We start from the raw sequence: 138,712 nt of genomic DNA, 5'->3' as shown, positions 1-138,712 counted from the left end.
AAATTGAAAACTGAAATTTAAAAGTACGATTTACAATAGCCCCATAAAGGTGAAATAAGTATGACTCTAACAACATATGTTCAGGACCTGTATCCTGAAAACTGCAAAACTAGAATTCTCATCCATTGCTAGTGGGAATAAAAAAATGATACAAGCACTCTGGAAAACAGTTTCTCAGTTTCTTGTAAAGTTAAACACACTCTTGCCATATGACCCAGCAATCCTACTCCTAAGTATTTACCCTAGAGAAATACAATTTTATGTTTACATAAAAAATTGTACCCAAATGTTTACAGCAAACACTTGTACGCAAATGTTTACTTTATAACTGTCCCAAACTAGAAACAACCCAGACGTCTTCAATGAGTTAATGGATAAACAAACAGTGGTATGTCCATACAATGTAATAATATTTCTCAATTAAAAGGAACAAGCTGTTGATATACACAACATGGATGAATCTCAGAGCCATCATGCTGAGTGAAAGTAGTTGGTTTCAAAAAGTTCCATTCTGTATGATTCCATTTCTATGACTTTTTTGAAAAGACAAATCTATAGTGATCAGAGAACAGATCAGTGGTTGTTAAGGACTTGGATGAGGGAGGATGTGATTACAAAGGAGTAGAACAAGAGGGATTTTGAGATGAAGAAACTGTTCTGTATTCTGACTGTAGCGTTGTTCAGTTAATTAATTAATTAATTAATTTTTTTGGCCATGCCAAAATTGTTTTTGGCCACACGTGGCTTGCAGGATCTCAGTTCCTCGACCAGGGATTGAACCCGGGCCACGGCAGTGAAGGCCCTGAATCCTAACCACTAGGCCACCAGGGAACTCCGTGCCTTGTTTAATTTATACAAGTGATATTTCGCTGCAAAGGAAATTTCTTACTTTTTAAAAAAACATAATGCAGGGCCTCCCTGATGGCGCAGTGGTTAAGAATCTGCCTGCCAATGCAGGGGACACGGGCTCAAGCCCTGGTCCTGGAAGATCCCACAAGCCGCGGAGCAACTAAGCCTGTGTGCCACAACTACTGAGCCCATGTGCCACAACTACTGAAGCCCACGCGCCTAGAGCCCGTGCTCCACAACAAGAGAAGCCACTGCAGTGAGAAGCCCACGTACCACAATGAAGAATAGCCCCTGCTGGCCGCAACTAGAGAAAGCCCGCGTGCAGCAATGGAGACCCAACGCAGCCAAAATAAATAAATAAACAAAAAAAAACCCAAAAAAACTCATCTCCCACTCTGACATCGCTGCCCCAAACGAGGATGTGCCCACCTGGCCACTATAACATCATTGACAAAAGAGAGGAGTTTTCAAATTCTTACTTTCTGCAGTGCCCATCCTTCTTAGACTTCTACCTCTTTTCTTGTCTACTCTCTAGAACTTACTGTCTTTTTTTTTTCACATCAGCATCAAGTTTCAGGTAATTGGCTGCAGTTGATGGTGGTTAGTTTTGTTGTTGGAGAGGGGTGTGTGTGCATGTGTAGTGGAGTTTGGTTCACTTCAATAAGCAGAAGACCCATAGCCTCAAGTTGCCAGTCACATCTTACGCATGCTGTTAAGTTGTAAAGCTGTTGGAAATAATGCCTGTCCCTGAAGTGCTGCTACCTTGACAGGGGAGATTATACGTTGTGTAGGAAACTGTAAAATATTGAAGGAAGGCTGGCAGATGTGCTGGGGCTATGCTGAGGGAGATCAGTGGGTGCCAGAGAAGTCAGAAAAGGTCTGCTGGGGTTGGCAGTGAGATGTCTAGTGGGGCCCTCTGGGGTGGGTAGGTGGGGAGAGGAAATGGAATTTCAGGGAGGAAAGGACGTGAACACAGCCCTGGAGGGAGCAGTGAATATCGCGTGTGATGATGGAGGCTAAATCCGGGTGGGTGAAGCACATGTACGGCAGGGTGATATCATGCTATTACTGTTATCTCCCCACGCCCCCATTCCTTGTACTGATTCTCTTGCCCCTTCTCCTCCAGTCGGTCAGTAGGCCTATTACCCTAGAAATGCAAAGAGCCAGAAATACCTCCATGTTCAGCCCTGAAATTTCAGAGTAGGCTATGTAAATTGAAGTTGATATAATTCCAAAGGCCCAACTTTTGACTTGTTAGACTTGGAATTTTTAAGTTTCACTCTAAGAATGAAGGCTTTATGGCATGATTGTTTTGTTTGTTGTGGAATCTCAGTTCCCCGACCAGGGGTCGAACCCCAGCCCTGGGCCCTTGGCATTGAGAGCGCAGAGTTCCAATCACTGGACCGCCAGGGAATTCCTGTGGCATGACTGTTGGAAAAAGAAAACGTAGGTTTGAGAAGAATGTGTGATAGTGGTCTGTGTACGGTGGGTGATAAATTGCAGGGTCTAGGCCGCATCTCGTTCTCAAGTACCTTGGGAGAAAGCAAGTCTCTATGAAATTATCTTTTCTCCAGATCTTCCGGAATTTCATCACCTATATGGGATTCCTAGGCTGCTTTAGATTCCTGAAGGACCTCGGGGGGGATCTGAGAGCAGTTGGAAGAGGCCCCGAAGTCGCTAAGAGGGATGGCAGAGCTTACAGGGCCTGCGTGGAGCCCATGAATCCCCAGACAGGGTTGAAGATTTCCCAGTGGAAGCCAGCAGGAATGGAAGCTGAGAACCCAGGCATCAGTAAGAACCTGGACATGAGCAGCATGAGAGGTGAAATCTAGACAGTCACCTCCTGCCCACCAGCACTATAGCAAAGCCCTGGGTGAGGAGAGTGGAAAGGAAAACAAGCCTTGAATTGACTGAACTTAGATCTGAAATGACTGAGAAAACCCTGGCATGACCGAGTTTACTCAGACTGGTTACTCCACTAGGTAGAATGGGGGATTGTTATAAACAAAATAATTATCATAAAAATAATATATTTAAATAGTTTATATTATATATTTAAAAATTAAGAAAGTTGGCACACTTGAGTTTGTGGACTGAGAAATTTGTACATGCTGCATAAAGCTCTTTGGCATATGATAGATATAATTTTAAAAATACCAAAACAATTCACAGGCCAAATTTTTGAAAATTGTGGCTCTCCTCCATTTACTCAGGAATGTCTTCTGCAACTGTCTTCAGTGCCATTAAGAAGCCAGTGTCCTATGGGAAACAGCTACTTGGCTTTTTCGGTTCGTTTTTTGTTTTTGATTTTGTGTTTTACCCCAAATAGTATTTACCAGTCAAGGCTCTGAATGCTTGTAATTTCCCAAATTTCTATGTCCCCTCATTAAGTTAAAGTTTTATTTATTGGTGTTTCCGCTCCCTCTTTAGAGAGATTCACCAAACTGACACGATGGGGAACTGGATGCCTGGGAACAAAGGTAACGTAGTAGCCGGAGTGGGCCTTTAACTCAAAGAGTTAGTAAGAACTAGAGAACTTTCTAGAAAGAACTTGGCTATACTTTGATCAGACTCCCCTGTCCTTTGTGGGAGGGGTCAACAGTTTGTATTAAAAGTCTCTCCTCCCACTCCCAGTGCAGTTTATTGTATGTCAATTAAGCCTCAATAAGGCTGTTTTTTTAAAAAATGAAAAAAAGTCTGTTCCCCTTTACTCTACCTTTTACTTTGCTCTATAGCTCCTATATCACTGGAGTCTTCTACAATAACATAGACTTTATGTATTCTTGAGTAATAAGTTAAATAAATAAGCATAAGAATGTGAAAAAAGAATCTCCCCACCCAATAGTTTTTCACCAACATTCATCAGACCCTACTGAGCCCCAGGTCCCTCCTAAGTTCCTTCTGTCCACTGAGGAGGCATCAAGTAGTCAGCAGAGATGGGAAGCAATGATGTAAAGTGGGCAAGGGACAAATAGGATAGAGGGAGACGGGACCACTGTAACTGAAGAATTTAGAGTCTGATTTTTCTCATTCTGCCACACCTCCCAGGGAAATATTAGAACCCCAAAGCAGGTGACGTTGGCCTTACAGTTGGGTTGGGGGCGTTCTGGAGGAGGACAACATTAGCCTCTTGTCCAGCTAGCAAGACAAGGAAACCTATGAGAGTGAAAGGAAAACCAGACTTTAGGTCAAAACATCAGAGTGCTGGTCCTGGCTCTGCCCATAGCTATGTAAGTGTGAGAAATTCATTAAAGTTTTCGAGATCTTTGATTCCCTTTCTGCAAAATGTGTAGGTTGGAGAAGATGAATTTTAAGGGCCCTTTTAGCTCAATAATGCCACTTCCGGTTTTGAGGCATACACACATCATGGCAGAAACTTTATTAGAAATGTCAGAGGCATCCACTGGGACTCTTCCTCAAATTTCCACCTGCTCCTCAGCAGAGATGTCCCGTGACCCGGGACCCGAAGCACCTACTCAACGGACAAGCGCTTGCAGCAACGGCGGCAGCAGCAGCTCTAACCTCCAGACTGAAGCGTGAAGCCATGTGGCCCCACTTTCAACCCTTCGGGGAGAGACAGCGCTGAGTGGACACGCCTCCTTCACCCACAGGGGCCCTATTGTAAAGATCCCAGACATCAGCCTGCAACCATCTGCGGATGCACAGCCTTTGATCTCCAGAGGTGCGCTGAGGTCTCCTATGGAACAAGGAAGGATGGGGAGACACGCAGATGTTTTAGGAAATCAGAGAGGAGTCCAGGCCTCCCTCATTCCTGGAACCCTGAGTGTCAGAACCTCTTGGGCTACACTCAGATGTCTGGTTTTCCAGCCTCTGAAACCACCAGATGTTCAGTTTACCTCCAGTGACCTGAAGTTTTCCTTGATAGCATTGATTTGTATCGTTGGGGCAGGCAAGAGAAGGAGCATTCAGACAGGACCCCAGAGCCAGACAGGTTGGGCAGCGGAGGGCTGTTGACCCTCTGGGAGCTGAAGCGGGAGAGAGAGGGACAATTAAGGGCGGGTCCCGCCTCTCGCGTTGCCTCCCCTTGCTGCCTTCTCCTCCTCAAGTCTTTCCTGCTGACGCCTCTCTACTTGAGGACTGTTAACTACCACCCCCCCACCCCCTCCAGCTGACTTCTGTGCTGTCAGGACCCCATCCAACATGACTTCCAAACTCTGTGCTTAGATGTGGAGATACAGATATGAAAAGGACATAGTTCCTGCCAGCTAGGATCACTGCCTTGAAGGAGACAGACATGTAAGTAATTAACTACCATACAGTTCAGTAGGCATTGTGTCCAAGGTCTAGTGGCAAAGAAATGGAGGACCACCTAAGTACCTAAAGTAATTTGGTTAGGTATTTTCCCAGAGCCGAGGCCTGAGTCGAGATGGAGGAAGAACAGAGGTTAGCTTTGTGAAAATGGGGGAGGGGGACTGGGGGAGGGGAGCAAGGGAAACAGCGAGGACCAAGGGCCGGAGGTGTGAGCCGGCTTGGTGGATTGGAGCATTGTGAGAAACTGTGGTGGTGATACTCAGCTGGTAGGGACAGGTGGGACTGGACTGTTTTTTTATAGCCAGCGTCCATTCTGGTTGGTCAGTACCATCTCCACTGTTAAATATTTTGAATCCTAGCCCCAACTAGAATACAATAAATGAGAGAAGGAAGAGAAGGAAATGAGCTGAAAAGATAGGCGGGGCCAGATTTCTATAGGCCTTGAGGACCAATGGGGGAACTGGGCTGTGGCCATGCGGCAAGGGGGAAGCAATGCTTGTTAGATGGATGATCACACCACCCTGCTCAGAAACCTCCACTGACATTGTATTGCTTATAAACCCCAAACCCCATTTACACTCCAGCCTTCACTGATGTCCCTCTGCTCGGAGCAGTGTTTCCAGACCTCAAGGTAACAATTTAGAAAAAGAAAGACAAGCCAAAGGTCTGAGGTCCTTTTGTGTATGGCCCACTTGGACCTAAGCTGAGTAAGAACACAAACAAGGAGGACCTCCCGTTTCTTCAGGGGTGTATAGAGTTTCTCTCGGCACCCATCTCTCCCCCCCAGGGTACCGTCAATCTCTTCCGTCCTCCATAACTCATGTAAGTCCTCTTTGTTGTTGCAAAAGGAGTCCTCACAGTAGTTACTGTAGGAGATTGCGACTAGGCCAGGGGCCGGCGTGTGCTGGATAAACGTTAGTGCCGGTGCCACGTCTGAGCTGCAGCCCTTAGTGGCCAAAATTGCCGTCTTGGTCCCTGCTGTGAGACAAGAGGGAAGGAACGTGGATGGGGGGCGGGGCCTAATGTTTGGCCTGGGGACGGGGAACCGCAGTAACATGGGCATCATCGCCTCCCTCCCTGCCCCTGCCCCTGCCCTACCACCCAGCTGCCTCCTCCTCATTTTACCAGCTTTAATCATCAGCACGGTTTCCTGGCACAAGGCCCCGTTGTCACAAGTCTCAACTTTGTCTGTGGTCCAGTTAAATGTCTCTGCTGGATCCGCTTCTAAACCCACGAATGTACTCTTTTGACAACGCAATTTTTGTGCCACTGGCGAGAAAATGAGATAAAGATAAGCACTTGCCCTTCTCTGTGGGGCCCCAAACCACTCCTTTTTCACCAGAAATCCATCCTCCGTGACCCAGCCGCTCTCCCCCCACATCCCCAATACGTACAGATCAAGGTCGGGGCTCCTAGGAGAAAGAGGAACAGTAAAACCTGGAAATGACAGGCTCCCATGGCTTCTTTTAGAGACGTTTGGAAGAACTGATCAGGATCTGGGATTTGAGGAAGAAGCAGCTTTTCAGCCACATGGAACGAGATTAAATCTAAGTTCTGGCAACAAGTACTGACTTCAGGGCAGAGTGTACGGCTGTATAAAACGATGGTCTCTGCAGTCAGTCTGTCCCGATCTAGCTTGTGAGTTTGGGCAAGTTAACTAGTTAACAAGCCTCAGTTTCCCTAGCTGTACTTCTCAGACTCAGCCGCCTATACCAAGGAGCTCAACAGCCCCATACCCTCCGATCTCTGGATCCGTAACCTGGCCCAAAGGCCCCTTCTCCCTCAGACTCCGGAGTCCAGGTTCAAACCTACGCTCTTTCGAGGCCCAAGAACCTCAGTCCCCAGCTCCCAACTTCATCAGAACTCAGGATTCTGAGATCTAAGCCCTGTCCTACCTAGGGATCCGGGAGTTTGGGTTCAGTCACCTTTTCTGTCAGGACACATGATTCTGGGCACCCAGCTTCTCCCCCTCTCCGACCCAAGAGCGCAGGGCCCCGGCCCTCACCCCCCTCAGCTCCAGGAGTCCCGCACGCCCCACCCCCCCGCCTCTCTTTCCTCAGGACCCAGGAATCTGGGCCCCCAGACACCCTTTTACTCTTTAAGGGACCAGAATTCCTCCTGGCTTATATATGATCTCACAAGAATCTCCTTGTGCCGAAGGAACGCCCTGGAATGCTCCACTCGCCCCAGCCGGGCCTTCTCCTGGTGTCTCCGAGGCACGGAAGGCGGGGCCTGCTTCACCGGACAGATCACTCGAAGCCCCACTCGTCGATACGAAAGCATCTGATGAGCTCATTGGATGAGCCCGGAGGAACGCCACACCCCATTGGCCTATCCCAGGCTGCCTTGCCAGGTACGCATGCGCAGGACGCTGAGTGGCCGGCAAGCCGGAGGACTTAGAACTCGCTGGTGTTTGCCGCTCTAGGCCTGCAGCATGGGGCGGGCGGTGCATCCCCAAATGGCCTTGCTTACACTTTTCTCTCTTTGGGTTATAGAGTCCCTACTTCTCCAGCCACACTAGGAAGTCAAACCCTTGGCTTTCACCCACTGAACTTTTCTCCCTGTCCAAAATGCCTCGCATGTTTCCAGCCCGGTCCCTGCCCCAGCACCCATCCAGTGGCCATAGCCGCTGGAAGTCAACTTGGCCTCCTCACCTGTCACTTGCAGTGGTTCCTGCTCAGCCCAGGCCTCATCCTCTGAACACGTCATGGCACCAGCCTCCTCCGTGACCTTCTGGAAGGCTGAATAGGGTAATGCGGGCTTCAGCATTACTTCCGGCACCCCTGAATGACAGATTGCCATCGTATCTAACCCACATGTCGGTGTCAGTACCATGAACACTTTGTGTCATTCAGGTATCTTGTTCATGGCTGGAAAATGCTATTTCATACACACACACACACACATATATGTATATATATGTGTGTGTGTGTGTATATATATATATATATATATATATATATATATATATATATATATAAGCTTTCCGATGTAACATGAAGTAGAGATGTCCTTTGTGTTCTTTCAGACTTGGTACTGTTTCTGTGAGTTTTATGGTATAAATGAATTTTTTTTTTTTGGGGGGTGGGTACGCGGGCCTCTCACTGCTGTGGCCTCTCCCGTTACGGAGCACAGGCTCTGGACGCGCAGGCTCAGCGGCCATGGCTCACGGGCCCAGCCGCTCCACGGCATGTGGGATCTTCCTGGACCAGGTCACGAACCCGTGTCCCCTGCATCAGCAGGCGGACTGTCAACCACTGCGCCACCAGGGAAGCCCAATATTTATTTTTAAAGAGAAAAATGCCGCAATAAGAATGGTGTTGGTAAAACTCTAAATTTTATGTAAACATATATTAAGAGTTTTCAATTGGGGACTGTTAATATTAAGAATATTATTATTAATATGGTTATTAACATAAATATTAGGAACAGTTCATATATACAGTAAGAGAGAGTTCTGGTCCCAAAGACCCTGTCTCTCAGGACCCAGGACTCTGAGCCACCCTCCCTTCTTCTTGGGACTCAGGCCTCCAGCACTCACCTCCTTTGAGCTGTAACAGTATGTGGCTTTCCCGAGTCATTGTGTACCTATAGGTGTGGTGCAAGGTCTCAGATCTTGACCACAATTGCCAATGCAGGACCAATGGGTTAGGCGAAACTGGAGGGCAGAGAGGGTGGTTGGGAGCTGCACAGACACCTGCTTCAAGCTCCAGAGTCTTGTCTCAGGGCCCTCATCCCTTCCCATGCCTCTGACTGGCACTCACCCTTCCTCTTCTGTCCTAACCCCAGAGCTGGCTTCTAGCACCTGTATTGAAGGTCACCTTAAATAATCGCTTGGCCTGTTAATTAGTTTGCTGAGGCTGCCGTAACTAAGTACCACAGATTGAGAGGCTGAAAGTCCAAAATAAAGGGATCAGCAGGGTTGGTTCCTCCTGAGGGCTGTGAGGGAAAGATCTCTTCCAGACCTTTCTCCTTGGCTTGTAGATGGCTGTCTTCCTCTTGTGTGTTCACATCATCTTCCCTCTATGCATGTCTTTTAAAAAAATATTTATTTATTTACTTATTTTATTTTTGGCTGCGTCAGGTCTTAGTTGTGGCGCCCGGGCTCTTCGTTGCAGCCTGTGGGCTTCTCTTCTAGTTGTGGTGCATGGGCTTAGTAGTTGCAGCTCTCTAGTTGTGGCATGTGGGCTCCAGAGCACGTGGGCTCTGTAGTTGTGGCACACAGGCCCTCTAGTTGTGGCTCACATGCTCAGTAGTTGCGGCACATGGGCTTAGTTGCCCCGCAGCACGTGGAATCTTAGTTCCCCTACCAGAGATGGAACCCACGTCCCCTGCATTGGAAGGTGGATTCTTAACCACTGGACCCCCAGGGAAGTCCCCTTCTATGCACGTCTGTGTCCAGATTTTCCCTTAGTATGAGGATACCAGTTGGATTAGGTCCCACCCTAATGTCCTTGTTTTAACTTTGTTACGCCTGTGAGGATCCTATTTCTAAATAAGGTCACTTTCTGAGGTAATGGAGGTTAGGACTTCAACATGTGAATTTGGGGGCAATACCACCCATAACAGCCTGGTAGAGAGACTTGTGTTACAGATGAAGCAGTGAGTGCTGAATAGTGCTCCAGGGGCATCCTGCTACCATTTTGTAATTTCTTCTGTGTTAACATCATTCCTGATGCAGCCTTTGCTTCCCACAGAGGCTACCTTGATGGCTGGTGAGGGAGGGTGTGAAGATGCAAGACCGAGGGGGTATCCCCGGAGTGAGTCAGGGGCTCAGAGGCTCACTCAGGGATTCCAAATAGGCCAGAACAGTGAGCTGAATTCTGGGTTCCCTGTTAACACAAGGTATATAGAGTGCATCCCAGTGGGTGAGTTTGTAGGGGAAACACCCCTTTCTACCCAAGCCTGCCCATCTGATTCTATTATGAGGAGAGTAAGGATCAGATATAGGTTCAGTTCTTAGGGGGGCTGTAGGATTTCTCCTGCCTTCAGGCTTGCCCTGTCTTTGACATCTTTGAGTGATTCCACATCAAAGGATCTGGGAAGAAAGTGCCCCCTCTCTCAGCCTGTGTCTGTCCCTCCAAGTCACAGGCTTGGGAAGACGATCACATGCTAAGTCACACTCCAGGTGACCTGGCCATAGAGTCCCTCCATCTCAGGTTTAGAAGGAACCTTGGAAGTGTAAGACCCCTTCCTCTATTCTTCACCCCATTTCTGTTTACATACCTGTAGGGACCTTTCACCACCACCCCTGTGGGAGAAGTGGCTCTGCCGTTTTGGTGTGAGAGAAATCCCTGGATCTTTCTTAGCCTGAGCTGATCTCTTTTCCTTCCTGAGCCTCAGTTTCCTCATCTGGAAAATGAGAAGGTTAGTCTAGAGTAATGGTTGGCAAATTATTTGTGACATTATATGGAAAATAAAATGAAAACAAAATGGATCGAATGGCTCCCATATAGTGAGGACATCTTTTTTAAACACTAACGGGACCATCATTGATCACCTGGATTATTGCAGTACGTGCTGCCCTTGCCCCACTTCAGTCTCTTCCCCTCTTGGTATCAGAGTGATCTGTCAAATATAAGTCCAATTGTGTCATATCTGTGTAAAGCCTTCCAGTGCATTCCCGTTTTACCCCAAGAGAGTCTACGTCCTTAAGATGGTCTCTAGTGCCCTACTCTGTCCCCATGTCCTGTTCTGCCCTCCCTCGTTCGTTCTGCTCCACCCACACTGGCCTCCAGGCCGTTCCAGGAACACATGGTGGGCACACGCTGACCTCAAGGGCCTTTGCATGTGCTCCTCCAGCTCTCTGAAACCACCCTCCTTACTCCCACTTCCTCCATTCATGTCTCTGTTATAACAGCACTCTTTGCTGACTCTTGTTTACAAGAACAGCAGCCATGTCAATCCCTGACCCCTTGCTCTGCTTGAATTTCTTCTGAGCACTTATCATTGCCTGACATATTATTTGTCTATATTTATTTCTATGTTCATTGACTACTTTCCTCAACAAGAAGGTAAGCTCCACAAAGGCAGGGGGTTTGGTTTTTGTTTGTTTGTTTGTTTTTTGCAGTACGCGGGCCTCTCACCATTGTGGCCTCTCCCGTTGTGGAGCACAGCCTCCGGACGTGCAGGCCCAGCGGTCCCGTTCTCACTGGGACCACCACCCCTTATGGGGACAGTCAAGGCCACTCATGTTTCAGCCCTTCAGTTCTACTTCAATATGGGCTCTTGCTGTGGCCTATTTTGAGCAATCTATATGTGCTTGTACCCAGCTCTCTCTGACCCCCAGGCCTTCCCAGCAGCTGTTCTGTCACCCTGGGAGGCCCTTCTGTCCTCTACTTATTCCCTGGCATCGTGCGCACCTCCCCCTCTGTCGCCTGGTCTTCCTGATGCTCAGTAAATATTTGCTAAACTGTTGATGTCCAAAGTCTTTTGTCTATGCCTTTGTATTAGGAATTTTTGCTTTATGGTACAATGACTGTGTGTGTGCGTGTGTGTCTGTGTGTTCATGTGAGTTTGTGTGTGCACTTCTGTACATGTACATGTCCGTGTCTCTGTGTGCATGTGTGTGTGTGTGTGTGCATGTCTCTCTGTGTGTACATGCCTGTGTCTATGTGTATGTTATGTGTACATGTATGGCTGTATGTGTAGACCATGTCTGGGTGTATTTATATGTGTGTCTGGTTCCTTCCAACTGTGTCTGATCCATCCCTATGTACCCAGCACATGATTACAGTGTAGGCATCCAGTAAATGCTTGCTACTATTTAAAGCTCCTATAAACATTCATATAAAAAGACCTTGTTTGGACATATATTCTCATTTTCTAGGGTAAATATGGAACTGCTGGGGCATAGGGTAGGTGCATAGTAGGTTTTATAAGGCATACCCAGGCCTTCTTCCAGAGTGGTCCCACAGTTTTACATTCTCACCAACAATGTAGGAGAATTCCGCTTGCTCCACATTCCTGCTAACCCATGGTTTTGTCAGACTTTTAAATTTAACCATTCTAGAGGGTGTGTAGTAGTATCTCATTATGCTTTTAATTGGCATTTCTCTGATAATGAAAAATGTTGAGTAACTTTTCATGTGCTAATTAACTATTTGTATACCTTTATTAGCAAAGTGTCAGTTCAAATCACTGGCCCATTTAAAACTGGGTTATTTGACATGAAAGGATGCTCAACATCACTAATCATTAGAGAAATGCAAATCAAAACTACAATGAGGTATCACCTCACACCGGTCAGAATGGCCATCATCAAAAAATCTACAAACTATAAATGCTGGAGAGGGTGTGGAGAAAAGGGAACCCTCCTGCACTGTTGGTGGGAATGTAAATTGATACAGCCACTATGGAGAACAGTATGGAGGTTCCTTAAAAAACTAAAAATAGAACTACCATATGACCCAGCATTCCCACTACTGGCATATACCCTGAGAAAACCATAATTCGAAAAGAGTCATGTACCAAAATGTTCATTGCGGCTCTATTCACAATAGCCAGGACATGGAAGCAACCTAAGTGTCCATCGACAGATGAATGGATAAAGAAGATGTGGCACATTTATACAATGGAATATTACTCAGCCATAAAAAGAAACGAAATTGAGTTATTTGTAGTGAGGTGGATGGGCCTAGAGTCTGTCATACAGAATGAAGTAAGTCAGAAAGAGAAAAACAAATACCGTATGCTGACACATATATATGGAATCTAAAAAAAAAAAAAAAAGGTTCTGATGAACCTAGGGGCAGGACAGGAATAAAGGTACAGACATAGAGAATGGACTTGAGGACATGGGGAGGAGGAAGGGGAAGCTGGGACAAAGTGAGAGGGCAGCACTGACATACATACACGACCAAATGTAAGATAGAGAGCTAGTGGGAAGCAACTGCATAGCACAGGGAGATCAGCCCAGTGCTTTGTGACCACCTACAGGGGTGGGATAGGGAGAGTGGGAGGGAGATGCAAGAGGGAGGGGATAGGGGGATATACATAGGCATATAGCTGATTTATTTTGTTTACAGCAGAAACTAACACAACATTTTAAAGCAATTATATTCCAATAAAGGTGTTAAAAAAAACTGGGTTATTTGCCATATTATTATTGCATTATAAGAGTGCTTCATGTTTTCAATATATGTGTTGCAAGTATTTTCTTTCAGTCTGGGACTTGTCTTTTTACTGTTAAGAAAATGGAATCTTTTGAAGAGAAGAAGTTTTTCATTTTGAGAAAGCCCAATTTATCAGTTTTTTTCATGATTCATGTTTTTTGGTGTTCAATATAAAAATTTCCTTTACCCTAAGGTCACAAAAAATTTTTTTGCTATGTTTTTTTCTAGAAGATTTATTATTTTGCCTTTGCATTTAGGTTTATGATCCATTTTGAGTTCATTTTTGTGAATGGTGTGAGGTAAGGATTGAGGTCCATTTTCTCCCTAAATCCACCAGTTCTAGAATCATTTGTAGAAAAGATCGTCCTTTCTCATTAAATTACTTTCATATCCTTAGTTGAAAATCAGTTGATCATATGCATATACATTTCATGACTCTACTCTGTTCTATTTAACATATACATCAGATAATACCACACTCTGTTGATCACTGTATTTTTTTAAAAATTAATTAATTAATTTGTTTATTTATTTATTTTTGGCTGTGTTCGGTCTTCATTGCTGCGCCCGGGCTTTCTCCAGTTGCAGTGAGCAGGGGCTACACTTTGTTGCAGTGTGCATGCTTCTCATTGTGGTGGCTTCTCTTGTTGCGGAGCATGGGCTCTAGGTGCACGGGCTTCAGTAGTTGTGGCACGTGGGCTCAGTAGTTGTGGCACATGGGTTTAGTTGCTCCGCAGCATGTGGGATCTTCCCAGACCAGGGCTCGAACCCGGGTCCCCTGCACTGGCAGGCAGATTCTTAACCACTGTGCCACCAGGGAAGTCCCAGATCACTGTGTTTTTGTAGTAGTCTTAAAATCAGATAGTGTAAATCCTCCAACTTTCTTCTACTTTTGTAAAACTGTCTTAGCTATTATAAAGCCTTTCCACTTCATCATAAATTTTAGAATCAGCTTCTCAGCCACTACAAAAGGCTTGCTAAACTTTTGATTGGAGTTGGAATTTTATTTTAATTGATTTGAATTGCATTGAATATGTACGTCAATGTGGCAGAATTGACATCTTCACAATATTGAGTCCTCCAATCCATGAACATGATATCTCTCTCCACTTATCTAAGACTTCTTTCACTTCTGTTAGCTATACTCACTAGATTTTAGTGTATAAGTCTTCCACATATTTTGTTAAATTTATTATTTGATATTTTATGTGTGTAGATGCCTTTGCAAGTGGTATTTTTAAATACTTCACTTTCCAGTTGTTCATTGCTAATATATAGGAATATTTAGGAGTATAGAATAGAGAATAATATAGAATAGTTAAGCTTTGTTAACATGGGTATAGAATAGACTTTACTCCAGGTCTGGTTTAGCTCTACTCATAAATTATAACTTTTCTGGGGTCTCCACTGAATGTCCTATGTGTTCAACAAGGTCTCTCTGCCTGGCTTATTGAAATTGGAATGTTTTCTCTTTCTGTGTGAGCTTTGGACATTGTTCAATATATAGCCCCCTGGAAGGTTATTTTAAGTTTGTTTGCACGCAAACTCACAAGCTTAAATAAAGGGCTTTCTTCTCTATTCTAAATTGCCTGTATCTGCTCACTTAGCCCTGGTCAGGGAGACATGGCATTTTTATTTGTGTGTTTTAAATTAATTTTTGGCATTGTGAAGATGGCCCTAACCCACCTCTAAATAAAGTAACCCTAAGCAGGCATTTTAACGAGAGTTAGTGTGGGTTTAAAATGTTAATTATTGATGTAAATAAAGTAAATCTTTCTTTGGGTTCAGTTTTTGAAGCCATCAGTAACTCAGTAAAGATTCTTAATAGTGACAGTGACAAAGAGGTGAAAGGGGAGTCAATGAATTCATTCACCTTTGCCCCAAGTAATTAAGATCCCAAAGTGGTCAGAGGTTCTTTGACTGAATGAAGTGTTCTCAGGTCCCTGAAACTCAGGGAGCCGAAGAGAATTCTACAAAATGCCAGGCCTCTGTGTCAAGAGACAGCTACAGAAAACAGAACCACCTCTTCATCTGAAAATCTGTTATAGTTAGTGTATGGGGTAGGTTGTGTAATGGCTACAAATTCCTCCCATCCCTTTGTAATGTGTCTTTGCTGCTCTTCCCATCCAAAGGCAGAGTCTTGTTTCTCCATCCCTTAAAGCTAGGTGTGGCTATGTGACTTGTTTTGGCCAATGGGACATTAGAAAATACGAAGCACTTGCACATTGGGGTTTCCCCTATTTTGCTGCCTGGAGACCATCACTTAAAGAAACATGGATTAACACTGAGCATGAGAAACCACATAGAGAGGCCCAGCTCACAACCAGCACCAACTGTCAGACGTGTGAGTGATGCCATCGTAGACCCACCAGCCTCAATCAAATTGTCAGACAAATGCAGACACATGAGCATCTCCAAGTGACACCAGCAGAAGAACCACAAGCTGAGCCCAGTTCTAGTTGATGACCCATAGAATTGTGAACAGATCAAACGGCTGTTGTTTTAAGTGACTATTTGTGATGGTTCGGAAGGTATCAGTAGATAACTAACATAATATGTTGTCGCAAACCCAAGTATCCATCTGTGGCTAGACCTGCGGAAAATAGTGTTAAAGAAAAATCTCAGGCGTGAGATGTGGCCGCTGAATGTTATTCTTGCTGGCGAGGCCGAGCTATTGGACAGGTTGAGTAGAAGTCAAATAGAATGGTTTAAAAGGAAGTAAAAATAGCAGCTTCTATTCAATTTAAGCCTAAATGTGGCATTAAAAATTAGCAATTGGTTCTTGGCTGGGGTCATAACGTAAATTTGAGTTTCCTAATTAATCTTTCTCATTGGAAAGTTTTTAAGAGGTACAGGGGATTCCCTAGTGGTCCAGTGGTTAGGACTAGGTGCTTTCACTGCTGAGGACCTGGGTTTGATCCCTGGAGGGGGAACTAAGATCCCGCAAGCCTCACCCGTTTGGCCAAAAAAAAAAAAAAAAAGCTACAAAAGTCAGACCAAATATATGCCTCTGGTCACCTGAGTTTTACAGTTGTCTCATCTGATTGGTCACTGGCTGGTGCACATCATAGGAAAATTTTGTCTTTTGTATACCTGGCTCCAGTTTCTTATTTTGTATTAGCTTTCAGTGGCCTGCACCCATTGCTTTTTCTTTTACCACTGTTCTTCCACCAGGAGAATCCAGCCTTCTTGTATCTTGGGAATTGTAAGTGTTGGTCATCTTGGGTGACTTCTCAAGCCATAATAGGGAGACCCACAGTGCCAACGGCGTCGATGCTCACACACCACACACCTTGGATACTGAGGTGCACATGCTTTTGGCAGTGACCAAACTTGGTCCCCTACCCACACACCCAGAGGTGAGGGCACCCTGACAGGTTCAGAGCTGGAAGGGAGGATAAGAATCTATTCTTTAAAAATCAAGAGCTCAGGGGATCCTTGAGGCCTCTCAGGGCAGGGTATGGCCAAGCCCATGTGTGCATACTCCCCGGCTCTCTCTGGGGTGTGCGCAGTGCTGTGCTAGGACTAACTCCACCCAGTTCGTGAGAGCCAATGTTGACATTTTCAGGAATTTTGCAAGCCAGTTGCTAAACACAGCCACTATTAAAAATTAAATTATGTCAACTTACAACTAAATTATATTAAAAGAAAGGTAACAAATACTCAAAAATCGTCACTTCCTAAATTATCTTTCTACATTTCACTATTATCTATGTTCTTGAGGCTATTTATAGATATTGTATTTGTATAGTAGAAATAATGGTTGTGCATGGGCATTTCTTCCCAACTCCCTGGGCAGGGACATCGTGGTAGCTTGAAATCAGCCACAGTGGGAGTATTTATACTATGGGCATTGGCAAATGCTACAGATCAGAGCTTTTATTTCTCCCTTCAGGGAAGCAGTTGTTCAACATTTACCAGCACACCACGAGTGTGCATGGCCTTGTGTTCAAGTGTAGATTTATGTAGAAGTGTAGATATTATGTAGATTTATGTAGAAGACCCCTAGATATAGGGCATTTGTGCAATGGTCACGGTGGTCCTGACTCTTTGTTATATATTGTCACAGTGATATGTTTAAAGTACATGAGGGAGTTCCCTGGTGGCCTAGTGGTTAGGATTCTGGGCTTTCACTGCTGGACCCAGATTCAATATCTGGTCAGGGAACTGAGATCCTGCAAGCCATGCAGCACAGCCCCCCCAAAAAAGGTTTAAAAAAATAAAATGAAATACATGATTACTCCCAACTCCTGCACAATCCTTTGTGGTTTCCCTGGATCCAACCTTAACAGTTGTAAGCAGCACTCACTTTAACAAATTCTACTCAAGTTGCCCAACTTGGGTATACCATTCATTTCCTGCTGGGACCCTGACCAATTCAATAATTAGAATGAGCAGTGTCACCCAGAAAGAGACCAACAAAATTGTATTCTGGGATTAGATTTCCACCACATGGAAACCCACACAGAGTTAACCACCTTGATGGGGCACAGGTGAGACAAGGCCTATGGAAATTTCACAGTTGCTCAAATTGTTACCGAGTCCAAGCTCGCTCTGCTTTGCCACACAACAGGCCAATAAACCAGAGACGAGGTATTGAGGCAAGGAATACAACTTTATTTGGAAAGCCAGGGGACTGAGAAGATGGTGGACTAGGGTCCCCCCAAAACCATCTTATCAGGGTCTGGATGAGGCAGGTGATAGATGGGCTCCAAGCTAGACATTTACAACTGCCCTCCTGTTCACACTTCCTGGGGTGAGAAGAAGATGGGCTCCAGGCTGGACATGCATTCCCAGCCCCCTGTTTACATTTCCTGAAGCAAGAGACAAACGGGCTCCAGGACTACATATTGATGACTGGACTCCTGTCTATATTTCGAGATCTGCACCTCAATATAAAAACCAGCAACAGAAATAGGGTAAATAACTAGTCATTGGACATTTTTATGGCAGGGACAGAGTGGGACTAAACCCTGTTAAAAGATCAAGAGAGGCTTCCCTGGTGGTGCGGTGGTTGAGAGTCCGCCTGCCAATGCAGGGGACACGGGTTCGTGCCCCGGTCCGGGAAGATCCCACATGCCGCGGAGCACCTAGGCCCGTGAGCCACAACTACTGAGCCTGCGCGTCTGGAGCCTGTGCTCCGCAACAAGAGAGGCCGCGACAGTGAGAGGCCCGCGCACCGCGATGGAGAGTGTCCCCCGCTCACCACAACTAGAGAAAGCCCTCGCACAGAAACGAAGACCCAACACAGCCAAAAATAAATAAATAATAAATTAATTTTAAAAAACCCCAAAAAACAAAAAAAAACACTTGGGTTTCCCTGGTGGCGCAGTGGTTGAGAGTCCGCCTGCCGATGCAAGGGACACAGGTTCGTGTCCCGGTCCGGGAGGATCCCACATGCCGCGGAGCGGCTGGGCCCGTGACCCATGGCCGCTGAGCCTGCGCGTCCGGAGCCTGTGCTCCGCAACGGGAGAGGCCACAACAGTGAGAGGCCCGCGTACCGCAAAAAAAAAAAAAAAAAAAAAAAAAAAAAAAAAAAAACTAATTTGACTTATTAAAAAAAATGATCAAGAGGTCATACATTTCCCATCCTTGGGGCAAGGGAAACATTGCACATGCGCAGAAAGGCTCCTTGGGGGTCAAAAAGGAGGGGGCACCACCCCATAATATGTGATGCTAAGGCTGTCCACCGGCCTCTGGGCTGTAATCCATCTGGGAAAAAAGTTGTGCACACGTGTTGGGGAGGGTCCTAGGGCAGGTCACGTGTGGAAAAAGAAACCAGATAACTGGCCAGAGGTAAACAGAGACCCGGAAGAACTGCCCTATATAAGTGACTTAACCGCGTCTTTACTGCGCTCCTCCTCATTGGGGGGATGCCCACACCCTTGCTCTCAGGGTGTGCCTCTCTGCCTTGCTTCTGTCTTAACTAAACAGTTTCTCTGTGTGCTCTCCCACCTGTTGTTATGCTATGTCTCTAATAATAAACTTTGTACCTGTTTTTACAGTTTTTGCCTCCGTGAGATATGCATTTTTCACTGGGGGCAAGAGCCAGGGGGTGTGTGGTGGCTAGGATTCCTGGTTTCATCCAGGCAACCCGGGTTCAATTCCTGGGCGGGGGATTAAGATCTCGCTTCACACCACCACTCACTGCTGCCTCTCCGAGATCATGGATGCCAGTTTCTTTTATGGAATCAGAGAGGGAAGTAAAGTAAAAAGGCAGAATAGAGGAGGGAGGAAGTCAAGTAAAAAGGGTCATCAGTCTTGCAAAACATCTCCTGGAATGGCCATCCTTGGGGAGGGGATGTGTTAATGTCTTCTTTCTTGCAGCCATTTACAGGTGGGTAGGGTTCCCTGAGGCAGGCCATTATGTATGATTATAATAACAAAGGCAAGGAAAAGCAAAGGCTGAAGTCAAAGAAACAGATCTAACTTGGAGTCAAAATTGGCTCTTCCCTGTTACAAGATTATCACTGGTGGTAACAGTGAAAGAAGTGCAGGTGGAAAGCAAGGTATTGGGAGTCGATGTGGGTGTGGCACTTTGTTACTATGGCAGCAATGGTGCCTAGGTTGATCGCGGAGTCAAACCCTAGAGAGGAAACGTGGGGAAAAGGAGCAACTGAAAGATGAGACTGTCCAAGTGGAAATGTGATGGACAATCAGAAAGCTCCCTTAGCAGAGCGTCCCTTGTTTCCTGTAGTCACAGGGGACGTATGGCTGAGGACGAAGCCCAAAGTCTGAGTGAAAGTGTTACAGAGTTGCACTGCCAGGTAAATGTTCAACCCTGCCACTTTGTGCTAAGGAAAAGGCGCTGGGGGAGAAGAGAGTGTGACCCTCATACATGGGACAGAGTCCCCTTATAGGGGACTGCTTCTCCTCCAGACCCACAAGAGTGAATTTCCAACGTAGTCCAGAGAAGCACGGGGCGCGGGCCGGCATGGGCATGCCACACACTGAGAGCGTTACAGGACCTCACCAGTCTGTACTGGCAGGAGTCCTGGAGCATGTGTATGAACAGACTCGGTGCCAATTATCCATTTATTGCCTCTCAGCTCCAGATCCACTCTTCATTGCCCTGTTGGATCTTCCAAGCATTTTTCATCGTCTGCCTGGCACAATGTTAGGCTTTGCCAGTAGAGGGTGCTAAACGGACACTGCAGGAGGGAGAGCTTGTCTTCCAGCCCCAGGTATAGAGGTTGCTCCCTAGATCTGCTTGCTATTCTCTTATCTTTTAAAGTTCTCTTTACCCTTCTTTACCCCTTAGTAACCCATCCCCTCTTAATCCTCATCCCTTGTTACTAGTTAATGATTTTCTTTCTTTTTTTTTTTTTTTTGGTCACGCCGAGGGATCTTAGTTCCCCGACTGGGGACTGAACCCAGTGCCCCCTGCAGTGGAAGCACGGAGTCCTGACCCCCTGACCACTGGGCCGCCAGGGAATTCATTAATGATTCTTTATATTAACTGGGTTCGATCCCTGGTCGGGGAACTAAGATCCCACATGCCACGTGGCCAAAACACCCAAAAACCAAAAACCAAAACCAAAATACTTTCCCCTGGGCTTCCCTGGTGGCGCAGTGGTTGAGAGTCCGCCTGCCGATGCAGGGGACGCGGGTTCGTGCCCTGGTCCAGTAGGATCCCACATGCCTCGGAGCGGCTGGGCCCGTGAGCCATGGCCGCTGAGCCTGCGCATCCGGAGCCTGTGCTCCGCAACGGGAGAGGCCACAACAGTGAGAGGCCCGCGTACCGCACAAAAAAAAAAAAAAAAAAAAAGGTCTGTGGTTCCTGATGCCTGCCTGGACCCTGGCTGATACAGATTCTAAGGGTATGAGACCAGATAGGACCAGGAGAAAGGCTTCATGGGGCCAAATTCTTTCACATGGGATATAGGATTGAAGGTGTGGGTTCAAGCATCTGGGAATATCATTATGAGCCTGCTAGGTTAGTGAGTTCCTGTCTGGACTCAGTGCTAGAACTTCTCCAGTTCACTGTGGGCTGGACGGCTTTTCAGCCTGGGATCAGAGATCCTGTCAGGCAGCGTTCTCTAAACACCACCCCCTCCAGATTCTAGTAATGGTAATGACTTCTCCTCAGTGTTTCAGGCCTAGGATGATAACAGCCCCAATGATATCAGCCTCAGGAAACTGTGCAAAGCCTCTTGTTTCTCTGCTTCACACAAACCCTTAAGTTATTCAAGTGGGGTGAGCCCGCTGTTGGTGCTGAGGCCCTGGCTACTGGGATAGAAGCCTCATTGGTCCCGGTGCACCTTCACCTCCCAAGTCATGGCGATGCCCAAATACTTCTGCTCACAGCAACCTGAAGACCCTGCTCCCACCCAGTGGGGTCCAATGGGGATGTGGACCAGATCAGTAAAGGACAGCCTGAGGTGGTGAATCTGTCACCGGATTCCTCTCCTCCCTCATGCCAGATCTCTGGGAGTCCTACCCTCCCCTCACATAGGGAAACCCCAGCATTTGGGGGAAAGGACTGTGTCTTTATTATCACACACACGGGGCCACTGCTTGAATGTCCCCCCTCCCGCAGGGCAAGTTCAGCCGCTCCGAGGCCCTTTCATCAGGTCATACAGTATGTGGGGTGGGTGTGGATGATAACTCGTGTAGAGGACTGGGAAATAATTGTGTCCAAGGCTGTTTAGTTATGAGGTCAGAGGGAGGGTTTGGGCCAGGGGGTCAGCAAGGGCTAAGAATCATGGGGAAATGGGGTCAGCAGGGAGGGCGCCCCACACCAAAGGGCTAGGGATAGTCCCAGCCCTCCCACCCAAGCCAGGTAGGGGGCAGGGGCAGCTCCATCTGTCACTATATCCTCATCATCGTCCTCATGGCCCTCAAACACGGAAAGGCCCCCAATATTCTGGGTACCGTTCAACAAGGAGCTGGAAGTTTGGGCCATGCAGCCCTGGATGTTCACTGGGGCGCTCAGCCCACCTGGAGAGTGAAGATCGAGTCAGAGGGGGCTCGGATTTCCTCAGCTTAAATTTCTAAACCCCAGGAGTCCTAGACCCTCCCCTCCATCCTCAGACCAAGAGACCAGGCTCTTAGGCCCCTCCTCCCTCCGACCTAGAAAATCTGGGTCCCCAGCCCCCTCCACCCTCAAACGCATAAGCCAGGGTCTCAAGCACCCTCCCACCTCAGGACCAGTGAATTCAGTCCCCCAGGCCCTTCATCCTTGGAACCTGACCTTCAGCACTCACCTCCCCTGAGAGCAATGAGACCCTTGTAACAATGACTGGTGCCCTTAGGACACCTCACAATATCAAGTGTGCAGGATCCAAAGATGGACAGACAGGTGGGACATTGCAGGTCTCCCGGGGCAGGGGCAGCTGGGGAGCAGAGAGAAAGTTGGGGGCGCACAGCTCTGCTCTTAGCTGTAGCCACCCTCCTTGAGCCCCAGAGTGTATCCCTGGGGCCCCATCTCTCCCCACCCCTGGTCCCACCCAGCCCGCTGGGGTCCCACACCTGGATGAGGGAGGGAGTCCAGCAGGACACTGCTGCTGTCAGCGGAGTTGCAATTGTCGGAAGTGCAGAACCGGGCAAAGGAGGCGACGAACACTCCGGGGGGCCCCGAGTGTATGGAGATAGCCTGGGAATCCTGTGTCCTGGCCTTGCTGCAGCCTTTGCTCCCCACCAGAAGGGACCTGAGTCCTGAGGGGTGACAGAGTGAAAGCTGGGGGCGGGGGAAGGGGAGACTCCGAGGGCGGCAGAGCCAGGGGCTCCTCAGAGCACAGCAGGCAGAGCGGGGGATGCGGGTCCTCGGAGGACAGAAGCACAGGTCCTGGTGAGTGCACGGGGAAGACTGCGGCCGGAGCCTGGGTCCTCCTCCAGCTCCGCCACCTCTCAGTTCTTGCTCAAATGTCACCTTCTCACTAGAGCATCCTCAGAGAGCAAATGACAGTTACATCACCCTCCCGATCTCCTTTCCCTGCTGGATTTCTTTCCATAGCTCTTATCTTCATATGTATATCTTACTCTTTTTTTTTTTTTTTTCTGCTTCCCTACTGGCTGGTAAAGTTGCAAGAAGGCAGATGCGATGGGACCTACAGCACCTAAGATAGTGGCTGGCACCCAACGGGCAGCTCATTAGACCTTGAATGAAGTCACTGAGGTTACTCTGTGCCAGCTCTCTCAGCCCTTTGCCTGGACGACCGGATACAGCCTAGCGACTACCCAGCAGGGTAGGTACTCTTATTGCCATCACTTCGCCCCCAGGTTTCAGAAGGGGAAACCAAGGCGCAGAAAGAGGGAGAATTGGGCTTAGAACTGCAAGCATGAGGGGAACCTGGCAGGAAATTCAGGGCACAGAATCCAGGGCAGGGAGACGCAGGACCCCGTGCGGGGGTGTCTTGCCCTCTTGCGCAGCCCACACACCTACATCTATGAGCAGAAGCGTCTCCTGACACACCTCCCCAGGATTACACAGCTGCTCGCTATTCGCGGACCACGGGACAGGTTTCTGAGTCAGGTCTTGAGAAGTCCGAATCATGCTCCCCCGATGACAGGTCAGAATAGCTGCGGAGAAAGAATGACCAGGGTCTGTGTGATTCAGGGACCTGCCTGGTCCTGTGCTTGGGAAGGGATCACATTCTTGACTCGCCCTCTAAGCCATCTAGCCGCTGGGTCCCTCAACCTCAGATTAGAAGGGACACAGGAAGTCCGAGCCCCACCCCCACTTTTTACCCTGTTCTTGCTTGAACATGGCAGGGGCTTTTCCCAACCCCCCCTTGGGGACGGCTACTCCTCCCTTTGGGTGTGAGAGAGATGGATGGCTCTTCCTTAGCATGCCCCTCTCTGGGCCTCAGGGTCCTTATCTGGAAAATGAGGAGGGCAGCCTGACACCGCATATTTCTTTTAACTGAGAAACCCTATGTTCCAAACAAAAACACTCAAACGCTTCGTCCGCACTGAACACTTAACTGAGGTGCCCGGCTGCCATGACTACTTTCCAGGGATTAACCCGTTTAAGCCTCCCAAGGAGCTTGCCTCACCTGCATTGTCTCATCTCCTCCTGGCACCCTGGCCCCCGCCCCGCACCAAGCAGGTGGTGTTATCCTCATCATCCCCATTTTCTTTTCTTCTCTTTTTAAAAATATCTTTATGGGAGTATCATTGCTTTACAATGGTGTGTTAGTTTCTGCTGTACAACAAAGTGAATCAGCTATAAGGATACACATGTCCCCATATCCCCTCCCTCTTGAGCCTCCCTCCCAGCCTCCCTATCCCACCCCATCCCCATTTTCAAGGTGGGATACAGAGGAGTTTTTAAGTCACTTGCCCAACGTCCCACTGCGAGTGGTTGGTTGGCAGAGTTGGGCTGGGAACTCAGGCATTCTGGCTCCTTACGGGGAATGATGGGGAAGAGGGGCATCGATGACCATTCTAAGCTACCTCGGCCCCTGCAGCCCTCGGGAGTCTAGTTTGAAAACCATGAGACCTTCTCTTAAGGCCGTCCCACGGTCGGCCGTGATGTGTCTTGTGATGCGGAAACCCCTGGGCTGACCATGCAGTGCCCACAAACGTGTACCCTTCACAACGTAGCCCACAAAGGAGGGCCGCCCGTTTCCCCACTTCACAGAGGACACGCTCGTGGCTCCCGCGCCCTCCTCCCAGCCTGGCCCCCACTCTGCCCGCCACCATCTCCCCTGTCTTGGTCAACGGCACCTCCTTTCTTGCAGCCGCTCGAGTTGAGCCCACTGCTGTCATTCTCAACAATTCCCTTTCTCTTACACGCCATGTTGCACCCACCAGGAAATCCTGTCGGCCGAAGCTGCAGAATACCTCCAGAACCTGACCACTTCTCACCACCTCCACTGCTTCCGCCAGGGTCCAAGACCCCTTGGCTCTCACCCGCTTCCTCCTGAGTCTCCCTGGGGGGTCCCCTCCCCCTTGCCCACCTCCCCTTTACTCTAGTCTCCACCCAGCAGCCAGAAGGATTCCCATAAAAGGTAGGTTGATTCATGTCACTCCTCTGCTCAGAAGACACCAATAGTTCCTCATCCCGTTCAGAATAAAATTCTAAGTCCTTAAAACGGCCCCAAAGGCTCTAGGTGACCTACCCCGCCACCCTCCACCCAAGGATCCTGCTCCGCTCCCCCTTGGTCACTCTGCTGGAGCCACACTGGCCTCTGGATTCTTCCTTGAACACACGGCAGGCACACACCACCCCAGGGCCTTTGTATACTCTACGACCCCTGACTGTCTGGGGTTATCTCCTCCTCCCTGAGCTGGGTGAAAGAGGCTCAAAGAGGTGGTAATCCTCAAAAGCTGGCTCAGCGGCAGAGCCCAGACAGAAACCCACGTCTTTCTGATTCACACACGAAGCTCTTAAAGGCTGTGCTCTCCCTGACTGTGCGACCCACTGCTCTCACCGGGACCACCATCCTCTTCCTTAGGGGGAGAGTCAAAGCTGTTAAAATCCCAGCCCTTTGGTTCTTCTTTCGTATGGGCTCCTGCGGTGGTCCGTTTGGCACCCAGTCCTCTCCTGCCCCCATGCCTTCCAGGAGCTGTTCTGTCTCCTCTCCTGCCCCCATGCCTTCCAGGAGCTGTTCTGTCTCCTCTCCTGCCCCCATGCCTTCCAGGAGCTGTTCTGTCTCCTCTCCTGCCCCCATGCCTTCCAGGAGCTGTTCTGTCTCCCTGAGATGCCCTCCTGTCCTCCACTTACCCCCTGACATCTCGCTGTACCCCATCTTCTCACGCCTGGCCTTGCCGATGCTCAGTAGATATTTGCTCAACTACCGAACTGAACTTAACCAGGGAAGACAAATGCACCATCCAAGATCTGGCTCTGCTGCTGAAAGCCAACACAATATGGACATATATTAGGGATATCCATGTGTGGCCTAATGGCTGTGTTTTATGTGACGTGTGTGGCTTGGGAGCGTACATATATGGGATGAGTGTGGATGTGTGGTGGGTATGTGGGGTGTGTGGGGTAGTATGGGAATGTGTGAACTGTGTATGGTGTGTGTATGGTATGTGATGTGGGGTGTGTGTACAGTGACACGGTGTGTGGTGCATGTTTGTCCATGGGTGTGGCGTGGTGTGTGTCCTGTGTACCTGTGTTGTGTGTGTGTGCTGTCTGCGGCGTGTGATGTGTGGTCTGTGTGCCGGGTGTGGCCTGTGCTATATGTAGCGTGTGAAGTCCGTGGTGTGTGCGGGACGTGTGAGCTTTAAGGAGGCCCGTGTGCGGTATGTGACGTGTGGTGTGTACTTGGCACAGTGTGTGTTTGTGTCTCCTGCGTGTATTGTGTGTTGTGTGCGTTATGGTGTGGTGTGTGTGGCATGCATCTGATCTGTTTCGGAAACGCCTTCTGGATCATGAAGGTTATCTAGCCCCAGAGATGAAGGCCAGATAAGTAAACCAGCATTAATGAAAAGGAAACATTCAGACTGTCCTTCTCTGCTCAACATCCTTCCACAGCTCCACTGCCCTCAGCAGAAAGGCCGGCCCCTCAGTCTGTCTGGGCAGACACCTGACCCACCACCAGGACCCCCCGCCTACCTCTCGGCTCCCCCAACAATATCCGTTCCCAAGACACAGCAGGGCGTTTCCTGCCTCCTTGGCCTGGCACCCGCTGTTCCTTCTGCTTGGAAGGGCTCTCCCTTCATGGCCCACACTCACCTTGTCCACCTGAAAAACTTGTGATCACCCACCACCCCCAGCTGCACCCCATCCTCTCGATGAGCCCCTCCTCAGGCAGAGCTGAGGGACCCCTCTTGAAACCAGGGGGCTGCCCCCACCTCCAAGCCTTTGTCCATGCCATTTCCTCTGCCTGTTCGTGTCCTTTTCCTCTTCTGTGAATAAACTGCAGCTCATCTTTCAGACACGGCTCATAGGTCACTTCCTCTGTGAAGCCCTCCCTGATTCGCCCCTCCCAGGACATCAGTATCATCCTTCTCTGAGGCCCCCCAGACCCACTTCCATGACAGCCCCGTGACCATCTGTGTCTGCCATGTCTCCCTTCTCGGTCCTGGCAGCACTTTAGGGCAGGGCCGGGGTCTGAGTCCTGTGGGGTCTCCACAGGAGACCTTGGAATCCTGTACAAACTCATGTCAGCAAACGCATCCTGGGTGCCCATCCTCAGCCAGTCCTTGTGCTGCCGGAGGCTGGAAGCCTGGTGTCAGTGACATCTAGGCTCTGTCCTCAAGGCTCCCAGTCCAGCCAGAGAGATCCAAAACAAGAGGAACGTCTGCTGAACTCACTCAACTCTCTCCCTGAAGCTCGGACAGGGAAGACCCTTCTCCCACTTTCCGAAGACCCCACTCCCCACCTCGCCAGGGCAGGTGCTTCACATCAAGACACTCTAGGCCACTCTCATCCACCGGTGTTCGGTTTGGCTGGGTTTCCATGGGGACGTGGGCACCCTCCCTGTGTCCCTATTTGCCTCTCACTTTTCCTGTCACACCTGAAGCACCCTTGATATCCTCTCTGATCTTTTTTCTCTGCAGCATGGCTGCTGGGGTGCTCCAGTACCATGGGTGGGGCTGGGTGGGTGAGGGTGGTCAAGGGGAAGTGGAAGACCCAGGGTTACCCAAGGTCAGGGGTGTGGAGAAGTAGAACTGGAAGCAGCAAGTCACTCCCAGCAAGGAAACAAGCAGGCACACCTGCACTCACTTCTGCAGCCAATGGACAGAGTGGCACGCAAGGCAGCCCACCCTCTCTGCCCCTCTGGCCTTCCTCCCTGCTCCCCTGCCCCTCTCCCACCTGGACAGGCCCAGCATCATTTAAAACACCCACCAGTGGATTCCTGTCCTATAGATATGTCCCCTGGACCATGCACCCTCTGTCTCCCCTTAAGCTGGACACCTCTTACTGGCACCCTCACCTGAAGCGCCTACTGGGAGAACCCCTTACATCCCATCTGCCTGAGTGAGTAATAAATATCTGAATAACGTGATGCTGGCTTTGGTGGGATGTGTGTGGATGTCCGCCTTTCACAGGGTCATCAGGGCCCGAGGCCGCGGCCCAGGGTATTTGGTCTTGTGGGTATGACACTCACGTTCAGAACCACAGGTCTCCTGCAGACTGATGGGCCCGATTTCCTGAGTCCCGTTAAGCAGGTTGCAGCCTGCTTGGGACATGCACCCCTGGACTCTCAGTGGGGTGGAGAGGTCCCCTGTGGAAAGTGAGAGGAGGGGAGAGAGGGAGACACTGCTGCTGGGACCATCCAACCCCCATGGGGGAGGCGCAGCTCTGGGAAGCCAGGCCCACCCTCCTCCGGGTCCCAGACCTCCGCTCCCTTTCCTCCCCAGAGACTCAGATCTTGGTCCGGCTCACCAACACTGAGCAGGAGGACCCCACTGTAGCAGTGTGTGCTCTTGGCGGGGCAGGTCATCTCTGCTGCAGACCAACAGCTTTTGGCAGACAAGCAGACTGGACACCGCACAGACCCCAGGGCTGGGGAGGTGACAGAGAAAGGGAGGGAAGAGGGCTCTGAATTCAGACCTTGTGCCTTCCCTCCACCCCTCCCCCATTTTGCTGGTCCCCAAGAATCAATTCTCTAGTCTCCCCCAAATGTGCCCTCCTCGAGCTCTTCTCATGAAGGCCTGGGGTGCAGGGCATTTGGAGCATGAGCTAGAGAGAGAGCGAGGTGAGGAGGGAACCTGAGACCTGGGAAGGGGCGCCCGGGACTGAGCACAGGAAGTGGTACGAGTCGGGGAGGGGTGCCCGGGGAGGACCCAGTGGCTTCACCCACAATTTCCACTAAACAGTCCGAGAAGACAAGACGCCCGTGTCCACAAAAGATGCCAAAGAGTAGAGAAACGCAGAACACAGCCCCAAACCCGATTTACGGTCTCAGACAGAAAAAGACAGTGGGAAGTCACAGGCCCGTTTTCACTTAGGAGGAGGAAATGCCAGAACCCTGACTAGAACACGCGTGAACCTAATCCACTGGGATGGAAAGAAGGAGCTGGCACCAGGTCAGGGCCGGAGCCAGAGTCGGAGGTGGGTGGTTGCACATGGGAAAAGCGGTCCAGTTTTCTGCTCCGGGACTGTTAGAAGAAGCTGTGCTGGGGAAGGTGGGCAGGGAGGGATTCTAAAGGAGCATCCCCTGCGTGCTCACCCAACGCCTCAGCCCCGTGGCTTCCCTCCTCCCAAACACCCTCCTCCTCTCCCTCCGGCACCTGTGGGTGGGGGCGGGGCCCAGAGAGGGAGGCTGGTGGACAGATGGTTGCACAAGTCCTCCCGGCACACCCGGGTGTAGGAGGCGATGGACAGGCCGGGGCCTGCCCTGTGCTGGGTAATGAGGTCCTTGTGATCGGCTTCCTGGGTGCAGCCCTTGATGATCACCACGTACACGTGGGGTCCTGGACCGAGAGAGAGAGACGGGCCGGGGTGAGGTCAAGACGAGAGGGCGGATGTGCCTCGTGCTCTGGGGTGAGAGGCTGCAGAGGAGGCCGCTGGGCAGCCGAGGAGGGGACAGCTCCTGGTACTGGGGGGTGCAGGCTTTCGCGTCTGTACACAGAATATGCCGGTAGGAGCGGGGTCGATAGGGGCGTCTCTGCACAGGGGAGGGTGGGAGTCAGGCGGGGGCCCACGGGCCCTCCTTACCGTTCTCCATCAGCATCAGAACGTCCTGGCAGCTCCAGCCATCCTCACAGTTCCTCTGGCTACTCGTCCACTGGAGGGGCAGTTCCGATGCATTCCTCACGGACACCAGTGTCCCCGTGTAGCAGGTCAGGGCCTGCACGCCTGAGATGGGAAGAGCCAAATCAGTCTTAGCTCCTCCTCCAGGGCACTCCCCTCCCGTCTGGGGTCCTCACTCACGGGGCACGGTGATGCCCAGGAGGGCCAGCAGCAGGGCAGGGATCATGATCAGGGCAGCTGGAACCCTCGCTCCTGCTCTCTCCTCCTTTTTATATCTCGCCTCACTCAAAGAAGTCCAGGAAAGGGGTGGAGAGGGCAGGGACTTGCTAAATGGGGCCCGGGCCTCCCTCTGAGGCTCAACACCTTAAAGGCAGCAGGGGTGGGGGAGGGTGGGGGCTGGAGGGCTGGTTGGGGAGGTCGAGGGGGAGTCTGGGTTCTCCCTCCTTCCCCAGACCCAGGAGTCTGGGCCCCCAGCCCCTCCACAGGTAGAGATTGAGGCATCCTGCCTCCTAGACCTCACCGGTCCAGATCCCCAGCCCTCTTTCCTCCAGAGCCCAGCTGTGTGGCTCCCCACCCACATCCTGTTTCACGGCAGTTTGTGAAGGCGGTTTCCTCATCTCATAGCAACTTGGCCACCTTTTGGCCCCAAGTGAGGAAATGGCCCAAGTGCCTGTGAAGACACTGTGAGGTGAGTCTTGGCTGGTCCTTACGCTCTCCCCATCCTAACCTCTGCCCTCCTCCTACTTCCCTTTTCTTTCTCTTTCCTTTCTATACTGCTGTCCTTTTTATTCTCTTTTTCACTTACTTCTCTCATGCTTTCTCTTCTTCTACTGTTCTCTCCCCTCCCAGCACAGCACAGGCCCTAGAATCTCCATCTCCCCGCTACCCAGGAGGGAGCTGAGGAATGGTGGGGTGGGGGGAGGGGGAGAGACTGAATCTCTATCAAAGAATTAGGCTATTCCTCAGCAAAGCAAAGTGTCTTTGCCAGAAACAGATGGACCAGTGGTGTGCTAGAAGACCAGCTTTTCAGAAAAACAGCATCAACAAACCCTGCCTCGGAACGCCTATTTCTATGGTGTAAATACTCCTACCATGTCTGATTTTAAGCTATCAATCATTGAACAACCAGCTCGCAAAATTCCTAAATATTTAACAATGGGTTTTGCAAGCCTGCACAAACTAGCTCTAGCATGCTGGGTAGGAGGGAGACGGGGAAGAATCAGGGGTGTCTGTCGGTGGCTGCAGAGGCCAGATGTGGGTGTGTGAGAAAGAGAGGGGAAAGGGAGAAAAGAGTGAGAATAATAGTAGAGAGCAAAGAGAAATGAACATGAAACTTGCAATTATATGTTTATGTCAACATCTTTATACATTGTATTTTTCTCTGTGTTTGCAAGTTTAAAATTTGCTCCATGGACAGAGGCATGTTCCTCTCATCTCCCACTGTGTCTCCACTATTAATATGGAATAGCATAGGTGCTCAATAAATATTTATTGAAGGATGGAAGGAGAGGAGGGAGAGGAGGGAGGGAGGGAGGGGGGAAGGAAGGAACAGTGATCCACATTGTTGCTGTGTGAATGGCACCCTCTGGAGTTGTGTGTGGCCTGAAGCAATGTCCCTGGAAGAAGAGAAGGAAGGGTGGGCAAAGAGGCACATAAGGTCATAGGCTGTCAATTAAGTGTCTGATTTTAGTCAACAAATATTTACCAGGCTGGAGTCTGTGTCTGGTGCTGTCCTAATTTCTGGGGAATCAGGAAGACCGATAAGAATGAAGCCACTGTTTTTGTTGAACTCACAGTCTAGTGAGAGAGACAGACACTAAACAAATACATGAGCACAAAAAAAAAAAAAAAAATGGTGCTGGGTGCTGGGCAGAGAGTGAAAACCAGGTGATGTGAAAGTGAGTGACTGAGCTGGGATCAGGGAGGGCCTCCCTGAGGAGGTGACATTTGAGCTGAAAGCAGAATGAAAAGAAAAATCTTGCTGTGGAAAGACAGGCAGGAAGAGCATTCCAGGCAGAGGTAAAAGCAGGTACAAAGGCCCTGAGGTGGGATCTAGCTTGGCTTATGTGAAGGTTAGAAAGAAAGCAAATGGCTAGTCTATGGTGGGTAAGAGGGAGAGTGACAGAAGATGAGGGAGGAAAGGCTGGCAGGGGCCCAGCAACTTACGGCTAAGTCGGGGTATTAAGGCAACCTTTCTGGCAGTCGGCATATTTCCAGTGACTTATGCAAAGTCTGGATGTGGGGCTGTTTAGCAAAAGGTCTGACAGTCCTTGGTGTGTAAAACTGTTTGCTACTAGACCGGATTCTGTTGCTCCCTGATTGTGTAGCCTTGGGTCACTTACTTCCCCTCTCTGAACTTCATCCTCCTCTTCTGTAAAGCAGTTGTAATGATTACCTGCACCTCATGGGTTGTGGTGAGGATTAATACCTGTATATAACCCAAAGTAGGTTCTCAACAAACGATAAAAATAGTTAATATTATGAGGCTTTACTCTGTTCCAACCCTAGTCCAAGCACTTTTTTTTTTTTTTTTTTTTTGCGGTACGCGGGCCTCTCACTGTTGTGGCCTTTCCCGTTGCGGAGCACAGGCTCCGGACGCGCAGGCTCAGCGGCCATGGCTCACAGGTCCAGCCGCTCCGCGGCACGTGGGATCCTCCCGGACCAGGGCACGAACCCGTGTCCCCTGCATTGGCAGGCGGACTCGCAACCACTGCGCCACCAGGGAAACCCTTAAATCATATTTTAACAATCTGAACAACCCATGTTAAGCAGCACCCAAATCGATGAATAAAACATGTCATTCCCCCCCCTAAAAAAAGACCTCCAGTTTCTTCCCTTCAAAAAGTAACCACTATCCTCACTTCCAATGCACTGGATTAGTTTGCCTGATTATGCTCTTACATAACGGAAAAACACAGTATGTCCTTACATGTATCTGGCCTCTTTCATTCAAAATTGTTTTGTAAGATTCATCCATGTCATTGTATGCCCTTGTGCTTAAGTTATTCTCATTGCTGTACCATCCTATTTCATTGTAGCATTCCATAATCTATCTCTCCTAATGATCATTCAATAGGATGTTAGTAAGCAGAGAAAATGGGTAATAAAAGCCCTTCTCTGAAGCTAAAAGTTTCAAAGTGGTGAAAGCATGTGGTGCTGAATCACACTGGACAAGGTGAGGGCCTGGAGTATGACACTGATTTAATTGACTGCTGTTCATTCCTTTCAGATTGACGAAGGTGCCTATTCTGCCCTGAACTTCAATGCCCAGGAATCAAAGAAACCAACTTCAGCCTCCCATCCCCAACAGCCACAGAAGTGGTTTATTGAGAAGTTGAAAAAGAAGTAGTAATGCAAAAAAAGAAGAAGTACTGTTCCCTGCATTACTGACTTATTCCAAGTTTCTCTTCCCCATCTCTAGGAGATTCTTTCACCGTTAGGGAATATGGGAAGTGTGTCTTCCCCCCGCAACTCCCTAATGAGGCACATCCTGGCTGCCGGGTCACAGCCCCTTCCTTCAGTGTCAGTAGATGAAAAGGTACATCCAGGAGGAGGTCTGGAGGAAACCCAACCTTCCTTGTCATTGAACTTTGGTAAAGCAGACCTTGGGAGAGAGTTGCCAGAACGTCCACCCCTCCCATTTGCTGAGCTAGACCAGTTTTATTTATTTATTACAAAATTATTTATTTATTTGTTTTTTATTTTTGGCTGCATTGGGTCTCGTTGCTGCGCGCGGGCTTTCTCTAATTGCAGCAAGCGGGGGCTACTCTTCTCGTTGTGGTGCGCGGGCTTCTCATTGCGGTGGCTTCTCTTGTGGAGCGCAGGCTCCAGGCTCACAGGCTTCAGTAGCTGTGGCTCACGGGCTCTGGAGCACAGGCTCAGTAGTTGTGGCGCACGGGCTTAGTTGCTCCACGTCATGTGGGATCTTCCCAGACCAGAGCTCGAACCCGTGTCCCCTGCATTGGCAGGTGGATTCTTAACCACTACACCACCAGGGAAGCCCTAGACCAGTTTTAAACTTGCGTATTCAGAGCACACTCATTCCTTCCCACCTCAGTCCTGTCCTATTGGAGTCTAACTTGAATTTGCCATAACCTTGAGAGTTATGTCCTTATGCACTGAAATGCATGTGCCAGAAAAGAAGAGAGAGAAACAGGAAAAGGAAAAGCTTCTCCTAGCTCTTCCAAGTCCAGTATAAATCCACAGGAAAATACATATATAACCAATTTAGGACTGCAAATTCTACAACTTTGTCTACTGTCAGAATTGTCTACCTGCAGGATCAGGGCCTAAACACCTTGCTGCTTACCTAGACTACCACCTAGGCCCTTTGGAAAACTTCTTCAGAGAACCTACTAGAAGAAACTTAAAAACTACTTGTCTAGGTCCATAAGTAATTCCTAATAAAAAATGCAAAAAATGCAGGTACGTTTAAATAACTTTATGGGCTTTACTCCAGGAAATGCCCACAGAGGAAGGGGTTATTGCTTTAGGGGGCAGTTGGCTCTTAACACATACAATCTGCTGGGACTTGGGAAAGGAATCAGAAAGCTACCCTTCAGAGATGCTCTAAATAATTGCTAAATAATGCACAGTTTGTGGTACTGAGTTTTTCCCCTTCCTTCTGAGACATTCTGCAATTTTAATTGTTGTAACTCCTTTCTATGTGAAAGGGGTTATGTTTACTTAATTTGCTCTGTAAGCCAATCTGACCGCCTTAGGTGAAAGAAGCCACCGAAACCCCTCAAGTCCCTCTGGCCAGAAGCTCCTCAAGCCTTTTATGTCAGGGGCTCCAAAAAGAAGATAAGAAGAAGCAGTTTTCTACATTCATGGCCAGAAATGGATCTCGCTCAGTTTCTAGGCATCTCAGACCAACCATCAGCACCATTCTATTCCGCGTTGCTGCCTGTGCACGTTCCATCTGCCTCACTCACCTTCTCAGGAAGCCTTGGCCTCTGCTAAGGTGCGTTTGGTTCTTGAGAAGCAGGAGCACCTGAAGGGGACACGACCACCCACGCGGTCGGCATCGTTTACAACCTAGAAAGCTGCGGTGGTGCCGATGCTCCTTAGGACACAAGGGGAGGATTATAACTCAGCGCTTGGCTTCGTGAAAGCCTCTGAAATTTGTTTTCTCCCATGGGGTCTATGAGACCCAATGTGTCAGCATAAAAACGAGGGGCAGGAGAAGGAGAGGCACGTCTACTTCCCACCCAGCCTCCTTCTGCACGGATGGAACCTCCTTGAGGCTGTTGAGAGAAAGGTTTTATTCCATATTCATTACTTGATCTAATGCTGTGTGGAACTGGGCCCCTCAGAGAGGGTTGGTTGGGAGTTCTCTGTACTCAGGTACCTCTTTCAGGGTTTTTTAACCCTGACACAGACTGTATATGCCTCCCCTCATCCACGCTATTCTGTGTAATTGAATTTTGCCTGGCTAAGGCCGCTTCTGAATTATTTGTAAAATTTGTTCTCTATTTATAGTAAAAATTATATATCAGGCATCAACATGCTGCCTCACAGTTGGTACTATTTTCTACAATGTTTTCTTTACAGGCAGAAGAAACAGAAATTGCTTAATAGGGAGTCAGCGTGAGCCTATTTCTAAGTCCACATGGTATCTGATCTAGTGATCAGAGAATTCGCTAAATTCATTTGCACACCTGCTAACAAAGTGAGTCTATCTAGAGCAACAAGCCACAGCTCCAACCTGCCTGGAAGAAACTGCCTGTCTTCCTCTGGGACAGAAGATGATTTCATGAGTAGAAGCTCTCCTGGCCTCTTTACTAGGGACGAATCACACTTCCCACGCAGATGGCTCCAGTGAATCAGATGCAGCGATACAGCTTTCACGCCAACAGTCTCCACGGCTTCAGGGGTATAGAAATCTCTCTAGCACCCTCCCTCTTCCTTGTACCCTGTTCCTTTCTTTCGGCCCCTCAGAGGGTCAGAGCTCTTCTAACCTGGATAACCTTCATTCCTTCATTAGCCTGTTATCTCACTTCCTTCACTTCCAAGCAATTGAAACGTGTGCTGTCTTTCTCCTTCCTCGTGCCCTGGTTTCTCCTGGCCCTCTGCAGTGCTGGCTCCCTTCCCAAGACCACTGGAAGCAGCAGAAAATCAGCACCCATCTCTTGGCCAATTCAAAGGTACTTTCACTGTCCTCACATTGTTCACTTTTACAACATCTGAGACCACACACAACCTTTTCCTTCTGGACACTCGCCTCCTACCAGCCCCACCTGTGCATTGCACCCCGACGTCAGATTTCCTACTCAGACCTGCTTGTCTCGCTCCACACCACCCTCTTTCCACAGCTTCCATGACCTCTCTGCAGGTGACTCCTTCATCTGTATCTCTAGCCCGTTCTACTTCCCAGAACTCGTGACACTCACATCCAAATACCTTCTGAAATTGCTCCCCATCTGAACTGGCTTTCCCCCACAGGTCACTCATTCCTCTCAGTGACGCCACTGCTTCCTCAGCCCTTGCTCTTCCGTTTTCTAGATTCAATACATCGTCGAAGCCTGTTGAGTCCTTGTTTAACATCTCTCAGTTATGTCATTCTCTCCATTCCCATACACCTAAATAACCCAGGCCCTCAACACCTCTGCTGGAAGTACCGCTTCCAGTACTTTTACAATTCTCATCTTTGGTCTCTCCTGAAATCTCCCTTGCACAGTACTGCCTCATTGCCTTCCTAAAAACTGGCTCACTCTCCTACGCAAGAACCGACAGTGACCTCCCCTGGCCTAGCAGATAAGTTCAAATTTCTTCCTCTTTACTAATATTTCTTACTTCCTTTCCCACTACTCTCTAGTATTACTTCTCCATTCTAATTAGATCTGCCTCCTTATCCATACCTGCGCCTCTTCCCCAAACACACATAGAATTCTTAGTCCCAATAAAAAGCCTGAAATCAACTACCAAACAGGGCCATGTCCTTTCTCTTATCTCATGGAGCAGTTACCCACACCAGTCATCACCAGCAAACACGCCAACCATGGGGAAGATGAGGACCCTGTAGCAGTAACGTGTAAACCTCAGCTTCAGGACATGACCAGCCTGTGACTGAGAAGCTTTTCCTGATGACCAACTTATGTGTTCATGACATCCTTATGGAGCGCCTCCTGTGCTACAGGTCTCAGTGTTAGACCCCATGAAAGATACAGAAATGAGAAAGACAGGGTCCCTACCCCAGGGAATATAAAGCAGAAGACAAGAGATAAGACATAAAAAATTATAATACAGAAGTAGAAATGGAAAATGCCACAAGAGAAGAGAGGGAGAAATCCAATGGGAAATGGGACTACACATTAAATGACTGGGAAAATTTTAAAAACAACTGGTATTCGGACCACACCCACAGATTCCATTTAATTGGTGTGGGGTGGAACCCAGGCACTGGTAATCTTTAAAGTTTCCAAGATACCTTTAATGTGTAGCCAGGATGGAGAACCTCTGCTATAAGAAGTAAGACTTAAGTCTAAAAGCAGTGGGTTTTAGTTAGGAGTATAAATCAGAATTACCTAGGGAACACTTTCAACATTCATAATAAGCCTATAAACCATCACTAAAGAAGCTGATACAGTATGTCTGGAGTGAGACTTGGGCTTTATATTTTGAAAAGCTCCCAGGTGATTCTCACATGTATTTTATGTTAACAAACACCTAAAACATAGCTATGATTGATATACAAAAATAAACTCAAAATGGATTAAAGACCTAAATGTAAGACTGGATACTATAAAACTCCTAGAGGAAAACACAGGCAGAACACTCTTTGACATAAATCGCAGCAATGTTTTTTTGGATCTGTCTCCTAAAGCAAAGGAAACAAAAGCACAAATAAACAAATGGGAGCTAATTAAACTTAAAAGCTTTTGCATAGCAAAGGAAACCATCGTCAGAACAAAAAGACATCCTACTGAATGGAAGAAAATATTTGCAAATGATATGACTGATAAAGTGTTAACATCCAACACATATAAACGGCTTATACAACTCAACATCAAAAAAGCAAACAACGCAATTAAAAAACGGGCAGAAGAACTGAATGAATACACATTTTTCCAAAGAGGAAACGCAGATGGCCAAAAGGCACATGAAAAGATGCTCAACATGGCTAATCATCAGAGAAATGTAAATCAAAACCACAATGAGGTATCACCTCACGCTTGTCAGAATGCTTATCATCAAATAGAACATAGGGACTTCCCTGGTGGTCCAATGGCTAAGACTCCACGCTCCTAATGCAGGGTGCCTTGGTTCGATCCCTGGTCAGGGAACCAGATCCCACTTGCCGCAACTAAGAGTTCACATGCCACAACTAAAGATCCCTCGTGCCTCAACTAAGACCCAGCACAGCCAAATAAATAAATAAATAAATATTAAAGGAAAAAAAAGAACACAAAAAACAAACGTTGGAGAAGATGTGGAGAAAATGGAACCCTCCTACACTGTTGGTGGGAATGTGAATTGGTGTAGCCACTGTGGAAAACAGTATGGAGGTTCCTCAAAAAATTAAAAATAGAATTACCATATGAGCCAACAACTTCACTGCTGGGTATATATCCAAAAAACCCACAAAAGCATTAATTCGAAAAGATACATGCACCCCAATGTTCATAGCAGCATTATTTACAATTCCCAAGGTATGGAAGTAACCTAAGTGCCCATCAACAGATGAATGGATAAAGAAGAAGTGATATTTATATATGTACACACACACACACACACACACACACACTGGAATATTATTCAACCATAAAAAAGAATGAAATTTTGCCATTTGCAGCAACATGGACGGACTTGGAAGGCTTTATGCTAAGTGAAATAAATCAGAAAGAGAAAGACAAATACAGCCTCTCTTCATCCATAAATCGGGGGAAGGAAGAATTAATCTAAATGACCTCTAAGGCTTTGCTATTCAAAGTGGGGACCAATAACCAGCAGGAACGGCATCATCCAAAAGCTTATTAGAAATGCAGAATCTCAGGCTCCACCAGAAAACTCAGATTTGTATTGAACAAGATACTCAGGTGATCTGTAAGCACATTAAAGTTTGGGTCACTTCTCTAAAGTGTCTGCCACTTCTACAATGCAATGGTTTCAGACTCACCTCAACTCCGTCACTTAGCAGGGGAAAAAAAAAATTTACCTAGTCACTTCACTTGCCCCCTTTTCCTGATCCTAACCAGACCTCTCAGACTTGCCCGTATCCCAGTAGCGTTTTCAGAAACACGGATGGGACAGCGCTGCCACCTTGTGGTCATGATCAGTAAATGCACTTGATCTTACCGTTCTCACCTGGAAAGGAGGCGGGAGGGTTGGCAGAGGGGGGTGACGTCTAAGTCACAGATTATATAAGAGAATCACAACCACCCACAATGACTGGAAGTAACTGCCAGACAGACCTGGGCCTACATCATAGAGTAATGTCACATTTCAAAGGGCAGATTTTATAATACCTAATAAAATGTGGTATTAGTGGGAATCCTGGGTTCCAGGCCAAGCTCTACCCTTGGAAACTTCAAGAACAAAAAATCACTGTGACAGTTATTTTCAGACGTCCAGCCCCAACCTGAACTCCATCAGTAAACTTGTAATTTTCCAAGGAAACTTACTCTGCTCTGACAGTTGTCTCTCATCCTGAGCCAAAGTGTGTCTGATGCAGACTCACCAAGCCTGCGGCTACTCTGTGTAGGCACAGAAATAAGCCTCATACCTTTTCACACAGCAGACCTTCACATTCTTGTGAACAACCACCATACGCCCTTCCATCTTCCCTCAGCCATTTCCAAAAGGACATATTCGGAAGTTCCCTGTACTCTCCTGTCACCTTCTGAAGGGCAAGTGAAGTGTGTCAACCAGAGCAGAAACTCCGAATCCTGGGAGTGTCCCAAGCACAGCAGCAGAGCCACAGGACGACCCACATCCCCATTCTGAGCACTTCACCTGTATTTAGAGAGCCAAACTCCACATCAGCTCATGTGAGGAGATGGGTTCTCGACCTGTGTTGCTACCCAGGCATCCCATAGCTGTGTAGGTTACACTTTTTGTTGTTTTATTATTTATTTATTTATTTATTTATTTTAATCTTTTTTTTTTTTTTTTTGCGGTATGTGGGCCTCTCACTGGTGTGGCCTCTCCCGTTGCGGAGCACAGGCTCCGGACGCGCAGGCTCAGCGGCCATGGCTCACGGGCCCAACCGCTCCGCGGCATGTGGGATCTTCCCGGACCGGGGAACGAACCCGTGTCCTCTGCATCGGCAGGCAGACTCTCAACCACTGCGCCACCAGGGAAGCCCCTGTTGTTTTATTCTTAAGAAATATCTATTAGAGCCTGCGGTGCACTATGCGCTGGAGATGGAAGGATGAATCAGACTTGGTCCCAGCCCTCACTGAGGGCCAGGTACGGAGGGAACCCAGTCCAAAGCCAGAGCATTGCTGTTACGTGAGAAACACTCTGATAGAGGTGACCGCAGACGTGGGGGCCCATCTCGTCAACCCCCTGTGAAGATTGTCCACTCTGGGTTTTCTGGGCTCCCGTTTTCCCCATTTCAAGCTCAAAGTGAAAAAGAAAGAGAACGCAAGTGTCCCCGAGTTTTGCAGTCAAGGTTCAACCAGACATCTCCCTCTGGATAATCCAAGATGTTGGTGGGCTCCCACTTCATTCTTTTTTTTTTTTTATCTTTATTTTTTTCTAATTTTTTTTACAACTTTATTGGAGTATAATTGCGTCACAATGGTGTATTAGTTTCTGCTTTATAACAAAGTGAATCAGTTATACATATACATCTGTTCCCATATCCCTTCCCTCTTGCGTCTCCCTCCCTCCCACCCTCCCTATCCCACCCCTCTAGGTGGTCACAAAGCACTTAGCTGATCTCCCTGTGCTCTGCGGCTGCTTCCCACTAGCTATCTACCTTACGTTTGGTAGTGTATATATGTCCATGCCTCTCTCTCGCTTTGTCACAGCTTACCCTTCCCCCTCCCCATATCCTCAAGTCCATTCTCAAGTAGGTCTGTGTCTTTATTCCTGTTTTACCCCTAGGTTCTTCATGACATTTTTTTTTAATTCCATATATATGTGTTAGCATACGGTATTTGTCTTTCTCTTTCTGACTTACTTCACTCTGTATGACAGACTCTAGGTCTATCCACCCCATTACAAATAGCTCAATTTCGTTTCTTTTTCCCACTTCATTCTGATGTCCTCTCTCTCTTATTAGAGCTCACCACGCTGGCACATGCAGCAGCCAGGCAGCTGCGTACTAACAGACATTCCAGCAAGTCAGGAAAATTGAGTTTTTCTTCCCTGGCTTTGAGGCTAACTGACTGTGATCTTGAACAAGTCAAGTAACTTCCCTGAGCTTTCATTCCCTCTTCCATAAAATGGAGCAGCTGGACTAACTCTCCACGGGTCTATGTGTGTAGTGGGAGCTCCTTAGAGATGGCGTCACACCTTCTTCTTCTCGGGAGCCACCACCTGCAAATACTGGGCATACATTACGGACTCAGATGCTCACTGAATGTGTGTATGAATAAATGACTCTTCTTAGAGCAACAGGAAGCATGGAATCAATCAACAAGCATTTGTGAATGTCTACTACGTATACTGTAGAGTGGGGAAACCAAATAACAGCGGGAAAATGGTTATTTCTCCCACTTTCCCCTTACCTCCTTCCTGGAGAGGGAACTTTGTAAGTCACAAAGACTGTGCTTACACAACTAAAATTCTCAAGATGAGCTCTAATTAGTTGTCAATATTAACAAGAGAAGAGTCTGACTTTTTTCCAGGGAGAAGCCACATCAGTGGTTTACATCAGACCAAGCGCAGACCGAGCCTCCAACTCGAGGACAATCTCCACTGCTGAGCACAGTGCCTGCCGCCTGCAGACGCTTTATAAACTCTGTAGTAGCAAAGTCTACAATCAACTCTCCAACATGTCCACAGGCAGAAATAATCTGAAATTGAGAGGGTAAGAATGAACAAACAAAAACCACGGCTGGCCTCTTCCCTCCTCTTGGCTGGAACAAAAGTCACACCACCTTTACTCACTCCTGCCTGGAGGAGCCAGGGAGGACTTCCCGTTAACCTTCCTCTCAGTCCCATAAATATCACCCAGCACTTAAGCCCAGCCTCCCCCCAATCTTTGAACCCATTTCCTGAAGCCTCTGGAATGAGTCACACTCGGTAAGCGCTGATGGTGTGTACCCTCAATGTTTGCTCCAAGTAGTATCACTTCCTCTCGCTTTGGGCTGTTTCCAGACAAGGTCTGAAACAAGAGCCCCAGCAGCCTGGGCAAACACCTTCCCCGCTGTGGCTCCTGTTTCTCAAACCCTCTTGGACATGAAACCTTGAGGGTCTTCCACCAACCCAGTTCCCTCTCCTTTAAGCGGGAGCCACGAGGCCACAGCCACCTGCCTGACCACCAACAAGGAGGCCTGCTTTGACCCAGTGCTCCAGGCCAGGGTTCGGGGCAAGAAAGAAGAGCCTCTCCTCCTTGATCCTCTCGGCTTCCCTCCTGATGTGGCCACAGAATTGGAGGAAATTGTGAACAGTGGGGACACGGCAACTTCCCAGACAACAACTCTGCTATTGCTGATCCAAGGACGGGAGTGGGGAGGACAGAGGGGAAACACGCCGTGTGACTCTCTCTTTGCTCTTAGCACTCTCCTTCCCGCCAGATACTCAGCTAGAAAATGTCACTCACATGTATAAGGAAACTCAAACAAGGAAAAAGACTTGGGGAAGAAATCTTAGCACATTGCGGGGGTAGGGAGGTGGGAGGGAGGAGGGGAGGGGCTGAGAACTGCTGCCAAGTTATCGGTCACCCTCTCATGTTCCTAAGAATAGGCTTCACTCCTTCTCATTGGCCAGTTTTACCTTCCAGATTCCCATAAATCACACGGTCCAGTTACCTGATGAGACCAGCATCACTTGGCCAGAATCTCGCCCGCTAATGGCCTGGGAGTAAAGCGCAGACCCCCAGGCCACGTACCACGCACGGCCTGAGCCACTCCGACAGCTCGGGACCCTCTCGCTGGGAACCGTCCACACACTCTTCAAGCAACGCGCGGCAGCACCAGCGGTTGAGATGACGGTTCTGATCTCTTCCCTCCTTCTGTTGCTGCCACTAATGCTGGTGTCCACGGTCCACAGCACCTCAAATCCAGGTAAAAAAGTTTGTTTTCTAAGAAAGATAAAGAGGGGGGAGACACATGGCAAAACAGAAAAGAACACGACCACACATGCAGTAAAATGTAGCCCCTTTAGGTTTCAGGGATTAGGGGCAAGTTAGCCTGTCTCAGTGCCCGTTCCCTCACTTACAAAAGGAAAGAACTGTACATAAATCCAAAGAGTGTTGTGAGAGTTAAAGAAGCCCGTGTGTATGGAAGTGTCTGCAACTGTAGCTGGTGGGGGAGAAAACAAGAATGGCCCGACAAAGATTAGCTGCCTCACCTGCCCCCCAGTCCCTGTTCTAGAGAGTAATGAATGTCCCCAGGGCCAGGCTCGGAGGCAGTGGTGGGAGGGTGTTGCAGGCAACTGTACAACCACAGACAATAAGTCATCCCCGACCGTATTCTTTACAGTGCACCAGATGTGCCCCAACAATTTTTAATGCTATTTCATGGGACGGTGATAAACTAGAAAAATCACACCACCAGGTCGTACCCATGTTTGAAACTGTAGCCACGCCAAGCCCTGTTTGAACAGCTCACCTTTGGGAAGCAGACCCTGGGTTAGGGGTTCCGAATCGGCTCCACTTTTCACTACAGCTGAAGTGGTCTAGCCCTTAGCAGAACAGCTGTGCGGAAGAGGCCTCATCCCGACCTATGTCTGCACTCGAGGGGAACATCTCCCCAAGGGCTACTTTGAGGTGAAATAGCTTTGTTATATACTGAGCATCAACTCTGTCCCAAAATCAGGAGTTCTCCCTACTCCACCCCCATTTCCAACGTTCCCTCCCTTATAGAGAGAGCTCTCTGGAAGCTGCTGGGCCCCCCGGCCCTGGGGCCTAGACCACCATTCTGGAAGGGAAGGCTTTTCCACCACTAGGACAGACACCAAGGCCAGAGTCCTCGGCCTGGATTCCAAGCTGCAGCCACAGCTGCCTTTCCAGTCCACCCCTCCGCGCACTAAGTGCTCTGTGCTCCACTCAGCGAGGCCTCGGGCTGCTCCCGAGCTGCTCTTGTGCTTGTGCTTTCCCACCAGCTCAGCTTCGCTCACAAAACCCACCCCACGGCCCCTCCTCCCACAGCCTCCCTTGATTCGTCCCAGGACCACATGGGAGCCCTCCTGCCTGTGAACAAGCTCAACCCTAACTCGACTCTCTGCGCTTTTCATGTTCTCCCTTAAGCTGAGGTGTTGGTGTGCCTCTCCCACCTCCACCCCTGCCCTTCTACACTGTAGCCTCCCCTCGGCACAATCTGCTGTATTGTTTCCACATCCCTCACACTATCCCGCACGGTGCTCAGTAAATATTTGCAAAGTGAAAGAATAAATCCTCAGGTTTCTGAGCTCAAAATGTTGCCCTTAGGAGACTCGACACCCGCGTTTCATAGCAGGCCCACTGACATTAGGGCTGGATAATTCCTTGTTGTGAGGACGGTGGGCTGTTCTGTGCTTTGTAACCTGTTTAACAACATCCGCGTGGCCTCCACCTGCTAGAAGCCAAGAGCAGCCTCTCCCCTACCACCCTGCCCCGCCCAGTTAGTACAGCCAAAAATATCTGCAGACATTGCCAAATGTCCCCTGGAGGGGGAACCACTGCCCAGTGGGGCCACTGCTCTCTACCAATAATTCTCAAACATGGCGACACGTTTAGACTCACCTGGACCTTGAGACTCAGACTTGAATTGAGGGGAACCGCGATCCAAATCCTGGCTCCATCACTTACTTTGAAATCCTGGACAAGATGCTTAACATTTTTCAGCCTCAGTTTTATCTTCTTAAAATGAATAAAATACCACTTAGCGTGTGCAACTGTTCTAACGAGTCAACGACTGATAATGTGAACTTAGTAAGGGTTCAGTCAATCAGGTGAGTAAAGTAGCTACTAAGGCAAAAAGGCAATGAGTTGGGGAAAGCTCACTGAGCTGCCAGGTGGCACAATTACAAACCAGAGGGGACCGGTGGTGGCCGGGCTCAATTCTTGTTTCCCAGGCAAAGGGAGTTTGCAATGCTGGACCAAGTCTGGCGAGAAGAAATAAAACACTACACGGTCCTCCCACCCCAAAATTCTCCAAATAAAATCTGAGCTTGCTTTATCTCTTCAAATAACCACATACATGTTTAATATGCTTTTCACAGGGAAGAGGGAAAAAAAAAGAGAACCCATGACAATGTTAAGAAATAAATTACTTACAATAATAGAATACTCATTCCTTGTAAGATTACTTATTAATTATACAATTATTTATAATAAATAGCTCCCATGTGTTAAACAATCCCATGTGGCTGGCTTCTCCTAAGCACTTATACATACTACTTCATTGTGTCCTCACAGAAATGTAGTGTACTTTTTTATTTTTAACTTTTCATTTTTCAGACTTAAAAATGTTGTGAAAAGAATCAGAGTTCCAATAGATCCAAAAACCCCACCCAGTTTTTTTCAAATAACACCGTATATAACCATAATATGATTATCAAAACCAGAAAATTAGCAATGATACAATCTATTAACTAATGTACAAATTTTCAGAATTTGCTAATCATCCATTGACGTCCTTTTCCTGGTCAGAATCCAATCCAGGATCCTACACTGAAGAAAGGCATCATCACTCCTGGTCTCCTCCAATCTAGGCACTTTCTCAGCTTTCCTTGTCTTTCAGGACCGTGACATTTTTAAGAATACTGTCAGTTATTTTGTAGAATGTGCCTCAATTTGGGCTTATTGGATGTTTCCTCATGACTAAATTCAGATTATGCATTTCTGGCACTGATACCACAGAAGCGATACTTGCCCTCTCAGCGCAGCGCATCAGAAGGCCCACGATAACAAGATGTCTCATGATGGGTGATGTTGAGTTTGAACACTGGGTAAGATGGTGTCCATAAAGGTACTATTTTCTCATTGTAGTTAATAAGTATCCTGTGGAGAGATACTTTGCGACTATGCAAATAGCCTGTTTCTTCTCATCATATTTTTGCCCGTTAATTTTTAAAATCCATTGATGATTCTTGCCTACAACAGGTATTATAGAGTCTTAGCAAAGCAGTGATTTTCTACTCCCATCATTCCCTCTACGTTTATTAATTAAGATTCTACTATAAGAAGGAGCTGTTCCTTCTCTCCCATTTATTTAGGTATTCCATTATTTATTTTTATAAGTAAAGACTTGGGGATATTTGTGGATTATAATCTATTACTATCCTTATTCACCACGGTGCTCACATTGTCCCAAAGCTGGCCACTGAGCTCCAGGTGGCTATGGTGTCTTTTTGACATGTCATTGCTTTAGCAGTTCCTGACTTTCTCACACCACGAGATGTTCCAGGCTCATCTTGTACTTCCCTTCCGCAGCCCTGGAGTCATCCGTTTGTCCACGGAGCCCTGGTTCCTTTCATGGGGGAACGATATTCACAAACCTTGGGCACTTAGGTATTGCCCATGGCTACTAGGGCTATTGCGTCTAGGCCCTCTGGTGGACAGATGTGTGCATACACACACCAATGTACTTTTTTTAGCCCCGTTTTATTGGATTGGGCAAAAAGTTCATTCGGGTAAGATGTTACAAAAAACGCGAACAAACATTTTGGCCGACCCAATACAAATTATTTAAATGAGGCACAGAAAAGGTAAGCAGCTTGTCCAAAATCACAATGCTAGTAAGTAGTGGAAATGAGAAGTCAAAATAATAACAGAGCTACTGCAAAACCTAACAAGTGGAAGTAACTTCTTTACACAAACAAGTCAGCAAAAAGCAGTAAGCCTAATACTCCAGCATAGACACTCCCTTTGGGAAATAACTAGAAGTCTGCAATAATAACCACAATAATACCCATCGGGTACTGAGCACCTACTTGGGCACCAGGCCCCAGTAGCTCCTTTATTCCTAACAACACTGCAAGGTGGATACTAATATCCACTCTTTACAAACCAGAGAACCAAAGATCGTAGAAGCTAAGTGACTTCTCCCAGACTACAGAGTTAACTGACAGAGCAAGCAGTTGACCCCAGGTCTGCCTGGATATAAAGTCCATGCTATTCTACTGTATTAATATTATCCAAAGCTGATTTTACGTAGAACAGAAGTAAGCTTTTACTTTAATAGTTATATGTTTATTTTAATGCATGTTAGAAGAACAATCTAAGCATGTATCAAACCCATAATCTCACAGATAACACTGCATAGGATGAAGCTCTTATGTAAATTAAATTTATTTAGAAAAAAGTATCAAGTGAATAGTAGAAAAGGTGGTATAATTTATAGCAAAAATCAATAAGGTGGTCCAAAAATGTCTGACTGACACTTGGAGGACATAATATTATACTAACACCTTCGTTTTCAGTTACACCGTGAAGTTAGGGTCATGTAGGGCTGCAGAAAGAACAGCAGACTACGAGCCTTGGACCAAGGTTTTAGCTCCAGGTGTGTCACCATTACCTTTGTGAACTTGGGCATTTCATTTGCTCTCTCTAGGCCTCAGTTTTCTCACCTGAAAATAAAAGAGATGGTGATTTAGTTAATCAGTACAATGCTTTAAAAACAACTTGGTAATGATATCAAGAAACATAAAACTGTTCATAACTTTTGACCCAGTAATTCCATTTTGGGAAACCTTGCCCAAGGCAGCAATCCAACATTTGGAAGACAGTTACAAGCACAAAGAAATTTATCAATCTCCAAAAATAAAACAATCTAAATATTCAGCAATGAGAGAAGAGTTAAATAATCGGAAACACATATACTTGAGAGTGTTATGCAGTCATTCAAAATGTCTGTTATAAGTGTTGTAGGAAAACACAGGAACAAGCTTATAAAGTGAAAAAAAGAAATTGGCTCATATACTATGGTTATCACTTCATTAAAAAATTATATGCAGGGACTTCCCTGGTGGCGCAGTGGTTATGAATCCACCTGCCAGTGCAGGGGACACAGTTTCAAGGCCTAGTCCAGGAAGATCCCACGTGCCGCGGAGCAACTAAGCCCGTGAGCCACAACTACTGAGCCCGCGTGCCACAACCACTGAAGCCCGCGCACCTAGAGCCCGTGATCCACAATAAGAGAAGCCACTGCAATGAGAAGCCCGCGCACCACGACAAAGAGTAGCCCCCGCTCACCGCAACTAGAGAAAGCCCACGGGCAGCAACAAAGACCCAACGCAGCCAAAAATAAATAAATTAAATAAGTAATTTTTTAAAAAAATTATATGCAGGAAACACACCCAAATTGCAACAGCTAGTAAGGGTAAGGATTTCTTCATTTTTACTTTACACATTTTCTCTAATATAGTTATATTGCATTAAAAACGAAAAAGAAAAACTTCTCAGTGAAGGGGTTCCACTAATAATCTCCAAGTTTCCTTCTGGCTCTAATATTCTGTGGCTTTTCTCTGGAACCAGAAGTAGAGGTCAGGTGACAGTGATATAGTAGAAAAGTTTAGACAGCTGGGGTTATGCCCGTTGAAATTACTTTAACGCCACTCCAAATAGCACATGAAAACACTTGGAAACCAGCACTTGGAGAAATGATGCAACACCCTTCATCTGTGTGGCAGGAGGGCAGAAAGAGTCTGGGAAATAGGAGAGTGGGATTGAACCGGATGCTGCTCTAAGGGCCCTCTCTGGACACCTTGTTCCTCCGCTTATCAAACAAACATTTACCACGTGTCTACCATGTGTCACGAGCCATGTAGCTGAATGACCACTGAGCCATTGATTCAGAGTCTAGTGAGGAAGAAAAATTTTTAGTTTGCTAGGACCGCCATAACAAAATACCACGGACTGGGAGGCTTAAACAACAGCAACTTATTTTCTCACAATTCTGGTGGCTGGAAGTCAAAGATCCATGCGTCAGCAACTTTGGTTTCTTCTGAGGCCTCTCTCCTTGGCTTACAGATGGCCATCTCCTTGCTATTTCCTCACCTGGTCATTCCTCTGTGCATGTACATGCCTGGTGTCTCTTTGTGTGCCCAAGTCTCTTCTCCTTATAAGGACTCCAGTCAGATTGGATTAGAGCCCAACCATCGGGGCCTCATTTTAACTTAATCATCTCTATAAAGGCCCTATCCTCAAATACAGTCATTCCGAGTTATTAAGGGTTAGGGCTTCAATGAGTTTTAGGGGGACACAGTTCAGTCCACAACACATTTCAAACAACAAACTATAACTGTGCAAGGATAGAGCTGTATTCAAATGTGATGGGGAAACATGGGAAACCGTAATTAATTCTGGCAGGAAATATGAGCAACTCCTGTACAGAGGAAGCATCATCTGGACCCAGTTCTAGCTCAAGAATCTCTATAAACCATCATACTTGATTGTCATTAAAATATTTTAGGTATCACAAAATGGGAATAAGATAGCATCAGGTGGTAAGACAGACTTGAATAGAGGCCAAAAGAGGAATGGATTTGTTGCAGAGGAACAAAGGTAAATACCAACCTCTTATAGTTGAACTGGGATAATGGATTCAAATACATCCGAAGGTGGAGGTCCGGTGAAGCTCCTGACTGGTTTATGGAATAATCTACTCCTTGTTCTCCTTCCTTAGGTCATGAGGATTTTAATGTGTGTAGGGGGGGATCTTAATGGGGGGAGGTTGTAAGGTGTTGATTAACCCCTACCTATGGTCCTCTCTTCCATCCAGAAGCCATTCTTTCTCCACCTACCTCCAGCTAAGCTTTTCTTTAGGCCAGATTTTAAACCTCAATTCCTTATCCATTTAAAATACTCCTCTCTTGAAGCACCCTAGATCCCTGAGTAAAAAGGAAGAGCAATGGAGCTACGCTGACCTCGGTAGCACGATGATGGGGGACCAATTCTCTTGGCCCCTTCCCTTTCCAGTGACTGGAAGTGACCAGTTTCCTTCCCACAGGGATTGCCAGAGGCCATAGGGACCAACGCCAGGCTTCTGGGAGGTGGCTCCAGGACGGAGGCCAAGAATGTGAGTGCAAAGGTCAGTAATCCAGTATCGACAACAGCGATGCACCATCAGATCCCAACTTGCTCCCTTGAGTCCCTCTGGGACCAGAGCAGATGTTATCTGAGCTGAGCTCACCTTCTCCCCTCTCCACAAGACCATCGCATGCAGCACCAACACTTATTTTCTTTCTGAGTCTTAGGCAAGAGCTGGACTCCTCCAAGGTCCAAAGGGGAGCTGGCTGAATCTCTGGCTGCCCCCTCTCCCTTACCCTCTTTTCCCCAACAACCCAGGGCTGCCTTCCAAGTCTTTCCTGGATGCCATTCTCAACCTTATTTTACTCACAGGTAGACTGAAATCAGAGAGGCAAAACGGCTTGCTTGAGGTAAAGCAGCCACTAAAAGGCAGACACCTAGGTCTTATTCCTCATTTTTCAGTCTCCCTAATGATACCCTGATGCTTCCTCCAAACCTGCCACCAAATCCTTGCCCATACAGGTCAGGCAAACAACTTAGAGACCCTAGTGCTCATATAACTGGATATCTCCACTGTTCTGTGTTTTGACCCTTTCCCACACCCACTGCAGTATGAAAACGAATCGAGAGGCAAGGAAGATGGCAAGTAAAGTCCTGCCTCAAACATATTAACCCTTCTAAGCAGCAACTCCCTTATTTCAGATTGGTTCCTGAGAGCCCATAAAAGAAAACTCATGGCAGTGCCTGGGCTGCCCAAGAAGCCGTATCCCTGTGATCATTTCAAGGGCAGAGTGAAGAAAACCAGTAAGTTCCAAAAGAATGACCTTCCTTAAACCAGAGTCACTCTGTGGAATCAACTAGGGCTGAAGCAGGGGTTGAGAAGAGACAAGAGAAATGAAATGAAGACCAGGATAAGCACACTTCTCAGCCCTTTGTACTCAGTGTTAACTTGTGGGGAAATAGGAAGAGAAAGAAAAGCAAAATGCAATTCTCCTAATACTAGAGAGGCTTAACCAAATTCCTTAATGATAGAATGCCATTGCTTATCAAAGTGGAGGCAGATGGGGCTGTTGGGGACCTGGTCATTGATCTCTGACGATGACACCGGTGTTGGTGTCAAACAATATGTGATTCCTCCCTAGTCTAGGTATAATTAAATGTCATATAAAAAGAATATTGGTGGGCTTCCCTGGTGGCGCAGTGGTTGAGAGTCCGCCTGCCGATACAGGGGACACGGGTTCGTGCCCCAGTCCGGGAAGATCCCACATGCCGCGGAGCAGCTGGGCCCGTGAGCCATGGCCGCTGAGCCTGTGCGCCCGGAGCCTGTGCTCCGCAACGGGAGAGGCCACAACAGTGAGAGGCCCACGTAACGCAAAAATAATAATAATAATAATAATTAGGTAGGTCATTATATGTTGATTGGAAAGATATCCACAATATAGTAAGTGAATAAAAGGTGCAGAGACCCCCTATTTCAAGCCCATCACAAAAATAAATGTCAGTGAATTAAAGGTCTAAATTTGAAAGACAAACTTACAAGGGAATATTGGAGACTATATTCATGACCTTGGGGTAGGAAAGGATTTCTTAAACAGGTAACAAAAATTATAAGTCATAAAGGAAAAGATTAATAAATTTGACTTTATTGAAATTAAGAAATTTTGGTCATCAAAAGAAAATGACAAGAAGAAGAGTAGGGGTATGTCTGCAAATATTAATATCGATAAAGGATTAATATTCAGACTGATAAGGAATTCCTATAGATCCATGAGAGGAAGGCAGGAAACACAACAAATAGGCAAAAGAGTTGAGTAGGCACTTCAGAGACAAGAAATCCAAATAGCTAATAAACATGTGAAATGGCACTCAACCTTACTAGTAACTGGGAAAATATGAGTTAAAACCAAACAGAGGGACTTCCCTGGTGGCACAGTGATTAAGAATCTGCCTGCCAACGCAGGGGACATGGGTTCGAGCCCTGGTCCAGGAAGAGCCCACATGCCACAGAGCAACTAAGCCCGTGCACCACAACTACTGAGCCTGCGCTCTACAGCCCGTGCTCCACAACAAGAGAAGCCACCACAATGAGAAGCCCACACACTGCAACGAAGACCCAACGCAGCCAAAAATAAATAAATAAATTTATTTTAAAAAACCCAGATCACTCCACATCATAAGATTGGCAACAATTTTTTTTGAATTTTTGAATTTTGTTTTATTTATTTTTTTATACAGCAGGTTCTTATTAGTCACCCACTTTATACATATTAGTGTATATACGTCAATCCCAAGGATTGGCAACAATTTTAATGTCTGATAATTCCATGTATTGTCAGAGAGTAGAACAGAGAAACTATCATCTCCTGCTAAAGGGAGTGTAAATTGGTAAATCATTTTGAGAAAGTGCTGGTAGTTATCTACTAAAGTTTAATCTCTGTGACCAAGCAACTCCACTCTTAGCAATTCCGTACTCAAAAGGAATGTTGCTTATGTACATTGGAAGAAATGAACAAGGATTTCATAGCAGGATTGTTTATAACCATCCCAAACTGAAAATTGGTCAGTGAATAAATAAGTAGTAGTATATTTGAATATTATATATCTGTGAGAATGAACAATAATAAAGCAACATAATGTTGAGTAAAAGAGAAAAAAATAAGAGAGAATAGTTATAGCATGATTTAATATACATAAAGTTTAAAATAAGGCAAAATTAAACTAAATTATATAGGAATGTATAGGTAGGTGGTAAAGCCATAAAGAAAAGAAAATAATGCTTACTGCAAAAGTGGGGATTACCATTGTGAGGGGGAGAGGGAGGATAGTGATCAGATGAGGAGGAGGGTTGCTGGTAGTATTCTAGTTCCAGGCCTAGGTAGTAGTTTCATGAATATTTCTTTGTAACTACTTATTGAACGGCACATTTAAGTCTTAAGGACTTCCATAGACGTGCCATAATAAAAGATTTGTTAAAGGAACATAGCAAAAACAATATGTATAGGATAAGCTCATTTTGTGTGTGTTTTTTTAACTAATTTATTTATTTTTGCTGTGTTGGGTCTTCGTTTCTGTGCGAGGGCTATCTCTAGTTGTGGCGAGCAGGGTCCACTCTTCATCGCGATGCGCGGGCCTCTCACTATAGCGGCCTCTCTTGTTGAGGAGCACAGGCTCCAGACGCACAGGCTCAGTAGTTGTGGCTCACGGGCCTAGTTGCTCTGCGGCATGTGGGATCCTCCCAGACCAGGGCTCGAACACATGTCCCCTGCATTAGCAGGCAGATTCTCAACCACTGCGCCACCAGGGAAGCCCCTCATTTTGTTTTTTAAAGTGAACTATTATGTTTATATACAAAAATGTATGGAAAACTATGTAGCAAACAAGTAACAACAGTTAGCTCTACAGAATGAGGAGTAGCAGCTGGGGTTGGGGCATCCTTTAACTTTTTACTGGACATACTTTTTCATTTTAATTTTTTCCATTAGATGAGTCTTACTTTTAACATTTTAAAAGCTCTCATAAAAAATAAATTCTAAAAATGTTTTTAACAGTAGTCTCTCCCTTTTCTTTTTACCCTAGGACACCAAAGACACCACAAGAAGCCAACCAAACCCTCCAGAGCCTACCAGCAATTTCTCAGACGATGTCAGCTGGCAAGTTTTGCTCTGCCCTTATAGGAGCTCTGAGAGCCCACCGTCCCGATAAAACACTCTGTCAACAAGGCAGTGAGTGCACCTAGAAGATGCTCTTCTCCCACCTCAAGCTCCCCATCCCTGTCCCCACTCCCAAAAAGCATGTTCCCCATGATTATTGCCCCCTCTAGTGGCTTCTTTTCTTGTCAGTCTTTTCCTGGGGCCTCCCCTTACCCAGGCTTTAACTTACTTACCGGGAATCTCTGGTTGCCTAGCTGGTCCCACTGGATCTTAAATACAACCAGACAAGTAGTAAACAAAAGTCAATAAATATATTTAAATGTAATAGGTCAAAATCATTTTCATATGGGGTCTGGAAACTCACATTCAATCCAGACAACCCACTTTACCCTGTTCATTCCAAACTCAATCCAGATTATACACACACCTCTATCTAACACCACCTTCAATCTCGCTCCAGTTTCCAACTTTTTATTCTTTTACTCATTCAACAAACCTTTCTGAGGTAAGAGCTAGGTGGGGCAAAGAAAGAATTTAAAGTAATGAATCAGACATTGTCTTACTAAAGATAATATAGGTTTGGGGCTTCCCTGGTGGCGCAGTGGTTGAGAGTCCGCCTGCCGATGCAGGGGACACGGGTTCGTGCCCCGGTCTGGGAGGATTTCACATGCGGCGGAGGGGCTGGGCCCGTGAGCCATGGTCGCTGAGCCTGCGCGTCCGGAGCCTGTGCTCCACAATGGGAGAGGCCACAAGAGTGAGAGGCCCACGTACCACAAAAAAAAAAAAAAAAAAAACCTAGCCAGGTACTACCACAGTATCTGACACATACCAATGAGTCACACTTCTAATTCATAAGGCCTTCATTTTATTTTTCTTAGTGGAAACAAATCTTCATTAAGTAATTTTTAATATCAGAAACATAAAACTCTTATAATTCTCTTTACAGCAAATATATCATATCAGTGTCAGTGCTTTGGCCATCTTAAGTTAAAGGCGCTTTATCATAAAATATATGGTTTTAAACTTTACTCAAATTGAATTTATAATCCCTATGACTTCCCTACAAGGCCTTCATTTTAAAGGGGAGGAAATGGAAGCCCAAAAAAGGGAGAAGATTTGGCCAGGATCTCCAAGTCAATGGCTGAACCCAGGCTAGAACTCAGGTCCCCAGGAGGAGGAGGAGGAGAAGGGGAGTGTTTAGGTTTCTCCTGCTTACTGGGCATGATTCTGTCACTTTGCCAATGATCCTGCTCCCCAAGCCCCCAGCTCACTTCACAGCAAGCACTGCCCATTACCTGCCCCTCCCCTCCGCCTCCCTGGACATGTCTGGCCCTCCTCAGACCTTTCAGGTCTCCACAACCCTCATGGACCACAGGACAAAGCAGAAAGGCAACTCTGTAACTTTATTTCGCTATGTGAAGGGGTAGGGGTGTTTGGTCCAGCTAGATCGTCAGTCCCTGAAGGCAAACAGAAGGCCTAAGAGGACGCCCCAAGCAGCTCTCCGACGAGAGGGCTCTGCACCAGCAAACTGGGCCTTCTCTAAGATGTTGATGGCCTCAGTCACTCTGATGCTGCCAATATGGTGAAAGTGGGCTAAAATATCGGTGTATTCACGAGCACAGCCCATGAGGAGGAAGGTGGTATTGAGAGACCCTGTAAGGAAGAGAGCAAGGAGTCAGAGACACTTTCAAGACTCAAACATCCTACCCCTCCTTCCAGACACCCCTCACAAACCAGGGCCCCTGCTCTCCCACCAAACACTCAGGTACCAGGCACCCTCTCCCCTCCTCCTTGGAATTATGTGCCACAACCCCCATCCCCCAGGACCCAGACACAGGACCATGGGACCTCAGTCCCACCCACCTCCTTCAGAGATGGGAAGGCAGCAGGCCTAGAGCAGGCATCTGAGAAAGAAAGCTTCTCTTCTCTCACCTGCCTGAAATTTTAAGGTGGAACTGTAACACTCAGTAGCAGTGTTGGGGCAAGCCTCGGTGGTGACAAACTGTGGGAGGCAGTCCTCAGAGTGCGCGCCCACACAGGTTGGGCAACTACGGGAAGAAGAGGCTGAAGTCTCAGGAGCCTCGGCCTTGAGTTTCACAAAAGGATCCATGTTGGTGAGGTTATTGCAGAGGTATGTCCGGCAGACACGGCTATAGGCGGCAATGGACACTCCAGGCGGTGAAACGAGGTAGGAGACTTGCGGGGGGTAAGATGAAGCTGGGCTGCAGCCTTTAAAACCCACAATTCCCCTTCTGGTCCCTGCGGGGCAGAAGATTGCAGAGCTCTGATCAGTGTCGCTGGCCACACCCAGTTCAACCTCCCAGCCCACCCCCTGCTCTTCCTGCTCACGCTGCCCCATCACCGACTCTGCCCCTCCCCCACTGCCCACTCACCGCTCAGACTCGCCACGTCCCATCTGCCCCTCCTCACTCTTCCCCCCGCAGGGGCCCGTCTGCTCCTCTCTCCCCTGTATCCCAAACTTGTCTTCTCTCCCAGAGTCCCCCTCTCCTCCTGGGATGTGTCCACCTCCATTCTGCCCTCTTATCCAGCCCACACCACAACCAGCTGGGTCCTGCCCCTCTCCTGCCGATGTCTGGATGCTGTTCCCAAACATATAACGGGGTAAATATCTGGAACTCAAGTCCAGAGTCCCTGGGTGCTAGGAATGGAGGTGGGGTCAGAAGAGCAAGCAAACAAAATGTAGCAAAGCCACCCCCGTTCACCTGTCTCGATGAACACCAGCGTCTCCTCACAGCCTTCATTCAGTTCACACACCATGCTCCTCATCAGAAGCCACTGCCAGTTATGGAGACCGACAGCTCTGAAGAGGGAAGATGTTGCTTCATAACACAAAAGAGCTCCAGCCCCTAGAGAGAGAATGTTCTTCCAGTCACCTGCCCCTCACATGGCCTTCTCAGCCCCGAACCGCCCATCAAGAGCTCAGCCTCCACAGACCCTGTCTCCCGAGGGACCCAGATATGCCGCTTTCCTTCCCCCAGTGACATGAATCCAGCCCTCCCATCCCAGCCAAGAGGGTCCCTAAGCGTCCAGCCCCACAGGACATACAAGGCAGAGTGGAAATGGCCCCTAGGAGACAAAGCAGCTGCACAGGGCTCAAACGCTGAGGTCCCATGGTCCTGGGTCTGGGTCCTGGATGCTGGACCTCAGTCTGGAACCAACTTCAATCTAGGTCTCAAGCTCAGTTCTTGTCAGCCTCTGGGTCACTGTTTCTGGAGCAGAAAGTTGATTGTCATTTTCATCGACATAGGCTCCCCGAGCCCTTCAGGGACACAGGTCTTCCCATCTCCATAGTCTCTCTTCCAACCTAACCCGAACCCACATTAGCTTCTCAAATCCTGACTCTTCACTCCTGCTTAGATTCTGCCACTGAACATGGTGCCGAGCAGAGGACGCGGGCTTATTCAAAGGATCACTATTATACAGGCTATTCTCCATCCAGAGACAATGAGATCAGAACAACAAATGTGTGTGTAGGAGTTAACCAACATATTACTAAATAACCCTTGACTCGAAAAAGAAATTAAAAAGTATTTAGAACTGAATAATAGCAAACATACTACATGTCACACACACACACACACACACACATGCATGTAAAATCTGATGAAAACTGAATAAGGCCTGTAAGTTAGTTAAGAGTAATGTACCAATGTCAGTTTCCTGCTCATATACTACAGTTATACAGAATGTCCCTATGGGGAACCGGAGGAAGGGTTTAAGGGACTCTATGTAAAATTTTTGCAACTTCTTGTAAGCCAATAATCATTTCAACATCAAAAGTTTTTTTAAATACACATCAAAGTTTGGGACTCTGATTTCTAAATCAATATTCAGAAGTAAATTTACAATTTAAATACATTTATCAGGAAACAAGAAGAATTACAAAATGTTTATGAATTAACTCAAGAAGTTATATAAGGGCCAACAAAGCATCCCCCCAAAAGGGATAGAAATAAAGACGATGACAGAAGTCAATGAAACAGAAAACAACAAAAAAGTATTACAAAAGACTAATATTCATTCTTTGACAATATTACTAAGATAATTCTCTGGCAACTCTAATCAAGAAAAAAGATGCAAATAAAATACAGAATGAAAAATAAAAATGAACAGACATCACATGTTCTAAGAATAATAAAAGTGTCATTAACAACTCTACATTTATAAATTTGAAAACCCAGATGAAGTGGATACATTTCTAAAATAATATGAAGTGCCAAAATTGGCATAAGAAGAGCGTATACAGAGTCTTAAAACGATGAGAATGGTCACGGATCTCAGGCAAATTGACAAGAAAAAGAGAGCAACCCCAGCAGGGGAATGGACCAAGCATATGAAGAAACAATCTAAAAAAAAAAAAACCAGAAAGGCTAACAAGCATATGAAGAAACACCCCAGCTCAACAATAATCAGAGAAATACAATGTATCCAAATGTGCATCTATCACACTGGCGAGGGATCAGAAAGCTGGAAAAATATGAGCATTGGTAGGACTGTGGGGCTACAGAGACCCTTGTGCACTGCTGCTCGTGGGGTAGTTGGGGCCAGGGATAGGCTCCTCTTCTGGACCCTGAGGAAGGGAGGAGTTCTGATCAGTGTCTCAGACCCAAAGTATCATTCATCGTGGGGAGGAGTCTGGCAATACTTAGTCAAATTAGGTTTACAAAGAGCCATCTCTGGTATATCCTAGGTACACATAACAGAGATTTCCACCTTCAACTCCGAAGGAACACATATAAGAATGTAGCATTATTGTGGTGACAGTGAGCTGAAGGCAATGTGGGCGTCCCTCCCTGAGACCTCGTGCACATGCGACACGCAGGGGATGCACACCATGGAATATCATGCAGCAGTTAGAAGCCACTGGTTAGATGTACGCATCACATGCACATGGATGGATCATAAAAACAGTGCTGATGATTTTAAATGGTAAATGATGTCATCCGCATAAATTGAAGCATCACGCACATAAAACACCACACATCTTGCAAGAACACACACAGACTAAAAGATATGCATTCGCCACCTGAAATGAGTGCCTATGCAACACTTAAGAGAATAAAAGTGGGGAACTGGGGATTACTGGAAATAACTAAAACACTGTAGGTTGTACAAAGTTGATAGACTTTGGACTCAAAGACAGACCAACGTTGGAATCTTTACCTCTCCACTGTCTAGCTGTGTAATCTTGGGCATCTTATTGAACTCATTTATAAAATATATTAGTAATATATCTCATAGAGTGATTGTTGAAAATTAATAAGATTATTAGTATAAAGTGCCAGGCAAGAGCTAAGCTCTCCAAAAATGTTGGTCCCCCTATCTCTCTCTCCACTACCTAAAGGTTCAATGTCAATTGCTTTAGCTGGCATTAAAGCATCCCACACACCCTCACCCTTCCTCCCCCAGACTGGCCCCAAACAACCTTTCCAACTTCGTCTAGTACTGCCCCCCTGCACAGCAGTCCAGCTAGAGGTCACTTCGGCCACACTTCTCTGTCCAGAATACCTGACACAGGATCTGTAACCCAGAAATCTGCGGCAAACTAAGGGGCCAAGACCAGCAGAAAAGATGGAACACAGGAAAGGGAAATGAAGGCTGACAAAGGATCAAACAAAGGAGTTGGACCAAGCAGAGAAGACGGCACACACCTGCCTGGGAACGCAAAACAACGGGACCCAGCAATCTGAGAACAAGCACGGACACAACCAGAAAAGAGTGGAATGAAATCCTCAAGGAAAAAGGGATGGAGTAGTGGTCAGAGGCGATGCTATCCCTACAAAAGAGAAACCACACAGAGAAGGAGGAGCAAACTGTTGGAATGGAACCTTGCAGGGAGCAGAGAAAGCACAATTGGGAGCAGCAGAAAAATGAGGAGTGGGGCACAAGGACCGGGTCCTCAGGGGAGAGAGGAGACAATCTTAGAGGCTCAAAGAGAGAAAAGGAGACAGGGCGGAATGCATAGGGAAAAGGGGACACCACAGAGAATGGGGAGGGAAACCGTGAGATGGGTCTAGTAGAGATGAGCAGAGAAGGCTACAGTTAGAGAGTGGAGCACCGAGAATGGGGTGAAATCCGGGAGGAAGATGAACACAGAGGGTGGAAAGGGCTAAAAAGACAGAAAAACCACAGAAGCGTCTCGGGAATCGAAGAGGGGGATGGGAGGGGCAGGGGTCCAGGCTATGAGGGAATGAGGCACGTGGAGAAAGGGGTTCCGAAAATCAGCAGGATGAACAGGCAGAGAGAGAGGCTCTCAGAGACGGAAAAAGTCAGAATTAGGAAAATCAGCACCAGCACGGACGATAAGAGACCCAAGGAATGGGGCTCAGCGTGAGAAGGTGGGACCCAGGAAGGAAACAGGGATATCGCAGCGTGGGGAACATAAAAGGAGAAAGGTAGATCGGGAGTTGGGGCAGAGGGAGAGAAGTGAGAAAACACGGGCGTCCACACAGCGAAGAGTAGCCACCTGCACAGAGTCAAAGACAAACGTTCAACAAGCGCCGTCCCTGCAGGGCCGGAGGATGAGACTGCGCGTGCGCGGGAGGGCGGCCGGGCAGCCGTTCCTGGGGGGCAGGGTCAGCCTAGGCCTGGAAGCGGTACTCGACGCCCCATTGGCCACCTGCCCAAAAAGGGAAAGAACGGTCTGGGAAGGCAAATCACAAGAGGAGGGAGAAGTGGCACGAGACTCAACTCGACGCGCTATTGGCTGGCCTGATAGTCTGGCGCGAGGAGAAGCGGGCTGGAGGTAAAGGGGCGGGCCGTCAGGGAAGGTTCTTGAAGCGCACTGGTCGCTCGCCTCAGCGGCAGAAGGCGCCGCTTGAAGCTCATTGGTCCTTGTAAGAAGGGGCGGGAAAAGTGGCGCGAGCGAGGCCATTCCTCACGCCACTGCCTCACCAACTCCTTTCGCCTCATCCTGAGTCTGACTCCGCTCGAGGCTGTGGTAACCGCAGGCTGACGACGCGAACGCCACCCCGCCCCTCCCGTCTCTTCCCCTCCCTGGCTTGCGCTAGACTCCCCGCCCCAGACATCCCTTCACCTCCTCACTAGCGCTCCTCGCGACTCCTTCACCCATCCCCCACCGCGGCCCCTAGGCGCGCTCCCCGAACCCCACCGCCTCCCGGGGACTCCGGAGCGGGGCGAGGCCGCGGGCCCAGCATTTGCGGGGACAGCTGCAGAAGGGGGTGCGCGCGAGGAACAGATGCACGGGGAGGTGTGGCGGGCGCGGTTTGAGGCTGCTTGCTGGGAATGGGCGAAGGCGCGTAAAGGCCGGGCGCAGCGACGGCGCGGGTTTGCCTTAGTTTGGAAGGCGTGTGGGTGCAAGAGAGGAATTTGGGCCGTGGGGAGGGGGCTTTGGGCCTAGATCAGGGCCTGGCACATGGAAGGGGCTCAGTAAACCTTTGCTGAAGGAATGAAAATAATTATTATTTTTTTGAAAATAGTTCTTGAAAGTGAGGCAAGGGAGCCCTGAGAAGGATGTAGGTACTGAGGTGCAAGGGAGTGGTCTGATTAAAAGGCCTGCAGGGGGAAATTGAATTGCAGGGCATACGTGAGGCTAAGAGTTGAAAGGGAAGCATAAACGTTATGTGTGGGAATTGGATAAATGCAGGAGGGAAGGATGATAACTGTTGAAGAGGATGCCAGGGAAACTGTGGGAATGGGGTGTTGGTGGAAGGCGGGCGTAAGAACTGCTGCAGGGGGCGTGAGAGTGCGCGAGTGTGCCCCAAACTGGGGTTTCTGCCTGGAAAGGAACACGTGAGCGGAGAATAATGTTTGGATCGAAAGATACATGAGAGGGCTTCCCTGGTGGCGCAGTGGTTGAGAGTCCGCCTGCCGATGCAGGGGACGCGGGTTCGTGCCCCAGTCCGGGAAGATCCCACGTGCCACGGAGCGGCTGGGCCCGTGAGCCATGGCCGCTGAGCCTGCGCGGCCGGAGCCTGTGCTCCGCGACGGGAGAGACCACAACAGTGAGAGGCCCGCGTGCAGCATAAAAAAAAAAAAAAAAAAAAAGAAAGATACATGAGAAAGGAAGGAGGAGAGAGGTTCTTGGGAAGGATGATGCCTGAGGAAAGTGAAGAAGGAGGAAGCCAGGGGAGACTCAAGGGTGACAGCTGAGTCCAGGAGTGGGCGAAATGGAAAAATCCTTCAGGCGTGGCCTCCCAGGGGCAAGAGGGCTGGTCAGGAGAGGGCCCGCGTGTCCGCCCTGACCCTCCACTTCTGCCCCTAGATACATGGAACCCGATGAAATGCCTGCTGTCCAGCACTGCCCCTCAGACGCTGCCACAGGGGATGAGACTAGAGCCCCCCAGGGCATGGAGCTCATCCCCAGGACAGCTGTCAGTCGCTCTCCAACCTGCGCCCGCTGCCGCAGTCACGGTGTCACCGCCCAGTTCAAGGGCCACAAGCGCCTCTGCCTCTTTGAGGCTTGCAAGTGTCACAAATGTGTCCTCATCTTGTGCGTATGAGATCCAGGGAAGGGAGAGGGTGGGCCTCGTCTAAAAGGCGGCTGACTCGACTTCTGACTCGCCACCCCCCTCTTTAGGGAGCGCCGAAGGGTCATGGCTGCCCAGGTGGCCCTGCGTAGGAAGGAGGAGGCGCAGCTGAAGCAGCACCTGGCTCAGGGACTGATGAGGACAGGGGCGGCTCCTCCCAGAGCTCCCAGCCGTGTCAAGAAGGGAGTCACTCGGCCAGGGGTCCACCGTGAGTGTCTCTGGCCAGGGCCAGGGCAGGAATGTGGGCAGGGAAAGCCTACGTAGGAAAAAGAGTCCCAGTCCTGCCCCTGAATTGCTGTGTGACCTGGGGCAGGGTGTTTCTATTCTCTGGGCCTCAGCCTCCCCAACTATAAAATGTGGTGAAGTGTTGGGAGGATGCGGTGAGGTCTGTGGGGAGAAATGGGACAGAGGGAGCTAATTCAGTTTGGGGTTGCAGTGGGATGGCCCTCAGGAGAAAGAGCTCACCAAAGCTCTCCCTGGTCTCTCACAGCTGGAAAGGAGAGCATAGCACCCCAGCCTCAGGCTCCCCACAGGGCGGTCCCACTGGCACTGACACCCCCTGAGAAGGTAAGGGAAAACTGGGCCCTGAGGGGACTCCTGTCTTAGCCCCTGCCCAGATCCCTTCCTCTATGCCTTCAGCACCTGGGTTCTAGGTCCAGCCCTGAACTGCTGTGTCATCTTGGGCAAATCACTTCTATTCCATGGACAAAATGAGGGGCTGGGATTTTATGGCCCTTCAAGCTCTAAAGTTTTGGGGTCCTACCTACATCTGGAACATACCCATTCCTTCTCCAGCCTTGTACCTGACTCCAACCTATGCCCCCTGCAGGAGAACTCCCAGGGGCCTCTGCTGCTCAGCTGTCTCCCAGAAGCCTTGCCTTTGCCCTGGACTCCAGTGCCTCCAGGCCCTTGGGCCACTGGACACTGGCTGCCTCCAGGCCTTCCCATACCAACCCCAGTGGTGTGCCGCTTGCTATGCCAAGAACCTGCTGTCCCTCTGCATCCTTTCCCTGGTAAGATGAATTCAACATTAATTCAAGAGATATGTGAATGACTAGGTACCACTGTATCAGAAAGACAAGAGGAAAAAGATACAGGGTAGGAAGAGGGAAGACAAGCCGTGACCTCTGCATACGCTCTGCATTCTCTTACCCTCATTAGGCTTTGACCGTGGCACTGCCCTCTGGCTGCCCACTCGTGGGCCCCTCCCAGCCTGCTCAGGATCTCGCCCAGTACTGATGGCTCCTCTTTCTGGAGAATCCCAAGGGCCCTCTACCCTGCCCCACACGTGAGTAGGGAGAAAAAGATACGTGTTTATGATGTGCCCAAGCCTGTGCTGGATACCATAGTAGATGATGAAGAAGAAGAAACGGTCTCAGACTCATGGGTGCGGCAGAGCTCTCCTAGCTGTGAACCTTGGTACAAGTGTCTTCACCTCTCTGAGCCTGTTCTTCTGTCAGTAAATCGGAGACACTACTACTTCTTCGTAATAATGAGAATTAGCAATAATATATGGGATACACCTAGCACAAGCCCTGGCCTTAAACAAATAGTGGCTATTAAATCCACTTAAACAGGTAAGATAGGGTTGAACTGCCTGCCGAAGGCAGGGGCGGGAGGGGGGAACGACATGATGCTAAGAGCCTCTGAGGCCTAGGAGAGAGGCCAGAGGCCATTAGAGAAAGCTTCCTAAAGGTGGGCCAAGCTGCTCCTCAAGTTCCATGGCGATTGGGGAACTAGGAGGGAAGGAAACCAGACTCTGGTAGGGCAGGAACAGTCACCTCAATCCCTCTAGATGTTTTGTCAGTTTTTTTTTTTTTTTAGCTGACACCAATTATTTCCCATAATCCTCACAGTAGCCCTGGTAGGAAGAAGCTGACAGATAATTTTCATTTTACAGAAAACAAAGCAGGCCATGACAGAGGAAGGGACTTGCTCAAGGCCACAAAGCCTAATGACCCAGCAGGCACTCAGATTCCCAGATCAGAACATAGCAAAATCCTGCCCCTGTTTCCACGTGTACCTGTCTGTCCATATTTAATCCCCCTAGCATCTTTTCTCCTTATTTCCAGGTGCTCGACTCTGATGCTTCAGCCCTGTGGCACCCCAGACCCCCTTCTGCTGCAGCCACAGGTCCTGGGGAAGAAGTGGGATCCAGGACCCTGGGAGGAAGTTGAGCTTGGGGAAGGGACGAGTAGGGGATAATGAAGTAACCAGGGGCAGAGGGAGCACCTGGAGGGTGGGCAGAAGTGAGGATTCCCAGTCTGCTTCTCTCCCTTTCCTTTGCAGGCCCCCGGAGCCTCTCACCTGGCCTGGACCTCTGACCCCTCAGAATGGCAGCTGCAGCTAGAGGCAGCCGAGGCTCTTATGGGACTGAAAGATTCGTTTCAGGCTCCCCGCCTGACCCCTTCTGGTCCTTCCAACCATGCCAGGATTTCCCTGCTCCACCCCTGTGGCACACCAGGTAACCTGTTCCTTAAAAGGAGAGGATGGGATAGGCATGACTGAGAAGTGGAGGTACTGGAGTAAGCAGGGACTAACCAAGTAGATCAGGAAATCACAAGTTCAAGATCCCAGGCCCAGGCCCCGGCCCCAAGCTTTTCAACCTAGCCCCTGGGATTACAGTTGAGAGTTATTCAGTGAATCTGTTTTATCCTTTTTGTACTCAGAAGCAAATGTCCAGTGCCCTGATGTCAAGGAAAGTGAGGCCCTGAGAGAGGTAGGGACTTGCCTGAGGGCATATAGCAAGACAGTGGCAAAGCCTGTTCTCCTGACTCCAGCCCAAGGCTTTTTCTCTGGACCCAAACTGCCTGCTGAAGTCTGGAGAGGGGCTGAAGAGGTAACAAGGGCCTGGAAGGAGATTTGATAACTGCCTTCAAGGGGCTTCCGTTCTATTTGGGAAACCTGGATGCCTTCAGAAAGCTCAGTGACAAACCTGGAGAGAACTAGAGGAATCTTGAGGCATGAGAAACACCTATGGGGACAGAGAGAGAAGGCTGAGATTTCTCCTGTCCAAAATGGTGGATTGGACATGCTGTGTGGGACTGGAGGGACTGCTGGAACAGAAGCAGATGAGTATGGAGGGGCTTCTGATCATGGAGGTCTGGCATGCCAGGCTGGGGCATCTGGACAAGCACCTGTCCATGAAGGGGAGCAAGGGAATGTTTCTGAGTAAGGGACATATTCTGAATCCCTGAGCTTTAGAAAGACAAGTATGGTGGCTGTCATGGAGGGATTGGATGAGGCAAGACTAGAAGTGGGAAAATCAGTGAGGAGGAAGTGTTTGCTATAGTCCAGGTGAACAAAGATGGGCCTGGATTAGATGGGGTAAAAAGAGAGGGTTTGCTGGGAGGGGAAATAGATGTGACCTGGTCCTGCCCGCTTCCTTCCTGTCTGTAGCTCCTGCTGAAGAAAGAGGATTCCAGCCTGTTGTCCCCTCTCTCTGACCCAGTCCAGCCCCCTCCGTGGCTCTGCATATTGGGCATATGGGGTCCATCTCCCTCCTGAGCTAGAAGCCCAGAGGTGGAGGCCTCACTGGGGTTGGGGGGCAACAGCCTGCAGGCATTGCATATTTGGTATTTTACTTACAGATTTGTGCATGGAATTTAATGTAGTACAAGCTTCAGTCTTTTTTTTAAAGCTTTCAGGTGCTTTGTTAGCTTTTGGCTCCTTTTGTAGCATGGCCATTTCCTTGGCTGAAGGTGGATATTCTTTTACCTTCCTCTGATCCTGGGACCTTTTAAGATCCCCAACAAAGAGAAAGTTGTGCAGTTTAGGTTAACCAGTATCTAAATAGATTTTTGCATGAGTTCATGTTCCAGGGTATTTATTTGATGTGTGATTCTGTATATACCTGTGCGCTCATGTCTGTCTCCATGCATGTGAAAACAGGAGGGAATTTTCATTTTGTGTCTAGGTTTGTGTGAGTAAGCAAAAAATAAACCTGTATTGTTTTAAGCCACTGAGATGTGGGGATTGTTTGCTACCGCAGCCTAACCTAGTCTATCCTGACTGACAGAAAGGACTTGTTCAATTCACTTCTCAAAGTGAAAATCAGTTATTCAGTAACTACCACAAATAACTACAAACTTGGATTTCTTTTTATGGCCAGATAAGAAAGAGTGGTAGGCAGACACAGTAGGTGATTCACTGACTCAATAATTAAGTGATGGGCTTCCCTGGTGGCACAGTGGTTGAGAGTCCGCCTGCCAATGCAGGGGACGTGGGTTCGTGCCCTGGTCCGGGAAGATCCCACATGCCGCGGAGCGGCTGGCCCCGTGAGCCATGGCCGCTGACCCTGTGCGCCCGGAGCCTGTGCTCCGCAACGGGAGAGGCCACAACAGTGAGAGGCCTGCGTACCGCAAAAATAAATAAATAATAATTATAATAATAATTAAGTGACTGCTCTGTGCCAAGCATGGACAGTTTCCAGCTGCCCAGAGGGGCACAAGTGGAAATACCTACAAGGCCAAGCAGATCATATAAATGAGTAAAGAAGGCCAGAGGAGCCCTAGAAAACTGAGAATGCATGCCCTACCTAAGGAGGCAGCTTCCTTTTGGCCCTAGTGGATTGTTGCCAGGCAGGAATGTGGGCTCCGGATTGCCATATCTTCTGATTTTTCAAGAGAAGCTGGAAAACTAGATTTCTTTTTAAAACATTTTAATTTTCAAATGTTGGCTCAGTTTTCTTCTTTAAATCCTATGTAGGTCAAACAAGACATATCTTCAGGCCAGCTTTAGTCAATGGAATGTCGACTTAATGCTAATCTAACATAACATTTTTCAAACAAGGAGACTGAGACCAATCAGGACAGGAAGAATCAAGTTAGTCTTTATCAAGGGTTTTTCCTGAACTAGAGAGATTAATGTATCTAAGTTCTGAAGGACCTATAAAACGTTAGTGACAGTTATTATCATTTATTGAGTACACACTGTATGCAATTCACATATATCCTCACAGCAACTCTGTAAGCTATGCATGATTACTCCAATTTTACAAATAAAGGAACACCTTAGAGAGATAAAGTGACTTGTCCAAGTATTTTAGGGAAAATTTGTAGGCAAATATTGGAGAAAGGTTCCTTCCTTGCCAGGCCCCAAATCAATTAATAGGTAATTTTTATAATACATAGAGTGAAAAATTCAGGACTCCAGGAGACAGACACAAGTCCCAAGGGTTTTTCAAAAAGTCTTTATTTTTCTACTCAAGATAGCAGTAAGTAATAATGTCTTACTCACGTTTGTTTCTTAGTCCTCTGCTGTCAAGTCCTTCTTGAACTGTTCCAAGCATGTGAAGACCTGGTGAGCTATTCCAAAGATATGAAGACTTGGAGACCCCCATCCCCATTCCTACTCTTAGCAGGGCCAAACAGAAAGTTCAAGGGACGTGCCTGATCACTGATTCTTTTTCCTAATGTTACCTACACCTCTTTTTATTCAAGATAATTGATGGTGATGGCATCCAATTACAACTTGCTATTTTCTAGTTTGGGGCCTTGAGAAAGTGAGCTGCTTCTAATTCTAACAGATTACAGAGCAACAAATCTCCAACACTTCTCAGGACCCAGTGCAAGATAACCAAAGACCAAAGTCTGCTTCACACCTTCCTTCCCTGACCTTGTTTTAACTTAGATGTGTGATTGCCCCTTAATAGACCTGCCTAAACCTTGCTGTGCCATGCTCTCCCAGTGACACAAAACCAAGCCCACATAGTCAAGGGGGGAGGGAAGCGTTGCAACATGCAACGTGGCTAAGACCCTGCCACTCAGGGCTGACCAAAGGTCCCCAGTACACCAAGCTCACACAGCTGGGAAGAGTAAAAGAGAAAGTGTAATTTGAGGTTAAAGGATGACATGAGAAAAGGGAGGGGAAAAAGTGATGGAGACTGGAGGAGGGAGCCGGGGGCAGGCCACTCCTCACAGACCATTCCTCTGCAGCCCATCTCCCCTTCTTGTCAGACCTGGCAGGGCTTTTTACACTACTGGCTAGGCCTGCTTTGTCTATCAACTTGTCAGGGCTTCCCCATTGGTGCCTGAGGGAGAAGGGTGGAGGCTCTGCAGAGGTCAGCTGTGGGGAAAAGGGCACATTTACGAATTGCTCACGCTCCTCTGTGGCTGCAGCATCCTTCACCTGTGGTTGTGGGGAGCCAGCGGGCCCTTGGCCTCTGACCAGCCTTTGGAGATTAAAGCCGATAGACTGTGAGCACTGTTTCATGTGTCACTCCCTTTCCCATTACCCACTGCCAGGTGAGGAAAGGTGTCACCCAGGTCCAATAGGGTATTGAGTAAATCATCCCTCTTCTAAGCTTCCTTCGTGTACCATCCTGATGTTCTGCAGAAATAACCAATGAGGTTCCAAATGTGAAGCACCATCCTGCTCCTCTCTCCAAACAAGTCTCCTCCCCCACAGACACCCATGTTTCACTTCAGGAGCTCATTTTACATTCTGCCCTTCGGGAATCCATGCTTCCTTTCATGTCAGCCCTATGTGAACCTGTTCCACCCCAGACCACACTCCCTGAGCAATGTAGAATCAACATCATACCACCCATCCCCATCCAGTTTCTCTACTCAGGCCCTCATTGCCTGGGCCATGTAGGCCTCATTCTGTATCCCTGTCCCATTGTGTAGCTGGCTCTGCAGCCACCAGTATAGACACATAGACAGTCCTATAACCCATGCCCTGCATAGACCCTCATCCTTTTCATCTGACTTAATGTCTCTGATAAGCCCCTTAGGTAGATTTCCTTACATTCCTTAGGGGCCCTTGGTCCGCAGTTTGCAGGCCTGATCACCCTGAGCTGTGCCTATCTCTGTCCAACTATGTCTTCCCCTCCAAGAGTAAGTACTCTCAGAGGGCAGGGCCTGCGTGCAACTCCTCTCTGGGTTCTCAGAATAGATGACTAAGTAAACCACGCTGTCTTGATTCCTTAGGATTTTTTTTTCCTACAGAGTTAATGTACTCTAACGTGGCCTCTCCCCTCATCACAACATAAACAACTTCCTACCCTCGAACTACTTTTTAAGAGGTTTTTTTTTTCTTTTGAGTAGTTTTTAAGTTCACAGCAAAATTGAGCAGAAAGTAAGAGTTCCCATAGTGCCCCGGCCCTCCCGCAGCCTCCCCCACTACCAGCATCCCACACCAGAGTGGTTCATTTGTTGCACTGTCTGAATCTACACTGACACAGTATCGTTTACATTAGGATTCACATTTAAATGTTTTCTCCTTGGGCTTCCCTGGTGGCGCAGTGGTTGAGAGTCCGCCTGCCGATGCAGGGGACACGGGTTCGTGCCCCGGTCCGGGAGGATCCCACCTGCCGCGGAGCAGCTGGGCCCGTGAGCCATGGCCGCTGGATCTGCGCGTCCGGAGCCTGTGTTCCGCAACGGGAGAGGTCACAAGAGAGGCCCGCGTACCGCAAAAAAAAAAAAAAAAAAAAAAAAGAGTTTTCTCCTTGCAGCAAGTTAGCAACTTTATCAAACCACAGGTGTGTTCTTTGTGTTCTTGGGTGTTGGACCTTAGAAGGATTAAACTAGATAATGCATGTAATACTACATAATGTTTACCTGTGCCTTGCACAGAGTAGGCACACAAAAAGTATTTGTTGATAGAATTAATATGTGTGCACGACCTGCGAAGAGACTCAGGCGCTAGGAGGCAGAGCTGAGCTTCTCGGAAGGTCCCGCCTCTGCCCCTTTGCCCCTGCCCTTATCTGCTCCCCGCCTCCAGTGCCTCATTCCCACTCCGCTTTCCTGGGCCGTGGTGAAGCAATTTCCGCCCTAAGAAGGGTGCGGCTTCCGTCCCCTTCCGCTCTCGCGAGTACTGCTGGTTGAGGAACGGCAGGTGGTGGCCACATTTCTTCGCTGCCCTTCTCCTGCGCTCTCGGTCACAGTTCCGCCCTTACTAACCCCACTTCCGGCCAGAAAAGCCACTTCCACCCGGAAAAGTGGTCGTCCCCCTGGTGGCGCCAGGAGTAGCCAGGTCTCTTTATTTCCTGCCCACCCATAACTTCCGCCAGGAGATACAGTCTCCGCCTTTGTTTGTTCCATGCACGATCAACGCAAACAAAGCTAGATTCCCTCCAACTCAAGACGAGAGCTCCTCACTCTCTCACGCTGCAGGAGAAGGAAGGGTGGGGAGGAAACAAGCCTCCGCCCTCACGCCACACCCTCCCACGTTCACGGAGGGGAAGCCACATTTGCCCTGAGAGAGGCGCGGCCGCTCTTTTCCTAACCCCGTTCTCGCGAGTTCTCGGAACTCTCGCGATAACCAACGCCCGACTTGTGCGTCCGGGAAACCCCGTTGCTCCCTTTTCCCTGGCTGGCAGCTTGGAGGCCGCACGGTAAGCTGAGTGCTCCGGTCCGAGCCGGGTGCGGGGTGTCGGGGCCCGATTCCCTAGTCCGGAACGTGTGCCTGGGAGCTCCGGGGTACTCGCGCGGGGCCGCCCCGCCCCCTGGAGTCGCGGCCACGTGCGAGCTGCAGGCCCGGGCATGTCTGGTCCGCGCGCTCCGGGAACCGAGACTGGGCCTGGTGGGCAACGGGGAGTGCGGGGGACCCCAGAATCAGGGGTTGGGGTCATACAGCGTCTTCACAAACGGGGGCAGGCAGTGTTCGTGCGATCCGGAGAGACCGTGGGCGTCAGTGAGTTCTGTAGGGCCCACAGGCGCAGGGGTCTTTAAAGCCGGGAATTGAAGTAGGGCCTTCGGAAGTAAGGAGCGTGCGGCGGTTTAGATCGCGTTGGGGCTGACCCCCGACCCTTGTCAGTCGTCTCCATCAGTCCTGTGTTCACATGCTCGACCTTTCCCGCAGATGCCTGGAGTTACTGTAAAGGACGTGAACCAGCAGGAGTTCGTCAGAGCCCTGGCAGCCTTCCTCAAAAAGTGAGTGTGGGGACTGCGGTCCGAGTGGGTGGAGGCTGTCGCTTTTGCCTGATCCCTCAGCGCCCGCAGGCTTTCAGTCTGGGGAGGCTTGTTGGAGGACTCTGGGGGGTCCATCCTTTCTACAGGAGGCCTGAGTTGTGTTTGAGTTTCAGTCTCTTTGTATTTGGGGACACATTGGGCTTTTCTTGATCTGCAGTTGTGTTGAGGGGAGGGAATTGGGATGGAGTTTGTGGAGACTCCTGAATTGTGCCTTTCTCGCTGTCTTGGTCCCAGGTCCGGGAAGCTGAAAGTCCCTGAATGGGTGGACACTGTCAAGCTGGCCAAGCATAAAGAGCTCGCTCCCTACGATGAGAATTGGTTCTACACACGAGCTGGTGAGGAACTGGGGCCTTTGGCTGGGGCGTGGGGGGCTGGTTGTCCCCTTTGTGAGCTCTTAATTGCCCCCAGAAATAACAAGAGAGAAAACTTTGGCTCTATCACTGCATGTTTTTTGTGACATTCAATAATCTTGTACTCTGAATCTGTTTCTTCATTTGTAAGAGATTCATGTGAGGACCTGTGCTTGCCTCTGAGTCTTGTGGGAGACCCAGGGACAAATGAGTGGAGTGTTCATATTTTGCCTGGACGTGGTTCATTGTAGAGAGAGGCATTGTCCTTTTAACGTCTGTGGGTCTGTTTTATTGTTCAGATCATCGCACTAGACTGTCTTGTTAAATGAGTTGTTCGTAACTAAGGGGTCGGAGATCTGACCGGGTCCCTCATTGCTCTAGATCTTGGCAAGCCTCAAGTGCCCCGAGGAAAACCTTATGGTCGCCCTGTACTGGTCCCTTTTCTCACCTTCTTCTTCATCCTTTGGTAATGATCTTGAAGGGCTGACTCTACGCAGAGCCCCTGACTGCATAGTGGTAGTACTGGTATGGCCTCATCTGTCTTTAATGTTTCACGTTTCTCCAGTCGCCCCCACGGAGGCTTACCCTGGGAGTAGGGGATGGGGTTCAAGGCAGGATTGTGCCAAGGTGGCAGCCTCTGCACAGGGCCTTCACTAAAGACTCTCGGCCTCTCCTGTCTTCAGCTGTCCTCTGTGAAGTGGGGACTCTGTCCTGATCGGAGCTTGTCTGTAGGTGGGAAGCAGAGTTTGGACAAAACTCCAGAATGACCTTGAGAAGAGTTGGCCTTGGTATAAGGTGCCCAGCACCTCAGAGCATGAAGTATTTTGTAGATGGGTGGGCCAGTCTTTCAGGCCCTAGACCGGGCATGGGGGCCAGCATGCTCAGCCACAGCCTCTGACCCCTGAGGACTAAAAGGTCAAATCTGTGAGATGAGTGGGGTGGGTAGCATATCTGTCTACTCACTTGTATGTTTTTATAAAGAAAAATGAGTTTGGAGAAGGGGAGGTGACTTGACCTCCCTGGACACAGTCAGTGGTGGTGGGGCCTGGACGAGACCACCACTGCGTCCGTCAATCCACCCATCTTGGGAAGCAAGGCATGCCTGGTCCTGACTGCTCTTCGGTGATGCCCCAAGAGCCGATAGGTCAAGCAAGGCAACTTTGGATCTAAGATGAGGAGAAAGAATCTAATAGCTTTTCCCATTTGATCAGGTGAATATGCATATTTTGTATAACCTGTACCTAACAAAGTAGGTCTGGTGGTTGCCGATTTGCAGTTGATATCAGGGAGGTTAACGTGCTTGCGGTCTGTCGGTTCCTGATGCCACAGTCTACCCGACTCTTGTGATTGGAGGTGGGGGCAGCACTGTCCCCTTGGCAGCATTTTGTACTTTATTTTTCTAGATGGGGAGAGACTAAGGGGAAATGGGGAAAGGACCCTGGGTAACACACACTGAGTGGAGCCTGCTGGTCATCTTTACAGTTGCTGTGGCCCCTTTCTGCCCACTGTGCACCTTCCCCAACACATCACGCTGGGCGTGCGTCCTCTGCCTGCCCTGCCGCTCTCCCTTTGGGGTTCCAACGCTCGCTTTTGACTTCAGTTCCCCAGCTGCCCTGGAGGCACAGTGTAAGGGTTCTAGACCAGGGTGTGTTGTGTGCGCGTTGTTGGGGTACAGCCATGCCTGTTTGTATAAAATCATGACAGGCAAGAGTTGCAGTTGCCACAGGCTACGTGGCCTACTATCTGACCCCTTACAGGAAAAGTCTGCCGACCTCTGTTGGAGTCTAGAGTGCTCCCGCTTAGTTTGGTCAGTCCATACTCTGGACAAGTGGAGTCATAGGAGATAGTCATTGACCCAGGAGGAAAGTGAGATACGGACCGGTGACAACGACCGTGGGAGGGCGTGGCAGGCTGACTCCAAAACCACAGTCTGCCCTATTTGCTTTTCCTCCTCTGGATCGTGGGAGCTTGGCCTGTTTTGCCTCCTCAGGGGTTTGGGGCTAAAGCACAGTGGGATAGCGACCTGTCCTGGGAGGCTGAGGTCTGGCAGTGAAGGCAGCAGGACAGTGGGGGTCATTCTGGAAACACATAAGAGCCAGCACGGTGTGGACAGCTATTGACCTCAGGTATGGGGGATCCAGAGGGCAGAGGTAGATGGCAGGGCCTTCTTGAGGGTGGTCCGCACGAGGTGCAGATCTGGAGGGGCGAGCAGTCACCAGGCAGTGGTGTAGGGGGCAGTGTGTGAGGGGTGGGGTGTAGAGATAGAGAGAGCCTGTTTGAGGAGAGGGGGGAGTGCTCTAGGGGAGGAGCAGTGTCGAGGGGAGAGACTACTGCAGGGCTCTGAAGGGAGCGGGGCAGTGTGGCCCTAGACAGGCTTCTTGACCTCCGTTCTCAGAGGGGTCTGCTTGCGGGGCGGGTAAGAATAAGAATACAGTGTGTGTTTCAGTAGGTGCCCAGCGGTGAGCGAGCAGCTGTTGGATTGGGGTGCCTGAGTGCGTGCGCGCGCGCGTGTGTGTGTGCGTGTGAACGCACGCGCGCGTGCGCCATGCTGCTCAGCTTGCAAGATCTTAGTTCCCCAACCAGGGATTGAACCCGGGCTCCTGCAGTGAAAGGGTAGAGTCCTAACCACTGGACCACCAGGGAATTCTCCTGCACCAGATAGTTTTATGCGTCATTAAGAAAGATGTGAAACTCCCCCTGGGAGAAACTAAGGTTGAGCTTTATTGGAGTTTGTTCTCTGCCAGTCACTGCTCAGGGTTGAAGTAAGTTGTCCCCCTTAGTACCATGGCGCAGACCACTTGAAGGGGGTGGACTCTGTCGCAGCTGACAGGGAGCAATGTTGGGGTTCAAACCCCATCTACCAGACAGCTCGCCCCTTGCCGTGCTGAGATTGGGCTGAGCGCTAGTCCTGGTTCAGCAAGATTCATTTCTAGTGTGCAGCCTCTTCTGGGTGTTCATGAAATTAGGAGTGTTCATCTTACCCCTTCGTGAGGCTCTTACGCCTTCCACAGCCCAAGTGGTGGGAGAGCAGGTCTCCACCTAGAGCCAGGGCATGACCAGATGGGTGCAGGAGGGATGGTGGTAGCCGTTGGCCATTTGCACTGGTCTTAAAGGCGAGTTTTCCATGAGGTCACTCCTGGCAGAAAGATTGTGGGGGGTGGCTTGTAACAGGTGACTCTCTTGATCCTGGCAGTGAGTGGGCTGCTTGGTGCCTGGAAGAGGGTCAGAGCCCCGATCTAGGGGGTGGGGTGAGGACAAAAAGAACCAAGGAAAGTGGTTTTAAAGTGAGCAGAGGCCAAAGGCAGTGGTACCGGGGAGAGGCTGCTCAGTGGTCCTGGAGGAGTGGCGATGGTTTGTGCTGTGCCCTTGGCCCCTGAAGCCTGTGGCTGTATCCGGAGCCGGTCTTAGAGGGCAGGAGAGAGGCTGAGAACAAGTTGTGTGCAGGAACTGCTCTGGGAGTGGCAGCTGGAGGGAAGGAGGAGCCTCCCTCTCCTGGTCAGTTCCACCTACTCCTCCCCCGCAGCTCATGACACTGGAGGGTCATGGAGATGGCCCAGTGCCCCGTGACTCTTGGCAGCAAGTCATTATTGAAGGAATGAATCCTTGGCTCCCCCGTTCATCTTCAGGACTAAGGGGAATCTCACGTGCTGGTCTCTGCGGTGGCCTGAATCCCTACCGTTGAGCTTTCAGCCAGGCAGGGCTGTGTGATGGCCAGCATCTGGGCCCCCGTTCTTCAGACCTCAGTGGCCCCCGGAGGTAGAAAAGCAGAACCGCCTGAGGGGCGGTCCCTACGGAGCTTGTGGCATGAGCCCCGGCGTACTACTCTGTGGAGGTTAACCTTTTCCATAAAGGAAAGTAGCACCTGACGCATTCGTGGAATCTTCACAGTAGCGCTCAACGAGGTACTGTTGGCCCCGGTTCTCAGGTGAGGGTAGGTGACTTGCCAGGGCCACAGTGTCGGGCTCCTAAGGCCATGTTACTGCCTCATAGGAGGGAGTGAAAAGCAGATGGCATCGGGCCTGGCAGGCAAGTGTTCCCGTTGAACAGAAGAGGATTTCCAAGGAGGCTGGCCAGGGTGGGTGAGGGACTTGCCCAAGCCCGTCAAGGGACCAGAATCCCAGTCCACAGAGTGGGTGACGCCCCTTCCAGGTTGGGAACATCCACTGCATAGGACGTCAGCCCTGCCACCGCCATTACCCAGGCTCTCCGGGGCTGGGGTGTGGGAGGATCAGCAGGTCTCTTCTCCGGCTCTGCTGCCCTTTGGAGCTCCCAGGCAGATGGAGGGGGACAGTCACGGCTTAAACATTTGCTGGGCTCTCCCCACAGAACCTCAGGTCCATCTCGCAGCATAGCTGGGCACCAACAGCTAAGCAGGCCCCTGGGGGGCGGGTTGCCTGCCTGGTCACGTGGCTACGGCGGTCCCTCCGCTACCTGTGCGCGCCAGTCTCCTGAACTGGGCGGGGGGTCAGGTGCTGGGGCTTGGTGTGCGTTCTCACGTTTCCCTGACCGTAACACGGTGAGGTGAGAATCTGCGGCCGCACACAACTAGATTTGTGACCTTGAGCAAGGCCCTTTCCTAAGGCTGCCGCAGCTGTGGAGAAGCATCTTCTTTGCCTGAGAAGGGTTCTCAAGTCTCCCTTGCCTCCCACCCAGCTTCCACAGCACGGCACCTGTACCTCCGGGGCGGCGCTGGGGTTGGTTCCATGACCAAGATCTACGGGGGGCGTCAGAGGAATGGTGTCATGCCCAGCCACTTCAGCAGAGGCTCCAAGAGCGTGGCCCGGCGGGTCCTCCAGGCCCTGGAGGGGCTGAAAATGGTGGAAAAGGACCAAGATGGGTAAGCGGGGGGCGGGGGGGAGAGCTGGGGGTGCGGAGGAGCCTTGGGCCAGATCCCCTGTGATGAAGTTATCAAGGCCTGTCCCCCTCGGCCCACGCAGTGAGGTGCCAGGTCTGTCCTGCACAGCTGCACCTGCCCCCCAGGCAGGCAGGGGATTCTTCAGAGTAGCGCACAGCGCGGGGCCTCCCCCCCGACCTCTCTGGCTAACTACTCCAGGCTCCAGGAAGGTAATTTAGTGACTGTCCGCTTTCATTAGCCTGCTCGTTAGCTTTTCCCAATTGATTTTTCGGGGCTTTTGATCTAATGCTTGCACAAACGGCACCCCATCAGCTCCCGGGGGAGCTCCCACTCCAGCCTCCAGCTTGTTGGAATGCAGCCGACTGGGGACCTCAGTGGGACTTGGCTGGTGTCATGTGGTCCTGTGGCCAGGTGCCTTCTTGGAAAGCCTGGCTCGCGTCCAGGAGAGGCCTGGCAGGGATCAGGGACGCTGGTGGGAGCCTGCACTCACCTGGGGCTACATGACCCTTCTCTCCCACAGGGGCCGCAAACTAACACCTCAGGGACAGAGAGATCTGGACAGAATCGCTGGACAGGTGAGGGCTGGGTACCTCAGTCACCGCCTGGGTGTTTCTGGAGCCTGGGTTTTGTCAGATGGGAGTTTCCTCCCCTGGAGGGCACAGCCCAGGGGGGGAGGGTGCAGGAGAAAGAACGTTTCTGACAGACTTCCTGTGGGGGCTGGTTGAAAATGCAGGTGCCTGGGTGAAGGGAGGCCCAGGGTGCAGCTCGCCGGGCTTGCTTCTGCCGCAGGGCACGCTTCCACACACGCGACTCCCTCTTCCCGGGTCAGCCTTCTGACTCTGACTGCAGTGTTTCTTCCTTAGTCTTCGTGCTTACTGAGTATTAGGGTGCCTCAGAACCCAGGTCTCCATCCAGATGCTGACTGACTATAGACACCCTGGGCCAGAGTCCCTTCACCTGGAGCCAGTCTCCGTGTCTGTAGAGTGATCGGCTTTTGCCTACCTCGGAGGGTGGTGGTGAGGATTCCATGAGCTACAGCAACAGAGGCCCCCAGGGTCTGGCGTGAACCCATTGTTATCTTTCCTATTGACTCGGGCCTCCTAGGAGTCTTGGACTATTGAGTCACTTAAGTGTCAAAAGAAATTGGAGGTGTCAGCCCTCTGGGGATTGGGGGTGGCCTCTTCCAGGGCAGAGCAGGGCCTGGCACAGACAGCAGTGTGGAGTAATGGGCAGATGTTGGAAACACACGACAACGCGCTCTTTCCTTGAGAGTCCCAGTTTATCCTTCCGTAAAATGGGAAGGTACCCAAGATTGGGAGGATCGGATGAGGTGAACACATGTAAATCACAAATCAGGGCGCCTGGCGTCCCATGGCTGCTGGGGAGCAACTGTGAAGTGCTTAAACACAGACCCCACAACTGATCTTAACTATTTGTCCATCTTTTCCCACAGGTGGCAGCTGCCAACAAGAAGCATTAGAACAAATGATGCTGGGTTAATAAATTGCCTCATTCGTAATCCTGGTCTGGGTCTCTTGATTGGGGGGTGGCCAGGCAAGAGGAAGGAGCACTGCACTGCACTGCACTTCCATTAAGAAAGAGGGGCCAGGGCCTTTCCTGGATGGCTGTGGTACTCAACAGCCTCGGAAACCTGAGGCCTGGCCTTCCAGGTTCACACTTGTTCTGCCCCAGGTGGGCGAGACGGTGGTGCAAGACCCAGGGGCCCTCGCTGCTCTCCGACACCTTGCCTTTTGCGGTTCTCAGAAAAAGAAACTGAAAGTTCAAGCAGTGGCCCCACGTGGAGCCTTGGACCCTGCTGGAACAAAACGAGGGCCCTGGGGCTCAGGTGCTGCTTCTCTGGAAGGAGGTGGACAAGGAAAGCCGTCACTCGGGGTGGTCCTTTGTGTGCCTCCAGCCCAAGGTGACCTGCCTAGTATACACGTCCTTTTCCTGACCTACACTTTGGGGATCTCTGGCCTGGGCCCTGCTGTAAGATGGAGCTAGCTGTACCTGCCCCAAGAATTGGGATGCAGTGCTGAAGCTGCAGCAGGGACCCAGCTGGCAGGGGGCTGCTACTTCCCTCCGAAAGGGAGGGGCATGGACCCTGCATAGAGGCCAAGTTCCCAGGTGTCGCCCCCCACCACAGTTCTGCAATGGGACAGGAGCTCCACCTGTGATTGGCCTTCGGGTCCAGGTGGGAGATACAAAGGGCTTCCAGTAGGCAGGTGCTAAGCTTTGGAAGGGTCCCCTTACCACCCCGTGAGACCTGGCCCACCTCCCATTTGGGGAAAACTAAGATGCTGAGCCTGAGCTGGCTAGGCCAAGACCCCTGAGGTTCCCCCATCCCAAGTTACTCCTCAGATCAAACCTATTTCCTTCCAGTGCCAAGCCTGGCTGTGAGCTCCAAATGACTTGGGTTCAAATTCCAACGCTGCCCAAAATAATGCGCGACCTTGAGCAACCTACCCTCAGCCTTCTGCTTCTGCCTGTAAAGCTGCTTACTCCTCCCTGAGGGATTCGGGGAGATGCGAATCTTGGCTCAAAGCAGCACACCTGATAGACCAAGATGTTCAAAATGGAAAGAATATCAAACCGAAGAGTCCCCTACACCCGGTGGGGAATGAAGGTGTCATTTCCCCCCAGCCTGGAAGTTGTCAGGGCTGGAAGATCTGATCTGAATAAACACCGGACTAGAGCCTACCACGTGCAAGGTGCTTTATAAATATATCATTTAATACTCCGTAAAGTAGGTGCCAAAAAGCGGAGTTTGGAGATGGGGAAGATAAGTCACAGGTTGGGTAATTTGCCTGATGTCCCACAGCCAGGAGGTGGCAAAGCCAGCATTTGGACCTGGGCTCTAGCCACTACAGGGCACTGTCCCTTAGAAGTGGGGAAAATGAAGCCCAAAGGGTTACACTCCTGGGCATGGCCTTGAGCCAGTCACTCCTTGTTTGGGGCCTAAGTTTCCTCTTTTGCTGATTGAGGATGAAGATATTTCCCAGAGTCGTCCTGGGAATGCAATGCCAAGCGTCTGGTTTGCTCACACAGTGCCAGATACGCCGGTGCTGGGTAAGCGGGAGGTGGAATTGCCCAGACAGGCCTGCAAGCCTGAGAGGGCCTGCAATGCGGCGGCTGCGCCCCTCCAGCCACTGGGGGGCAGTCGAGGGCCTGGAAACCGGCTCAGCCAGGAAGGATGCTGAAGGAGGTGAATTCCTAAGGGCTGCAGCATCTGGATCCAGACTTCTTCCTACATGGGGGTTACAGGAAGAACTTTAGTACAGAGGGGCTAACGACCTGCTGTACAGAGAGGGACCCAACAGAACACCTGGGTCCCTGGAGGGAAGGAGGGAAGGCCCGAGGGCCAGAGAAGAGGAACTGTGTCCTAGGAACTGTGCTAAGCACACCGTGATATTCTTACAGCCTCACAGGTAGGGAGGTTATGCCCAGATTACAGGAGGAGAAACTAAGGTTCAGATGACCAGAGCTGAGATTCAAACCCAGGAGGTGTGAACTCTTGAGGCCCATGTTCTGTGTGGGTGATAGTTGCACCTTTTTTAAAAATTACAAAATACTTCAAGCATGCAAAACAGTATCTATACATAATTGTGTCACAAAGACCCATGGGACTTCCCTGGTGGTGCAGTGGTTAAGAATCCACCTGCCAATGCAGGGGACACGGGTTCGAGCCCTGGTCTGGGAAGATCCCACGTGCCGCGGAGCAACTAAGCCCGTGCGCCACAACTACCGAGCCTGTGCTCTAGAGCCCACGAGCCACAACTACTGAAGCCCGCGTGCCTAGATCCCGTGCTCCGCAACAAGAGAAGCCACCGCAATGAGAAGCCTGCGCACAGCAACAAAGAGTAGCCCCCGCTCGCCGCAACTAGAGAAAGCCCGCGCGCAGCAATGAAGACCCAACACGGCCATAAATAAATAAATAAATAAGACCCATGAACCCACCACCCAGCTTAAAAAATAAAACAAGACATAAAACTAAGACAGACAAAGCCATCTGTGTACCCTTCCCAGTCGCAAACTCCTTGCTTCCCCCAGAGGTAACCCCTCTCAGGAGTGGGGTATCACTCCCCTGCGGGCATTTACACCTTTACTGTAGACACGTGTCCCTAACCGCACACGCTGTTGTTTTGCCTTTTGAAAACAAGCCAGCCGGATCCTGTTATAGTACATTTCTTCTCATTTTCTTGTTATTTCTGAGATGCAGCCATATTGACAAGCAAAGCTCGGCCTCTTCTCCTGCTGTGTGCTACTCCATTGACTGACTATACCTCAATTTATGCATCCCTTCTCCTGTAAATGGGCTCTTCGTCTGTTTCCCAGTTTTTGCTACCAAAAATCTCCCTGCCATGAATTTTTTCATGGTGTCTCCTTATGTGTGTCTGTGTGTGCGTGCGTGTGTATGAGATGGTCCCCTAACCACTCACAAACATCTAAACAACCTCATGTCATCCCCTCAGGCCTCATTTTCCTCCCACTTGACCTCCAATAATGCTCAAAGGAAGCTGGTCACACATAAGTGACTTGGAATCCCTGCTCCACCACCAGACTGTATAAACTGGGCAAGTAACAGTGATGGTGTTCCCTCTCTGTGATGGCCTCAGCTTCCTCCACTGTAACATGGGGGGTGGCCTACCTTGCCCACTTGTGGAGAGGCTGAAATGAAAGAACACCAAGAAAGAGCCCATCGTGCCCCTTTGGGTGTCGGGAACATCAACTTATGTCACAACATCAGGGAGATATTTTTATCCTCATCTCTTGAATTAAAAATGCCAAATCTTGGAAAGGGAAGCCACCACCTAGTCACGGAGCTGGTGGGCCTGCCTCGTGTATTCCTCATGAGCATTTATAGTAACTAACACTTACTGAGCACCTACTACGTGCCAGGGCCTGTGTTCAGTGCTGTGCATGCACAACCTCTTTAAATCCTCTTTTCCAACCCCAAGGAGGGACGACACGGAGGCTCAGAGAGGGGACAAGTTTTGCCCAAGGCCAGTGAGAGGCAAAGACCAGGCTCGGAGCCACCCGCGTCCCCTGACCACCTGTGTGCAGCAGGCACCCCAGACTCCGGCTCCCTCGGGCTTCCTTTCCAGTGATGAGCCAGGCCTTAAACCAACCTCTTCCCCCTACCCAAGCAGCCTGGTCTCGGGGGAGTTGTGGCGGCCACAGGTGCAGGGAGCAGTTCCTCTCCACTCACAGCCTGAAGCCTCCCGGCAGGGGCTGTCCCCAGCCTGACAGCCAAAGGGCCCAGCAGTGGGGCCAGTGGAGCCCATCTCCGAAGGGCTGGGCAGGAAGTGGGGCGGGGTTTGGGGCTCGGCCGAGGTGGGATCTGGTACCCCAGGGCCGCTGCCACCCAGACAAAACAACCCACTGGGAGAAGATGCCTGAGGGTCCCCGAGCCCTCCAAACCCCGCGTGCCACCATCTTTCTCCTCTTGATCTTCGCTGCTGGCCTGGGTACGTGGTCAACAGGCAGGTGCTGGGGGGGGGGTTGGGGGGGAAACTGGGAGACTGTTGAGAGGGCCCAGGCAGTGGGGACGGGAGAGGAGCTGGCAGGAGGGGGGCTAGAAAAGACCCCGTAGAAACTGCATCTGCTTGACTGTCCCAAGCAGGCCAACGGGAGGCTGGAGGGGGGCTCAGCGAAGTTGATGGGGCATCCCCCGTGGGGGAGGCACGGTGAGAGACACCTTCCGCACCCCCTCGTCCCCCCAGATCAAAATAAGGAACTAAAGTTGCCCTTGACTGAGCTCCAGAGCTGGGGGCAGGGAGGGGACTGTGGGTAGTGCTCAGCTTCAGGGGAGAAAAAGCTTTCTCCTTCTCTGCCTTGAATCCCAGTCACCGTCCCCTACGTAGGGAACCCCTTCTCGGTGCTGGGGGAGCCGGTGACCTTCCCCCTTCCTCTCCCACGCAATGCCAGCTGGCAGGGCTGTGACCACCCCGTTTGACGGAGGAGTTGAGAGAGGTGGCCAGTCACCCCAAATTTCCACTGGGAGCTGAGTTTGGAGTCCGTGACCCTCAGGTTGCTGCCTCTGCCGCCACCTCTCTCCTCCTCCCACCACAGACAGCCATGTGGACTGGCCCGAGGGCAGCAAGGGGGCCGGGGGCGGGGGATAGTGTCACAAGAACTGGGGCTTCCCCAGCCTGGGCCACCCAGCCCCCTCCCACCAACCACCTAGCTGAGGCCCTCCCCTAACGCCCAGCCCAGCCCAAACACTGAACTCACCCCTGGCCCCCAGCCTGACACACACAAAGTTACGCAAACGGAGGACGAGGGGCGGGCCCAGGGTCACAGGGCAGGACAGGCTCACAAACCAGCAGGAAGGGGCCCAGGGCCAGGGGGCCAGGGTTCGAACGCCTGAGCCACTCCTGCCGCCCTGGGCCTCAGCTGTCACACTTGTAAAACGGGATAATGAGAGAACCGACGTCTAAGGGTTCTGTGAGAGTTATACACAATATATAAAGCGCCAGGTGTATGGCCAGGCTGGGGCTGGGGTGAGAAAATAATCTAGGAGGGCCTGCAGGAGGAGGTGATACCCAAACTGATTCTAGAAGGAGCTGCCTGGCCGGGGCACTGCTAGCATTAGGGACCCGACTATCCAAGTGCCAGTGAGCTCAGTGGGGCCGAGGCTCGGAGCAGGTATGGAGAGGGTGGCAGGAGGTGGCTCTGGAGAGGCGAGTGGGGATCCCCCCAGCAGTGTGTCACTCACACTCTTCTGCACACACCCCCACCACACACACATGCACACACACAGCCAGGAGCGCTGTAGCGGCAGGGGCCGGGCTGGGCCTGTGTCTCCATCCACGGTCCCTCACGCATTCGCCTCTCCGCAGGCCCCAGGTGCCAGGCCCTGTGGGTGGACTGGGGCCCACCATCGGTGACAGTGAGCATTGGGGACGACGTCCGCCTCCTGTGCAGACACAATGGAAGCAACCCCAACATCACATGGTGGCGCATCCTCCAAGGCAACTCCACGTGGCCCCCTATGAGGCTCTCAGGCCCGGGCCCCAAGGGCGAGCTGATCATCCAGCAGGTGAACAAGAGCCACAGGGGCGTGTACAGGTGCCAAGTCGAGGAAGGCCAGAAGGTCCAGTGCTCCTGTGGAACCTACCTCCGCGTGCGTGGTGAGTGCACATCGCTCCACAGCTGGGGCCACCGGCTTCCTCACCTGTGACGGGGGGGGGGATGGAGCCAGTGCCTGAGCTCCTGCATCTCAGGCATCCTCGCTCCCCGGCTCACACACAGTGGCTGATTGATTTTCTCACCTGCAAGGTGGGGACTTCAGTGGTCTTGGGCCTCGATGGGGGTGTGGCCAGGAGGCCAGGGGAGGACTTGAGGTGCTGGGCTCTGAGCGGCTCTCCTTCCTCACAGAGCCACTCCCCAGGCCCTTCCTGGACATGGGGGAGGGCACGAAGAACAACATCATCACAGCCGAGGGCATCATCCTGCTGATCTGCGCCGTGGTGCCCGGGACACTGCTGCTCTTCAGGGTGAGCCACGCCGGGGACCAGCGGCCTCCTGGGTCTGAGGGTCCCACCTAAAACTTGACAGAATGGCAGCACCCACCTCGTAGGGGCTGTGAGGGCGTCAGGAATTTAATATAATGAAAGCATTTTACGTGGCGCTGGGCCCGGAGGGGCGTCCTGGCTCAGTCTCCCCTCAGGGTTGTCCTCACATTCCCCGCCCCCCACAGAGATGTCCAAATCTCCCCCTCTACCCAGGAGTGCCGTAGCCTCCAGATGTAGCCAAGGCCAGGGAAGATGGGGGCTGGTGTCCTCCCAGAGTCTCTGGCCAGCACCAGTCTCTCTTTAGGCCGTGGGGCAACTACAGCCATTTACTATTATTGTCGTTTTTATTCGTGGAGAAGAACAGGCAGTGGCGCCAGCCCGAAGGGCACTGGCTTGGACCCAGAGAGACCTGCCACTTACAGGACATGTGGCTCTGGGCATGTCCCTTACCCTTTCTGGTAAAGCACCTCCTGGCCTCCATGAGGGTCTGAAAACACATTCTCGCCCCCCATTCACGGAGGCTCCCAATCCCCCAACAGAAACGGTGGCAGAACATGAAATTCGGGGCAGATGTCCAGGATGACTATGAAGATGAAAATCTTTATGAGGTGAGTGGAAGGTGGGGTAGGTGCGTGTCTGTGGGCGCGGCTCCTACAGGGTCCCTCCCTGAGGTTGGCTGGGGAGCAGGGACCCAGGCGTCCAGGCCCTGAGGTTCACCACCCCGTTTCCACCCCAGGGCCTGAACCTCGATGACTGCTCCATGTATGAGGACATCTCCCGGGGCCTCCAGGGCACCTACCAGGATGTGGGCAGCCTCCACATCGGAGACGTTCAGCTAGAGAAGCCGTGACCCAGCCGGGCTGCCCCACCAGCTGGGCACCCAAACCGTGTCTCACGCCACTTCCTTGGAACCCACTCTCTTTTCACAATCTTTCCTGGGAGTATCCTGACTCAACTTCCCCCTTGGGAGTGTCCACTCTTCTTCCCTCTAGACCGTCCTCATCCCCTCCCCACACCCTAACTCAATCCTCCCCTTACTGCCTTTCCCAGGCTCCCCCCCATCCAGCGGGTAATGAGCCCTAGTCGCTGCTTCTAGGGGAGCTGACTGTAGCAGCCTCATTAGTGTCACCTCCCCCCTCCCTGCTCTGTCATGGCCACTTAGTGATAATAAATCCTTCCCAACTGCAGACCTTCGCAGGAGTCACGGATCTCATGGGGACCACTCCCCCTCCTCCTCTGGGACCCAGAAGTCCAGGACCTCAGCCCCCTCCTCCCCCAGCTCCTGACCACTCCCCACACCTGGGACCAGGTAGCCAGTCTTGGCTGTCCCCTGAAAGAACCAGGAAGTGTCTTGGGAAGGGCCCCAACCCAGGCCATGTGCCTGAGCAGAGGGGGACACAGAGGGGACCCAGGTAACCATATTCATTTATGCATATTTAAGTCCCAAAGACCCAGTGGACTGTCTGGTGAGACTGGTACCAAATTCTGACCATGGCCACACCTGTTCTCTGGGAGTGGACTTGTAGAAGTGGGATTTGGAGAGTCTGTGGCCCTAAACTGGGGACGGTGGGGAAATCCAGAGGCGGTTGACAGAGAGGGACAGAGATACAGAGTTTCTGAGCTAGAGAGGGGAGGGAAATCGAGACAAGGATAATGATGGAGAGAGAGCAAGTGAATCGAAAGACACTGAGGAGAAAGGGCATCAGAGAGAGACAGACAGCAGGAAGAGATAGGAAGGAAAGAAGGGTCCATAGAAAAATGGACATCGAGAGGCTGACCCCTGAGACTCCAGGGAAAGCAACAGTTGGGGAAATGACTGATGGCGATGCAGAAAGATCCAGACCCAGAGCTGGGGAGAGAAGGCTCTGAGGGAGAAAGTGACAAAGAGTTGTAAAGACAACGGGGAGAAGCAGGGGCCCAGGAGCGGGAGGGAAAGACCTCAACGGAAAAAGAGAGACAGACACAAAGAGAGGAACACGGACAGAAACACACAAAGGCAAAAAAAAAAAAAAAGAGAGAGAGAGAGGAAGACCAAGAGACACACAGAGACGGAAAGCAGGGGCGGCTGCTGCGCAGACTGAGGCGGACGCAGGGCCCCCAGCCTCGCCAGGGAGGTGATGGCCGACGCCAGAGATATATGAGAAAAGTGGAACCCGCGTCCTGCGGACGGTCAGACGGACTAAGCCGGCAGAGGTCGGGCGGGTCCCGGGCGGAGTGGGGGAAAGGAGGGGCGGGGCTGGCGGCGAGAAGGGGAAGGAGGCGGAGGTGCCGGGCGGGCCCGGGGCGCGGGCAGGAAGCGGGGAGGGGCGGCGGGGCGGGGGCCTCCGGAAAAACGCCCCAACTTCCTGCCCCGCCAGAGCCAGGAAGCGGGAGCCGGGACACCGGGCCCGGGATCGCCGAGCCCGACCTCGGGCGCCCCGCCGGTCACCTCCCCGCGCGGACACCAGGTACATCGTCCCTGGCCCCGCCCGGCCTCTCTCCCCTCGGCTGCTAGGGGAAGTGGGGAGGAGGAGGGAGGGGGCTGGGCGCTGCCGGCAGTGAAGGGGCCTCCTCCCGGCCCCGCTGAGCCAGCAGGCGCCCCTCCCTGGGCCTCAGTTTTTCCATCTGTCAAAGGGGACAAAGAGAGGAGAAGTAATACTTGCTCAGTGCCCAGTAGGTGAGATGAGGGCTGCGAGCCGGGGGTCAAGGCTTCCCAACTGTCTGGCGGAGGACGGATGATCACTCCCATTGCACAGGTGGGGAAACTGAGGCCCAGGGAGTAAAACCGACTCGTCCCAGGTCACATACATCGTGAGACCGAGTGGAGTTGGGATTTGAACTCGCAGGTGCTTTCAGCTAAGCGCCGTCCTCCAACCCCGCATGGTTTAGAGCCACCCAAAAGGAAAAACGACAATAACAGGGTCATAGGCCGTTGTGAAGCTGAAAGTTGCAGAACGCGTCTGAAAGCATTTTTTGGAAAGGTCTTTTTCTGGGTCATGAGTTATACCCTGGGAGATGGGTTGCAGAACTGGAGATCTTTTCCCATTGTACAGATGGGAAGACCGAGGCCCAGGGAGAGTTAATTACTTTTTCCAGGTTCCACTGCATGTCAGATGGGAAGGTATGCTCAAACCCAGGATTTTTGCTTTGCGGCCCCAGCGGAAAGTGTGAGGCGGGGTGGGAGGCAGTGCGGGGAGAATTAATGTACGAGCGTTGGGAATTCAAAGGGTCCCAAGTTAGGGCGGAAAGATAGGGTGGGGATCCCAGTCTGGGGGCTAAGGGCCGGGGCGACTCGGTGTTCTCGGATTGAGCACTGGTCTGGGGGCTGGAACCATCCCCACCTCTGGCCTGGGGGCGGGGGGCAGGGGGAAGGGGGCGGGGCCCGGGAGAGTGACGGGGCAGTCGAGATACGGAAACGCCAGTCCTCCAAGGCAGGCCAGAGCGGCCCTGTCTGGCCAGCGTGGCTCAGTGGAGAGCTAGAGCGGCCGGCAGGAGGAGTAGAGTCTCCTGGGCTGGAGCCTGGCAGGAGCGGGCTAGAGCGGCTGGAGGGAGGAGTGGAGCTGGAAGCAAAGGTGGACTCTGGGGTGGCTAGAGCGACTCGGAGGCGGGGGTGGGGGAGCCCGGAGCCGGCGCGCGGAGGCTTCGGTTCTGGCAGCAGCGGTGCTTCTCCTCCGACCCGGAGCAGGTGAGGGACGCGGCCCCCGGCGGGCGTCACACCCTGACTCCACACGTCCTCCCCAGCATCCCTGACCATGCACACTGCCACGTTCCCTGTAGGATTTGGGGCCGTGTACACCCGCCACGTCCTACATATGATTTGGGGCTCGTGTAGACCCGCCACGCTCCATGTAAATTACAAGGTCCTACAGACCCTCCAGGTTCCTGCTGCCCCCCCCGCCCCATGGAGGTCCGGCTCCTTACAGATGTGGGGTTTCCATAGATCAATAGCATCCGCTAGAATCCGGGGCCCTGTAGATCCTGGGTCTCGGGGACCACCACACTCCCCTATAGAATTCTGGTCCCCTTTTAAGTCTCCAGAGATCCCGTAAACTGGCTTCTTTCCCTTAAGGACTTATGATCCTGTGTGATCCAAGGATCCTTGTAGACCCACCTTATGTCAGATAGAATCTGAGTCCTTATGCATTCCAAGGGCTCACCTTGACTACTCTGTATTTTAGGTTCTTTAAGGCTCCTAGAGGTTCTTGGAGGCCAGGCTCATCCACTCAATATCTTATAGACCCTGAGCCCTGCATAGAACCCAGGCACCCATGTAGCCCTCACACATGCCCGCTTTGCTCTAGGACCCCCACCCTTAAGAACCTTCTGAACCTGCCCTCATCTCCACAGCCCCATGCACATAACACCCCCTCTGCTGGACCCCAGGGCTTGTCAGTTGCCTTTAGATCCATCTGACCGCTTCAACCCATCATTCTCTAGCCTTTGTGGGACCACGCCCCATCTTCTAAGCAACCACGCCCCTCCCCAATCCTCTCTGAGCCCCAGGCCTCTGTGGGGCAGCTGAGTCCAATCTGCACTTCTGCCCAGGCCACAGTGCCCACATACCCCTGACATCCAGACACCATAGGGAAACCAGACGTGTCTCAGCTTTGGTTCAGATTTCAGTTTCCTAAGGTCGGGGTGGGGATTCCCCATGTTCCAAAGCCGTACATTCTGGGAGTTAAATGCATAAATTCTGGAGCCAGACTGCCTGGGTCAGAATCCTGGCTCTGCCTCTTATGCACCGTGCTGCAGTTTCCTCCTCTGTAAAATGGGGATAATAAGAAGAAGACTGATTTCACAGGGTCACTGAGAGGATTAATATCTATCAAGCATTAATACTGTTCCTGGCACGTAGTTAATGGCACTTAGTGTACATCAGGTGTTAACTGTTATTTCCTATCATTGTGATGAGGAATAAAAGAGATAATACACATGAAGTGCATGTTCCGGGGCCTGCCTGGCATGTAAGCATTTGCTCAGATAACGTGTGTGTCCTCGCCTTTGCCCTTTTGGAACCTTCCCTGCCTCTGTCAAACTTTTCCACCCCTGAGTGGGATGAGCAGGGACCCTCCATGTCCATGGTATGCTTTCCAGCCCAGAAGTTGCAGCTGATGGCCTGGTGAAGGTTTTCTTTTTCTTTCTTTCTTTTTTTTTTAATATTTATTTATTTGGCTGTGCCAGGTCTTAGTTGCAGCATGCGGGATCTAGTTCCCTGACCAGGGACCGAACCCAGGCCCCCTGCATTGGGAGCACGGAGTCTTAACCGCTGGACCACCAGGGAAGTCCCCGGTGAAGGTTTTCTATCTCAGATGGGAGTAATGATAGCATGGGGTGCTTGTGGTTTTGAGGGTTCAGTGATTTACTCTGTGAGAAGCACTTAGAGCAGTGCCTAGCACACTGTAAGTGTGGTGTAAGTTCAGCTCTCATAATAAATTACTATTATTTTTCTGCCTTGTTTTGCAAATTTATTTATGTGAACATTTAACAATGCTCAGATCTTAAGTCACCCAAGCTTGAATGTTGAACAAATACACTTTATGGAAAAGAATAAAAATGAGGCCTGCTTGGGTGAACCCATAGGATGGCATTTGGACACTCCAGAAAGCATCATTGTTTAATGATCATAATCAAAATCCCAGCTGCCATTTATTGAGTGCTAGGGAGGAGGCCTGTGGAAGAGGGAGAGGGGTGGGTCTCCAGCGACTAGGGTTATAAATAGCTTTGGGCTGTGGGGAGAACCCCCCCGCACTGGTCCACCCCACCCCTGTTTCCACAACGCCTTCCCACCTGACACGGGCTCGAGTGGCATTAGTCAGACTAATTAAGGACCCAGAAGATGTCAGTGGGAAGACGCTGGGAGAAGTGGAGATTCTAAGGGAGACAAGATGGGAGAGACAGCGAGAGATGGGAGGGAGAGAGACAGTGACGCAGACAGGTGCGGGGACAGTGGCTGCAGGAACCAGATGTGGGGAGACAGGCAGAGGCTGAGGGGAAGACGGGGCAAGAGAAGCAGGGGTGGGACCTAGCGGAGGGGAGGCAGGGACAGTGGGAAAATGAACAGGTCCGAAGGAAAGGCGAGAGAAAATGAAGAAACGGAGCAGAGAGTCAAAGGCATGAGGCAGATTCAGTGGAGAGGCAGCTGGGGACAGGCGAGCCGGCAGACACACAGACAGACCGGACAGGTGGACATAGGGTGAGAGAGATAGACACCCCTTGGGATGAGCTCTCTGAGGCCCATCCCTTGTGTTCTGGGATGGAAGCCGGAAAGATGCCAGGTCCCTGAGGGGAAGAGGTGGGGTCGAGGACCCTTGGTCCTGAGGGAGGAGGGTTCAGAGTTTGGTTTTCTCGTGTGGAGAGAGTTGGGGGTTGGGGGATTTGCCCTTGTGATTTCCTGTCGCAGGAAGCAGGGCTGGTGGGTTCAGAGGCAGCATCCTGCCCCAAGCCTGTCACAGGTCAGAGCAGAGCCCCCAGGCCCCGGTTATCTCCCTCCCAGCTCCCCTTTAGCCTTTCCACCTCTGCCCTTTCCACCCTGCCGGCCCTGCCTCCTAGGACCCAGCCCCCAGCCCCTCCTCCATCGGGGACCCAAAATCGCAGGCTGTCACGGCCACAGCTCTCTCACGGACCCAGGCTCCTGGGCTCCCGCTTCCCCCCCACCCACCCACCCACAAGGCTCCCTGTCCTTGGGCTCCCTGCCCTGGCTGGCCTCTGAAGGGCTCTTTGTAGCCACACAGAGGCCCCATTGAGCTGTGGAGGCCGGGATGGGGGCGGAGGCTGTTTACTCACCTTGGCACCTGGGCCAGGAATCTGTGAGTAACCGCCCTGGGCCGCCCTCTCCCACCCCTCTAACCGCGGCCCCTCCTCTTCCCCCAGCCCTGCAGAGCCCATGGAGGCCGAAGACGTCGCCCGAGGGGCGGTGAGTGGAGAGAGCGGAGGGAGCCAAGGGGTGAGGGGACTGGGGGGCTGTGAGGTGGGGAGCACTGTGGGCTGAAGCCATCCCTCCCCTTCCACAGGCCCCAGGGCCCCCCCGGCCTGGCCTGGTTCCCATCAGCATCATCGGGGCTGAGGACGAGGATTTTGAGAATGAGCTGAAGACGGTGAGAGGGAGGTGGGGTGGGAAAGCTTCTGTCCCAGGCTCCCTGGGGCCCCAGCCCTCAAGTCCCGTCCTCAGTGTCCCCTCTCCCACCTTAGGTCCTGTTCTCTGTCTTCAGTCGCTGTCACTCGGCCTCCTCTCACTGCCCATCTCTCTTTCTTTAATTTTCCTGGTACCTCCTTCCTCAATGCCCCCCCATTACAGCACATACTCTCACCCTGTTTAACCCCAGTTTTTATTGCTGCCCCCGCCCCCGAATTACAGCACAGATCCTCATCCATCTCTCCTGATTCCTGTCCTCTTCACCCACCATTGTAACGTTAAATCTCATCCATTCTCCCCAACCCCTGACTTGCCACCATCACAGCAGAGACACCATCAGCGCCCCACCTGCCAGCTTGGATCCATCGGGAAGTGCCAGGGAAGAGGGAGGGTCAAGCCCCAAGCCCCTCCTCTGCTCCCCACTGGCTCACTCCCATCCCTGCCCCCAGAACCCCGAGGAGCAAAGCAACCAGTTCCAGAGCCTGGATCAGGTGAAGCGGCGCCCGGCCCACCTCATGGCCCTCCTGCAGCACGTGGCCATGCAGTTCGAGCCAGGACCCCTGGTGAGGGCGGGGCTGGGCAGGCACGGGGAGGGGCGGGGAGGGGAGGGGAGGGGCGGGGCTGGGACCTGCCACAGTGCTCAGTGCGTTAGACCAGCGAGGATGAGCCAGGCGGGATCCAGAGCGCACAGCTTGAGAGCCAGGAAGCCCACCACGGGATGCAGACAAGGTTGCAGGTGCCCCGTGTAAATTTCCGAGCAGTGGGCGCAGCCCGGGAGAGTAGGCACGGCAGAGTCTGAGAGCAACGGAGAATCCAGCAGCCTGGCGGAAACCATGCCCCTGGCCCCCTTCCGTGCCCACAGCAGCATCACCCATCAGTGACAGCGCCTTTTCACAGACTCTGGAAATCAAATTCTCTGCATGTGCCACCAGTCAGTCCTTCAGAGCTGGTGGTTGGGAGAAAACCGTTAGCCTCCTCGGGTCTAGGCGGCACAGTAGGCTCTGGTCCAGAAACAAGGAAACTGCTACAAGCAGCCCACGAGGCAGAGAGAATGTAACGGATGACCCGGAAAACTTGTTATCGGGCAGAAAATACCGGGGAGGTGTGCATGTGGAGCCATGCCATCTGGGAGACACCTGCAGAGTCTAGAGAACCCAGCAGGTGACTTGGGGAGGAAGAAGCCACAACACTGGCTGGAGGGGGCTCTGTGGACCAGGGTCCCACCCATCCCAAGAAGACCCCGTGCAGCCCAGCGCAGGCTGGGAGCTGGGCTTAGCCTAGGGCACTGCTCTGTACTGGAAATGCGTGGTAGATCCCTCCAGAAAACAAGGAGACTGATGGGAGTGGCAGGAAGGGAGGCCTGGGGGGCGCAGAGAGAAGAGTGTATCGACGGACACCAAAGCTTCAGAAACTGGCAGGCAATCAGGAAATTGCCAGAAAAGTGGCTACCCCCTCCCCTGGTGCATGGAAGCTCTGGCCCTCTGGGCAAGGGAGTCCCCCTGCTGAGCCTGAGGGTTTCTAGAACTTGAACTCCTGGAATTTAGCCCAGGGATTGTGCTGACTGCTGTGTCCCTTTTTTTGTTTTGTTTTGTTTTGTTTTTTAAAGAAGATGTTGGGGGTAGGAGTTTAGTAAGTTATTTATTTATTTTTGCTGTGTTGGGTCTTCGTTTCTGTGCGAGGGCTTTCTCTAGTTGTGGCAAGTGCGGGCCAGTCTTCATCGCGTTGCGCTGGCCTCTCACTGTTGTGGCCTCTTTCGTTGCGGAGCACAGGCTCCAGACACGCAGGCTCAGTAGTTGTGGCTCACGGGCCTAGTTGCTCTGCGGCATGTGGGATCCTCCCAGACCAGGGCTCGAACCCGTGTCCCCGGCATTAGCAGGCAGATTCTCAGCCACTGCGCCACCAGGGAAGCCCTGCCGTGTCCCTTTACAGATGTGGAAACTGAGGCCTGGCCAGGGCCAGGGGACCCAGATGGCCTTCGGCATTTTGAGATTTGTCCTCATGCTGTTTCCTCACCTCCTTGGCTGGGGGAGGGACCAGGAGATAGTCATGGTCCCTTGGGCTGCTTCCTGTTGGTCTCTGATGGAGTTTTGCTTTATGGGGGCATGGGGAGGGGCCAGGCATAGATTACTGGGGCGAGTCCTTAGCACACTGAGACCATGTCCCTTACCTGATGAGAGTCCCCCAGGAGCCAGGACAGGTTGGAAGCCCCACAGCATTGCCAGTGTCACCGAGCATAGGGCTGCCACGTAGGCGACCTCAAGGAGCGCTTGATGAGTGAGTGAGTGAGTTGAGTGCCACTTGTCTTCCTGTCTGTGTGCCCCGTGCCGCTGTGTACTAGGCCCTGTCTGGGACACAGATGAATCAGAGCGTCCCCCCCACCACAGACACACACACGCCCTCAAGTAGCTCACGGTATTGCTAGGCAATGGGGAGCAGTAGAGACAGGCTGCCTGAGATCCAGTCCCAACTTTGTCACTTACTAGCTGTTTTCTCATCTGTAAAATGGGATAACGATAGTCCTCCCCGTGACTGAACAGGTTAATGCGGCTAAAGAGTTTGCACAGCGTCAGGTACACACCGAGCCCACTTACTGTAGCTGGGGGAGGCGGTAGTAGCCGCAGCAACAGAGAAGACAGACCAAAGAGCCATTTCACAGGAGAGAAAATTAACGAAAGCCGTGGTGGCCTGGGGAGGCAGGCAGGGGCCTGGTACGGGGATGAGGGACATCAGGGAGCCCTTCGCAGAGGGTTTGCGCCCCGAGGCGTTCCAAGGGGCAGTGCGGTTTGGGTGGGGTGGGAGGAGGATGGGTCACGCTTTGTCTCTCCCAGCTCTGCTGCCTGCACGCGGACATGCTGGGCTCACTGGGCCCCAAGGAGGCCAAGAAGGCCTTCGGCGACTTCTGCCACAGCTTCCTGGATAAGTGTGCGGTGAGAGACACCTTCGAGGGGGCCCCATCCCCTGTCCCCTTCGCCCTGGACAGCCAGCCTGCTCCTCCCAACCTCCCGTCTGCTGAGGGCAATGTGAAGGGCGGCCTGGTCTGGGGAGACCCTGTGCCAGCCCGGCCCCCCCTCCACTGCTCCCTCCCCTCAGAGCATCGTACCCACTGGTACTTGGGCCGCCATCCCGTTGATCCCAACACTGCCCCCTTCACTGCCCAGTCCTCCCCTTGACTCCATTCTCTTCCCTGAGCAGATTCTTCGGGTGTCGGTCCCTCCCACCGTGGCCTTTGAACTTGGTAAGGAGAGGAGAGGGGATTTGGGGATGAGGAAGTGTTCTCTAGCAGGGACCAGGAGCCCCCCGGGGAGCGGGGGGGCGGGGAGGCCGCACTCTCATGCTCCCAGGACAGGGGATTGTTCTTCCTTCTTCATGGCCGCCACAGCCCAAGGAAGCATAGCTGTCAGAGTCGAAGGGTGGGTGGGGAGTCACAGCCCAGGGAACTGGCCCCTGTCCCCGCAGACCGCACGCGGCCCGATCTCCTCTCCGAGGATGTCCAGCGGCAGTTCGTGCAGGAGGTGGTGCAGGCCCAGCAGGCAGCCGTCAGCCGGCAGCTGGAGGACTTCCGCTCCAAGAAGCTCATGGGCATGACGCCCTGGGAGCAGGAGCTGATCCAGCTGGGGGCCTGGGTCGGGCGGGACCGCGCCAGCTATGAGGCCCGGGAGCGGCACCTGGCCGAGCGGCAGCTGACCCACCTGGAGGAGATGCAGTGAGTGGGACCAGCCCCTCCGCAGCCCAGAGGGCGCCCTCTGCTGCCACGTTCCTTCCGCTTGCAGGCTTCCTCTGCAGCTGCAGCGTTTATTTCCCAGCGTTTGGGTTCCTCCCCTGACTTCTGGGGCCCAGCCCTGGCATTTTAGTCCATCTGGTTTTGCACCTTCCCTTCCCAGCTCTGGGGTCCCTCCTAGTTTCCGGGTCTTGTCCACGGTCTCGCATTCAGGCCTGGGCTTTGGGTCCTGTCCTTGCAACTCTCACGACCCCGGGTGAGAGTCTGTCCTTCAGTGATTGTCTTTCCCAGATGCGTCAGCACCCCCCACCCCCCACCGTCTGCCTCTCCTCTCTCCCTGTCCCAGCTTTGAAGGGGACAGCAACCTGGACAATTGTGCTGGGTGGTCAGGGACCCCAGGCTTAGCAAATTTGTCACAAACTTCTTTCTTCTTCTTACAGACACACCATCTCTAACGATGAGGAAAAGAGGTGATGGAAGGAGAGAGGCCGGCGGGGAGTTTGGTTTTCTGGGCCCGAGGGAGGAGGGCCTGCCTGCCCAGGGGCCTGGGCGTTGAGCAACATCTCTGGCTCCATCCTCGAAAACCCTCTCTCCCCCGTTTCCTCAGATACTCAGCAGGAAGAGGTCATGGGGCTGGTGTGGGAACGAGCGGAGGGGAAGCTGTGAGGGTAGCAGGGTACCTGCATCCGTGGGAGCGTGCGTGGCAGTGTGTGTGTCTGTGCGTCCTCACCGTCCCCTCCCCACAGTGCTGCTGTGGTCAGTGCCATCACCCTGTACATGCGCCACCTCGGGGTGCGGACCAAGAGTGGGGACAAGAAGTCGGGGAGGAATTTCTTCCGGAAAAAGGTGCTTCCCTGAGCGCCCAAACCTGGCCCTTACCTCCCCAGAGACCCCCCAGGGAGCCTCGAGACTCTGCACCGCTGGGGTCTGATCCCTCTTTGTTGGCATCGGCACAGAAATGCCCAGCCCCCTCCTCCCCCCACCTTCCATAGGTGATGGGGAACCGGCGGTCAGAAGAGCCGACCAAGACCAAGAAAGGACTGAGCAGCCTCCTGGATGCCGCCCGCTGGAACCGGGGAGAGCCCCAGGGTGAGGTGCCCAGCCTCAGCCCCGCCCCGACTTCCCCATGCTGCCCCACCTCATGGTCCCATCTCTCGTTTCAGCCCCAGATTTTCGACACCTCAAAGTTGAGGCTGATGGTAATAGTCCTGAAGCTAGAGCATCCATCCTGGGAACTGAGAGAGGAGGGCAGGGGACCTACTAGGTCTGAGGGAGGAGGGGCGAGGGGCTGGGACTCCTGGCTCTGAGGGTGGAGGAGGGGTCTCCTGGGTGATGGGGAGGATGGGGCGGAGCCAGCATCTTGGATCCCCAGGCCTTTGTGAATTAGAGTCGCTGGACTCTCATATTCCCCTTTGTCCTTCACTGCCTCCCCAGGTGAGAAGCCAGGCCTTACAGAACGTAAGGGAGGTCTGGGGGTGCCCTCCCGGGACCGGAATGTCGGAGCTCCTGGGCAGGACACCCCCGGAGTTTCTCTACACCCTCTGTCTGGGGACAGCCCTGACCGGGAACCAGGTGAGAGTTTCCTGGGCCCCACAGCAAAACAGCCCCTTGGTTCTCTGCCCTCCCTGCTCCTGGTCACCAGGGTTATTGATAACCAACCCCTTCCCTCGGTTTACCCTTTCCACGGCTTTCTTCGCAAGCTCGCACCTCTATTCTGGTGACAGGTTTCCCCACGTCCCTGGACTACGTTTCCCATCAGCCCCCACGGCTTCATTTCCCAGAACACTCTCTGAGTACATTACCAGTCAGCTCCCCTTAGATGGTGAGCCGGGCTGCTCCATGAAATTAAGGTCTCACACTCCTTGGGTGGCCCTCAGCCCACTGGATCTCAGACTGCTACTTGGCCAGGCTTGGGTTCAGATCCTGGCTCTGCGCTTGACTTGTGTTAGATCTTGGAAGTCACTCCTCACTCTTCGAACCTCACTCCCCTCACCTCTAAACGGGTACATTCTCTTCCCACAAGTCCCAGTTGGGTGTCGGGAGAATGCATGGATGTGGAGGCATCCAGTCTCCTCCCCGAGTGCGAGGCTGGCACCCTAGTTTTGCAGCATCTTCACCCACTGAGCCCCACCTGCCCATGGCCCTGTTCTCAGAGGTCTTTCCATCTGTCCGTCTCCCACTGAAGTATAGAGCAGCCACTTGGTGTCGGCCAGGCACTGGATGGCTTTAGAGGAACGGAGGCCGCCAGGGTGTGGGTCTCTCCGTGGCAGGGACCTTCCAGCCAGCCTTGCTTTCCCCACCCCCATTATCCCCACAGGTGTTGATGCCCTCCCGGAGCTGGGGGACCCGCCCCCGCAGGGCCCGGCCAGCCTGGAGCCTGCAGCGCCCCTGGAGAGCACAGAGGAGGGTGCTGACACGGAGAGGTGCCCAGGGCCGGGTGCAGGGGAGGTGCCGGGCGCAGGACCGGGCTTATCCAGTGCAGGGAGGGTGTGTGTTGGGGGTCGCACTGCCACCTGCACCTGCCTGTCCCTGAGCCAAGCCGTCTCCACTCTGCCCTGCCCCTCCCTCTCTCCGTCTTCTCCCTTTTTCTTCCGCTCTGTCTTTCTTCATCGCCCCTTTCCTTCCTTCTTCCTCCCTTTTTCCTTCTCTTCTTCCTCACCTTCCTTTTTCACTGATTTTCTCTCTCCCCCTCCCCCCTCTCTTTCTCTCCTTTCCTCCCACTCCCTCTTCCTCTGCTTTCCCTCCCCTCAGCCCCTCCTGGCTCCTCTCCCTCTGCCCCCACCCTCCGCCCTGCACTTCTCCATCTCTTCCGCCTTCTCTTTTAAGCCTCCAGCCCAGCTGCCTCGCTCCTGCCTCCCAGTGCCCCTTCCCTCCATCCCCCAGCCCTCTGTGCTCTGTGCCTGGGGGCCCTGTCCCCCTCACAGTTGGGGGGCAGGCTCTGCCCCCTGCCTGTCCTTGTGCCGCTGCTTTGGGGACCCTTTGGCGGGTGGGGGAGGTGAGTTGGGTTCCATCTGGGTCCACCTCTGACCCTGTGCCCCTCTCTCCCCAGAAGGTGGAAGAGGTGGGTGCCTGGGCCCTGGGTGGGGGGAGGGCTAGCCCCTCCCCCATTTCTCCCAGCCCCCCCCTCTCCCCATGGGCCACCCCCTCCCCTTCACCCCTGTGAGGGGTGGGTGGGCACGCCACCCTCAAGCCAAAGAGCTAAGTATTGAAATCCCCCTTCCCTCCCTCAACTCCTGCCTCTGTCCCCATCCCCCTGCCTCAGGGAAGGGAGGGGTCAGTTTTGTGCTCCATACTGGGTTCCCCTCCCCTCCTCCACCAATTTCAGTATCCCTTCTGGCCACCCCCCTCACTGCCCCAGCACCCCAAAGTCACACTGGTCCATCTGACTCTCTCCTCTCTTCTGTTGCATGTTTGATCTCTGTCCTGGTCTCTCCCTGTCTCTGTCCCTGTCCTGGTCTTTCCTTGTCTCTCCCTGTCCTGGTCTCTCCCCATCTGTCCCTGTCCCGGTCTCTCCCTGTCTCTGTCCCCGTCTTGGTCTCTCCCCGTCTCTGTCCTGGTCTCTCCCCATCTGTCCCTATCTGTCTCTGTCCTGGTCTCTCCCCGTCTCTGTCCCTGTCTTGGTCTCTCCTCATCTCTGTCCTGGCCTCTGTCTGACTCTGTCCTTGGCCTCGGGGTCCAGGCTGTCGGGGCGTCTGGGGCGCTCGGAGAGCCTGCGGGTGAGTGACCGCCGCCGGCCTTCCCGGGGCAGCCTCGGGGCTAAGGGCCGGGGTGGGGGCCGCTCCCGGAGCGACGTGGACATGGACCCCAGCTCCGCCACGGCCGTGCTTGGCCCTGCCCGACGAGCCACGTACGTCACTCCTCACCCCCCATCCACTGAGGCAGCCTGGAGAGTCAGGGAGGCCGGGGTGGGGGGGTCTTTGCCAGAATCACCAAGAACTGGGTGTCAGATGCTGAGGTCACTGAGGGCCTCCAGTGGTCACAGGAGAGGGGTAAGAGGCTTCTTTCCAGATCTGGGGGCTGGTCTGCAGCCCTAGGGGATGGGGTTGGACACTATAAAGAGTTGAAGGCTCCTCTCTGGGATGCCCTGCTCTGGGGCCCTAATGAGGCCTCTGTCCCACAGCCCCGAGCCTGGAGATGAGGGGGAGCCGGGCCGATCGGGACTAGAGCTGGAACCAGAAGAGCCCCCCGGCTGGCGGGAGCTCGTCCCCCCGGGCACCCTGCACAGCCTTCCCAAGAGCCAGGTGAAGCGGCAGGAGGTCATCAGCGGTGAGTCACCCACTGCGGCTGAGGACACAGCCCAGCTCCAGCAAAGTCAGACAGACGCAGGGAGATGTCCGTCTCGGTGTTACTTACACCGGGCAGAGCTTGAAGGCAGCCCACTTCTGACAGAGCACCGTTTGTTGAGTAAATTGTGGAATATTCCACGGAACGGGAATGCGGCCATGGCTGAAGTGACATTTCCAAAGAATTTTTTGTAGTGCAGGGCAGTGTTGATGTTAGGAGCCAGAAACGGTCTATAAAATTGTATTTCTAGGGCTTCCCTGGTGGCGCAGTGGTTGAGAGTCCGCCTGCCGATGCAGGGGACACGGGTTCGTGCCCCGGTCCGGGAAGATACCACATGCCGCGGAGCGGCTGGGCCCGTGAGCCATGGTCGCTGAGCCTGCGTGCCCGGAGCCTGTGCTCCGCAATGGGAGAGGCCACAGCAGTGAGAGGCCCATGTACAGAAAAAAAAAAAAAAAAAAAAAAAAAAATTGTATTTCTAGCGTAAGCCTGTGTTTCCTCATTTGGGAAATGTGGGCAGTGATGGTTCCTACCTCAAGAGACTGTCACGGAGATGAAGATGAGATGATGAGTGTGAAATGTTCAGCAGTGCTGGACCCAGGGCAAGAGCATGTGGATGCAGCTGCTGTTAAGACTGATCTTCAGCGCTCAGGGGAGAAAAAGATTCCCACCCAGAAAAGTTTGGGAAGATAATCAATACGTTAGCAGCGCTTACCTCTGAGGAGACAGATGATGGGAGTATCATTTTTGTCTCGATTCTGTGCTGTGATTTCAACTCATTTGTGTGTTGAGGGGAGTTTGGCAAATGTACAGTACTTTTGGAAGCTCATTTGGAAGTTAATTTACAGATTACTTAATAGTAAGAAGGGTTCTCATTCAGAATTTTTAGGGCAGTAGATAAATGCTTTTTGGGTCACAGATCCTTCTGAGGGTCTGATCAAAACATCAGCAGTGCTATCCGATAGAACTTTCTGGAATGATGGTAACATGCAATATCTGTGCTTTCCATCATGGTAACCACCAGCCATATAAGGGCTGTTGAGTGCCTAAAGTGTGGTGAGTACAACTAAGAACTGAATTTTGCATTGCATTTCATTTTAATTAAGCAATATTTGAAGAGCTGTGTGTGGCTCGTGGCTACCATGTCGGACAGCATAGCGGTTTCTCTCACCAGAAAAATATACATACGTATCACACAAAATGGTACATTTAGTCTCCGGGGACTTTGGGGGCCCCTGTAACTCAGACCATCAGCCTGTGCAGAGAGGGGGTCATTGTGCCAGAAACTGAGCCTGAGAAAACTTGCTGGACGGTTAGACATAAAACACAGCTGCAGGCAGTGAGGAGACCAACTTGTCTCGGTTTGCCTGGGACTGTCCCATGTCCCAGGAAAACCATGGTGCGGGGCAAACTGGGACCATTGGTCACCTTGGCTGGCTGCCCCAGCCAAAACAGAAAGGCAGTGGGGCTGAGGAATTCTCAGTGGCTATTTCAGGGGCAAGTGACTCCACCCAGAGAGAATCATCCCTGTCCCGTCCCCTCCTCCTCATTCCCCAGCCTGCCTCTGAGAGTGCCCCCCCATAGTTTGCACGCTCCCCAACCATGCCTCCTGCCCGGTGGCCCTGCAGAGCTGCTGGTGACAGAGGCCGCCCACGTGCGCATGCTCCGGGTGCTATATGACCTCTTCTACCAGCCCATGGCGGATGGGGGCTTCTTCTCCCTGGAGGAGCTACAGAACATCTTCCCCAGCCTGGACGAGCTCATCGAGGTGCATTGTGAGTGCAGGGCTGTGGCCCTACGTCCCACTGCCAGCTCTCTCCTTCGTTGCCTCAACAACAAACCCTGGAGCCTGGTCTCACGGGCAGCCACTGTTCCAGCTCTGGGGACGACCCCACCCCAGAACCCCAGAGCTCACATTCTAGGGACACATCATCAACAAGCATGTGGTGGGGAGTGAGGTGGGGGGGACAGGCCCACCGGCCCCATGGATCAGACACACACCCCTGCAGCCCGCCCCCCCTCACCAGCTCCCGACCAGCTCTGCATCCAGTCTCACGGGCCCTGACAGCACCCCTTTTCCTCTCTGCTCCCCGCAGCTCTGTTCCTTGATCGTCTGATGAAGCGGAGACAGGACAGTGGCTACCTCATTGAGGAGATCGGAGATGTGCTGCTGGCCCAGGTGAGGGTGCCCAGCCTAGGGCCACCCCCTTCCCCTCACCCCGCCCCCTCCTCCTGGCTGGGGACCTGAAATGCAGGCCCCAGGAGACCAGGTCTCAAGCTTTCAACCCTTTCAAGACCCAGGGGTCTGGGCCCCTAACCTGTCCTCCTGTCTAGGCTGCCATCCCCATGTGAGGCCCCGCTCCCCCCAATCCCACCTGAGACACCCTCCCTGGCCTGAATCTTGCTGTAGTTTGATGGTACCGAGGGCTCCTGGTTCCAGAAAATCTCCTCCCGCTTCTGCAGCCGCCAGTCGTTCGCCTTAGAGCAGCTCAAAGCCAAACAGCGCAAGGAGCCTCGGTTCTGTGCCTTTGTGCAGGTGAGGCGGGGGTCTGGGCCCCAGGGTCCCAGGGGAGGGGGGCCGGCGTCCGGGTCCCCAAGGCCAGCCGCAGCAGAGCCGCCTCAGCACCACCGTCCCCGCAGGAGGCCGAGAGCCGCCCCAGGTGCCGCCGCCTGCAGCTGAAGGACATGATCCCCACGGAGATGCAGCGTCTGACCAAGTACCCGCTGCTTCTGCAGAGCATCGGGCAGAACACAGGTAGCCACAGGCCCTGCCCCACGCTGCTGGGCCTCCGCTCTCTTGTCTCTAACCTTGGCCTACGGACTGGGAGCTTCCAGGGTTGGGGTTTACCGGGGCTGGTCTCCCCCTTGCCTGCAGAAGAGCCTGCGGAACGGGAGAAAGTGGAGCTGGCGGCTGAGTGCTGCAGGGAGATTCTACACCACGTCAATCAAGCCGTGCGCGACATGGAGGACCTGCTGGTAAGCCTGGGCGGGGCCCCGGGCCGGGGCAGTGGGGCGCGCGTGTGCAGGACCCCTGGCTTGTCCCCCTCGGGGTCACTGTGGGTCGGCCCCAACTCTTGGCTTGTCACAGTGACACTCCCTTCCCTTCCCTGCCCCAGCGGCTCAAGGATTATCAGAGGCGCCTGGATTTGTCCCACCTGCGGCAGAGCAGCGACCCCATGCTGAGCGAGTTCAAGGTGGCCCCGCCCCCACCCCACCTGCCCTCCGCTCTCCTCCCCTCCGCCCCGCCCTACACTTATGAGGCAGAAGCAAAGCTGGGGAAGTGACCCCCTTCTCATTCCCAGAGGGGCAGCCCCTCCTGACCCCATGGTCACCCCCACCTTCCCCTGCCCTGCCCTCACCTTCACTGACCATCACCCCTTCCTGCCTCCAGAACCTGGACATCACCAAGAAGAAGCTGGTCCATGAGGGCCCGCTGACGTGGCGGGTGACTAAGGACAAGGCTGTGGGTGAGCGCCAGGGCTGTGAGCGGGGGGCCGCGGGACAGGGCTGTCAAGTGAGGGTGCTGAGCACGGGCCTCGCCCCCCTGCAGAGGTCCACGTCCTGCTGCTGGACGACCTGCTGCTGCTGCTCCAGCGCCAGGATGAGCGGCTGTTGCTCAAATCGCACAGCCGGACGCTGACGCCCACACCCGACGGCAAGACCATGCTGCGGCCGGTGCTGCGGCTCACCTCCGCCATGACCCGAGAGGTGGCCACCGGTGAGCCCCAGGCACAGCGGGCCCCGAGGCGGGCCCAAGGGGAGGCCTGGCAGCCCAAGGCCGAGGCTGTGAGAGGGGGGGGCCCTGGGCTGGGCACGGCCGGGGCCCCAGGCCGGTTGTGGATCTTATTGAGTGAGCTGGGGAACTGCCCCAGGTTTTTGCACAGATGAGCAGCCAGTTCTAACTGGTATTTTGAAAAGACACCCTGGCTGCCTCTTGGGGGTTGTAGGCAGCAGGGGTGGGAGCTCAGAGCCCAGTGAGGGGCCGTGGTGGTGGGAGTGGTTCCGGGGGTCTCATAGGTAGAGCCAGACTGGGGGCTGTTTCCTGATTAGGTGAGGGAGGGTTCCGGAGGGAGGCACCGGGGGCGGGGGGTGTGTGTGTGATTTGAGTCGTGGGAGCCACAAGGTGCCACCATGATGGGGGCCTTCCCCAGGTGCATGTTGGCATCGATGGCCCTGGCTTTGAGCCTCACCTCTCCCTCCCCCTGCAGATCACAAAGCCTTCTATGTCATTTTTACCTGGGACCAGGAGGCCCAGATATACGAGCTGGTGGCCCAGACCGTGTCGGAGCGGAAGAAGTGAGCAGCTCTGGGTTCCAAGAGCGGGTGGAGGGGGAGGAGGCCCAGGCCCCCGGATCTCTGGGGACAGGGGTTGGGTGGGTGGGAGGTCCTGGCACAGGGTCTGGGGGCTCTGACTGCCCAGGGGCTGCCCTGTCTCCCCAGCTGGTGTGCCCTCATCACTGAGACCGCCGGATCCCTGAAGGTCCCTGCCCGCACCTCCCGACCCAAACACCGGCCCAGCCCCAGCAGGTGAGGGGGCCAGGGAGGCAAGTGGAGGGCAGGGGGCAGCTTCCCTGTGTGTCCCCAGAACCTGAGCTCCAGCCCAGTCTCCACGTGCATGTGTGTGTCCGTGTGTATGTGTGCACATGCGCGTGCCTGTGAAGGTGTGTACACGCGTGCGCCGACCCCACCACCATCCATCCGTCTCCTATCCAGGCCTCTGTGTCTTCCACCAGCCGGGCCTCTCTGTCTCCCTGTCTCCCAGCCTTGACCTCTGTCTCTGTCTCCGGACCTCCCTGCCTCCCCACCTCTAGTTCTCTGTCTCCCTGCCCCTGCTGCCCACCAGGGCCAGGGCTGCGGGGTCACCCAGCACTTGCTCCCCCCAGCACCCGTGAACCCCTGCTCAGCAGCTCTGAGAACGGCAACGGTGGCCGAGAGATGCCCCCGGCTGACGGTGAGCCTACATGGAGGGGTGCCAAGTGGGGGTGGGGTGTCCACAGGAAGCCCAGCAGGATCTGAGTCCCCTGCCTGCTCCCCCCGACCCAGGCCGGATGGAGAGAATCTTCAGCGCCCTCCTGCCCTTCTGCAGACCAGGCCCTGAGGGCCAGCTCGCCGCCAAGGCCCTTCAGAAAGGTAGCTCAGCCCCACCCCTGCAGGGCTGCCGCCAGTGGGAACAGTGCGGCCCCGACCCTGCACCACTGTCCTTGGTGGCCCCAAGTCCCTCTTCCTTTCGCGGCCCCGTCCCTTCCTTAACCCTCAGTTTAGCCTCTCCCTGGACCCATCTCCGTCCTCGGTGCCCTCCGCCCCGCCTCCACCCTAGCCCCAGCCTCACCTCTGCACCCCCTCACCTGGGGTGCAGAAGCCCCCAGCCCCTTCTGCAGGTCTGGCCAACCGGGAGCTCACTCCCACCCGCAGGCCCCTGGCCTCTTTCCCACCCCTCACTTCCCACCCATCCCAGCCCGAGCCCTGCCTCTGACTTTGTCCCTTTGCCCCTGTCCAGTGCTGTCCCTGAAGCAGCTCCTGCTTCCCTCGGAGGAAGACGGCGGGGTGGGGCCTCTGCTCGAAGGCGATGGAGTCCCAGAGGGCGGCCCCCCAAACCCAGCACAGCCCCAGGAAATTCGGGAGGAGCTGCTCAGCCTGGAGGAGACCATTAAACAGCTGGAGGTGGTGGCCTTGGCGGGGGGTGGGGAGGAAGGGGGCTGGCTCAGTGGAGGGACCCTTCTCACTGAGGATCCCCAACCAGGAGGTGGAGGAGGAGTTTTGCCGCCTGAGACTCCTCCTGTCTCCGCTCGGGGAGAACACTGTCCCCCAGTCTGGCTGTACCTGAGGCCCCCTGCCCCAGGCAGGTGAGTGGGGGACTGCGGGAGCCAGGCACCACCTGGAGAGGGGGGACCAGAGTGGCTTCCTCAGGCACTCCCCGCTCCACAGCCCCATCCGTCTCTCCCCACCCTGCCTCCTGCCTCCATCTGTCTGTCTCTGTCAGTTTCTGTTTCTCTGGCTCTTTTGTGCTCCTTCCCCACCCTCCCTTTCTCCCTGTCTGTTTCTCCCTCCATCTCTCTCCTCTTTTCTCTCCATCTCTCTTCCCATCTCCATCTCCCTTCTTCTCCTACATCTCCCCCTCTCCCCAGGCCTTTTCGCAAGAAGGAGAGGGCCACCCGCCACTGCACAGCTGCCGCAGCATCTCCAACCCCAAGGGCCTGAGGAGAGGGAGCCAGGCTGCCAGGGCCACGCCTAGGGGGGCCCAGCTGGGATCACTGCCCCCCGAACCTCCCACTGGCCTCGGCCTTCTCTCCCTCCTGCTTGGGGGACTCAGGGCTTCATTCCATGGGGGCACCATCTGGCCCCCATTCCTGGGCCATCTCAGTATTGCCCGGGGGGGGGCCAGCCCCCACCCCCAAGTGCCTTTGCTCTGTTTTTATACCCTGAATTGGAGGTTTATTTTTTAATATATATTATCTAAGGAGAGGTCTGTGTTTGTGAGGGCGGGCAAGGGCCCGGGTGTGGTGTCTGGAACCCTCCACAACTGTCTGGCGTCACCTCCTGCATCTGTCCTACCCCGTCGCCTCTGTGCCATTTGCCTTTCTCCAGTTGTTCATTCATTCGTCCCTGTGTCTTGACAGTGACTCCCCAGGCACCCCCCAACACCCCTTCCAGCTTCCACCCCTGAGCCCCCTGGTCACCCACGATGACGCTGGGCACCCTGCATCTCACACTTCTTTCTGTTCTTTTATTTTTGTAGTAAACTCTCTGGAGGTCGCTGGTGGGGGTCATGGGGCGGGAGGCCCTCCTGGGTGGGGGCTGGGGGCGGGGTTATTGCTCTGAGCTCCCTGTCCCCAGGGGGCCTGTGATGGAGGCGGGGGCATCAGGACTGGGGCCGGCACAGGGGGAGACACGGCCGCACGAACACGTAGGTCACAGCACAGGGGCAGGTGGGCAGGGAAGGCTGGGCGCCGTATTGCACTTTGGGAGTGGGTCAGGCGGGGACCCCCTCAAACTGGAGCCTGGGGAGGAGGCTGGAGGCCATCGTGTCCCTTCCCCTCTCTGGAGGGGGAGGTGAGACCCCCCCCAGTCTGGGGCTGGGGAAGAAGACTGGGGCTGCCGTGGGCCTGGGCGTGGGAGGGGCCGAAGGCGGGTCCCCGGCCTCAGGCAGGAGGACATCGAGCGCAGACCAGACAACGGAAGAGGCTGTGCGAGCGGCCACCCTGGTCCCCGCCCTGGCAGAATCCATCACCCCACGCCAGCTCAGCTGCCGACACCCCCTTTGCCCGCCTTGGCCTTGGGGGGCACGGGGAGGCCCTCATCGCCCTCACTGTCAGAGCTGCAGCCGCTGACGTCGGTAATCTCCAGCTCCGAGTCGCTGTCCTCCTTCCCCGCCAGCGCGGCCTCTGGGCCCCCAGCCCTCGGCAGTGCCAGGCGAGGGGCTGCTGCCAGGCCGGAGGGGCGCTCGGGGCCCAGGCCCTCCGCGGTGGCAGCCAGCAGGGGCGCAGCGGTGGGGCTTCCCCCTGCCCCTGCTGAGGGCAGGTGGCCCAGGGAACTGGCCAGAGGGTTGGGGTAGAACGGGGGGTAGAGAGGTGGGGGCAGCTTGGGGAAGGGGCCGGTGAGGTACGGGCTGACGTTCCAGGGGTGCTCTGGGAAGGCGCGGCCAAAGGGACCCAGCAGGCCGGGGGGCTTGGAATAGCCGGTGGCACCTGGTGGGGCGGGGGAACGGGGTGGCGTTCAGGCTGGCCTCTCTGCCCCACTATCGGGGCTGCCTGCCGGGGCCTTAGTAAAGGGTGCCACCTCCTTGCCATATTCCACCCAATTCTCCCATTGTCCTCCGACACGGGATCTCCCCACCCTCACGTGGCTTCCCCCCATCTCTACCTCCCCACCTGTCTCCCATTCATTTAGCGCCCCCAGAAAACCCTTCTCTTGGCCTGTCCCCCTTTCCAGCTTCCCTCCTCCCTGCCTCACCTCGCATACTCCGACTTTTAAACACACGCGCGTGCACACACACACATAGAGCCTCGACACGTGTACACACACACACACACACACACACCCCTCGCCCAGAGCCTCCTTCCTGCATCCTGTCTCCTCCCCCATCTTTGCCCTCACACAGCCCTCCCCAGCACGCCTGGACCCCAGGCCCTTACCAGAGCCCAGGAACTGGAAAGGGCTGTCCAGACGCAGTTTGTCTGTCTCGGGGGTGAACAAGGGCGCCCGGGCCCCCGGCTCTCCCAGGCGTGGGGCAGAGAACAGGGTCTGCAGGGTCTGGAGAGGGAGGGGAGGGAGTGGGTGCCACTCAGACTGGTTGCCCCCTCCCCAGGGGGTTCATGGCACTAAGCACCTTGCTCTGAGATCCCAGGATCCTAACTCACCTCGGGGGTGAGGGGAGGAGCATCTGGCCCAGGGGCTCCCCCAAAGGGACCAGGGGTCAGCAAGAGTGGAGAGCCCGTGGTGGTTGCTGCCACGTCCAACAGTGGGTAGTTGACAAGCACGACTTTGCTGAAGTTGAACTTGTAGGTGAACCTCTTCCCTTTGGTCTTGTGGAGAATCCGCTTGTTGTAGTAGTAGCTGTGGGCAGAGGAGGATGCTGATGCTGGGGGCGGGACCCAGGGAGGTGAAGGCAGAGCCCCTAACACATGCTCTGTGCCCAGTGCAGAGCACAACAACTTGGGGAAACTGAGGCTCGCAGAAATCCTTTGGCCAAGGTCACAGGGCAAGGAAGGGGTGAGGCAGGGGCTGGGATCCTGGCCCGTGTGGCTCCAAAGCCCAGGGCTCCGGTCCTTCCTTCGTGCCTTCCTTTCACTCACAAGTAGGTACTTAACAGTAGCTACACGTGCAGAGCCCTGTGTGCTGGGATCCCACAGGATTCTGCCCCAGGAAGTTGAGGGAAACCCCCAGGGGGCAGGGGCCCAGAGGGACAGTGAGGGGAGAGGGGGGAGGTGGGAGTGGGGGTCCCAGCCCCCAGCCCCTCCTCACCGCAGGGCCCGGCTCAGCTTGTCATAATTCATGTGGGGCTTGCACTTGCGGATGCCCCAGAGCCGAGCCACCTCGTCGGGGTCCTTGATGACGAATTCCCCGTAGTCCCCCTGCCAGGCGATGACACCCTGGTACTCCTCCTTCTGCAGCAGCTCCAGGATAAAGTGCCACAGCTGGATCTGCCTCGAGCCGGGGGACGACTCCGGCTTGTAGGCCCAATCTGGGAAGGCAAACCCTGGGGACAGGAGGCAGGGGTGTGGCCCCGGGTCAGGGCGCCAAGTCCGGGGCTCTGGGTCCTCCTTGGATTCAGGAACCAGGGCGCATCCAGCTCTCCCCTGACTCCTGGCCTCTGATGAGCAGTCACCCAGCCTCAGGCATGTTTAGGGACCGGATTCCCACTCTTCACGCCCCAATTGGTGTCTAGTCCCCAAACTGTCCAAACAAAGGGAGAGAACTCGGCGTCCAGGGACACTGGGTTGGCAGTTCCAGCCTGGTCCCCTACCTTTGCACAACTTGGGCAGAGGGTGGGAGGGAGGAACCAGTTTCCTGCATTCTTGCCTGTGGGGGTAAACTGGGAGGGGCTTGCAGGGAAGGGCACGCCCTCCACAGCATTCTCCCCACAGCCCCCCAGGCTGGCCCTGCCCCCGGAGGGCTCTGGTCTGAGAGACCCTGATTCCTGCTGTCCCCCCTCCCTGTCTCCTGTCCATCTCTCCCTGAACTTCCCTCCCCCTACCGCTCCAGCTGACCTCACCCTGGCATGTCCAGGCTGGGCCTGTATACATGTGTGTCTCTGCACCTGTCCGTGAATTTATATCTTTCACGTCCCTGTGTCCCCTCCCTGCATCCATGCTACATTGGTCTGAGAGCAGTGAGTGTCTGCGGATGACCACAGCACACAGCCTATCTCACAGACGTCCACTCACCCTCGAGGGACCCCCAGCTGTACCATGGAACACAGATGCACCAGAGTGCCACACTCCTGCTGGGGCATGACACACCACCCACCATGTGCCACCAAGGCAGACACACCGGATACGGAGCATCGCACACCCATCCCAACACACGCAACCGCACATCTCAGGCCCCTCGGCACTGGGGTCCACTAACGGCAGGACCGTGATGAGAGACACGCAGGACCCCAAAGGCCCAAATGAAACACTGTGGTGGAGACAGTGAGTGCAGCATCAAGACGCATGTGTCAACCTGACAGGCACACCCTGGGTGACACCATGACAGTGGAACAGCCTCCCAACCCCCAGCCCCACAGGCACCCAACTCTTAACACCCACAGCTCAGTGCTGTATGTCTCACGCTCAGGTGGGCGTCCTGCGCCCCATGTCCAGACACCCAGATGCTAGGTGGAGACAGAAGGGGCTTGCCTACCCCTAAGTCTCACCTCCCATCCACAAGGCCCCAGGCCCTGGGTCCTGCTTCTCCTACGCCACATCCTCTGTCCCCTTCCCCCTCCTCAGAGACCCCAGAACCAGGCATGAAAACAGGAGGCAGAATTAGCCTATAAGAAGCTGAGAACCACGCAAGAAAGGGAAGGAGCCTGGTGAGGGAGGGGACTCTGAGCCGGCAGACCATCTGTATCCACTTGCTGTGTGGCCCTGGGCAGTTCCTTGCCCTCTCTGGCTTATCAGAATTTCAGGGACTGGAGGCAAGGAGGGGCAGGGTCGCATCAAGGCTGCCTGGTATCTAGAAATGGGAAATACTGCCTCCCTGCCTGAGGCTGGAGAAGGCCAGGCAGTTTCCTCCCTGAAGGGAGAATTTTTCTCTCAACTCCATCTGGGGTCTTTCTCACCTAAGAAGACAGGGCTCAATCAACACGCGACCTCTGGCCCATTCCACACCCAGAACACCTCCCGGGGGGGAAGCGGCTGTATCACAGACACACCCACACGACCCCAAAGATGACAACGCACAACTGGCCACACACACAGACACAGCCCAGCCCAGAAACACTACCTGTCCAACCCACGTCCTGGGATGTGCTGTACATGCTGACGCGCACACACACGAGAGGGAGGGCCTGTAACCTCGGCACACAGACACACACACATCAAGACACACAGCCCCCAATATCCAGCTACACTCAGTGACACACAGATGCAAGAACCACCTCCACACACCCCAACACAGAGGCCTGGGGATCACCCAGCCCCGCAGCCCAAAATGCACCAAGATTAGCCGTCCATTCGGTTCGGAATGCCACACACCGCGAAAGGAGCAGTCAAAGGCTTTTCAGCCACCAAAGCAGGAACACACATGGCGGCGAGCTGGCAGACACCCCCAACACTGAAATGTAGCCACTCAAAGTCCCAAAGACACACAACACGCCCAGCCCGGAGACACTCGGGTAGCCTCGCAGGTACACAGACAAGCAGGCACACCAGCTCAACACAGAGACGAACGCACACTTTTCCAGTGTGACCCCTTCTTCTGGAAACACTGAAGGGTGACACAGAGACACACTCCAAGACCCCAAATAACCAGGCACCAAGTCTCATCTCTTCCTCTCTCTCTAACTCTCTCTCATTGTGGGGCGCGCCCATATCCCCGCTCTGGTGATCCACTTCCAAGCAATCCGTCCTCTTTCCCAGTCTCCAGTCTCCGGCTGGTTTGGCCACGTCTCCACGTCCCCCTGCCTGGGTCATCCAGTCTGTCCACTTGTCCACCAGCGCCTAGCCTAGTGCCCCCTCTCATCCCCGTCCCTGCCCCATCCGTGCCCGTCTCTCCAGTCTCCCTGCTTCTCTTTGACCACAGGTCCTGGGTGGGAGCAGACTGCAGCCGGCCGAGACCCCAGGTCCTCAGGTCCCAGGTTCCTTGTCCCTCTCCAAACTCCACACCTCACCTGCCCTCCAAAAGACGCTCGTGTCCCAGCAGGCAGGTGGCAGGGACATCTAGCTGTGAAGTTTTTAGCCAAGTTTTTCACGAAGGGGTTGGATTCAGGTGACTCTGACTAAGACCCGGGGAGGTGGAAGGAAGACAGTGAGAGATGCAGAAAGGCCGGGCCGGCTTGCTGGGAAGGCCCGAGGGCTAGGGAAGGGGTGGGGGAGGTCCAGGCCAGTTACCAGGGGTCCAGAGAGCTGGCAGGGCAGGCGGGGCGAAGAGAAGGTCGGAGACGCAGCTACAGTCCATGTTGGAGCTGGCCCTGCAGAGAGGCCAGACAGACAGACGGATGAGGACGGGATGGAGCAGGCGGGAGAGACAGGGGTCATGGGGGCTGGCACTGCCCCTCCACCCAGGTCCCAGCCAGCCTGGTGCCCGCTGCCCTCGCCCCCTACATCCCGCCCCGCCTGCCTCCTCCAGCGGGCACCCCTCTGCCTGCTGGTCCCCCGGGTTCCCGGTCCCTCTCCCGGCCCTGTGCGCCATCCTTCCCTCCCAGCCAGTCCTCCCGGCAGCCTCCCCTCCTCTGCGCCCCATCACTAACCCGGGGCTCCCAGCCTCCCTCCGCGTCCTCACCACTCACTCACTCACTCACACTCGCCGGCTCTCGCCGCCCGCCCGCCCCGCACCGTCTCTGCCGCGGTCTCTCCATCCCTCGCCTCTCGCCAGACCTCTCAGGGTCCGTCTCTGCGTCTCTGGGTCTCCCTCTGTCTCTCTCTGTGGCTGCCCCAAGTCTCTCCCACTGCCAACCTCCTCGCCCCACCCCGGCCCTCCCGGCTGACCCCCGGGCTGCCGCATCCACCTCCCGAGCTGCCCGGAGCTCTCATCTGTCGGCCCAGAGCTGGCCAGCACCGGGCGGGCGGGCGGCCGTCCCGACGACAGGCTGGGAGGGGGCAGGCCCAGCCCCTGCCCGCCCTGCACTCCGCCTCACCACCCCGCAGAGCGGGCCCCCAGCGCCCGCATAAGTGCTCCTGCAGAGGCCCCTCCTTCAACCTGCTGCTCCCCTCAGACCCCCACCACTTGGGCCTGCTTCCCCGGCAGGCAGGCAGCCCCCGCCAGACACCCCTTCCCCTTAGACCTCCCTCCCCCCAGACACCCCTTCCCCTTAGACCTGCCTCCCCCATAGACACCCCTTCCCCTTAGACCTCCCTCCACCCCCAGACACCCCTTCCCCTTAGACCTCCCTCCACCCCCAGACACCCCTTCCCCTTAGACCTCCCTCCCCCGCAGACACCCCTTCCCCTTAGACCTCCCTCCCCCGCAGACACCCCTTCCCCTTAGACCTCCCTCCCCCGCAGACACCCCTTCCCCTTAGACCTGCTTCCCCCCAGACACCCCTTCCCCTTAGACCTGCCTCCCCACTAGACACCCCTTCCCCTTAGACCTGCCTCCCCCCGCAGACACCCCTTCCCTTTAGACCTCCCTCCCCCCCACACCCCTTCCCCTTAGACCTCCCTCCCCCGCAGACACCCCTTCCCCTTAGACCTCCCTCCACCCCCAGACACCCCTTCCCCTTAGACCTGCCCCCACCCCCAGACACCCCTTCCCCTTAGACCTGCCTCCCCACCAGACAGCCCCCCTCAGACACCTCTTGGATCTGGCTCCCCCCCACCGCAACAGGTCCCCCCTTTCAGATCCCCACTCCCTCGGACACCCCTCTCCTCAGTCACTTAATTCTCCTGAGACACTCCACCCCTGCCCGTCCCTGTCTCTCAGACCCTTTCCCCTTTCTGTCAACCCTCTGCCTCAGATACCCCAGCACCCAGACCTCACCCTGGGTCACCCACACCCTCAGACCTCTGCTCCTGCCAGAGGCCCATCCCAGACACCCCAACCCCCAGACCCTTCTGCCTCTCACCACTCCACCCCGCCAGACCCCACCTCTCAGAGGGCACGCTGTCCTCAGCCTCCCTCCTTTAGACACAAGCCCCTCGGATACCCACGCGCCCCTCCCCGTCACACACTCTTAAACACACCATCCCTGTCACACGCCCGGCTGCTCAGAAGATCCCACACACCTCAGAAACCCCCACACACTGTTCCCCATAAGCCCCACCCCACCCCTTGGACACCAGAGGAGACTTGTCAGCCCACTTGCCCTCAGACCTGTCCAGTCTCCCACAGCCACCCTCACCCCAGCCCCCAGCCCCGTGTCTACTGAGGCTTCTCCCCCTCGCTCCCTCCAGCACTCAGACCCCCCCTGGGGGCAGCCCCTCCGCCCTCACTCCCACACCCCCATCTCACCCCAGCTCCCCAACTTCCTCTGTTTATCTCCCTCCCTGTCTCTCCCTCTGTCTCTCTTTTCCCTCCGTCTCCTCCCACTATCTCTTTTCCATTTTTCTATCTCTCTCCTCCCTCCTTCCTTGTCTCCCTCAACCTGGGGTGTCTCTCCCCATCTTTCTCCACCCAGCTCTCTCCCCCTGTCTGTCTCTCTCTCTCTCCCTCCATCATTCAGCCTTTTCCTACTTCTCTGTCTTCCACGTCTGCTCCCCCATCTCTTTCCAGGTCTGTCCCTCCCTGTCCCCCATCCCTCCTCTCGTCTCTTTCCCCGTCTCCCCAGGTCCTGCATCTCTCGCTCCTCTCCCCTCTCTAACTCTCTCCGTCTCTCTGCCCCCACCTCCCTCCCCATCTCCCTCTATCCCCCAACTCCCCGCACCTCGCCCGGTCCACCTCTCTCCCACCTCCCCAGCTCTCCCTGCCTCTCCGGGCCCCCCTCCCTCCTGCCTCCGCACCCCCCCACCCCCACCCCCTGTTGGCCCCTCTCATTTCCGTGTTGGTTTTGATTTCTCTTCCCGACGCTTTCAACTCCCCGCCGCCTCCTCCGGACACGTTATAACGAGGAGCCGTGGGATCGGCGCTCCGGGCCCTGCTCCCACGCTCCCCCTCATCTCTCTCTCGCTCGCATCTCTGCCATCTCGAGGTCTCTGCCTGCCTCTTCTCCCGTCTCTGTCCCCCGCCCGTGTCCTGTCAGGCCCACGGGGACGGGCCCCCACCCCCTCTGGTTCTGTCCCCTTGCCCTGACTGTCCGGGGTGCAGCGCCGCATCTCTGGGTCCCCATGTCTCTCCGTCCCTGGGTCCTCACGTCTCTGCGTCTCCACACCACCCTGTTTTTATGTCTCTGGGTCTCCACATCTCTCCTCCCAACATCCCTGTCTCCATGTCTCTCTGTCTCTGTCTCCCCGTCTCCGAATCTCTGTTTCTGTCCCAGCATCCGTCTCTTGGGGCCCCTTTGATCTCACCCTGCCCCTGGCGCCCCCCTGGCCCCATTGATCGCAGATCGACCGATGGGGGGAGCAGGGCCTGCGGGGCCTGGGCTGCGGCCCTGGCAGGGGCCTGGCAGGACGCCGGACAGACAGACAGACACACAGCCCCAGTGGCTGCGGAGGGGGAGCTGCCGCAACCCCGACCCTCCCAGTCAGTCCGCGCGGGGCGGATGGGGACTCCGGGCAAGCTTTAATTTTTAATTTTATTTTGCTTCCTCCACACCCCCCGCCCCCCATCTCCACCGCCCGCAGCCATGGCACCGAATATGTGTGTGTGCGTGTGCGTGTGCGCGCAGCAGTGTGGAGGGGCTGGGTGGGCGAGAGCTGCCTTCCTCCTCTCCCTGCCAAGCAGCTACACAGACCCACACGCCAACCCAGGCACACGCACCACACTGCCACAGCTCAGCAAAGTGACACACGCCACCCTGGCACACACAACACGCAGCACAAAGATGTGTGATGCACATGTCCACAAACTCATACACATCAAGACTGTCACAACTGACACACATCACATAGACCCACACAGCAACCCAGGCACACACACCACCATGCTTCACACAAGAGACAGACATGCGTGTCAAAATAGTCACACACACATCATCATGGTCATAGACATCAACCCAGAGACAGACACACAGTTATACACAGATATGCACAAGACACACAGCAATTCAGTCCCATACAGAAACAAAGACATACAATCGTAAATCACAGACAGACACACACTAACATAGGTACACTACCATACACCAAGGCTCACAATCAAATACAGACACAGAGACCTACCATCACACACTGACACAGTGCCACCCAGAAACAGAGACACACCCAGGCTCACACGGCAGCAGAGCCAAGCCAGTCACACACAAGTGACACGAGAGCACACAGTCCCACAGACAAGCGCCAGAGACCCTGCGTGCACACATGCTCCATCATGCAAGGAGACAGAGGTGCACACACCACACCAACACAGCCAGCCACCGCAAGGCCACAAACACACGCGGCCTCACACACACACACACACACACACACAGCCACACTGAGGCCCACAGCCCAACTGGGTGGGGTGGGCACTCAGAGATAACCCCACCCTGGGGTCCTGCTGCTCCTGCCATCGTCTGTCCAGCTGTCTGTCCATCCACCCATCCATCTGTGGATGTCCCGAGCCAGCCCCTGCCCCTGCGTGTGCACGTGTGTGAGGCGCGCACTGGCCCAGGCCTGCGTCTGCCGCCGTCTCACTAGAGACAGGTCCCAGCCTCTCTCAGGCCTGCGGGGTGTCAGTGTCTCTCCTCTCTCTGTCTCTCTCTCTCTCAGGGTCTTGGTGGCCCCATCTCTCTGTCTGCCTCTATCTCCAAATACCTCCATCTCTGAGTGTCTCTGTTTCTTGTCTCTGTCTCTGGGTGTCTCTGTCTCTTCCCATCTCTCTTTGCCTCTGTCTCCTCACCCCCCCATCACCCCGGCCCCCCGGGCTGGGGTTTAACCAGTTGTTTTGATTTCTCTAAGCTGCTCCGGCTGCCTCGGGAGCCGCCTCGGGCCTCACACCCTCACCCCAGCCCCTTCATCCCTCACCCAGCCCCCGCCGCCGCCTCCCCTTAACACGATCTGCACAAGTGGAATGAAAATTGATTTTTTTTTTAAATTTCATATCTTCTCTGGGGCTCTGTCTAAAGAGGAGAGAGACGCGGCCCAAGACCCTTCTCCCTTGGCCCCCTGCACGCACACGCGCACACCCCCCGACAGGCACACACATCACACCCGGACACACACACACACACACACACCAGCACTCCATCTGCACCCACCCCGGGGACACACACCTCCCCACACCACACGCCCGTGTAGGACACACCTGTGCACACAGTAGAGACACACAGCAGACCCCGGTGCACGCACACACTCTCTCTGGACACACACCACACACACGGTGTCCCATCTGGGTGCACACAGCCCGATACCTGCCGTCACACACTATGTTAGCACGTGCTCACCGCACACCTGTCCGTACAGATTATGCCACACCCATGCCACGTCCAAACCTAGGCTCAAGGACCTCCCATCACTGGCACCAGTGAGACCCCCGTGGCTGTCCTGGGGAGGACGGGGTCAGGAGGGTGACAGGGGCTCTCCTGCACGGACTTGCCCCACGCTCCCCAGGTCACCCTCTCCTACCCCTGCCCACAGCCACCAAATGCTCCGGCCTGACCCTGGGCAGGGGTGTCTCTGTGTGCGCACACACACACACACACACACACACACACACACCCCTCTCACTACTTCTCTCAAGGGCGCGCAGTGTCATCCCCACACAAAACACAGGGCGGGAAACACACAGGCACCCGTGACACACACACAGTGTGTACCATACACAGGCCGATGCTCACACGACATCAGAGGCTCAGCCCCACACATCGCTGGGCATCGGTTCACACAGTAGCACACACGTATACCATCCAACAGTCACACGTGACTACACAACCACACACACAGAGCCTTCAACACCCTTCACAGCTGGTCACACATAGTATGTCACTTAATTGTCACAAACTGATACTCCTTATCCAGCTCGTTACATCCAGCCTCCCAAAATGACTGCACGCACACACACACACACACACACACCCGTACATGTCTGATCCCAGACTCAGACACAAGCCCACAGGCTCAGACACACAACAGCACCCCCTTAACAAAAAGGCATTGCCACACACACTCACACAGCCAATCTTTGATAGAGATTTGCGGGGATTTTTGTGACCATGTCCACAGCTAGTCCTTTGCCGTGTTCCTCACATGCACACTCACCAGCCTGGCTCCTGGGGTCCCACCTGGGTGGCACTCTCGGTCCGGTCCTTCCAGCCCGTCTCCCTTGGGCTATTAAGCCTTCTCATCTCCTGGCCCTCAGAGATGTGGGCTGTCCTGTCCTGGTCACTCAGACATACCATGTGGCCACCTGACTCGGAAACTCCAGACATGGCAACAGCCCCAAAGTTTTGGGGCAGTCACACACCAGACAGCTGAGCATCACACCCAAGTCACACACATGCTCACAAACACAACACGTGTGGCTTAATTCAATCCCAAGTTCTCACGCACGCACAGTCACTGTGCCCAGGAACACACACATCTCCACATGTCACATTTACACGTGCTGCAACACAGTCCCACAAAAAGACAGCCAAGCCCCCACCACCACACTGTCACACACCACAGACACACACAGTCCAGATAGCTTGCACGCGCACACACACACACACACAGGGGAACCTCTGCCCAGGCTGACTGTGCAAGACAGACAGAGGGGTAGTTTCTCAGACAGATGGGGCACCGGCTTCCAGCCTGGAGAAGGTGTGTCTGTGGCACTGGGTACGGGGTGCTTGGGAGGCACGAAGCCAGGGAGGGACAGAGACCTCACACCCACCCTTGCCCTGTCTCTCCCTCTAGCTGGCATCTCTGTCTGGGGTGGTGTGTGTCTCTGTGGGTCTCTGTCTCTCTCCCTGAGCCCCACCCAGCCTCTGCAAGGATGTCCCTGGGGCTGTGGCCAGCGAGCGGAACGGTGTCATTGGGGGGGGCTGGCGAGGGAGCGTCCCCGGGGAGGTGGGAGCCGCAGTGCCACGCACCCCGCCTACCAAACAGCGCTGGGGGAAGGGAGAGGGAGGGAGGCGCAGGAACCACAGATGGACCCGGAGCCCAGGCTGCTCCCCCACCCCTCCCCCTCCCCTGGGAGACCCAGAGAGATGGAGGAAGCAAGCGCAGGAGTGGGGGGAGACAGGGAGACGAGAGACACCCACAGAGGGAGAGAGACAGAGACAGAGAGAGAGCGTGATGGGGAGAGGGGGACAGAGCAGAGGGAAGCAGCACAGAGCAGGAAATGGATTGGAACAGAGACGGGAGAGACCCGGAGAAAAGACGGGAGGCCAGAGAGAGCCCCACAAAGACAGAGAGGGCGTGAGAAGCAAAGAGAGAGACAGAGAGACCGGGACGGGCGGGAGATGGACTTAGGGAAACCCAGGAAAGGGGAGTGAGTCAGAGAGGCTTCACAAAGTGAATTAGAGCTGGAGGTCACGGGGAGAGAGCTGCTGGGAGGAGAGACCCCGGGTCAGGGAGGAAGGAGAGGAGGGGGCAGAGATGCGGAAAATTGAGGGATTAGGGCAGAGGCAGAGGAGAGGCTGAGGGAGCGCTGCGGGGAGCCGCAGGGAAGGGAAGCCGTCAGCTGGCCCGGGCAGAGCCCAAGTGCGGGTTCACGGCCACCTTGACACCCACCCTGGCCCTTCTGCGGTCCTGGGGGGGGTCAGTGTCACCGCGGGGCCTGACCTAGCTCCTGGCTGCCACTCCAACTCCAAACCCGCCCCCTCACCTCCACCTGCCCCATCCCAACCCCAGCTCCAACCCCTGCCTCATCCTGAATCCCACCCTCTTCCCAACACCAAGTTGATCCTCAACTGCAGCTGTATCCCTGTCCCATCCTCACACCCCAGGCCCTGCCCCACTGCCTGGGCTGGACCTTTTGGCCCCATGCCCTCTACCAGCGACAGTGACAGACGTGTAGGGGCAATGACCTCGATTTGGTGGTGCTGGGGAGGCGGGTGGAGGGACAGGAAACCGAAGGCAAGTGTGATCAGCCAGTCCCAGGAGTCAAGAGACCACGAGAGCCCCTCTGGACGGTACTGGCCAAGGGGCAGGGATGCTGTGTGTCCTGGTCACGGGGCTGGGCACCAAGTATGTGCTCAGGAAATACTGTTAAAATGGAACTCAGGCTAAAGGGAGCAAAGCAGGGAAACAGAGACAGAGAGATGGTGAGTCAAGGGACAGAAAGGCAGAGACCCAGGGGCTGAGATGGAGGTGGGGAGGCAAGACCTGGGGCGACGGGGCAGAGAGGCAGGGGACGGAGGGCAGGACGGAGGGCGGGACCCCCGTGCCTGGAGCCAGGTGTGGGGCCTGGGCTGGCTGGAGCTGGGTGCCTGGGCTTCAGGGATCCCACAAGGGCCAGAGAAGGGCCAGGGTCCGGCTGGGCTGGGGGAGGCTCGGGGCTCCAGGGGCATCGCGCGGTGCTAATTCAGCGCCATCGATCAGATGGGATGAGAGCAATAAATTATTGTGACAAGATGCAATCCTGGCCCGTGCACTGCCGCCGAGGCGGATCGATCTCTGTCCCCAGCCCCACACCAGGTCCCATGCCCAGGCCTCAGCCGGCCAGGACGCCTCTGCCCATGTCTCTCTCCATTCCCCCCACCACACACGCTTCCACTGACAGCCGGGTGGGGCTGCAGCCCTGGGAAAGAGACAAAAACAGAGAGGGACCCACGGAGGGAAGGTTGGCCCCTATCTGCCCCCAGTCCTCTTGCTTCCCTCCGCATCCCATCCTTACCACAACCTGGGAGGTAGCAACTGCCACGATGCCCATTTCACAGATGTGGAAACTGAGGCTCCGACAGGGAAAGTAACTTGGCCAAAGTCCCACAGGGGTGAGTGGTGATGCCTGGACTCAAATGTGGGTCAGTATAACTTCAAGCCCCCCAAGATTTCCACTGTCAGAGGGGAGGGCAAGGGACAGAGACAGAAGAGGAGGGAGGGGACAGAGAGAGAATGAGACAGAGACAGAGAGTGCAGGACACAGAGAAACAGAGAGTCAGGGTACTATAAAGAGATAGGGAGAGATACAGAGACACTGAAAGAGACAGAAATGGAGAAATACAGAGAACAAAGATAGGGAGGGGGAAAAAGAGACAGGACAGAGAGAGACAGAGAGATTCAGATTCAGGGATAGGCAGGTGGGGGGAGATGGTCAGACGGAGCAGGGATGGAGTGGAGAGAGGGGATAAAAGACAGGTGGGCAGATAGGAAACAGGAGCTGGGAAAGAGGTGTGAGATGAGTAGTTCCGGAGACCAAGGTGTATCTGGGGAGACAGGTGTGTGTTGGCAGGAGGCTGCTGGTTCCATGCAGCTTGGGGGGCAGGTGGGAGCCAGGATGAGGATGACAAGCTCGGCCCAGGGGAGTCAGTGTCAGAGAGAGACAGGTGTGCCAGCAGGGAGGTGGGGCACGTCCGAGGGCAGGAGTGGAGGGAGAATGTGAGGCTGGGGTGTAGGAAAGCTGGCAGGTGATTGGGAAGCAAATGATGCCAAAGTGACAAGGTGGACAGTGTCTGTGGAAGAAGACACTGGATGCCTGAAGTCAGATGGCCTCAGATGGATGCAAATCTCCAACATCTACCAGCTTCTGAGCCCAGAAATGACTCCATTTCTCTGGGTTCAGTTTCCTTCTCTGCAAAATGGGAATAAGGGTTAAGTGCCTGCCTCATAAGGGTCTTGTGAGGATGAAATGAGACAATGGATCTGAAGAACTGAGGACACTGCCTGTCACAGAGACGGGTTTAATAAGCAGTAGCGGGGACATGTTAGGAGCAGGTGCTACTCGTGAGTGGCCCGTGACCCAGCCACGGCAGCAGCCGTAGCAGCAGCACCTGAAGCTTGTTAGAGATGCAGAGTTTCGGGACCCTCATCAGACCTGCTGCACCAGGGTCTCTGTGGTCCACAAGCGCTCCAGACCTTCCCGATGCCTGCTGCAGTCTGAGAACCTCTGACTTAAGGGCTTCTGCACGCTGCAGCGGGCAGGTGTGTGCTCGGCTGGGAACAGGTGTTATGTGTGTTTAACAAATGCTACAGATGTTATTTATGCTCACTGAGAAAGGTGTTCCCTGAGGAGGTAGATGGCTGGCGACAGGTTCTATGAAAAGGGACAGGTCTCACTAGAGGGGAGCAGGCGGAGACGGGGGTAGGGGTCTGAAGGTTAGGCTCTAAAGGGGTGGGGGTGACAGGTTGTGTGGGCAGGTGGTTGAGAGGGGTGGGGTGGGTGCACAGCAGCTGAGAAAGCTATGAAGGAATGAGGGCTACGTGGATGTCGGGGGAGGAGAAGGCTAGAGGGGGACCCAGTGTTGGGTGTCAGGTGCACGTCTGTGGGGCAGGAGTGGGGAGACCAGGGGTATGGCAGAGACCCAGATGAAGAGAGAACGCAGAGAGAGATTAAGGAGGTGGCATGTAGAGGGCTCAGTACTTGTTTGCTGAAGAAATGACTGAACGCGGTACCGGAGCAGGTGATGCCTGAGGTAGACAGGTGAGCAACGGGCAGATGTGTGGAGATGTTGGTGTGACCTTGTGAGGCAAGGAAAATGAAGTGAGAAACATGGGAAATTAGGTATGTGGGAAGAGAAGAGAGGTGGATAGGTAGTACCTGAAGGACAGGTATACAGGTGAAGCAGGTACCTGTGGCCAAGGACAGATTCCCTGCCCAAACATGTATACGTGTGAAGTTGTGCACTGGGAGACACAGAGAGGCAGAGACAGAGACAGAGAGACAGGGAGGAGTCGGACGCAAGGCCAGCAGCAAATGTGCAGGTGGGGCTTTCAGAGCACAGGGGCTTGTAGGAGACATCATGGCAGGGGAGGGACCGGAGGAAGAAGGATACACATGATACCTGGGGGCTATTGCATGTGTGAGCCATCAGGTGCGGGGGCGGGGGTGGGGCGGGGGTGGTTAGGAGACACGTGGGGTGGGCGCATGTGTTGTTGTCGGGGATGAGTTACCTGAAATGACAGGTATGGGGGAAGCCTTTGGAAGTATGTGTAGTTATGTTAAATGATGGGAGATGCAGTGTGAGGAAGTTAGGTGCAGGCAGAGAGAGTGCCACGAAGCAGGTGTGTTCTCAAGTGACAGTGCGTGGGATGCTCTTCTGGAAGGACCGGTGTGATGGTAGCAAGGCCAGCATCGCAAGGGAGAGGTATGGGTGAGAGCCGGGAGGGTGGGAGGGAGCGTTACCTGAGGACAGAGGAGGAGGGTGCGCGTGTGAGTGCCTACGTGCAAGGGAAAGGGTGTGTGTGTGTGAGAGAGTGAGTAAACAGGTACTGCCTGAGGGGAGACAGAGATGGAGAAATATAGATGTGTGAGAAGCAAGTGTGTTTAGAGCTTTAGGGGGCAGGTGGGGTGGTGCACGTGCAGGTAGGAAGGGGATGCGGTATGAAATGAGACAGATGCAGGCATTCAGGTGGAAAGGGCAAATTTTGGAGAACAGGTGTTACCTGGAGGTGCAGGTAAGCTATATCATGGGCACCTTTGAGGCAGGTTTCAAGGGACAAGTATTACCTGGGTGGGGGGGGGGGCAGGTGAAAGGAAACAGGTGATACCTATAGGGGCAGATGAAGGGAACAGGTGTGGAGGAGAGGGCACAGGTATAAGAAGACGAATGTTACCTAGAGGTCCAAAGGGGGAACATGGATGTGACAGGTGCGTTGATAGACAGGTGTGGGTGAAGGGTGTTACCTGAGGCCACAGGTGTGTGCAGCATGACTCTTTGGGGTGGTGTGCTGCCTCCGTTTCACTCATTACCCCCTCCACCCCTCCCCAGGGGCCAGCTGTGCTCTCCCACCCCTCCCAGGGCTCTGGCCCGCGGCAGGGCACGCAGTTAGCTCTGGGCTTGGCCTGCCGGGCAGCCGAGGCTCCTGAGGCTGCTTGGCGATGCGGAGCGCGTCTGGGCCTCGGCGGGCTGGCCGGGCGGGGGGAGCGGGAGGGGGGGCCGTTTAGCCGTGATAGATCCGCGCGCCGCTTGTCTCTTAATCTCCGGAGCGACCGATCGATTCGCTATTTCCCTTTGTTGCCAGAAAATTCGATCCTGGGCCTGGAATTAGGTCCCCGGCTTAATCTGAGCGGAAACCAGCGAGGGGGAGACAGAGATAGAGACACTGGGAGAGACAGAGACGGAGAGATATTGAGAGACAGAGAGAGGTGGAGACAGAGAGACAGAGGGATGCTGAGAAAGACAGGGGAAGGCAGAGATAGGCACAGAGATTCTGAGAGACAGTCTAAGGAGTTGGACCCAAAGAGGTAGAGACAGTTGCTGCGAGAGACAGTCACAGAGACAGACGGACAGATTCTGGGAGAACTGGAGGTGGACACAGAGATCCTGGAAGAGACAGGGACAGAGAGTCAGTGAGGAGAGACCCAGCCGGGAAAGAGATGTCAGAGGTGGCCCAGCGTGGTCCTGGGACAGTTGTGAAATGACTGGGACAGAAGAGGTGTGTGGCACTAGGCCACCTGTCCCCAGAAGGACACCCCCCCCAAAGGTCACGGCCAGGCCTGCACTCCCAGCCCAGAAGTGTGCAGACCCCAGAATTGGCCCAAATGTCCTTCCCACAGCCCCTGGGACCCCTCACACCAAATATCCCGACCCCAAATATCCAGAGCCAAATTTGCAGATCCTCAGCTCTGAACTCCAGCTCCAAATCCAGACCTCCCAGCCCCACCCCACCCCCGAATCTAACCCCCATGCTGAGACCAGCCCCAAATATCCACACCCCTAGTCCTGACCCCCAGCCCCAATCAGTCAGCCCTCAATCCCAAATATCCAGTCTCTTGGCTCTGAGCCCCCAGGTCCCAAATTTCAAGCCCTCAGCCCTGCTCTCTAAACCCAAGACTCTCGCCCCAAAAGTCCAGACCCCCCCCTCAGGCCGGCCCGCCAGCCCGCGCTCTCACCGCCGCATCTCCCGCGCTCTCAACACACTCTCCAGCGCCCTGGTCCTGGACCCCTGCCCCGAGGGCGCACCTCCAGCCCTCTCTCCCTCCCTCCTCCCGGGAGTCGGACGCAGCCCCACCAGCCTCCCCGCCTCCGGCTCGGGGAGCCCAGCTCCGGAGGTCTCTCGGGAGCGCGGCCCGCGGCCCGGCCCCCGCCCCGGGAAGGAATCCCCGCCCCCCATCCCCGCCCCTGCGCCGGCCGCGGCGCTCACTCACTTGCCGGGGCTTGCGCATCCGCACCAGTCCGGGGAGAGGTGTTTAAAGTTCGGATCCCGCAGCCATAGCCCCCGCGGCGTCCTGGGGAGTGGGCACCGGGGCGGGGGACGGGGTGTGGGGAGATGCCCGGAGCCCCGGGAGGGACGGAGCCAGAGGGGGCGCGAGCAGGGAGCGAGAGTCACTGAAAGACCGGGACACCGAGAGACGGCCAGAGACACAGAGACGGGGGCGGAGCAGAGACAGGGAGCTGGAGAGACCCGGAAACAGAGACGCGCAAAGAGAGATAGAGACGCGGGAAGCTGGGGACGGAGCTCCGGGCGGGCGGCGGCGCCACGAGCGAGGCGTGGGGCAGCAGGGCCGGGGCGGGGGGCGCGGGGGCGACCGGCGTCCTGCGCCTCCTCCCGCTCTTCCGCCTCCTCCTCCCGCCCTCGCGGCCGCCCGGCCCGGCTCCGCGCGCAGATATATGGAGGCTGCGGCGGCGGCGGCGGGCGGTGCGGGGGAGGGGGCGGGAGCGCGATCGATGGAATATAATTTTCCTCAAACTCGGAAAATAAAGTTCAGAGCTGATCAAATTTGAAAACAGATGTCGAATCGCGACTCTAAATAAGGTTCGATCCCGGGACTGAGGGAGTGGGGGCTGCGGGCGGGGGTGGGTGGAGAGGTGGAGACCCCCCCCTCCTCTCCCTTTCCCTCCCCTCCGCGTCCCGCCCCTCCCGAAGAGGACGCGCGGACAAACCGACGGGCATGAGGTGGAGGTGGCAACTACGTGACCAGGACCCCTGCTGCACACGCAGAACTGGACCTGGACACGACTCGCGCGCACATACACAGTCTGGGTAGCAGACACACAGACACGGACATAGGGACACACGAATACACTAACACAGACAGTGCAAACACACACACAGGACACAGCCTATGGGCACATGGATACACAGCCGTAGCAGACACACACACACACACACACACATAAGCATATACACCAACAGATGGACACACAGCCTGCACACACAGACCTACCCTGACTCACAGCCATTCCCTGATCCACGGACCCACAGACTGGACACATGGACATACACAGATCCATGGTGACATACAGCTACACCCCACCCCTGACACACAAACCCTCTTGACACACGAGCCCAGGGCATGTGGACAGACACACAGACAATCACAGACAGAACCGAGGGCAGGCACACTGACACTCCCCTTCACATGCCCACGCGGTCACAGGAGCACATACCCACAACTGCAGTGACAGGGAAGGGCCCCATCCCAGGATCCGCTCCCATTGAAATAACAAGGAAATAGCCACTGGCCTCAGGGCCCTGAGAGCAGCCCCCAGCCCAGAATTCAGCTCCCACTCAGATGCCCTAGCCCAGCCTGACCCTGGTCCTCACTAACCACTCTTCTTTTCCCTCTCTCGCACCTACCTCACCCCTTCTCCTTCTCCCCCTTGCTGCTTCCCTCCCCCACTTTCCTCTCCCATCCCAAGGTCAGGCTCCACCCCTAAGCCTCAGTGCCACCTTCTCAGGGGATCGCCCCTGGAGTCACCTGCCTCCAGAGGGGAAAGTGTCTGGGGCAAGACAATAGTGGCCAGGACAGCTCTGTGAGATCTCCCCAGCCCCACTGACCCCTGGGTGCCAATACCAAGGTGCTGAAGGGATGAAGAAGGCTTCAGACAGGCCCCAGCTCCAGCCCTATTCACCACTCCTCACCTGGGCAAGTCACTAAACATCCCCCAGTCTCAGTTTTCTCATCTGCAAAATGGGGCGATAATGTCAATTACATGCTAGGATTAAACAGGACCATGGGAGAGCACTTGGCACCATGCCAAGCTCCAAATAAACACCCCTGATCTGATCATCACTACTTCAAAATAATCATATTGAAAATACTAAACATTTGGCTGGAAAATGAGAACTCCTTCACTTGTCTCTACATGGAACAACACTCTTTCAAGTAGGCAGCGGGAAGCCCCTGCCCCGGGTGTCTCTATCCCGTCATTAAGCGGAACTTGAGACCCCCTCAGGAAAGCCAGCATCCTCTGGGCATCTAGAACAACCCGGACTGTACACAGCATCCTTGAAGATAGCTCACCAGCTGGACAGTACACCCTGGGGTGTCTGTGACACCCACCAGACTGTGGAGAACATCTTCCTGGCACCTTCAGAGTGGGTGGCTCTGAATGTTCTGGAACACCCTCTCTGGGGTAGGATGCCTCATCTGCACGTGGCGCCCTTTGGGAGAGAGACAACACCCCTCAGGAAAGCTAGAACACTGTCAGGGCATCAAAAACACCAACTGGAATGTATTTTATGACCATTAAATGCGTGAAAGGACACCTGAGAAAAGAGAAAGAACACCTTCTAGGCAGAAAGAACGCAACTGACTGTATGTTCCCCCCTTCAGTACAGCACACCCTCTGGGAAGATGCCATTTATTACGGTGTACCCAGCACCCATCCTCGGAATGTTAGCGGCACCCATAAGACAGCAGAAAGCATCAGCCAAGATAGCTTTCACACCCTATCTTTAAGCCCCGCCTCCAGGAGAGATGAAGGCATCTCAGGGTGTCAGAAACACCCCTAGAGTGTAGGTAATACCTGTGAGCGGCTTACAATGCCCAATCAGAGGGTATGGAGGACCCCAAGGAGAGCTCTGATGCCCTCAGGGGCCAGGACCAGATAGGCCGTACAACACCCATCTGACTGCTCAGAACCCCCTTCCAGAGAAGACGGCTTCCTGATTTCTGGGCTGTGCATCTTTGGATGATCTATGTTCCCTCTCTGAGCCCCAGGTGGTTGGGAGGATTCCTGAGATGGACATCAGTGTGCCCTGCCTTGTGAGCAAACAGTAGCTGCTCAATAAAAGCCAGAGTTTTTGTTGTAAGACATTTCCGAGGAGGGGTGTAACACCCACCAGGGCTGTGTATTCACTCGTTAGCAGTATCACCAACACCTACTTGACTTGAAGGAAGCATCTCACAGGAGGGGGACCATTAAGCTGTAGTTAACATCCCCAGGGAGGGTGCAATAGCAGAAGACTATAGTTAACACCCTGCTGAGAGAGAACGCCCTCAGGGTGTTTAATGCCCCCTGGAAATGAGAGAGAGAGAGAGAGAGGTCACCCTCACCAGCCTGAAGCACCCAGTGGACTGAATTTATTACCCATGAAGGGGAGAGAACACCTCTGGGGTCTGTAACATCCATTAGACTCTTTTCAAACCCCTAGGGAGTACGAGGACACACACACACACACACACACACACACACACACACACACACACACACACACACACACACACACACCTCCGTGAGGGCTAATGCGGGTAACACCCCTGAAAGGGTCTCCAGGTGCCTGAACGCTACTAAAGGTGACTGAGGGTGAAACCAGGAAGGGTATATGCTGACCCGCCCCCCTCCTGCCACAAGAATCCATCCCCCTAACCCACTTCCAGGTGGGCAAGTTACTCCCTGAACCGCAGGAGCACAAGAGGCAAGGATGGCAGTTGGGGGGGGGGTGCGTGGAGGGTGGAGTTGGGCTGAATAGGGTCTGTACACAGTTACAATAGCCATGACAATTGTCACTTCAATGGTATTTGCTCTGAGCAGGCACTGGCCCAAACTCTACACATAGATGAACTAATTCTCTCAACAACAACCCTACGAGATAGGTGCTGTTATTAGCGTCATCCCCATTTTACAGATGAGGAAACTGAGGCACAGAAATCACTTGCCCCCTGTTACACAGCTAGTTAGTGTTGGAAGTGGGTCCTGAGCCAAGGTAGCTGGCCAGGTGGGGTGGGTTGATTGGGGGTGGGTTGGGGGGTGGCAGTCTATGCTCCCAAGCAGTAGGCTATACTACCCTGCTGTATACACTCCCACGTTAGACGCTGATCTTCAGCTCTGACACCCCCACAAGCAGAGTCCACCACACCCCCCAGGCTCTCTGCACTTCCTCTGGCAGTCTGACCCCCCCCACTCTGACCTCACCCCCTACCCAGCCTGGCTCAAGGCTCCCCGAGGGCAGGGCCTGTGTCGGATTCATCTCTGGGTCCCCACTGAAGGCAGAGTCTGGCACAGGGAGGGTCAGGAAGGGAGTGAGAGGAGGGAGGGGGAGGATGTTAAAGAGAGCAGGGAGGGGAGGAGGGGGGAGGCGGTAAAGGGGGGTTCAGGGAGGAGGGCGGCAGCCCTGGGTTCCTAGGGAGGTGGCTGAAGGGGGGCTGGGGGAGCGGGGCTGCAGCGAGGCCAGGCCTGGCCGAGGGTGTGGGGAGCGCTGAGGAAATCCAGAGCCGGGGGAATCCAGTCTGCTGGGGGAGTGGGGAGCAGACAGCATCCCCCCTCCCCCACCCCACCCCCACCGCCTGGAAGGTGGCGAAGGAGCAGGCAGGGGATGACACGGAGGACAGACAGACAGCCACACGGGCCGTCGGGAAGCCGGGGAGAGGCAGCCAGCCAGGGCAAATGCGTGTGTGGGGGTGGGGTGAGAGTCAGACAGACGGACAAAGGAGGGGTGCTGAGAAGACTGGTGGACAGATGGCGGGAGGGGTCCCAGGAAAGGGACGGACAGGCTTAGGGCTTGGGGTTGGGGCGGAGAGGACAGACAGACAGCAGCGGGAGAGTGGCCCCGTGCGAGGGGAGGACAGACAGAGGACATGCAGGGAATCGGCGGACAGATGGACGCCGGAGGGATGGCGGTGCAGGCGCGGCCCGCGAGGCCGGGGCCAGGCCGAGGGCGCGCGCGGTGGCGGCCAGAGCGGGGAGGCGGAGGCCGGGTGAGCGGCTGTGTTTGTGGAGCTGTCGGCTGCGGTGGAATTATGAAAAATAGCAGGCATCGGAGCCGGCCTTCAGCTTCGATTAGGGGAGATGGGACATGACAGGTGCGATCAATACGCAGCCGTTCTATAAAGTGTCAAGTAATGAATCAATTTCGACTAAATTTTCCATTTTTCAGAGGCCGTTCTCCGAGAGAAGAATATCCTCTTTTGTAAAGATATTATTATCGATTTCGGCGGCAATTTGACATCAGGGGTAGTTAATTCCACTCAGAATAAAATTGAAAACACTTGAGAGAGAAAAGAGAGGCGAAGAGTGAGACAGAGAGGGAGAGAGGGGGAGGGAGGGAGGGGCTGGGAGGAGAGAGAGATGGATGGACAGAGAGACAGAGAGGGAGACAGACAGTGAGAGAGAAGCCCAGAGAGATGGGCGGGGGGAGACAGAGATATGCAGAGACACGGAGACACAGAGAGAGAAACACAGAGATGGCAAAGCCTGAAGCTATAGAGAGGGAGACAGAAACCGAGAGAGACATTCTGAGAGAGACTCAGAGATAGAGACACGGGGTGGGGGGGCACTCAGAAATCGAGGCAGTTTGAGAGACAAACAGAGAGTCTCAGAGAGAAACCCAGGTGTTAGGGACTTGCCACAGAGGTGCAAAGAAATGGACAAAGACAAATTCAGAGAAAAAGATGGAGAAAGAGGCAGGGGAAACAGACAGACAGAGAGATGGAAGAGACATTAAAAGTGAGAGATGAGGAGAAACGTAAGGACCTTGGGAGAGAGACTGAGGGAGCGTTGAGCACAGAGAGGAGAGAAAACGGAAAGGAGAGAAAAGGGGTGGGGGGCGGAGGGGAGGAGAGGGGAGAGAGGCCGCGGAGAGGGAGGGGGAGGGGCGGGCAAGGTCACCCAGGAGAGAGCAGAGGGTGCACCAGAGATGGGAGTCTGGGGAGAGCCTCCTGCCCTGCCTGTGTTGTCTCCCAAAGTCACTCTGAATGGAGGGGAGAGAGTGTGTGTGTGTGTGTGTGTTCGGATGGCACAGTCCAAACTGCAGGGCTTGTTGAGGCAGAGTGTGAGTGTGGGTGTTGTTTGTCAGCTTCTCTGGGGGGCGAGGGGTCTGATCCAGGGCTCCCGGGTGTGACTGGGGTAGGGGGTCTGCGTGTGCCCTTGCATGTTATGATGGAATCCTATTACTTGTGTGTTTCCTGGAATCATCTGTGTGTGTCCCTGTTCCCGTGCCTGCACATGCTGTGGGGCCCTGGCCTTGCAGCCCCATGGGTCTCAGCAGCAGGCAGTGGTGACAACATTTCTGGTTAGTGCCTGTCAGTCCCCCAGCTGAAATCTCCATTTAGCCCTGAGCAGGTCACAGCCTGCCTGGAAGGGAGGAAAGAGGGGGTGGGAGGAAGGACCCCTGGGTTCTGAGACAGAAGGTGACTGGGGACCCTAATGCTTGGGTCTGAGGGAGGAGGAGGCTGGGGGGCTGGGGTCCTAGGTCTGAGGGAGGAGGGCGTGGAGTCCCAGACTTCTGGGTCTGAGGGAGGAGGGGGCCGGTTGGCCTGGACACTCCTGAACTGGGATGGTCTGCAGACAGGCAGTGGGACAGCTGGGAAGCTCCTCAGCCATCAGGTCAGCCTCCCCACCAGAAAAGCCTGTACCTGCTGCCCCCTAGTGGACATGGAGATTGGGCCAGCCGAGGGACAGGGAGCTAAAAGGTCAAGGAACCCCAGGAAGGGAAGGCAGAGGGACAGACCCAAATGGGAGCAGAGACAGAGAGACAGCAACTGAGAGATGGGGACAAAGAAACAGGTGGACACGGGAACAGAGGTGAAGAGAGGACAGAGGAGTAGGCAGATAAAGGGGCAAAGGTCAGGCAGATAGGACTGAGATCCTGGTCGAGAGAGAGAAGGAGAGAGAGGACATGGCACAGGGGCCAAATTAGAGAGGGATGGGGGAAGATGAGGGACGGGGGTTCTGCCCATAGACAGTGGGCACCGAGTAAGGGAGACAGAGAGACTGCTGTTGGACAGAGAGACGCTGGGCTAGTGGGAAGACTCTGGTACAGATAGCACGAGAGACAGAGACAGAAGCCATGTGGACAGAAGGACAGCGTGACAGAGGGACGGCGGGTCGGTCTAAAGAGGGGAGAAGAGGGGAGATGTAAAGACGAAGAGAAAACCCAGTAAGGAGGCAGAGAGAAATCAGATGGACAGAGGGAGATGAAGGAAGTACAGGCTGACATAGAGAAAAGAGAAAGAGATGGGCAGACACTCACAGACAGACAAATGGACAGAAACTGGCAGGCACACCCAGAAAGACAAGAAAGAGGTGGACAGAGAAAGACAGGTGGACAGAGGGGTATGGAGAAGCCAGGGCCCCAAAGCCAAGTGACACCCCAGGATGGAGCAGAAAGTGGTTGAGGCTGGATCTAGGACTGGGGGAGACTTTGGCCTCGCAGGGGATCCAGGCTGAGGGGCTTCTCGAGGCACAGCTTTGGAGTGGAGCTGGGGACGGGGCTCCCCTGGTCAGGGTCTCTGCCCGCCACCCCCTCCTAATCCCTAACCGCCCCCCCCCCGGACCCGGCGGGCTGCCCGGCGGAGGCGACAGATTGAGCGATGAGGCACATTACGCACTTAATCCGCCTGATTGAATGTTTTGCTTTCGCCCAAATTGAAACATTAAACAACACGGGACGAGAAGAGGCGGCCGCAAATCACTCATGAAAGATTCATCTTCTCCCCGGCAGCCGCCACCGCCCGCCTCCACCGCCGCCCGCCCCAGCCGGGAAGCCAGGGGCTGGTGGGGGGGGCCCTGGGCGGCGCCCCTGCCCACTCTGTGGGGCCGCCCCCCCCAGCCGTCATGGCCCAGGGAAGTTCTTCTCACTGTCTGGCCTCCATCCTACAGGTGGTCTTAGAGACCGAGACCCCGGACCCCTGGATCAGCAGGGGCAACATGACCTTGGCCCTGCCCCTGTGGGAGGAGAAGCCCTTTTGCCCCTCTGGAGTCTACTTCTCTAGCTCCCTTCCTGGCCCAGCCCAGGACCCTGGGGGTGTGGAAGGTGCTGCTCAGTTGGTCTGGAGCAGAGGGATGAGGTCTGAGAGCCTCCTCTCTGTGAAGGGGACTTTCTGGCTTCTGGATGCAGCAGTGGTGGGTGGCACCTAGGGGTGAGTCGGGTGGGGGGTTATGTCAGAATGAGTGGAGATGGGAGGACAGGGAATGTGTGTGTGTTTCCTGTCATTCTGGAGTTCAGTCTGTCTGTCCGTCTGCCTTGCAGGGATGACAATACTTTGTCTCCCTGTCTCACTCTATGTTGTTGTAACTTGCTGTGTGACTGTGCCTGTCTTTGTGTGTCACTACCCCCATGCCTATGTAATCCTGTGTGTGTAGTTGTAATTTTGTGGGCCTGTGCATGTCTGTCGGCCTGTGGGCATCTGAGTGTAACTTTCTCCAACTGCATCTTGTGTGTAGTATCTTTGTGTGTCTGTATCTATGTGACTTTCAGGGTTTGACTATATGTGACTTCCTGTGTGTTCCTCTATGGGTGCCTGTGTGTCTGTCTGTCTTCCTGGGTTTGTGTCTATGCGCTGCTTGCTCTGGGTCTGTCTGGGGGTCTGCATTTAACTATTTCGTGTCTGGGTCTGTTTTGTGCATCCCCGTGTCTCTGTGACCGTGTGTCTCTCAATCTCTCTCAGTCTCTGGGTGTTCCTTTCTCTGTCTCTGGCTGAGAGAGCACCTGCTGGGGCCGGAGACAAGTCACCAGAACAAGTGGGGCCAGGGTGGGGAGAAGCAGGGGAGAGAGGAGGAAAGAAAGAGAAAGACAGGACAGCGGTGATGGTGACGTCTGAGAGCAGGGGAGCAGGGAGCGAGCGCGAGGGAGCTGGGGGGGGCGTAGTGGGCGCCACGGCTGGAGCGGGTGATCAATATTCGATTTAGGTTTTAATTCCGGGGCTTTCGGAGCCTGTCAGCCCTGATGTATGAGCTCACACCAGGGCCGCCCAGCCAGCCACCCGACGGATGCCCATGGCCTGGTGGCCTGTCCTGGCCCCAGCTCCCTTGCCCGGCTGGCTGGCTGCCTGCTGTGGACGACGGGGAAGGGGAGAGTGGGGCTGGGGAGGAGGAGGCCCCGTCCAGGGGCAGAGGGAGGGGCTGCACACCCATGTGTGCACAAGTTCACCTGAGTTCACCACGCCTGGTCACTCACTTACCCAGCGGACCTGCAGACCTGCTCCGGCCTGCCTGTGCAGGAAGGGGACCCTGGCTGTGTCCCTAGAGACTCCCAGAGGTCTCAGGGACACCGTGCCAGAGTCCCACAGCCCTCCTGTTACCACTGGTCACACACATCTAGACACACACATGCACACACACATGCTGCTGCGCTCACACATACCTGTGTGCATACAAGCCCTGACACACGTGTCCGCACACAAACCCCGACAGTCAGGTGTCCATACACTTGCTCCTGGACTCAAACACACATTCGCACACGCTAACTCTGACACACATGTATCCTCTGACATACACACATGTCCACATACACATCCTGACACACGTATGTGTCTGCACACATAACCCCAAGACTCACACAGACACACGGATAAAGGCTCCCCATTAATGGGAAGTGGGAGCAATGTGGGGAGACAGCCTTCCAACAAGAGATCATAAAGAGACAGAGAGACGCAGAAACTCAGACACAGAGACTGACACGGTGACAGAGATGGAAGAGACACAGGCAGGTAAAAGAAGTGACAGAGAAAACCAGGGGAGGCTGTGAGAAGAGCTAGGGGAGCATCGGACAGGGATGTGGGATCAGGGCGGGAGGGGGATGGGGAACTCTCCCTTCCTCTCTGGATGCGGCCCCCCCAACCCTGTCTCTCTCTCAGGAAGATGGATCCACCGCCCTCCCTGATGACAATGCTGTCTGCGCAAACTTTAATTAACACTTTGAGTTAATTAGTTCGAGATCATTTAGGAGTAAAATGTTTTTATTAGGGAGGCTGCGAGACTGTTGATGGATGGGGCGCGATTCGCTCTTCCGCACGCCGGGGACAGCCGGTAAACAGAAATCAATCAGGGGCCTCCCAACCCAGCCCCCCCACTGCCAAGCTCCCAGCCCAGGGCCCAGGAGTCCGGGCTCCCGGCACCCCCCGGCATCTCAGGTTCCCCGAGTTCGTGTCCCGAGCCCACCTCTCTCCCAGATCCAGGTTTCCGGAACCCTGGCTTTATCTTCCCTCTCGGGCCCCTGAAGACCTTGACTCCTCCAGCCTCGGTGGGACCCTCCCCACCCCCACGCCCACTCCCTTCCCGGGCTCTTGGGCAGAGAATTAAGGACCGATTCGCTGTTGCGGGGCTTCCTGGGCTGCCGATCAGACCCTTCCCTCAACTCCCTCCCACTGTCGCTGATTCCCGCGTCCCCGGAACTTTCTCTTCGTCGTCTGGGCAGCTCTGTCTGGCTGTCTCGTTTGGTCTCTGCGAGGGCCGTCTCAGTCGGGCTCCCGCAGCCCCTCCCGCCCCGCGGACGGCTTCATCAGGTGTCCGGGCGGCGGGGGCGGGGGATGCCAGGCCGGGTGAAGGGGGAGGCCCGGGGCGGAGGGGGCGGGGGTTCCGGGGCCGATAAATCTTCATCAGGCGGCGGCGGGGGGGCCATTAGGCGCTAATGGGAAGATGGAGGGGCCTGTCGGCCGCGCGGGCCGGGCCTCATTTGTCCTGCTTCCCGCTCCATTGGCCGCCGCCCCCGCCCCGCCCCTCCCCCGCCGCCGCCGCCGCCGCCGCGCGCCCCATTTCCGCTTCGAACCTTTGGAAGAGATGGGGGCGCAGAGAATCTGGGGGATGGGATTGAAGAAGGAGGGAGTTGGATTGCGGGAACAGACTTAGAAAAGAAGTCTAAGGAGGGGAAGGCAGTTAGGCAGCAGAGGCAGAGTTTAGAACGTGGGCGACTCAGATAGAAAGCAGGCGGGGGGAGGGGAAGATAACTGCGCGGGGGGGCGAGAACGTGGACATAGTAAATAGAACTCCCTGGAGGAAGGAAGAGCTCGGGAGGGGCACGTAAAACGAGAGAGGGGACCTGGACCGCGGGAGGGGTGGGACGGGAACTAGGCGGGGAGCGGGAGGGGCGCGGGGTTGGAATTAGGGGAGGGGTAGGATCACCGGCCCCGGCCTCCAGGACGGGGGCCCCGGGAAGGCGCGCGGGCGGCGTCCCTCGAGGCAGAGGCGCGGCCCCCGCCCGCCGCCGCCGCCGCCGCCCGCTCCCGGACTCGCGCCCCCCGCGCGTCCACTCTGATTTCTCGGCCCATTTTTCTTCCTCTCCTGTCACTCCGGCTCTCGCCCTCCCGCCGCCGGCTGCCCCGCCGCGCTCTGCTTCCCGCGGGAACCCCCGCCGCAGCCAGCCCCGGGGACCGCAGCCCGGCTCTGCGCCTCAGGACTCCCACTCCCGCCCCGCCCGGGCCCCCTCAGTCCCCTCCAGAACTACGTAGGCCAGGCGTGTGACCCCCAAATCGGTCACCCCCGAAATGGATCACCCCTCCCAAAAGATCCATAGGAGGGGCCTGACTTTGGGGGCAGCAGTGGAGCTGGGGTCCCCAGACCTGGGGATGGGGTCTTTAGCACTTCTGGGCCCCAGTCTCAGATTCCCCCAAAGGAGGGGGCTAGAAACCCAAGAACCAGGCACGTGAGTCCCCACTGGCTCTCAGAAACCCCCAAGCAGACTGGAGACCCCTAGGATCAGATCCATACCTTGAGCTGAGCCACCCCAGGCCATATAAAGTTACCCAAACTCAGAAACGTATTCTACGCACGGCCCAGCCCCAGACACCCCCAAATGAGGGTTCTGGGCCCCAGCCCCATTCACCCCAAACCTCCAGCCCAAGACACTGATAGGATAAGGGAGATGGGCCTTAGATCAGTCACCCCAAAATAAGTAACTCCACAAGTTACCCCTAAAGTAGACATTTATTCCCTCAGACTCAGTCACCCCAGAGTTAAGCATCAGAGGCCCTAAGTTGGCACACCTAGACTTCCCTCACTGAACCCTAAACAAACATCAGGACTTTGAGATAAGTCACCCATGAGCTAGACAAATGGGCCCCCAGCGCTGTCACCCCACTCAGGGCATGAATGCTGTTCTCAACACAAACTGGGAAATGGGACTGAAATTCAGTCGCCCGTAAACTGAGTAACTCCAATCCTGACAACTGGAGCCCCAGACTCAATTAATCCAAACTTGGGATCTGGGCCCCACCCAGCTTAAGACTCCCCCAAACTAGACAGTTGGCTCCAGACTCAGTTTCCACTAAGACAAGATCAGGAACCCCCCAGCAAATCACCTTGACACTAGTCATCTAGGTCTCTACCATCACCCCCAAACCGTGCATCTGGACCTTGCATTGGTAACCTTAACCCAGGCATTTGAACAAGCAGCTTTACTAGCTCTTGCCATCTGGAACCCCATCATCAGTTGCCCTTAAAATGCACATCTGAGCTCCCTCCGCCTCACCTCCCCTAAGAGTTAGGAACTTAATAAGTTAACCCACAAACTAGGCAGTTAGCCTCCCAACCTCAGACATCTCCAAAGACAGGACTCTGACACTGAAGCTTAGTGATCCCCAGACTGTACCTCTGGCCCCAACCTTCACTTACCCCTACACTCACCATTAGTATCTCAGGCTGTTACCCTAATAGTAGGCAAATCAAGCCAAGCACCCCCTAGTCAGGCATTTGGAACTGACCCTCAAGGTCAGTCATCCTAAAATAAACTCTGGGAACCCCATAATCAGAAAGATTCAAACTCAGAATTTAGGGTGCCTGCCTCAAACACCCCTGTAGTGGGTTGTGATGGCCCCCCAAAAGATGTCCATGTCCTAACCTGCTAATGTGACATTATTTGGTAAAGAGTCTTTGAAGATGTCATTAAGTGACAGATCTCCAGGTGAGACCACCCTGCATTACCTGGGGTGGCCCTAAATCCAATGACGACGGTGATGTCCTTATGAGACCGAGACTGAAGAGAAGCCTCAGAAGAGAAGGCCATGTGAAGACGGAGCCAGGAAGAGACAAGGAAGGATCCTCCCCTAGAGCCTTTGCAGGGATGGCAGCCCTGCCGACACCTTCATTTTGGACTTCTGGCCTCCAGAACTGCGAGGGAGTAAATTACTCCTGTTTTAAGCCACTTGGTTTGTTACCAGCCACAGGAGACTAATTCAACCCCCCGAAAGCCAAGCCTCTGTATCCGTCAACTCAGTGACCCCCCAAACTAGGGATGTGAACCCCACAGTCAGGTGCCCCAAACTAGCCTCTATTCCCCAGATCAAACTTCTGGATCTCAGCCCAATTACCCAAAATCGCGACACCAGGGACCCACAGTCACCCCCAAATTTGTTAACTAAGCCCCGAGGCTCATTCAGCCCCAAAACGTGTACATGGATTCACAGCCACTGTCACCATTAAAATAAGTAGCAGGAACCGCCATGGGCAGTAACCTCCAACCTCTTCATCGCCACAGTCTCACAGACACCTGACTTTGAGACACCTCAAAAATAGGCAGCTGGGCCCCTGGTCTCAGTACCTCCCAAATGAAATAAGCATTAGAGCCCCTCTAGTTGGCAAACCCTAAACTCAGCATCTGGGCCCAGAGGTTAGTTCACCCCGAACTAGGTATTGAGACCCGCCCCCATTACGCCACCCCTAAACCAGGCATCTAGGCCCTCCAAGGTCTAAGCCGCCGTGTCAGTCAACCCTTAACTAGGTACCTGGGTGATTAGCCTCAGACACCCCCATACTAGGCAACTCCAAACTCCATCACCCCTAAACCAGGTACAAGGAAGCCCAGTGACAGTCACCTCAAACCTTGGCAGCTAGGCCTTGAGGCTCAGTGAACCCCAAATTGTATGTAAGTATTAGGAACTCTTAATAATCCCCAACTAGGCAGCTAGTCCCCCCTCTTAAAACCCCCCAAAACTAGGCTTCTTTTTTTTTGGACCGCGCCGAGTGGCATGCAGGACCCTAGTTCCCACCAGAAATCAAACCCACACCTGCTGTGGTGGAAGTGCAGAGTCTTAACCACTGGACCGCCAGGGAAGTCCAAGGCTTCTGATACACAAGAATGACAGCCACCGCCCCCACCCCCGCCGGGAGGCATCTGAAGACACAGTCAATTGCAGTTGACTGAGGGGGTCACTGCCAAACTTGACACCTGGGCTCCAGCCGTCATCCCAAACTGGCATTAGGACTCCCCATTGGTCATCTCAACCTCAGCATCTGGGCAGCCCGTATGAGGCTCCCCCTAAACTAGACATCTGAGTAGCTTGCCTCAGCTATCCCCAGACTAGGGCTCTGGGTCCCCCAGCCCCAGAACCTCCCATCTGGACACCAGGGTAAGTCACCTCTAATTTAGCATTTAGGGCCCCAGCCTTAATCCTCAAATTAGAATGCAGACCAGTCTCACCCCTAAGTTTACCTTCAGGGCCCCGCAGTCGGGAAAGCCACAGTGAGTCTCTCTCAGAAGAGCATCTGAACCCCACGGCTAGTCACCCACAAGCTCGCCATCTGGCCTCTCAGTGTCAGATACCCCCAAACCAGGGTGTGGGACACCCAGGCTCAGCCCCAAACTGCAGTCAGCTCTAAAGTAATCAACAGGACCCCAAAATATGGGCTGCCAAGTGTGGTCACCACTAAACCCCAGACCAGTCACTCTCAACTGGACAGCTGAGTCTCCAGACTCAGCCAGGCTTGACAGGGGAAGCACCCCAGGAGGCCCCTCCTGTGTCACCAGCTAGGCCCCCGCTGTCAGCAGTAATGCAGGCCTCCGTGGCCCCCTCCAGCCCCCATGTAGGTCTGCACTGTCACAGATCTAGAGCCTGGCTTTAGGCACCCAAATCAGGAATGTGGGCTCACGAGCACCAGAACTCGGCAGGAGGGACTCCGGTCACCCCAAATTCAGTATCCCCCCAAGTAGGGATCTGCGTCCCCAGTTTTCATCACCTGCAACAATGCACTTGACCACCATAACCATGTGCCCCAATCTAGACTTTGACCCTCAGGACCCTGTTGTGTCTGACTAAGACTAAGGCAGCTGGGGCTTCCCTGGTGGCGCAGTGGTTGGGAGTCCGCCTGCCGATGCAGGGGACACGGGTTCGTGTCCCGGTCCGGGAAGATTCCACATGCCGTGGAGCTGCTGGGCCCGTGAGCCATGGCCGCTGGGCCTGCACGTCCGGAGCCTGTGCTCCGCAACGGGAGAGGCCACAACAGTGAG

General features: G+C 53.5%; 9 protein-coding genes across 10 annotated transcripts; 5 read left to right on the top strand and 4 right to left on the bottom strand.

Moving 5' to 3' along the window:
• Nucleotides 1-4,325: 4,325 nt before the first annotated feature.
• On the bottom strand, nucleotides 4,326-6,502 carry TEX101 (testis expressed 101; the record flags this gene model as incomplete). Its single annotated transcript, XM_082606679.1, has 4 exons — nucleotides 4,326-4,546; nucleotides 4,707-4,835; nucleotides 5,914-6,099; nucleotides 6,247-6,502. The coding sequence occupies 4 exons, from the start codon at nucleotides 6,500-6,502 to the stop codon at nucleotides 4,326-4,328; spliced, it is 792 nt and encodes a 263-aa protein (XP_082462805.1).
• A 15,211-nt stretch (nucleotides 6,503-21,713) lies between these two features.
• CD177 (CD177 molecule) lies at nucleotides 21,714-30,089 on the bottom strand. Its single transcript, XM_082606946.1, is given in 10 exon segments — nucleotides 21,714-22,175; nucleotides 22,442-22,595; nucleotides 22,597-22,611; nucleotides 22,615-22,892; nucleotides 23,616-23,756; nucleotides 28,244-28,360; nucleotides 28,522-28,641; nucleotides 29,370-29,552; nucleotides 29,797-29,937; nucleotides 30,013-30,089. Coding segments are annotated over 10 exon segments (1,440 nt in total). The 5' UTR covers nucleotides 30,059-30,089; the 3' UTR covers nucleotides 21,714-21,930.
• Nucleotides 30,090-42,751: 12,662 nt separating this feature from the next.
• CXCL17 (C-X-C motif chemokine ligand 17) lies at nucleotides 42,752-53,872 on the top strand. Its single transcript, XM_082605909.1, has 4 exons — nucleotides 42,752-43,010; nucleotides 49,878-49,958; nucleotides 50,600-50,701; nucleotides 53,474-53,872. Exons 1-4 carry the CDS (start codon nucleotides 42,932-42,934, stop codon nucleotides 53,569-53,571), a joined length of 360 nt encoding a protein of 119 aa, XP_082462035.1. The 5' UTR covers nucleotides 42,752-42,931; the 3' UTR covers nucleotides 53,572-53,872.
• A 1,071-nt stretch (nucleotides 53,873-54,943) lies between these two features.
• LYPD4 (LY6/PLAUR domain containing 4) lies at nucleotides 54,944-56,680 on the bottom strand (the record flags this gene model as incomplete). The annotated part of the gene is made up of 4 exons (XM_082607123.1): nucleotides 54,944-55,200; nucleotides 55,480-55,806; nucleotides 56,271-56,414; nucleotides 56,614-56,680. The coding sequence occupies 4 exons, from the start codon at nucleotides 56,678-56,680 to the stop codon at nucleotides 54,998-55,000; spliced, it is 741 nt and encodes a 246-aa protein (XP_082463249.1). The 3' UTR covers nucleotides 54,944-54,997.
• A 5,112-nt stretch (nucleotides 56,681-61,792) lies between these two features.
• On the top strand, nucleotides 61,793-65,503 carry DMRTC2 (DMRT like family C2; the record flags this gene model as incomplete). Its single annotated transcript, XM_082607122.1, has 8 exons — nucleotides 61,793-62,020; nucleotides 62,108-62,265; nucleotides 62,548-62,624; nucleotides 62,887-63,070; nucleotides 63,219-63,345; nucleotides 64,130-64,190; nucleotides 64,347-64,521; nucleotides 65,457-65,503. Exons 1-8 carry the CDS (start codon nucleotides 61,797-61,799, stop codon nucleotides 65,501-65,503), a joined length of 1,053 nt encoding a protein of 350 aa, XP_082463248.1. The 5' UTR covers nucleotides 61,793-61,796.
• A 4,798-nt stretch (nucleotides 65,504-70,301) lies between these two features.
• On the top strand, nucleotides 70,302-77,696 carry RPS19 (ribosomal protein S19). The gene is made up of 6 exons (XM_082607094.1): nucleotides 70,302-70,395; nucleotides 70,863-70,933; nucleotides 71,207-71,307; nucleotides 75,976-76,159; nucleotides 76,698-76,752; nucleotides 77,631-77,696. The coding sequence occupies exons 2-6, from the start codon at nucleotides 70,863-70,865 to the stop codon at nucleotides 77,655-77,657; spliced, it is 438 nt and encodes a 145-aa protein (XP_082463220.1). The 5' UTR covers nucleotides 70,302-70,395; the 3' UTR covers nucleotides 77,658-77,696.
• A 3,859-nt stretch (nucleotides 77,697-81,555) lies between these two features.
• CD79A (CD79a molecule) lies at nucleotides 81,556-84,778 on the top strand. Its single transcript, XM_082607653.1, has 5 exons — nucleotides 81,556-81,645; nucleotides 83,020-83,310; nucleotides 83,558-83,676; nucleotides 84,234-84,302; nucleotides 84,431-84,778. The coding sequence occupies exons 1-5, from the start codon at nucleotides 81,570-81,572 to the stop codon at nucleotides 84,542-84,544; spliced, it is 669 nt and encodes a 222-aa protein (XP_082463779.1). The 5' UTR covers nucleotides 81,556-81,569; the 3' UTR covers nucleotides 84,545-84,778.
• A 1,038-nt stretch (nucleotides 84,779-85,816) lies between these two features.
• On the top strand, nucleotides 85,817-105,266 carry ARHGEF1 (Rho guanine nucleotide exchange factor 1). 2 transcript variants are annotated; one of them, XM_082608135.1, is made up of 31 exons: nucleotides 85,817-85,887; nucleotides 86,052-86,141; nucleotides 90,544-90,586; nucleotides 90,684-90,767; nucleotides 91,255-91,368; nucleotides 93,634-93,732; nucleotides 93,998-94,040; nucleotides 94,262-94,508; nucleotides 94,964-94,993; nucleotides 95,270-95,369; nucleotides 95,516-95,612; nucleotides 95,687-95,722; nucleotides 95,958-96,095; nucleotides 96,841-96,946; nucleotides 98,203-98,370; nucleotides 98,644-98,789; nucleotides 100,433-100,579; nucleotides 100,901-100,983; nucleotides 101,215-101,340; nucleotides 101,445-101,559; nucleotides 101,680-101,780; nucleotides 101,921-101,998; nucleotides 102,196-102,271; nucleotides 102,355-102,522; nucleotides 103,013-103,100; nucleotides 103,245-103,331; nucleotides 103,688-103,755; nucleotides 103,848-103,934; nucleotides 104,302-104,465; nucleotides 104,545-104,647; nucleotides 104,930-105,266. In XM_082608135.1, exons 1-30 carry the CDS (start codon nucleotides 85,832-85,834, stop codon nucleotides 104,626-104,628), a joined length of 3,069 nt encoding a protein of 1,022 aa, XP_082464261.1. In that variant the 5' UTR covers nucleotides 85,817-85,831; the 3' UTR covers nucleotides 104,629-104,647; nucleotides 104,930-105,266. The 2 variants fall into 2 exon arrangements, with proteins under 2 accessions (XP_082464261.1, XP_082464262.1); XM_082608136.1 differs by lacking the exon at nucleotides 98,203-98,370.
• Nucleotides 105,267-106,043: 777 nt separating this feature from the next.
• ERFL (ETS repressor factor like) lies at nucleotides 106,044-123,740 on the bottom strand (the record flags this gene model as incomplete). The annotated part of the gene is made up of 6 exons (XM_082608137.1): nucleotides 123,696-123,740; nucleotides 110,840-110,919; nucleotides 107,766-108,000; nucleotides 107,162-107,357; nucleotides 106,937-107,054; nucleotides 106,044-106,489 (listed from the first exon to the last, which is right to left on the bottom strand). Exons 2-6 carry the CDS (start codon nucleotides 110,904-110,906, stop codon nucleotides 106,044-106,046), a joined length of 1,062 nt encoding a protein of 353 aa, XP_082464263.1. The 5' UTR covers nucleotides 110,907-110,919; nucleotides 123,696-123,740.
• Nucleotides 123,741-138,712: the final 14,972 nt, after the last annotated feature.

The sequence above is a fragment of the Mesoplodon mirus genome (assembly GCF_964341445.2).
Source record: "Mesoplodon mirus genome assembly, chromosome: 19".
Lineage (NCBI taxonomy): Eukaryota > Metazoa > Chordata > Mammalia > Artiodactyla > Ziphiidae > Mesoplodon > Mesoplodon mirus.
This window is presented reverse-complemented; position numbering and strand designations above follow the sequence as displayed.

What these genes read in the sequence shown, in the direction of transcription:
- CXCL17 (XM_082605909.1), top strand. Translation starts at nt 42,932, where the DNA reads ATGACGGTTCTGATCTCTTCCCTCCTTCTGTTGCTGCCACTAATGCTG. An exon ending in CCACAGCACCTCAAATCCAG is followed by an intron (nt 43,011 to 49,877) that starts GTAAAAAAGTTT and finishes TCCTTCCCACAG; the next exon opens with GGATTGCCAGAGGCCATAGG. An exon ending in GGGCAGAGTGAAGAAAACCA is followed by an intron (nt 50,702 to 53,473) that starts GTAAGTTCCAAA and finishes TTTTTACCCTAG; the next exon opens with GACACCAAAGACACCACAAG.
- RPS19 (XM_082607094.1), top strand. Translation starts at nt 70,863, where the DNA reads ATGCCTGGAGTTACTGTAAAGGACGTGAACCAGCAGGAGTTCGTCAGA. An exon ending in GTGGAAAAGGACCAAGATGG is followed by an intron (nt 76,160 to 76,697) that starts GTAAGCGGGGGG and finishes TCTCTCCCACAG; the next exon opens with GGGCCGCAAACTAACACCTC. An exon ending in TGGACAGAATCGCTGGACAG is followed by an intron (nt 76,753 to 77,630) that starts GTGAGGGCTGGG and finishes CTTTTCCCACAG; the next exon opens with GTGGCAGCTGCCAACAAGAA.
- CD79A (XM_082607653.1), top strand. Translation starts at nt 81,570, where the DNA reads ATGCCTGAGGGTCCCCGAGCCCTCCAAACCCCGCGTGCCACCATCTTT. An exon ending in GATCTTCGCTGCTGGCCTGG is followed by an intron (nt 81,646 to 83,019) that starts GTACGTGGTCAA and finishes GCCTCTCCGCAG; the next exon opens with GCCCCAGGTGCCAGGCCCTG. An exon ending in AACCTACCTCCGCGTGCGTG is followed by an intron (nt 83,311 to 83,557) that starts GTGAGTGCACAT and finishes CCTTCCTCACAG; the next exon opens with AGCCACTCCCCAGGCCCTTC.
- ARHGEF1 (XM_082608135.1), top strand. Translation starts at nt 85,832, where the DNA reads ATGAGAAAAGTGGAACCCGCGTCCTGCGGACGGTCAGACGGACTAAGC. An exon ending in GCTTCCTGGATAAGTGTGCG is followed by an intron (nt 93,733 to 93,997) that starts GTGAGAGACACC and finishes TTCCCTGAGCAG; the next exon opens with ATTCTTCGGGTGTCGGTCCC. An exon ending in ACCCACCTGGAGGAGATGCA is followed by an intron (nt 94,509 to 94,963) that starts GTGAGTGGGACC and finishes TTCTTCTTACAG; the next exon opens with ACACACCATCTCTAACGATG.